Source organism: Equus caballus, chromosome 22 (assembly GCF_041296265.1).
Source record: "Equus caballus isolate H_3958 breed thoroughbred chromosome 22, TB-T2T, whole genome shotgun sequence".
NCBI classification, from domain to species: Eukaryota; Metazoa; Chordata; class Mammalia; order Perissodactyla; family Equidae; genus Equus; species Equus caballus.
The window spans coordinates 1607063-1750339 of NC_091705.1; the positions used below are offsets into that span (position 1 = coordinate 1607063).

General features: G+C 48.8%; 1 long non-coding RNA gene across 1 annotated transcript; it reads left to right on the forward strand.

Moving 5' to 3' along the window:
• Positions 1-25541: 25541 nt before the first annotated feature.
• On the forward strand, positions 25542-85010 carry LOC138920045 (uncharacterized). Its single transcript, XR_011430664.1, has 2 exons — positions 25542-25621; positions 81115-85010. It is a non-coding gene; the product is annotated as an uncharacterized lncRNA (long non-coding RNA).
• The last annotated feature ends 58267 nt before the right edge of the window (positions 85011-143277 follow it).

Here is a 143277-nt window from a genome sequence, read left to right on the forward strand (position 1 = left end):
TATTATGCGACGGAGTATAGTCAACATAAGAAAACTTGCACATAATCTCACTATCTACAGATAATCTCTCTTAATATTTTTGTGATTTTCTTTCAATGATACACACACACATGCATTTATATATTTATTTCAAAATTTTATATATATATTTAAAATTTGGCTCATGCTGTATATGCAATTCTCTCTTACTTAACAATATATTGTTAGCATTTAACCACATCATCAAGTATTCTTTAAAAGGTAATTTTTAGATAAACTTTCTATTGAAGTATAATACGCACACACGAGTGCACACACCATAAGCACGTAGCTTAAATGATTTTTCACATGAAAACGTCATTTTTGTACTATAAAGTAATCTCTTGCATGTAACTCATTTGTGCAGCCCCTTGTTGCTAACTTTTCACAATGGTGGATAGCTCTGTGGTGGACATCCTTGTGCACAGATCTTCCCGTCCATCTTGGGTGACAGATTTTTAATTGAACACACACAACCGATGAGAACAGGCACCACTGTCTTTCGCTTTGGGGACCTGGGACCCGGGACCTTTATACAAGGGCCCACGTTCATGTGCTACTTCTGCAGGATTCGGCTTGTGTTGCTTTGTGAACGGGACGCAGGGGTAAAGAGCCACAACTGGCGCGACTCAGGGTGGTGCAGTGGCTGGTCATCTCAGGCAGCAGCCGCCCCTCTGCCTTTTATCTGGGCAGCCATGTCCCTGCCTCGGCGGTCAAGGGGGACATTACTGTCAGCCTGCCTCTGACACAGGCCCAGTGCGCCGGCTGAGGGCATGGTGTGGGGTCCTGAGCAGGGCCTGAGCTCAGCTGACCTTTGCTCCCCAGGACAGTGCTGCTCCAGTGTGAGGAGGAGGAGGGGCCATGCCTGCGTGGGGCTCTTGCGGCCTTTGGGTGCCTGGAGGAGAGCCCGGCCCTCCACCTGCCTTGGACAGGGTCTTCCCAATGCGAGGGGCTGGGGGACTCTCCAGTCCAACGGTCGGATTTCTCTTCTCTTTTTGCCAGACTGGCTGCTTGCCTCTGTCCCTCCATTCCTCCCTTTCTTCTTCTTTTTCATCTTTTGACTGTTCCGTGGAAATGCAGGCTCTGAGGAAATATTACCCCTGCGCTCTGAGGTCAGTGCGGGGCTGTGGAGACCTGAAACAGAGACTGGCAGGTGTTCAGAGGGTCTACTGCCATGTAACCAACCACCTTGAACTTAGTGGCATGCAACAGCGACCATCACCTCCTGCGCTTCCCTCTCAGGACCTGGGTGGGCTCCGGTGGCGGGTCTGGTCCTAAGCCGCTCCAGGTCGCTCCTGCGACTGGTTGGATGGGGCTGGAGGGAGCAGCGGCCTCATTTCTCCTGTGTCTCAGCCTCTCCGTGGGGTCCTCAGTATGGGGCCGCATGCCTCCTGAGGGGGCTCCCAGAGGTGTGGCCTGTGCCTAGGCCAGCATTGGCTTGATGCGGATCCACAGTTCCTTCCGAAGCGGGGAGTGGGGAGGATTTGAGGCGGAAGTGAAGGCTCCACGATGTGTGTCAGAAAGAAAAGGTGAAGAGGTAATAAACCACGCCCAATAAGGAATGGTCGTGACCTTGGGTGCGGCAGAAGAGGGGGAGCGAGGGCCATGCAAACTGGGGGGGCAGGAGGCAGAGCTGAACGAAGCATCGAGCACTTTCTGGTGGGAAGTCTGACGTGAAACACAAAGTTGCCTTGCTTTGACTGTAAGTCCTTTCCACTTCACCACATCTTTAGTAGAGTCAGCCATAGACGCTTGGGCCTTGGGGGAGTGTGTGTGTGTGTATGTGTGTGTGTGTGTCTGCATTTGTGTGAATTTGTATTCGTGTATGGTGTGTATGGTGTGTGTGAACACAGTGTGTCTGTGTGTGTGTGAATGTGTGGTATGTTTGTGTGTGTATTTTTGGGGGGTGTAGTGTGAGTGTCTGTGTGTGGGCACGTGTGTGCCCGTGAATGTGAACAAAGATGGTGGCCTTCAGACAAGATGACCCAAGGAGCAGAGGCAGTCAGCAGAGGCAGGGCTGGTGCTGGAGGCACCTCAGAAGGTCTGTGGTGGATCTCTGGAGAGCCGCTGAGGAGGCAGGACACTGCTGAGGGCTGCACTGTGGCCGGTGGGAGGGGGAGAGGTCAGGAAGACAAGCTGACAGAGGCAATATGGAACCAACTGGATGTCCACAAGGGCTGCTCCGTCCTGTCGGTGTCTGTGTGACAATGGCGTAGGCCACCGTTTTCGAGGCGTACAGGTTGCGAGTTTATGGCTATGTGGTTTCCTTTGCATGGCAGTTCTAAATAAGGATGGAAGGTCAAGGTCAAGGTACGCTAGGGAACTAAGCTGGTTGAAACGGCTCTATGTCACTTCTCTTACAGGTCCCCAGAGGGTGGCTCTGGAGGAAGGTGCCAGCCCTACGTCGGGCTCCATCACTCACCCTCCGTGAACCCCCTAAGCCTCGCTGTAAAGTGGATGAGATGCCCACTCATGCAGGCTCTTGTGAGGACTGCCACAGGGTGTGTAAAGCCATACACCAAGTCTGCCCCGTTCTTCCCATGAGGTCTATGGAGATCTAGCAGCCTCAGAGGGGCCCCCTCCCCTGAGGGGCTTAGCACTTCCCAAGCACACTTCCACTCAAGGGAGAGAATCCCAACTCTAATTAGCTTAGCAAAGAGGAACTTACTGGGAGCTGGGGATCTCTGTGGGGTGCAGGGGGGTCTTAGGGACTGCCTGGACTCTTTCTGTGAGGACAATTTAGAAAGCATGCCCTCCATGCTACTGTCACACAGGGAGTCCTAACACCATCCGATTTCCTCAGATGCAGGAAGATGCAGTCCCAACAAGAGCTTTGCAGAGCTGGTTTGTCTGAATCTGGCTCCAAACGAGGTTCCCTCACTGAACGCCTGTGCGTGGGCTGGCGCCGGGAGCACAGCAGCAAACACACAGGGCGCTGCACACTGCCCAGGGCTCTGCTCTCGAAAGGGGACTGCACACCCGCCTTCGATTTCAGAGTACCCAGTGGAGGCAGCATCTACCGCCCTGTGGGAGAGACAAGGTGGCCATGGGACACATGGGAAACACACGTCTCCAACGTGACTCCCAGGCTCTGTGACTGGAGTCCTAGCATCTTCGTGTCCGAGAGGATGCAGGGGTCGGATGACCCAACTTCCCTTCTACGATATTTCCAGAGTCTGGGTTGCCACCTTTGGTTGCCAGACCATGTCTCAGTTTGAAGACCCTCCTTTTGTTGAATTAGACGCAGATTTGGTTGCTCCCTGCTGAGCTTGGTTTGGGGATTGCTTTCCTTGCCTGTTGGTCAATGTCACTCCTAGTGGGGGCCCAGGGCTATCTTCCCACTCAGCAATGAGGCCCCTTGGGAACATCCCTCCATGGCCTCGACTCCTCAACTCCGCCCTGCAGTGTCCCTTTCTCACAGACACAGACGGCACCACAGACGGAGGGCTTGCTGAGTCTGTGCCCTTCCCAGGAAAAGCCCTGTAGCAAGGGGTTGGGAATAACGACCGCAAGTCTCGACCTTAAAGCCCCTCTGGGCTGAGAAACCACAGCTGCATGCAGTTCCTGTTCTGGGGGTGAGGAGGCAGAGGCCCACGGTGCCTCCCACATGGGCTGTGATGACTTCCGTTCACCGAGCTCTGATGCCTGCCGCCCCTTCTAAGCTCTTTAAGCTCATGTCAGTCCCCATACCATCCCCACCTCGTGGGGTCGGTGCTCTAACTGTCCCCATTTCATGGCTGTGAACACCAGGCACAAAATGGTCATGTAACCTGCCCGTCATCAGCGAGTGGTGGCAAAGCAAGATCTGAACCCAGGACATCCTAGTCTGTGCCACATTCCTCCAGCGGTTGCTGTGGGCTCTGTCATGTCATCTTCTCCTCTCCGGTGCCTGCCAATGCTCCACCCCTGAGGCAGCTCGGGGGCCCTGGAGGTTTTGGGACTAACGGGCTTCACCTTTGGGCAGAGGGCAGGATTAGGTCATGTCACATCTGGGCATGACTGGGCCCTGCATTCAGTAAGGAACAGAGGGCGGGCGAAGCTGACAGTTCTCAGAGTTTTGGTGTCCTGCAGTTTACCTCACCGGGTGAAAATCGTCCGTGTGACTCCTCCCCATCGTAGTGCTCCCTGCAGGAGAGCCTGGTGGGTCCTGAGCTCAGAGACTTCTTAGAGAATCTGGGCCCCTGAGACAAGAGTGCTTGAGCTTCCCTCCTCCCTCTGCAGACAGAGCACACTGCAGCCTTCCCTGCCCAGCACAGCTCGCGCTGGGCACCGACCATGTGAGAGCAGCTCCTGTCCTTCTGTGCATGGCTCGCATTATCCTCCGTGCAGCTGGTGGGTCCAAATCCACTTTCTGAGGGAACTGCTGCCAAGTGCAGAGGGTGGGTGAGACCAGGGTTGCACCCTGCTGAGTGCAGAGCTCCCATGTGGCCCAGGTCACTGGCCCTGCAGCCTCACACTCCTCATAACTGGTTGTGGGGCTGGGAGGCCATGAGCAGCACTGCCTGGAGACTGAGGGCCCCAAATCTATTATTTCAGAGCTGGAGAGAACTTCGACCAGCAGTTCTAGCCTTGAACATGTGTGCAAATCAGATGCAGATCTTGTTAGAATGGATTCGGATTCAGTGGGTCTTGGCAGGACCCGGATTCTGCATCTCTGACCAGCTCCAGGTATGGCCGAAAGGGCTCAGGGCCGGTGCAAGATCTCATAGGGGCTTAACGGGAGTCCCCAGGAGCTTGAGGGGTCAGGTGGCATGCATGGAATCTGGGGCTCTGCCCCCAGGCCCTCTCCTCTCTGAGGCTGCTGGGATCGTGGCCAGGCTGGCCTGTCTTCTGACGTTTGTGCATTTGCTCTGGAGTTTTGGCTGCCCCCGGGTGGTGGTGGGGCCACCTGCGGGACGGCAGCTGTGGCCACAGGAGACTCCCCATGCATCTCCCTTCCTCCAGTGTCAGTGCCTGCTGGCATCTGCCTGCCCTGGGCGGTTGACTTTGTATTTTGTCCTGAGGTGATGGTTGTAGTCCACGGGCAGGTCTGTCTAATAGGAGCTTGCTTGGCTCTCACCAGAACGAGGTCTTGGATGTAGGGGACGTGTCACATGGCCTAAGATGCACCGTTATTTTCCATATGAGTAGGTATCATCCAGCACCCCTGGCCTTACTGTTTCTCACCCGCATTCCATTGCACATCCTCACCCCCCACCTTTCTCCCTTCCTACACTCGCTCCCTCATTCTCTTCCTCTCAAAGCTGCTCTGCACCCTCCCCACCCCTTACACTTGTACATTACCCTGGCGGGGGTGAGGGCCCAGGGCCAGTGGTTCTCACACCTGAGCTACACCCAGAGTGACTGCGTCAGGCTCCCTGGGGTGGCCTCGGGGTCTTGGAGAAGGGCCCCAGCAAAGGAGAAACTGTACCCTCTGCTTAGTGGCCCTTTCAGGACAGTCTAGCTGGCAGACTGAGAACTTAGCGAGAATGGCAAAGTGAGCCTGCACTGGGCCGCAAAAGGCAGAAGATGCCACCGCCTCAGACCTGGGCCTGAGAGAGCAAAGGCCTGGCTTTCAGGAGGTTGTGCTGGCTGTTGGAATTTTGAAAAGCCCCCCAGCTGATTTAACCTGCAGCTAGGCTTGTGAGAACCACAGCTTGGGACCATCAGTTTTTTGAGATTTGCAATCTGCTCAGCCTCGTTCAACCAGCTTTGCTCACATCACCATCCCCAGTCCCAGCTCGCTCTGCCCAACACTGGCTTCCTCTTTTCCTTCTCAGAGTCTCTCTAGTTCTTAAATGTAGTGAGAACTCGAGGGCCGTTCTCTTCGCTCCAGTGATGCATGTACTCGTGAACACGTTTGAGCAGCTCTTCTGTGCAAAGGGCCCCCTCTCCAGCTTTTGCAGCTGCCAGCCTATGGTTTGGGCCAGGCATCTCTCTCTAAGGGGGTGGGAGGGCTGGCTCGACAGCAGTGCTGGTGCTGATAGAAGCACGGTGCCTGGAGGGGCCACTCCTCGAGGTTCCAGCACGCAGGAGACAGCAGTGGGCCAGAAACTAGGAGGGTGGGAAACTGCGAGCAGGTCCCAAATGACCAGCTGGGGAAACTGGGCAGGCCGCTCCCGGGCCGGCCTCTTTACGCACGTGCTGAATGCAGCAGGTCACCCACGAGGAATCTGCCATTTCTCATGCTGTATTAGTTATGTTCACACTTGATTTTAAAATGTTACTCTTTTTATTGTGATTACAAAAGAAAATTGTTCAGTGCACAAAATTTGAAAATGAAATCGTAGATGAAATAAGAAATGTGAAATTGTTCACCACCCAGCGAGAATCTCTGCGAGGGTGTTGGTACATGTCCTCCTAGTCCTTGTGTCAAAATTGAACCCTGCACAAAATTCAGTGACTTTGCAACAGCTCTGTGAGGTTGGGGGAGTAGAGAATGCTATTTGGGCAGGTTGAGAAGGCAACCTGAGGGCAAGTCTGAGGGTGAGGTGTGTGCGGTGATGCAGGTGTGTGCACACTCGACTATGGGAGACATACGATCGCCCACCTGTGGGCTAGTGTGCCCGCGGACTTGCAGACACACAGACTCTGACATGGTGGTCTGGGGTGGGCCTGAGGCTGTGCCTTTCTAACCGGGTCCCAGAGGAGGCCCTGCTGCTGGCCTGTGGACCGCATCTGAGTAACAGGCACTGGAGAAGATTGAGGCAATCCCGCTGACCTGCGTGCTGCAGACTCCTGTGGTGCCATGGCGTGAGATGGGGAGGGGTCATGTCTCCTTAAATGTCTGCTCTAGACCTTTTAATACAGAACTTGCAAAACTTTATTGTGAAAAATGTTCCATGTTCCATTTTATGGTTTTCAAATTAAAATACTGGCTCTCTGGGGAAGCCTCTTCATTGTCAAGGATAAACATAACATGTCACTCACCCTGAAGCATCTTCTCAGCTCTGGGGCACTTGTTTGCCCAATTCTTGGGGAGGAGTGCACCTGTGACCCAGGCTGGGCGTGATACCGGCCCTGATATCGGTTTCCCCTACATTAAACCCAGCACAAATGGGGTTAAAACCACAGCGTTCATCCCCTTTCCCTGCTTACTCCTCAGCTTCCCGGCACCAGAATCCATCATCCACCACGGAGGCAGACACCCAACGATATCCACCTGCAGATTTCCTTATCTCAACATCCTCTTCCCGCAAGCAGCCTCACAGGGCCAAACACAGGCTGGTGGGAAAACGCTGACCAGCAAGGCCACAGGCTCCCCCTCCTTACAAGCTCACAACCTCTAAAACCCCTTGCCTCACATATTTCGGAGAGACGAGACGAATTTGAGGGCTCGCTTGTCTCCCCGCTGATGTCACCCAAAATAAAAGAGCTTTCCTTGCCATAAGCCTGGTGTTGCAGTTTTATTCAGCCCCTCTTGTGTGGCAGGTAAAAGAATTTGGATCTGTGTCCAGTAACAGGCGGCCATACGGCGTTCTCTCCCACGGGCCTTCAGACAGCCCCTGATCTCTAGGGAGGAAGAAGGAATGAGGTTGCAAAAGAGAAACTGTGGTTTTCCGACTTGACAAAGCAGGAGAGTATCTTTTATGTCCACGGTGAGCCTGGGCTTCACGGCCGGCAGCAACCTTCCCCACCCACCTACTGGTTTGCAGCCCGGCACTGTGCAGTCCCTTGGCAGCCTTGCAGTGGCAGGCACCCACAGCCTCCTGGACGGCTCTGCAGGAGCACGAGCTGCGAGGCACAGCAGTGCAGGGCGGCTTCACAACAGGGCTGCAGTGTCTTTTCTCCATCAAAATAAATTTACCCAGAGAACATAATTACGCTGCCAAAACCACTCTAAGCGGCCTGAGAATAAGATGAGAGCATCACAAAATGGAATGAAACAGTTGGTTTTATCTTAAAAAAAAATCTGGAGAATTGGAAAATGGCTTGAATGCACAGCTGTGGCACTTCCCAGAGCTGGGAAGTGGGAGCTGGCTTGTTGTGAGCATCATTTCCTGTCCGGGAGCCCTGTAGCCTCTCGTGGCAGATTATGCGAGGTTTGGCTGGCTTTTCTCCTGCTTTTTGATGGTGACATTTTCAGCCTGGTGGAGGGAGAGCGACCCCGGGCCCGCCCCAGTTTCTGCAGCAGCTTCCCTGGGAGGGAATCTGCTGCCTGGGGTGCTGCTCCCAGGCCTGGGGAGTGGGTGCCGTTCCCTGAGGACCCTGCCCTTCTGAAGGGTCCTCCCTGCTCCTCGGGACCCCGGGCCTCTGCCTCCTGCTCTCCTCGGGAGAAGAGGTTAGGCTGGAGGACACTTGGGCTTGAAGCCAGCCACACTGGATTTGAACCCAGGCCCCTTCATTCTCTAGTGGGGTGACATTGGGCAATCATGAGACCCCTCTGAGAACCTCAGCGTCTCACTAGCAGGCGAGACGTGCAGAGATGTGGCCGGGGTCACTGAGAGACTCTGGTGTATAAAGTGCCCGAGGACAGGCGAGGGGGGCAGGGATTTACCCAAGAGCCTCAGACTTCAGAGTCTGATGCGGGCCAAGCCCCGTGTTTCCTCCTCTGCCCCAGAATGGGTCTGAGGCCTGGACCGGGACACTTGCCCTGGCCCGGGAGGATGCTGCCCTGGGGCGAGTGTGTGTAAGAAGTTTCTCTTGGTGGTTGTGTTGGGGGGATTTTGCTTCTTGCTGCTGGTAATTGAGGCCACAGAGGTGGCATGGTGCACCTATCCTTCTGGATTCTTCAGTCAGTTGTAACGTTCACCGGCAACATCCATCATTTTATCAGCGCTCAGTGAACTGGGAGCTCATGACTGCACCCTCTGGTTTTCCTGGCTCCGTCAGCCTTCTCTCTGCTTTTACACACGCGGTATTTAGGAGCGTTGACAGTGTTCCTAAAATCCCTTGGCGCCGAGGGCAGGTTGGCAAGCTCGCTAGAAGACTCTGCCACGCCTCCTGTCGCACTACCATCCAGTGCAGACTCACGCTTCTCCTGGTCCTTACCCAGTGCCTGCCTTTGGGATGTTGTTCCTTGTTCATAACTCTCAGGGCAGGCTGGCTCCAGGGAAGAGGGACCGATCACTCTGGGGGGTCACGACCTGAGGGCTGATGCTTTACAACTGGTATTTATTTATTTATTTTTTAAGATTTTATTTTTTTTTCCTTTTTCTCCCCAAAGCCCCCCGGTACATAGTTGTATATTCTTCGTTGTGGGTCCTTCTAGTTGTGGCACGTGGGATGCTGCCTCAGCGTGGTCTGATGAGCAGTGCCATGTCCGTGCCCAGGATTCGAACCAACAAAACACCGGGCCACCTGCAGCAGAACGCGCGAACTTAACCACTCGGCCACTGGGCCAGCCCCCAACTGGTAATAATTTTTGAGATTATGAAATATTCCAAATGTACAGACAACACCAAAGTATTACTACAATAAGCATCTGACATCTGCCACTCAGATTCAAACAATAGTCACCATTTATCCTATTTAGTTCAGATTCCTCATTTTTTAAAGAAACAAAACATTATGCGCACAGCGGAGAGCCGGTTCTGCGTGCCCCTCGCTCCATTCCTCCCCTCTCCAAGTGGGCACAACTCTTCAGAATTGGGCATTCAGCGTACTTCTTGTTGTTAAAGTTGATATGGAGAATATTATACAGTCCGTAATCTTCTGTAACTTCCTTTCTTTCACTCATCATTAAGTTTTCAAAACTATTCATACTCACACATGAAACTCCTGTTCATCAGTGCAGCAGTCACACTGGGTCTCGCTGTGTGACCATGTGACGGTGCACTCCCCAGTCCCGCGTGTTTCCAGTCTTCCATCTGCGTGCACAGGGGAGATTCCCTAGGGCGCTGCTGGGAAACAGAATTTCTGGTCAAAGGGAACTTGTAGCCTTCTCTAAATTTGCATTTTACTGACCATTTGGGTTTGCTCTTCAGTGAAATGCAAATTCATGTATTTTTCCATTAGATTGTTTGTGTTTTTCTTATTTTTTCTAGTTTTGTATACATTATGGTCTCAAATTCTTTTTGTTTTAAGACGTATCTTGCAAATCTCCTAGCGTTTGACTTGGATTTCCGACCTCTGTGTGGCACCTGCGGATGGACAGTTTTGAAAAACAACAGTGAACATACCCGTCTGCAAACTCACGTCCTGTTTAACGAACACTTCTACGGAGCCACAAAGTTAGTGTCTTATTTCGGCTCCTAAATCTTTAGGTCTTCCTCTGTTTGGTGGCGTGCATGCTTGAGGTGTGATCCATTTCCACTCTTTCTGCGGCGCTCACCAACTGCTTCCGGGTCATCTCTCCACTGCTCCGCAGTCTGCTCTTGCCCTGTACTAAGCACACGGGGTTCGTTTCTGGACTCCACACTCTGTTCTGTTGTCCATTGTTTGTCTCTGTGTTATTTTGGCTTTGTAATAAGTTTGACAATTAGTTGAGCAAGACTTCCCCTGAGTTTTCCTTCCTCAGGAGCATCTGGGCTCTGCTGAGCCCTTTACCCCTCCATATATGTTTTAGAATCAACCGGTCAGTTTCCGGAAACTATCTCATGGAGATTGTGACTGGGTTGCAGTCGTCAGTTAATGCTTGTGGAGAACTGCCATCGTCACAGTATCGAGTCTTCCTGTCCACAGTTTGTCGTTTACTTAGGTCTCCTTAAATGTCTCTCAATCAGTTTTACGCATTTTCCCCACATAAAGTCTCATATATCTTTTGTTAGATTTGTTCCTGTCCACCTTTAAAAAATTTATTTAATTTCTACCATTGTGACATTTTTCAAATTAATTTTCTAACATTTTCTGGGCTTTAGAAATGCAATTGATTTTTGAATGTGACCTTATTATCTAGGAACCTTGCTAAACTTTAATTCTAATAATTTGCTTGTCACTTCCCTTTTTTCTTGGGTTGTCTATGCAGACAATGAAGTCCATTGTAAATGACACATTTGTTTCCTACTTTCAAATTCTTATATACTTAAAAAAGAATTTTACTTGTCTTCTTGTGCCAGCAAAGCACCTCCAGATGACTTTGAGTAGAAGTTGTGAATGTAGATGTTCTTGTCGTGTTCTGATTTTAAAGGGGGATGCTTTTTAGAACTTTTACATGGTGTATGAGATTTGCTCAAGTCTTTTTGCATATAACCTGATTAGATTGAACAGCTGTCTTTCTATTCCTATTTTACTAAGAGTTTTTTTTTTAATTGGTGATCTCTTTTTTCAATTTTTTGTTGTGGTAAAATACACATAACATAAAATTTATCACAACCATTTTCAAGCGTACAGTTCTGCGGTATTAAGTATATTCACATTGCTGTGCAGCTGTCACCGCTACCCACCTCCAGAACTCTTTTCTTGTAAAACTGAAACTCTATAACCATTAAACAACTCCCCATTCCCCTCTATGCCCTGGCCCCTGGCAACCACCATTCAGTTTTCTGTCTTTATGAATTTAACGGCTCTAAGTATCTCATCAAAGTGGAGTCATACAGTGTTTGTCTTATTGTGACTGGCTTATTTTGCTCAGCATAGTGGCCTCAAGCTTCACCCATGTTGTAGCATATGTCAGAATTTCCTTCCTTTTTAGGGCTAAATAATATTCCATTATATGTATATACCACCTTTTACTTGTCCATTCTCCTGCTGACAGACCCAGGGGTTGCTTCCACCTTTTAACTATTGTGAGTGATGCTGTAATGAACAGGAGTGTACAAGTACCTCTTCAAGGCCCTGCTTTCAATACTTTTGAGTGTATATCCGGAAGTGGGGCCATTGGATCACATGGTAGTTCTATGCTTAATTTTCTGAGGAATCTGCATACTGTTCTCCACAGCAGCTCTACCATTTTATGTTCCCACCAACAGTTCACAAGAGTTACAATTTCTCTACATCTTCGACAACACTTATTTGCTGTTTTTCTTTCTTTTTTTAAAAAAAATAATAGCCATTCTAATGGGTGTGAGGTGATATCTCATGGTAGCCTTGATCTGTAACTCCCTAAAGATTAGTCATGTTGAGCATCTTTTCATCTGCTTATTGGCCGTTTGCATATCTTCTTTGGAGAAACATCTATTCAAGTCCTTTGTCCATTATTGAATTGGGTTGTCTTTTTGTTGTTGAGTTTTAGAAGTTTTCTGTATATTCTGAGTATTAATCCCTTATCAGGTATATGATTTGCAAATATATTTTCTCATTCTGTGGGTTGCTTTTTCACTCTGTTGATTACGTCTTTTGATGCACAAAATTTTAAAATTTTCTTAAAGTCCAATTTGTCTATTTTTTATTTTGTAGCCTATGACTTTGGTATCGTAGCCAAGAAATCATTGCCAGACCCAATTTTGTGAAGTTTTTTCTCTATGTTTTCTTTTAAGAGTGTTACAGTTTTAGGTGTTACATTTAGGCCATAGATCCATTTTGAGTTAATTTTTTGTATGGTGTTGGGTAAAGGTCCATCCTCATTCTTTTGCATGTGAATACCCAGTTTTCACAACACCATTTGTTGAAAAGACTCTCTTTTCTTTATTGAATGGTCTTGGCATCCTTGTTGAAGGTCATTTTACCATACATGCGAGGGTTTATTTCTGGACTTCTCTTCCATTAGTCTATATGTTTGTCTTTATGTCAGAACCACACTTATTTGATTACTGCAGCTTTGCAGTAAGTTTTGAAATCAGGAATTGTGAGTCCTCCAGTCCTTTTTCAGAATTATTTTGTCTATTCAGTGTCCCTTAAGATTCTATATGATTTTGGGGATGAATTTTCCTATTTTTGAAAAAAATGTCATTGGGATACTGATAAGAATTTCACTGGGTCTGTAGGTCACTTTGGGTAGTGTAGATGTTTTGACAATATTACGTCTTCTAATCGGTGAACGTGAGATGTCTTTCCATTTATTTGTCTTCTTTAACTTCTTTCAGAAATGTTTTGTAATTTTCATTGTACATATCTTTCAGCTCCTTCGTTAAGTTAATTCCTAAATATTTTATTCTTTTTGATGCTATTGTAAATGGAATTGTTTCCGTAATTTCCTTTTTGGATTATTCATCATTAGTATATAGAAATGCAACTGATTTTTGTGTATTGACTTTATATCCTGTTACTTTGCTGAATTCATTTATTTCTAACAATTTTTGTGTGTGAAATCTTTAGGGTTTTCTACATATAAGATAATATCATCTGCAAACAGAGGTAATTTTTTTTCTTCCTTTCCAATTTAGATGCCTTTTATTTATTTATTTTGCCTAATTGCTCTGGCTAGGACTTTCAGTCCTGTATTAAACAGAAGCAGTGGAAGTGAACATCTTTGTCTTGTTCCTGGTCTTAGAGGAAGAGCTTTTGGTCTTTCACCATTGAGTATGATGTTTACTGTGGGTTTTTCATATATGATTTTTATTAAATTGAGGTAGTTTCCTTTTATTCCTAGGTTTTTGAGTGTTTTTAATACTTTCTTATGTTTTCTTCTTACTAATTAGCACCCTTTCTTTTCAGCTTAAAGAAGTTCCTTTAACATTTCTTGTAAGGCCAGTTTAGTGGTGGTGAACACCTGTAGCTTTTGCATGTCTGGAAAGCTCTATCTCTCCTTCAATTCTGAGTGATATTTTCGCTGGGTAGAGTATCCTTGGTTGGAAATTTTTTTCATTCAATACTTTGAATATATTGTGCCACTTCCTTCTGGCCTGCAAAGTTTCCACTGAAAAATCTGTTAATAGTCTTATGAGGGCTCTCTTGTATGTAACAAGTTGTTTTTCTCTTGCTGCTTTTAAGATTTTCTTCTTGTCTTTAACTTTTGACACTTTAATTGTAATGTGCCTTGGTGTGGATTCTCTTTGGGTTCATCTTGTTTGGAACTTTCAGGGCTTTCTGGATCTGGATGTCTGTTTCCTTCCCAGGTTAGGGAAGTTTTCAGCCATTATTTCTTCAAGCAAGTTTTCTGTCCCTTTCCCTTTCTTTTCTCCTTCTGGGAGTCCTATAATGTGAATCTGCTTAATGTTGTCCCATAAGTTCCTTAAGCTATCTTCACTTTTTTCCATTCTTTTTCCTTTTTGCTGCTCTGATTGAGTGCGTTCAACTGCCCTGTCTCCAAGTTCACTGATCCTTTCTTCCACTTCATCTAGTCTGCTGTTGAACCCTTCTGTTGTATTTTTCAGAGCAGTTATTGTATTCTTCAGCTCTGTGACTTGTGTCTGGAAGTTTCCTGTATGTTCTATCTCTTTGTTGAAGTGCTCACTGTATTCATTCATTCTTCTTTTGAGTTTGGTGAGCATCTTTATTACCATTACTTTGAACTCTTTATCAGGTAAATTACTTATCTCTATTTCATTAAGGTGCTTTCCTGAGGTTTTATCTTGTTCTTTCATTTGGAACATATTCCTTTCTTTCTTCATTTTGCTTGGACTCTCTGTGCTGTTTTCTATACTTAGACGGAGTAGTCACCTCTCTCAGTCTTGAAAGGTTGGCTTTGTGTAGTAGATGAGCCTTATCATTCAAACCTGCCCTCACTGTTGATTTTCTCAGCAGCATATTTTGTTTTTAATAGCTCCCAATAGTTGAGGGTGTGCTGAAAATTGTCATTGTCAGAAAGGGAAGGATCTCAGTCAGCGTCTAGATTCAGGCTGATTGGAAGCCATAACCTGGGCAGCAGCTTTTAAAGAATGCACATACATACAATCTTGTGGGACTGCGAGCATAAGCTCTGTTGGCCACCAGAGCAAGGTGATCAGGAGGTGTCCCTTGGGAAGCAGTCACAAAAATTGGGGCTCCAGATGAGTGTATAAGCTCCCTCTGGGAGATACCAGTGAGCTGTAGCGAGGCAGAGGGAGAGTGTAAGATGGCGCCCCCAGCCTACGTTCCCTGAGAGCGCCTCTGCAGCCTCTGGATGTGCACCAAACCTGAAGCCTGTCCCTCAGGCCACAGCTCCAGGACAAGCAAGCAGGCTTCTCCCAGAAAAGGTGGGGGTGTGTCTCAGTCTGTGCTCTGTATAGTGCCTGGGAGATGGTGGCCTGCCAAGAACTGTCTCTGATTGTTACAATCTGTGGGTCCCAGGAATGTAAGCCACCCTGGCAGCCAGAACCAGGAAGTCAAGGGGTACTAGAGTGACAGCTACAAAAATCAGGGCGCTAGATGTAAAAACTGGGGCATCAGACACGTGTAAGAGCCCCCCTCCAAGAGCTACTGGTGCTCTGGAGTGTAGCAGAGGGAGAGCACAAAGATAGCGCTCGCCCTCCAGGGTCTCAGGAAAGGTTTATGGCCAGCACCAAGATGTGCATTAATTTGAGGCCTGCCCCTCAGTCTGCAGCTGTGAGGATAAGCTCACAGGCCTCTTTCACAGAAAGATGGAGCTCCTGGGTCTGTCACCTCTTGCTGTGCCCTGGGGGTGGTAGCTGTTTAAGAACACTTTCTCCATTGGTTACAGTCCTCCGGGACCTGCAAGTATAAGGCCTCCCGGCCACCAGAGCCAGGCATGTAGAGGGTTCTCTGGTGGCAGCTGCAAAAATCAGGGCACCAGACAAGGCTGTAAGCTCTTTTCTGGAAGATATCAGCAAGCTGGAGTGAGGCAGAGGGAGAGCACAGAGATTGTGTTCACCAGCCTCCATTCCCTGAGAGCCCCTCCACAGGCACCTATGAGTGTGCCAGAGCAGAAGCCTGCCCCTCAGGCCAGAGCTCCTGGACCAGCAAATAGGCCTCTTCCTCAGATAAACTGCGATGTGTTTCAGGCTGCAGTCTGTGTGGTGCCCTGGGGGTGGCGGCCTGAGGAGAACTGTCTCTCTGATCATCACATTCCCAGGGCACCCAGGAATGCAAGACCCCCTGGCCTCTAGAGCCTGGTGACCAAGGGGCAGCCCCTGGGTGGCAGCTGTAAAAACTGGATCACCAGATGTAAAAACCAGAGCACTAGATGTGTGTGGCAGCTCCCCCTGGGATATATTGGTGCTCTGGAGCAGAGCAGAGAGCGTGAGGCTATCGCTCACTGGCTGGAACAGGGCAGCAGGGAGTGCAAAGACGGCAACTGCTGAAGGAGAAAGAGAAAAAGGGGGAAAAAAGGAAAGAAAAAGAAACAAAAAAGAAATAAAAAGAGCAAAAGAAAAGGAAAAAGATGGTGCCCATGGGCTTTAGCAGGACACAGAAGATGGTGCCTACCTCAAAGGAAAAAAAATATGGAGCTCCCTGGCTTGAGCAGGGCAGAGGCAAACAGGAAGGCAGTGCCCTGCAGCCTCTGTCCGTGAAGTGTCCCCGGCAGGCCCTGCCCCAGCCCAGCGCTCCAGAGTTAGCAAATGCACGTCTCCAGAAAGTCTGGGAGCTTTCCAAGGGCTTCTGTGCTGGGCTTGGGGTGGGCAAGTCTGGGCATGAGCCCTTTAGAGGCACTTTTCAGTTCACCACAGCCCTGTGGGTCTCGTAGGTGAGAACTCTGTTGGTCCTCAAAGCCAGATGTTTCGTGGACTCGTCTCCCAGGTGCCAGTCCTAAAAGTTGGGGTATCTGATGTCGGGTATGAACCCTTTGGTCCTCAGGGTGAATCTCTGGGTTTTGAGTTCCCTCCAAACTGTTGTGGATTGCTGGGCCAGGGGTGGGATTTATGGTGAGATTGTGTCTCAGCCTTTCTTACCTGTTTCAATGTGGTTTCCCTCTCATTTGTCTGATGTGAAGGGGTCACTCCACCAGTTTTTAGGTTTTTTTTTCAGAGGAAACTATTTCATATATAGCTGTAGATTTGTTGTGTCCATGGGAGAAGGTGAGTTCACAATCTTCCTATGTTGCCATCTTGAACTGGAACCTCAGTGTTTTTCTTTTTAAATCATGAAAGCGTGTTGAATTTTGTTAAATGCTTTTTCTGTATTAATTGAGATGATTATTTGTTTTTTTTTCTTTCATTCTGTTAATGTGGTGTATTACATGGATTGACTTTTATATGTTGAACCATCCTTGCATTCTAGGAATAAATCCAACTTGGTCATGGGGTACAATCCTTTTAATATGCTGCAGAATTCAGTTTGCTAGTATTTTGTTGAGGATTTCTGCATCAATGTTCTTAAAGGATATTGGTCTGTAGTTTTCTTTTCTTGTCTTTGGTATCAAGGTAATTCTCCCTTCATAGAATGAGTTAGAGACTGTTCCTTCCTCTTCCACTTTTTGGAAAAATTTGAGGATTGGTGCTAGTTTTTTTTTTTTTTTTTTTAATGTTTGTTAGAATTCACTGGTGAAGCCATTAGGTCCAGGGTTTTTTTTTTTTGGGAGATTTTTGATTAGTGATTCAATCTACTTACTAGTTATATGTCTATTCAGATTTTCTATTTCTTTGTGGTTTAAGCTTGGCAGGTTTTGTGTGTTTAGGAATTTATCCATTTCATGTGGGTTATCCAATTTGTGGGCATACAATTGTTCATATTATCCTCTTATAATCCTTTTTATTTCTTTAGAATCAGTAGTAATGCCCCCATTTTCATTCTTAATTTTAGTACTTTGAGTCTTCTCTCTTTTTTTCTTAGTCCATCTAGCTAAAGGTTTATCCATTTTTTGGATCTTTTTGAAAAACAACTACAATTTGGTTTCATTGATTTTCCTCATTTTTCTATTCTGTTTCATTTAACTCTGCTCTAATCTTCATTATTTCCTTCCTGCTGATGGCTTTGTTTTATTTTGTTCTACTTTTTCATATTCCTTATGTTGTAAAGATAGTGTTGATTTGAGATCTTTCTTTTTTTTAGTGTGTTTATAGCTATACATTTCCACCTTAGCACTGTTTTTATTGTGTCCCATAAGTTTTGATATGTGTGTTTTTGTTTTCATTCACCTCTAAGTATTTTCCAATTTCCTTTTTTATTTTTTCTTTGATCCATCAGTCATTAAAAGTGTGTTGTTTAATTTCCACAAATTTGTGAATTTTCTAGTTTTTCTTTTGCTATTGATTTCTAACTTCATCCTGCTATGGTCTGAGAAGATACTTTGTATGATATCTATCTTTTTAAATCTATTGAGACTTAATTATTACCAAACATAAGGTCTATCCTGGAAAATGTTCCCTGTGTGCTTGAGAAGAATGTATATTCTGCTGTTGTTAGGTAGAGTGTTCTGTATATGTCTGTTCAATCTAGTTGGTATTGTGTTGTTCATGTCCTCTATTTCCTTACTTATCTTCTGTCTGGTTATTCTATCCATTATTGAGAGTGAGATAAAGAAATCTCCAACTATTATTGTAGAATGTCTATTTCTCCTTTCAATTCTGTCAATGTTTGCTTCACCCATATATATATTTTTTTTGTTGAGAAAGACTAGCTAACCTCTGCTACCAACCTTCCTCTTTTTGTATGTGAGCTGCCACCATAGTGTGGCCAGTGACAGATTAGTGGTGTTGGTCCATGCCTGGGAACCGAACCCAGGCTGCCAAAGCAGTGCATGCCAAACTTAACCACTAGGACACTGGGGCTGGCCCTTTGATTCATATATTTTGATGTCCTGTTATTAGGTACATAAATGTTTTTGTTATATCTTCTTGCTATATCAAAACTTTTATTAATATATAACATCCTTTTTGACTTTTTGAAACTTTTTTAATTTAAAGTTTATTTTTTCTGATATTATATGTCCAACACTGCTCTCTTTTCGTTACTATTTTCATGGAATATCATTTTCTATCCTTTCACTTTAAACTCTGTGTCTGGATCTAAAAGTGAGTCTCTTGTAGATAGCATATAGTTGTATCATATTTTAAAAAAATCTGTTCTGTCAATCTCTGTCTTTTGATTGGAGAATTTCGTCCATTTACATTTAAAGTCATTACTATTTAAGAGAGACTTACTTCTGTCACTTTATTATTTGTTTTCTATATGCCTTGTAGCTTTTTTATCCCTCATTTCCTGCATCGCTGTCTTCTTTTGTGCTTTTTTGTAGTGAAACAAATTTCTTTTTATTTCCTTCAGTGTATATTCTTTAGCTTTTCTTTGTGGTTATCATGGGGATTACATTTAATGTCCTGAAGTTATAACACTCTAATTTAAATTTATAACAGCTTAACTTCAAGAACACACAAAAACTCTCCTCCTTTAACGTCTCTATCCCACTCCTTTCAGTTGTTGATGTCTCAAAATTACATCATTATGCATTGTGTGTCCCATATATAACATGATAATTTTTTAGTGGATTTGTTTTTAAAATTATGTAGAAAACAAAATGTTTTTGATTTTGGAGTTACAAGCCAAAGTTATAATAATATTAGTTTTTAGGCTAATAATTGTTTCTGTGTAGAAAAAACCCCTAGGGTTATATACCACTGTTACAATAATACTAGCTTTTGTAGTTGCCCATGTATTTACTTTTACTGAGATCTTTATTTCATCATAAGGCTTCAAGTTGTTGTCCAGTGTCCTTTCATTTTAACCTGCAGGGCTCTCTTTAGCATTTCTCGCAGAGTGGGTCTAGTGCTAACAAACTCCATCAGCTCTTGTTTATTTGAGGATGTCTTAATTTCTTCCACACTTTTGAAGGACAGTTTTGCCAGATATAGCATTCTTGGATGACAATTTTTTTTCTTTCAGCACTTTGAGTATATCAGCCCACTGCCTTTTAGCCTCCAAAGTTTTTGATGAGGAATCTGCTGATAATCTCATTGAGGACTCCTTGATTGTGATGAGCCACTTCTCTCTCCCTGCTTTCAAAATTTTCTCTTTGTCTTTTGAAAATTTGATTATAATGTGTCTAGGTGTGGGTCTTTTTGATTCATCCTACTTGGAGTTTGTTGAGCTTCTTGGATGTCTTTCATCAAATTTGGAGTATTTTTGGCCATTAATTCTTCAAATATTCCCTCTGCCCCTTTCTCTCTCTCTTCTCCTTCTGGGACTCCCACAATGGGTGTGCTGGTCTGCTTGATGGTGTCCCACAGGTCCCTTAGGTTCTGTTCAATTTTCTTCTATCTTTTTTTTCAAACTTAATGACTTCTATTCTCTGATTCTTTTTTTCTGCTAGCTCAAATCTGCCTTTGAATCTCTCTAGTTAATTTTTAATTTCGGTTATTGTACTTTTCAGCTCCAGAATTTCTTTTGGGTTTCTTTTTAGGTTTTCTATGTCTTATTGATATTTCCATTTTGTTCATACATTCTTTCCTTGACTTTGCCCATGTCTTCCTTTAAATCTTTGAGTATATTTAAGATAGTTGTCTTTGTCAAGTATATCTGCCATCAGTTCTTTTTCAGGGACAGTTTCTGTTAGTTTATTGTTTTTCCTTTGAATGAGCCATACTTTTGTTTCTTTGTTTATCTTGTGAATTTTTGTTGGAAACTGGACTTTTGAATCTAATAATGTGCTAACTCTGGAAATCAGATTTTCTGTTCCTCAGAGTGTGCAGTTTTTTCATTTTTGTTTATTAGTTTTGTTTGTTGATTGCTTCAGGCTATCTTTGTGCTGTATTTCAGCCTGAGGTATAAACTTAAGGTCTTCTCATGTCTTGTCTGAGTCTTCACCTTCCCCTAAGCGTACACAGTGACTTTCTAACTTTCCCTGTATATGAAGTTGCTTTTGAGTGTCCTAGTCTTTAACGGCTCCCAAAAGGGGAAAAGGGAAAAGTGAAGGGAGAAAAAAGGGCATTCCCTCTTTAAATCCCCTTCAACTCACTTTAGCTAAAGGGGAAAGGGCTTGTAATTATGGGGAGGTTCAGGAACAATGGCTTCCTAGCTCTTTGCCTGCACCTCTGGGATAAGAAGCTGCAGTGATCCGAGCACCATCCCTGATCTTTGGAAGACAGGGTCCTTTTTGCCCACCCTGGATCTCCAAAGTTGTGTGCAACTGCTTCAGGAGCACATGCACAGCTGCTGCTGTACTGAGAGCTGACATTGACTGAAATTAACCACAGTTTGCTGTCCAAGCTTTCCCCTGGAAGCATCAAGCCTTCAGTAAACTCCAGAGTTCCAAAATAGTTAAATCATCCAGATTCTGCAAGCGCCATTGTTGTCTAGGTGTGGACAGATTCCTGGTGCATCCTACTTAGCTGTCTTCTCAGAATGTTTGATTAGAGTTTTTAGCTTGTATGAAGAATTGAATTTTATCAAATACTTTTTCTGCATCTACTGATGATCTTGATATTTCTCCTTTTACCTATTATGTAGAAACTATATGCCACAGTTTCAAACCAACCTTGCATTTATGAGATAAACCCCACTTGATCATGCTATCAGTTTTTAAATACTACATTCAAGTTCCAAAATTTTGCACTGGATTTTGAATTTATGTTTGTGAGTGAGCTTGTCTTGTAAGCCATTTGGGTTTGGTGTCAAGGTTTTACCATTCTCCTGAATCAAGCTCTTCTTACATGCTCTGGGGAGGTTGTGTAATTGCAGAGATCTGTCACCTGACTGTAAAACCTTCTGGGCCTAGTGCTTTCTGTGTGGGAAGATTTTAATTTCTTATTCAATTTCTTTAATTGTTATGAGAAAATTTGGTCCATTATTCTAACTAAGCAAGCATTTCAAATTGAGTGTAACATACATTTGTAAAACGGCACAATTCACATTACAACTTGATGCATTTTCACAGTGAACACAATTGTGAAATCATCATCTAGATCAGTCCCTCTATAGCCTGTCATGTCTCCACCTATGTGTGGCTGTTTTATCAAATACTTGTCTGCACCTATTGAAATGGTCTTGTGTTTTTCCTTTATTCTGTTAATGTGGTGAAACATAACAGGTGATTTCCAAATAATAGGTCAAGCTTGCATTTCTGGAATAAACCCAACTTGGGCATTCTATTACCCTTTACTTTACATATATTGCTGGATTTTACTTGCTACTGTTTTCTTTAAGATATTTGCATCTATGTTTATGAGGAAGATTAGCCTCTAATTTTCCATTCTCAAAATGTCCTTTTTACATTTAGCAATCAAGATTATGATGGCCTCATAAAGCAAGTTGCTGCATTTGTGTGTCAGTTTGTTGCCTTCAACTGCAAGAGATTGAGCATTAGACTAATAGTGTCTTTACAAAACCCACATAATTATTTCACATTATAAAAAGTAAGGAGGGAGTTGGTGCCAGAGCTGATTCAGGGGCTCACCATTGTCATCTGGGACCCAGGTCCTGTAAATCTTTCTTCTCTGCCATTCTCAACCTGTTGGCTTTTTTCCTTCAGGCTTCATGGTTGCAAGATGACTGCCCCAACTCCAGGCTTTGTTTTCCCATACTATCTCCCCACCTTATCACATGGAAAGGCAAGCAGCAAGTGGATCCTGGGAGGTGAGATAGACAGATCGATCTTGGCTTCTCTTTTCTTTTCAACATAGAGAAAAAATGCCTTCCTCCAAAGTGCACAGAAGATTTCTCATAATGACTCGTTGGTCAGAACTGGGTCATATGCCCATACATGAACGAAACACTACCTAAAGAATTGGGCTCCTAAGTCTGGCTTGGACCATTCCTGACCCGCCCCTGCCCTCCCTGCCCCAATTTAAGGTTGGGTCCCTGCTGTCTAAACACCAATGAGATCCAGGTCAGGAAAAGGAGAAACATATGCCATCTAACTTTGTTTGCCACACTTGAGTCTCAGAAACTTTGGGGGCTGGTAACTGTCCATAGGAGAGCACTGACCCTATTCAAGCCCCTATTGTGCCTATAAACTGGGCTCCTGAAAATTACTTGAGTTCTCAGAAGTGAAGGTAGGTAATCCTATTTAATAATGTTAGTAGTATGGAAGTTAGGCCTATTCTGTATAGAAACAAGCGACTGAGGACTCTGCCTCTACCCTGAACCACACTGACAAACAAGATTTTTCTTTCAGAATGTCCCAAACCTCTTAATCATGGGTCTTGGATTGAGTTCGCATTTGGTGTTAAATCTTTAAAAGGGTCAGCTCTATTTTTCACATATTTGTTAGCAAGGCTTATCTGGGAAGTTGGAAACCACGAGTAAGTACATTTCCATGAAGACTTGTCAACAAAGAGAGCACAATTGAATTCCAACCTGATGCGTGGAGCTGGTGGCCATCTCCTGTAAAGAAGGGCCCTGGTCAGTCTCCAGAGCTTTCCTCTTTTCACTTTTGTGTTGGCTTTTAATAGAAGCCAGGCAATTTGATGCACAGAGTCCAAGAAACAGAAAGTTCCAGCAGAAAAAAATCGTTTGGTGAGAGGCAATTTCAAGAGCTCTGGCTCAGTTCTCCAAAGGGTGGCAGGAAGGGGGCAAACTGTTCCGTCCTAGGAGCCAGACGACCTGCATTTAATTCTCAGCCCCATCACACACGACTTATGTGATCTTGGACACCTCTGAGCCTCACCCTCCTCAGCTGTGAGATGGAAGCATGACACCCAGAATGCCCATCTCCAGTGAGGTGATGACCACTAAGTCTGCCAGCTGTTGCTGCGCGACCAATGGCTCCAAAGCTCAGTTGCATCTGCGGGCTGGGAGCTGGCCAACGGAGGCCAGGGTGGTTCTGCTCCACACGTCTCCATCCTCCAGCAGGCTGGCCTGGGCATGTTCTCATGGCCTTGGCAGCAGCACAAGAGGGTGAATGGAAAGACACAAGGCCTCTTGGGACCTCGGCTTAGAGTTGGCACAACATCACTTCTGTCTTATTCTATTGGCTACACCCAGAGGCAAAGGCAGGGAAATAACCCCTGCCTCTGTAGTGGGGGAACCACAAAATTGCACAGCCGATCATGGATGTCTAATCCTGCCGCTGGGAGGGAGGCAGCGTGGTGGATGGATTGCTGCTCCAATGACAAAAGTGCTAGTCAATGGAGGAGAGGAACAGTCCTGTTTTATATACAAGGTGAGAAGAATGTTAATAAATATCGTTGAGCTTTATGTCCTAGGAGCTCTGTATTCCAGTCACTCTTTCTGTGCTGCTCATCACTTTATTTGAAGGTGTTTGACACCAATGGCGATCACTAATGGAGTCAGGGAGAGGGTACACATGGGAGGCAACATAGCTTGGTGGTTGAAGGTGCTGGCTTCAGAGCCAGAGCAGCTTCATTTCAGCATCCTGGCCTTGCTGCAACTACTCTGCATGACTTCAGGAGTGTCAATCTCTCCAAGGCTCAGTTTTGCCAGGCTGACCTGAGAGAGATCCAGCACGTAGAACTAATCTAATAAATGGTTATTGTTACTGTTGTTTCCGTGAGGTCTATCCAGATAGCCCCAGGCCCACAGTGGGCATAAGCCCCAGGCTTAGTGAATTTTGTTGGTTGTTCTATTCAAGCTGGGCATGCCCAGCACCTTGGTTGACTCCAGTTATGTGGAGTCACATGTCAAAAACTGTTCTAAGGTTTTGTCACTGACATGTTTTCTGTCTCAGTTTGTGTTACCCCCAAGCTCCAGGGCCCATGGCTGTGGGACGGGGCAAAGCCCTGGACACCAACATGCTTGTCCATAAAAACGTGCTGTCGATGGAGGAATGGAGAGCAGATCAGCGGCTGCCAGGGGCTGGGGTGGGGTGGGCTGACCCCTAAGGGGCAGCATGAGGCAGTTCTTTGGAGTGATGAGACCGTTCTGAATCTTGATTGTGGTGGTGGTTCCACGACTGTGTATGGTTGTCAAAATTGATAGAATTGTAACCCAGAACAGCGACTTTTACTGTATGTTAGTTTAAAACAGAAATTAAAGGATGAACAATGTGCTGTTGAGAGGCAGTTGAGCACAGGGCAAGAGTGCCCTCTGGAGGCAGACTGCCTGTGTTCAAGTCCAGGCTGGCCCAGGTCCCAGCTGGGGGACCTGGGCAACCGCTGTGTGCCTTGGCTTCCTTTTCTGTAAAAGGAAGGTGACGGGCCCTGCTGCCTGGAGTTGGAAAGAGATTAAATGGGTTTGGCCATTCAAGGCTTGTGGGCAGGTCAGTGCCCAGAAAGTGCCTTGTAAGGGATTGTTATCATCACGGGCATCTCCATACCCCGAGGGAGTGTGGTCTCGAGGTGGGGGAAGGAGGGGCAGACGGGGTGGAGGTTTCTGGCCCCTGTGGAGTGCTCTGCTGTCAGGCGGCTTTCTGTGTTCATGTCACACTGTAGTGCCAAGACCACTTTTGGGTGGGATGCTCTGTGTCTCCCCTGGTATCTCTCGTGTCCTGGACACATCCTGGACACGTGGCCTGAGCAGGGAACAGGGCTGGGCTGGTGGGTCCCTCCTGCGTCCAGTGGGCAGCAGGAGGCTGCTGATGGCTGCCGCCCTGCCCCCCAGCCTCAGAGGCCTCAACCCCTGGTTAGGCAGGGCTGTTGCTGGGGCTTTTTTCTGGTGTAACCCGGTTTGCTGGTCAGTGGTCACAAGGGAGGTGAGAGTGGTCACCTGGACTTGAAAACCCTCACTCTGCTTTCTGTCATGCAGCTGCTGCGCCGTCCGAGGGCTTATCTTATAGGAAGAGAAAACACAACCTCCGTGGCCTGATGGAAACTGGTCCTTAGGGGTTTTCCTGGTTAAGGGGCAGGAGACCGGACCTCCCACCTGTTTGGGTATGTCTGAGGTGTTCTTTCTGGGTGACTCCTCTCAAATCCACCCTCAGCCCTGTGGTTCAGCCGCACCCCCTCTGGGTCCTTCTAGGCACACTCGCCCTGTCTGCTCCTATTTTGGGATGCAGCTCCCACCATCTGTTTCAGCCACCCATGCGTTTCCATCTGCTTTCTGTCTTCCAGAAATTGAAAGCAGCCAGCTCGCTGATGGCCTGCCTCTGATTCTTTTTGTGGTAAGAGATTTCTTCCCTCTTAAATTCATTTGCTGACTTGGGAAGGAGGAGAGATTCGTGTGTGTGGTGAGCCTTGGACCAGAGGGGTCTCTGCTGAGAAAGCAAATGTACGTGGGGGGGGCGGGGCACTGGGCAGTTTTTACATCCTAGTGTGAGTGACTCTGATCAGAGTGGTTTTGAAAAGGCGTTTTGGAGCTTGGAGAGCTGGAGAGGGCCAGCCGTGTCTGACCGGAATGCAGGAGGCAGTGTGAGGCAATGGGGCCTGGGCCGGGCCGGGCCGGGCCCAGGAAGGGTGGCCAGGAGGTGGAGTGGCACTCAGGGCAGGAGCACTTGAGGACGGGCCCATGGAAGGCTGGCGTGGGGCTCCTTGGGTGGCATCCAGAGTGTTCTGGGCGAGCCCTTGTCCAGACATCAGGGCATTCTCTTTTTCTCCTTACCAGGCCCCCAGCTGATGCAATTGACCAATTTTATCAAACAGAAAAGTAAAGAATTTAGAACTCTAATAGGCAAACATCAGCCCAAAAAGTTTTCACCCAAGCCCTTTATTCAAGAAACAAAAGAGGAGCCAACCCTGATGGCCTAGTGGTTAAAGTTTGCCACTCTCGCTGCTTTGGTGGCCTGAGCTCAGTTCCCAGTTGCAGAACCACACCACTCATCTGTCAGTAGCCATGCTGTGGTGGCAGCTCACACAGAAGAACTAAAAGTGGGGCTGGCCTGGTGGTGCAGCAGTTAAGCTCGCACGTTATGCTTTGGCGGCCTGGGGTTCACTGGTTCAGATCCCGGGTGCAGACATGGCACCGCTTGACAGGCCATGCTGTGGTAGGCATCCCACATATAAAGTAGAGGAAGACGGGCAAGGATGTTAGCTCAGGGCCAGTCTTCCTCAGTAAAAAGAGGAGGATTGGCAGCAGATGTTAGCTCAGGGCTGATCTTCCTCAATAAAATAAAATAAAATAAAATAAATTAAAAAAAGAAGAACCAGAAGGACTTACAACTAGAATATACAGCTATGCACTGGGGCTTTGGAGGGAAAAAGAGAGGAAGATTGGCAACAGATATTAGCTCAGGGTGAATCTTCCCCGGCAAAAAAACCCAAAAGGGGACAGTCAGATGGTCCGCCTGCTAGATTCTCACTGTGAAGTCCTTCATGAAGCCATGGGTGAAGCTCTGGGATCCAGGTGAGGTCTTCCGTGCTCCCCTGGGCAGGGGCGGGGGCAGATGCCAGTGAGTGGGGACGAAGGACTGTCTGGGCGGTGCTGGGCTGGGCAGTCGTGTGCCCTGCCCCTGTTTGATAATGCTCTCCTGGGACCTTGGCGTGCACCAGGCTGCTGTTATCCCGAGCAGCGAGCAGAGTTGCTGGAGCCCTGGGTGGGAGTGAGGGGCACGTGGAGTAGGGTGAGGTGATGGAGACACACTCATGTGGCAGGGTCCCCAGACAGGCCATGGGCAGAGTCTGAGGTGGTCCCCAATGCTGTGGGTACCAGCAGGTTGTTGCCTTTTTCCCTTTAGATTATTACACTTTTTCTGACTTCTTTTTTAAATAAAATGATTGGCGGCTGTGGCTCCAACTATGATGTTTCCTTTCTCTTTCAAAACACTAACCATCAGGCTTCCTCACGCCCAACGGACATCTTCCAGCGGAGGAAGCATGCTCGCATCACAGGGCAGAATGAAGTGTGGCAGGGACACAGCCACACGCCCTCCTGCTGTCCTCTGGGGGATGGGCTTACAGGCCCATCCCTCCCCTGGGACAGGTGCTGTCATGCTGTGGGGCAGGGAGAGCTCCTGCCCAGATGCTCGGCCGCCCACAGCTCAGGCCTCTGTGCCGTGACCGGACATGCGGGTGCCCCAGGCCAAGCCAGACCTCGGTCTGCTGTGTCAGGAGGTAACTCAGGGCTCTCCGCCTGCCTGGCTGAGCATCCTTCCTCCTCAGCCCCCTCGGCTGACCGCTGGCGGGGGGCCAGCCCGCCCCGAGGCCTCAGCCGGGGCGCCATGCTTTCAGCCAGATACTTCCTTCAGCCCCGCGGTTCGGGCTGTCAGTTGTGGTTGCTGCAGCCCGGGGGCCATGGTCTTCCTGTAGCCCTGAAGGTTGCAGTCACCATTTTCCTGTCTGCTCCACTCTGACGCTCGCTGCACAAGCCTCTGCCGGGCTTTCTTGGGCTCTGTGTGCCCCAGGGAGCCTTAGTTTTATTTCGTCCATCACGTGCTTTCAGGGGACAGGAGAGGCTGCTCTGTGGCCTGGCTGCTCCTGCGTGGGACCGGCCATCACCCGCAGACGCTGTGGTTGCCTCCTGCCCTGGAGATTTCTGCATATAGCCGCTGGCTGCAGCAGCCCCGTGGTGCTCGTCCATGCTGGGTGGCTGCCAGTTCCCCCACTTTATGTCCAGGAAGGTGGTGGTTGGCAGTTTCTCTGCTTTGTTCCTTGTCCAAGGTGGGCCAGGCACAGGCTTCAGCCGCACTGGCTGACCCCGTCCTCTTCTCCACGCTGGCTCACATCCTGATGCCCCCACAGCACTGAGACAACATGTACTTGTACTCCAGTGCCCTGGACCCCACCTGGCTACGCACTAGCTCTGACGAGAGAGGGGCAGGAGTGGAGATGGAGAGCCAGGCTCCTTCTCACATGGGGACCTGGGGCCAAACTGCAGGACCCTTCCTCTGCCTATAAGGGCGGCCAGGCCACTGGCAGGACATCTCCTCTTCCCAGTCCGAATGGCTGGGGGCTTGTTGCCAACACCCCTAGGGTGCACTTCCAGACAGGAGTCAAGTTCATGACCACCATCCTCCCACGGGGGCTCCCCGGGCCACACTGCGGCCTAGGCACCAGCCTTCAATAACATGGAGTCACCCCCCCATTCCAGGAAGGACTGCCTCTACTGGTCCTTAGATGGCCTTGACCCTGATGGCTGTGCCCTGCTGGGGGGACATGTGGTGTAAGTGGGCAATGGGTGACAAAAGTGCCTTTGTCTCCAGGGCCACCATGGGAATGCGTGTGTGGGGCTTTACAAGTACTCTAAGCATGGTGGGTTTCTCTGGGGCTCAGCTCTCTGTTCTAAGAATCAAAGAGACCTGCTAAGCCTGGGGGACTGAGGGGTTGCCAGGAGGACCTTGTCTGATCTCACTCCTGAGGTCGCTGGAACGTCCCCCAGATGCTGCTCTCAGTGAAGCAAGGGCTTCTGGTGAATTTTCCTCCTACTGCCCTCATTTATGGTGCCGCAGAAACATTCCCAGCCAAGAACCGCCTGCCCTGCTCTTTCTCCAAACTCTGGGTAGGAATGTGACCAGGCACCCTCCAAGAAATGTTTCCAAACCTCTCTGTGTCTTCTCCCCCTTCTTCTTCTTCTTCCTTTTTTTTTTTTGAGGAAGATTAGCCCTGAGCTAACTACTGCCAATCCTCCTCTTTTTGCTGAGGAAGACTGGCCCAGAGCTAACATCCATGCCCATCTTCCTTGACTTTATATGTGGGACGCCTACCACAGCACGGCTTGCCAAGTGGTGCCATGTCCACACCTGGGATCCGAACCGGCAAACCCCAGACTGCCGAGAAGCGGAACGTGCGAACTTAACTGCTGTGCCACCGGGCCAGCCCCCTCCCCCTTCCTCTTCTGTGACCCCTTTTCCCCCTCCTCCACATGACATGAGCCTCCGAGGCTTGGCAGGGAGAGCGAAGCCAGTGGAGTCAGGAGTCATCGACCACCCCCTCATCTTCCTGCCCTCTCCACACCAGCCACACTTCTCCCTGGGGCAGTGGGCACGAGTGAGGGGCAGTTGGCCAGCTGGGCCTCCAGGAGAGCCAGGGGAGATGGGCCAGGAAAGAGCAGCTCTGGGGAATGTATGTGGCCGTAGGGTCTGGGTTTGGCAGGTAGCTCAGCGCAGCGCATGGCGAGTGGGGCCCAGGGAGGTGCGGCTCCTCCCTACCAGGGAAGTACCGGCTAGAATTTAGGGGGAGGTCGTCTGAAGGGGTCAGAGGGCGTGAGAGCCTGGACTGAGGATGCACTGGCTGGCTGGACAGTCCTTCCTTCTCCCTCTGGGCTCCTGAGGCGTCATGCACACAGGCTGGAGAAGGCCGGTGTCTCGACATTGCTCATCTGATGCCACAGTCTGTTCCTAAAATGAGAATTCCAGTCTGAGAGCACCAAGCAGGAGCCTGTTCCCAATGCTTTAGATGGGAAAAATTATAACGCATTTCTCATGGACCCAAACCTCCAAACATGTCTCTAAAATGTATCTAAATCACCATAAAATGCTTATTCATAAGTGATAACCCCAAATAAGGCCCCCACAGGTAGCTGAAACACTGTATCAGGCTTCCTCACGAGGGATTACCTACGATGCTAGGATGTCATAGGCTCAGCACATCCCTTCTTGGTCACCAGCTGCAGTGGCTTTATCACGGCTGTGTAGTAGCAGGTGACCCTGCTGCCCTTGCAGCCTTCAGCATCCTTGGAACCCTTGGAGCCAGCACCATCTGAGAGCAAATCTCCATCATGGCTGCAGTGACTACTGCTGTGTGAAAAATTACCCCAAAGCTGAGTGGCTTAACACAACCATTTTGTTACACTTCTCACAGCTTCTGAGACACAGCATTTGGGCAGGGCATGGGGAGCCAGCTGGACTTTGCTCCATGATGTCATGGCCTCAGTTGGGAGACCCCAAGTCTGGCAGCTGGGGTCCTCAGGAGGCTTCTTCATCCACATGTATGGATCCTGGGCTGGGATGGCTCACAGGCCAGGCTCACTGGGGCATCCGCCAGAACGCCTCCACAGGACTCCCTGTGGCAGGTATTCCTCACAGCATGGTGGCTTAGGGCTTCAAGAGGGAGTGCCAGCGAGCAAGGTGGGGGCTGCATTGCCCTTTAGGACTCAGGCTTGGAAGTCACTGGCATTGCTTCTGTCTGTTGGTCGAAGCAGTCACAAGACCCAGTACTATGCTGGTGTTTTCATTTAACACTTCTGACACCAAATGTGTCTGGGACTTTTACCCAAAACAACCAATTCTTTGACACCAACTGAGTGCAATTCAATTCTGACACTAACTACCTACCAGGCATCTGACCAACTTGGCTACAAAGCAGGGGTTCCCATAACCCCCTCCTTAGGTTCGATAATTTGCTAGAATGGCTCACAGAACTAAGGAAGACAGTTTACTTAATATTACTGGTTTATTATGAAGGATACAACTCAGGAATAGCCAAGTGGAAGAGGTGAATGGGCCAAGGCACGGGGGAAACGGTACGCAGAGCTCCCAGGCCCTGTCTGGGCGGCCACCTCCCAGCACTTCCACGTGTTCACAACCTGGAAGCCCTCTGAGCCCCACCGTTTAGAGTTCTATGGCGGTTCCATCACGCAGGCATGATTAATTAAATCATTGGCCATTGGTGATCGACTCAATCTGCAGCCTCTCTCCCCTCCCAGGAGATTGGGAGGTGGGGCTGAAAGTTCCAACCCTCTAATCATGCCTTGGTCTTTTTGGTGACCAGCCTTCATCCTGAAGTTATCTAGGGGCCCCCAGCCACCAGTCATTCATTAGCATACAAAAGACACTCATCACTCTGGAGATTCTCAGAAGCTCTTGTGTCAAGATCCAGGACTAAGACCAACTCTTATAACAAAAGATGCACCTATCCCCACCATCACTCAGGAAATCCCAAGGGTTTTAGGAGCTCTGTGCCAGGAACTGAGGGCAGAGACCAAATATATCTTTCTTATTATATCACAACATCACGCCCAGGTTCAGAAAGGAGGGACACGGATGCCACCTCCCGGTGGGAGGAGTGTCAGGGCCACAGCATGCGGGTGGGGGATGTGGTGCAGCTATCTTCAGAAGATACAAGCTGCCGCCCTGGCCACTGGCGCTGTGTTCAAAACACACGTGATTTGGGCATTCTACCAATTGTATTTGGAAAGTGAAGACTTTTTTGTACTCTATTGTGTTAAAAATTGTGTACTGAATTTTTGGGATGTAAAAATAAAATTTTCTTGTGTAAATATCAGCTGACCCTCACTCAGATGGCTATGATAAAAAAAAAAGAGAATAACGCGTGTTGGTGAAGATATGGAGAAATCAGAGCCCTCACATACTAGTGGGGACCCAACATAGTGCAGCCGCTTTAGAAAACAGTTTGATGGTTCCTCAAAAGTTAAACACAGAAGTTACCCAGTTATGCAGCAATCCCCTCTCTGAGGTGTATGCCTAAGAGAATTGAAAATACACGGTCACACAAAAATTTGTACACAAATGTCCATAGCAGCATTGTTCATAATATCCAAAAGGTGCAGACAATCCAGAGTCCATCAATGGATGAATGGATAAACAAAATGTGGTCTATCCATACAACAGAGTATTATTCAGCCATAAAAAGGAGCGAAGTACTGATTCACGCTGCAACATGGATGAATCTTGGAAACCTTTGCTAGGTGAAATAATGTTACAGAACCAGGTTTGTTTTTGCCCGCTGCCCAGAAAGCCAAACACCGAGAAGACGAGTTTGCAGCAGAGAGAGGGTTTACTCACAAGGCAGCCACGTGAAGAAGTGAGAGTATGAGTCTCAAATTCGCTTCTCAGAAAATAGGGACTCAGGGATATTCATGGGATGGGGGGGCAAGGTGGTCTGAATGTGGAGAGAGAGGTGATTGGAGGTGAGGAGAGGTGAGGTCATTGATGATCTACGCAAGCGTAGTCAGACTCCATGCTTCTTCATAGGACCCATGTTCACACAATGGCAGCGTTAACATGACCTGAGGGTGGAGTTTTTAGCCTCTCAACGTCAAAAGGTCACCTATTAGACATCTGTGCGGGCCCAGTTGATGGGTTGGTGGTCTCAAGTGGCCTGAAGTGGACAATGGGTTCTAATTCCTGAAAAACAGCTCACACACCCATTACCATGGTGACCCAGGGTCCAGGGAGGTGTTATCTGTAGGAGCCTAGTGGGAGTCAGACAGCCTATTGCCGAAGCAGCCATTTAACAATGGGTGGGTTAAACAGCTAAAAGCTATAATCAGTAATTGCAAAAAGGAGAAAACTTTAGTACCTAGATACTTAATCATCAACGGCTGTTTCCTGGTTTCAATAAGCCAGACACAAAAGCCCACATATTGTGATTCCTTGAATATGCAAATCCATAGTAGACACAAAAGTAGATTACCAATTTCCAGGATCAAGGGGGGCGGAAATGGAGAGTGACTGCTAATGGGTATAGAATTTGTTTTGTGATGGTGAAAATGTTCTGGAATTAGTTGCACAACATTGTGAATACACTAAAAACCACTGAGTTGTTTTAACAGTGCGAATTTCATGGTATGTGAATTACAGCTCAATAAAAAATTGTTTCAAAAAATATTTTTAAAAAGCAGCTGAGTGATGTCTGTTGTATGAACTGGTCGTTAGAGTCGGGAGCCTCTCTACTGGGAGAGGCCCTGCAGGCGTTGCTGCAGACAAGGCGTGCCCCGCCCTCGGCCAGGCCTCTGCAGGGGATGAGTGGGAGATGCAGCTCACGCTGGCCACCCGAGCCAACCTTCTACCTCAGGCCAAATAGGAATCTTGGGACCAGTTTGCTCAGCCAAGCCTAGTGGGTAGCATGGGCAAGAGGATGAGATGAACAGGAAGCAGATGCTAAAGCGCTGGGCCCTTCAAGGATGGCAATTTTGAGGGTGTGGTGAACCTGCCCACCAGTGATGGGTCCTAGGGAGCGCTTGGCCTGGCCAATGAGATCCTCTGCATGGGAACGTCAGGGCCGCTGGGCGCTGGGTGGAACGAGGTGGGTGCAGTGGGAGAGGAAGCCTGGGGTCAGGTGAGAGTCATGTCAGGCAGGGATGAACAAAGCTGTTCCAGGGACTCAGTCTGGCCACAGTCACTCTCCCCTGGGGGGACAAAGTTGGCGAATTCTAGGGGTGGGTGTCAGCACCCCAGAGGGTGGCCTGAAGTTGAGGACAGAGCTTCCACCCAAAGGAGGGTGGAAATGCTGGGCAGGGGACGAGGACGGAGCTCAGAAGGGACTGGCTGCCACAGTGGGGGAGGGAGTGAGGGGGTGCTGCAAATTTGGGGGCATGCTGTGTGGTAGTCCATAATGCTGGGGTCCCCAGTGATCCAAGCCTGCTGGTATATGCAGCCCGTGTAGTCCCCTGCCCTGTGACTTGCTTTAACCAATACAATGCAGAGGAAATGACACTCCCAGGCTTAAACTGCTAAGAGGCCTGACCGCTTCTGCTTTTGGCCTCTGGGGAGCCCTGAAACTAGTGGAAAGACTGAGGTCCAGCTATCTCAGCATCCAGCTGAGCCCAGCTCCCAACTAACCTTTTGGCTGAATGCAGCCACACGTGTGCCCACTGGTGAGACCAGCAGGAACGCTCAGCTCGACTTAGCATTGCTTACGTCACTGACTTTTACGCTTGCTGAAACTGCCCGCTGCAGGCCTGTGCCCTCTGCCTCCAGGTGGATGGGCCAGGCCCTGTGTGAGCTCCTGCAATGCCCTCCTGTCCTTCTGAGCCCGTCTTTCCCGACTCCAGGTGGCTTCCCCACACACGTGCTCAGCCTGTCTCACCTGAGGCCTGGGGCCACTGCAGGTCTCCGAGCGCATCGTCGTCTGCTCTGCGCTCTCCTCGCTGAACTCCGAGCTGCCGTGTGCGGGGAGACCCCTGGACTCTGCGGGCGCCCCCTGCACCGCGGCCCAATGCCGCCGTCTCCTGGCCGTGAGCGCTTTTCCCATCTCAGCCATCCTGTCTTCTGCTGCCTGACGCCCAAGTCTTGCAAATAGTTATGTTACAGGCTCTTAACATCAGCCCTGATATCAGTTCCCCACATTGAACCCAGCGTGTATGGGGTTAAAACTAAAACCCACCACCCCCTTTCCTGCTTCTCTAGCTCCACTCACATGTAAATCCCTGTTTCTTTAAACTTGGACTCTTTGAGCTTTACAACTAAATGGGAGTTACAAATTGTTAAAAGCCCAGGGGGCCTGGAGTTGGAGGCGCACTAAAGTTTAGCTAATCATGTGTCCTTGAGTTTGCCAGGAAAGCCGCTGTCTCAAGAGTATCAAGGAGCGGAGGCTTCCCAGACCTCAACTCCTTGATTCCCGACGCTCGAACCCGCCTCAAACAAGAAGACGAGACAACGGCAAAGGACGCCCACCTGCCATCCTCCTATCTCACCCTCCCCCCGCCTTGCTGCAAGCAGCCTCTCAAGGCCAAATGCAGGCTGGTGGGAAAGCACAGAGCTGCACAAGCTACATGTTCCCCCCTCCCCTACCCAAAACCCCAAATAAAAATCCCTGTCCATTCCTCATCGGGGAGCTAACAATTTTTGAGGCATGAGCCCTTGCTTTGCTCCCTGTGCCTGGCATAGTAAAAACCTTTCCTCTTCCACTCAAGACTCTGTTCTCGTTATTTGGATTGGCGTCGGGTTCAGAGACCGAACTTTCCGTTACAGTTACTGCACATATTTTGTCCTGTGTTTTGGCTGTTTCAGGTATGGGTGGGCGGGGGTAGAAATCTGAGCCCTGTTGCTCTGACTTGCCCAGAGGTGTTAAACGTGCTTCTCTCTGGTTCCCAGTGAGTGCGAGCATCTCCGTGATTTGCTAACCTGAAGCTTCCCATTGTGTGAACTGCCTGCCCTTCTTCCTATGATGTTTTGGGTCCTTTTTCTTATTTATTTGTAGGAGTTCTTTGTACAGTTTAGATATCAATCATTTGTCAGGTTACAAGTTTACGAATGTCTCCTTGCAATCTGTCATCTGTCTGTTGGTTTTGTGTAGGGAGCTTTATTGAATCAAAATACTTCATTTCAGTGTTGACAAATCTATCTGGGTTTTGCCTTATTATTATTATTTTTTTTTAGGGAATATATTTTCAGTCATGGATTACGCTGATTTCCTACATTTCCTTCAATTAGCTCTGTTCCTATTTAAGTATTTAATTCATCTGAATTCTGCATTTGCTCAGGAGGTAAAGGGGATAGCTAGCCATTCTTTCTACAAGCGCTTTTTCTAATGCAAATTTTTGCCTACTCATTGCTTTCTGTTGTCGAATTTATGGCCTATCCAGCCCCTCTGTGTGTGTGTGTCTGCCTTGGGGTCCATAAGGTGTGCTTTTGATCTATGTATGTATTTCTGCACCAGCATTTGCATTTCATTCATTCATTCACATATTTACTAAGACGTTCAGACTTTCCTTAATGTTTGGAAGGCAAAGTCTCTGCTCTCTGCCTGGCCATCCCTTCACCCAGGAGCCTTCCTCAGCCAGAGGGCTGAGCTTCTTGTGGGGGGGTGGTGGTGGTGTGTGTGTGTGTGTGTGAACATCTTGTATTTTGGAATAAGTTTAGATTACAGAAGAGTTGCAAAGATAGCACAGAGAATCTCTATCATCCTCACCCAGTTTCCCCCATCATTCACATCTTCAATTACCATGGTACATTTGTCAAAACTAAGGTCATAATTCTCATCGGCACAGCGCTATTAACTAAACTCCAGACTTGGTTCAGAAGTTGCCAGATTTCCCATTAACGTCGTTTCTGTTCAAGGACTCCATCCTGGCCACACCGCCTTTAGTCCTTTTGTCCCTTGCGTCTCCTCTGGCCCATGACCGTTGCTCCGATTTTCCTTGGTTTTCACGACCTAGACAGTTTGAGCAGTACTGGTCAGGGGCCTGCAGAGCGCTCTCCAGGGTTTGTCTTGACAAATAAAAATGGCAAGCAATAGGATATATTGGAGTATATGAGGAAGCCATTTGGTGTAAACCTAATTCGGCCTAACCTTGTCTTTCCAAAAGGGCCTGACCTAGGCCATTGAGCATGCATTGTATATCTGCTTTAGACATTCCCCATGGCAAGAGCAAAGGCCCTTGAGATAAAGGTGCAACTTCTCTCCCCCTCCCAACGTTGGCATCTCCTTGAAGATTAAGTATCTTTCCTTAGGCTAGAAACTGATTGCTGTGCTCACCTGTGACCACCCAGCTTGAGACGATAGACTTGCCTCCTGCTATGCCCACCAAGATAGCAGACCCACTACCTGCTGTGTCCATCAAGTGCTGTGCCGACGGGGCAATCTTGTGACTATTGTGGGGGGCACATTTCAATCATATGTGAAACACCCTCTTTGAGGGTATATAACCACCCTGTGTACCCCCACTTCTTTGGAGTGCTCAGTTCCTTTGTGGAAAGACTCTCCCAGGTTATAATCCTAAGATTTAAGCTCAGAATAAACTCACCCAAATTTTCATTTATAGATTGGTTATGGATCATTTTCGTCGACAGTCTGATGTTTTTCTCACATGAGACTGGGGTGATGGCTTTGGGAGGAACACACAGAAGCGAAGTGCCCTTTTAGTCACATTCTATCAGGGGTCCTGACACCCACCTGGCATGACTAGTGAGGCTGCCCTCGGCCACGGGCTCATGTAGGTTTGCCAGGTTCATACTCTGTTTGTCAGGAAACAAGTCACTAAGCCGAGCCACACTCAATGCTGGGTGGAGGGGATTAAACTCTGCCTCTGGGAGGGGTAGTAGCAACATAAATTATTGTCTTTTGAAGGGAAGATTTGTCTCTTTTCCTCCATTTAGACTTATTTTAAATATGTTCACTTTAACTCCTGATCAGGCATCGCCGGCCAGCCTGCCTGGTGTGAGGCCCCCTCGCCCCACCGTGGACGCCTGCAGCATCTTCCTGCCTGCACTGTTGCTCCATCCAAGGCCTGTCCTAGCCCGGCTCCCAGAGTCTTTCTACAGCTTAGCTCTGACCATGTGGCCCTGAGTGCACACAGCTTCGTTGGATCCCAGCATCCAAGGTTGTGGATGTCGCCTTGCAGTGGTTTCTGGTTCAAACATATTTTGTTGGACTTGCACAGAGTTTAGATACTTTACAAATTAGTTTCCACATTTATAAATCCCAGCATTACCTGGGAACTTGTTGGAGAGCAGATTCTTGGGCTTATCCTGGACGTGCTGTACTGGAATATCAGGGACGGGGCCTGGCAATCTGAATTTGAAAAGCCCCCTGGTGGTTCTGATGCACAAGAGTTTGAGACCCGCTGTTACAGATAATACAAGTACAACATTACTGACTTTGATAATGCTTTCCTTGGTTGGAAGCTCTAGGGGGCAGGTGGTTTGATTAATCTAGAGCTGGGATCACTCCAGTGGTCCTGCAGGTGCATGAGGGGTGTTGGTGGGGCTGTGAGAGTGAAAGGCTTGTGCCTGAATGGAAGGTTCTGTGTGCTGACTGACACTGTCCGCTTGTGGAGCACTGTGGCCATTAGCATTGAACTCCTCCTCCTCCTCCTCATCTCTTTCAGTAAACGCTACTTTCAATGCCTCGTTATTTTCTTGTTGCATAGTAGCCTTGAAGGTCCCTCTGCTGAAAATGATGGAGCCTTTACTGCTGCTCCTTGTTCTTTTTTTTTTTCTTCTGTGTGTGTGTGTGTGTGTGTGTGTGTGTGTGTCTGGATTCAAATTACTGCCTGTGGTCATTTGCTTTAATTCTGAAGAATTTCCTTTTGTATTTCTTGTAAATGGGTCTTCTAGCAACATATGTTTTTGTTTATCTTGAAATGTCTTTATTTTGCCTTCATTTTTGAAAGATAGTTTTGCTGGATCTAAAATTCTTAGTTGACAGTTTTTTCTTTCAACACCTTAAATATGCTGTTCCAGGGCCTTCTGGCCTCCACTGTTTCTGAGGACAAGGCAGCTGTTAATCTTACTGTGATGTCCTTGTGCATGAGTCACTTTTCTCTTACTGCTTTAAAAAATTTTCTCTTTGTCTTTCAGCATTTACTATAATGTGTTTTGATGTGAATCTCTGTTTTTATCCTACACAGAGTTCATTGAGCTTCTTGAGTGTGTAGATTAATGTTTTTCATCAAATTTGGGAAGTTTTCTGCCATTGTATCTTTGGATATTTTTTCTGTTCCTTTCTCTCGTTCCTTTCCTTTTGGTACCCCCATTAAGCATATGTTGGTATGCTTGATAGTGTCCACATTTCTCAAAGGCTCTCTTCATTTTTACTTCAATCTTTCCTTCTGCTCTTTGGATTTGCATAATTTCCACCATCTACAAATTCACTGATCCTTTCTCATGACAGTGCAGATCTACAGTTGAGCCCCTGTAGTGAGTTTCTCATTTTGGTTTTTGTACTTTTCCTACTCTAGAATTTCTATTTGGTCCTTTTTTTAAAAAAAATATAAACTCTGTCTCTATTCATATTCTCTACTTGATGAGATGTTGTCATCAATATCTTCCTTTACTTTTAAAGCATCGTTTCCTTTAGTTCTTTAAGCATATTTATAATGGCTGCTTTGAAGGCTTTGTCTGTTATATCTGACATCTGGCTCCTCTCTCAGGCAGTTTTTATTTCCCACTTTCTTTCCCTGTATAAGGATCACTCTTTCCTGGTCATTGCATGTCTCATACATTTGTTGTTGTTGAAAACTGGGCCTTAGGCGATACATTGTAGCAACTATTGACACTGTTCCCCCTCCCCTCTCTGGAGTTTGTTTTTGTTGTTGTTTATTTGTTCAATGACCTGGCTAGACTCTGAGTCTATCAGTCTATTAAGAAGTCTATCTCTCCTGTGGTGTGGAGCCTTTGGTGCTGTTCCTCAGAGGGCACAGCCTTGGGCAAATGCACAGTCACTCAAGGATGATAGTGGTTTACCAGACTCTCTTTGACTCTCTCTTTCCTATTCCATCTAATAATGTAGCTGGCCTGTGGTTTAGCTTATTGTTTTCATAAAGCTACCAGATTTCTCTTAATTACTTATCCAATATTGCCATTGTTTTCTAGAACACCCTTAGACTTGGACTTGCCTACACTGTGTTTCAAATTAAGTCAGTTCCTTTGGGGATTGCTGTTAAGCCATCCGTCCTTGTGGCCTGCTCTCCCCCTGGGCACAGTCTCTGAGTCACTACTCTCAGGGTTGGGTGGGAACCTTAGTCTCTGGTCTTCTTCACTTACCTTTCCCAGCATGAAGGGTAAGCTGGGGGGAGGTAACTGCGGGTAAGGTGGTCACGGCACCAGCATTCTCAGCCTTCCACTCCAAGGATAGGGTCTCTAGCTTATGAGTGGGGCTGAGTGGAAGAAGGGAGCTCTTGACCTTTCAGCCACACTCACCAGGAATTTAGCCTCTACAACTCAGAGGGGGAGGGGTGAGAAATACTGGTATCCTGCCCCTCCTAGTGATGCCATACCCCTTGATTTGGTATCATCTCTCTTGATTAGGGGCTGAAGTGGTCAGGAACCCCATCTCCTTGGCTGCATCCTCTGGAGTGCAGCTTCCATCAAGCCTGGCTAGGGTGCAGGAGGGAGAATTGGCTGTGGCTCAAGGTCCACAGATTATGGCAATTCTCACTGAGATTTAGTAAATTTTCTTGAGCAAATATTCTTTCAGTTCCTCTATGCCCTTAGGGCAATTTCCAGAGACTTCAAAAGTTGTTATTTTTAAAAATAATTTTACCACCTGTGGTTGTTTCACCAGGGAGCAGGTCTACAGGCTCCTCACACTTCTGTTCCAGAAGTGGATTCTTTCTTTATCTTTTTGGGATTGGTTCCTACTTTTAGTGCTTTCCTTGTCTTGCATTTCTTTTCTCTCAGGTGTGAATTCTGTGTAGTTTTGTTAGCTCTGCCTTCCAGCTGACTAATTCTCTCTTTAGCTATTCTGCTATTTAACTCATCCACTGAGTTTTAAATCTCAATTAATATTCTTTTCATTTTCAAAATTCCATTTGGTACTTTATTAAAACTGTATGTTCAATTTTGATAGTCTCTTATTCCTTCACTTTTATTTATTTAAGCATATTTATACTTTTGAATTTGATAATTCTCATGCCTTCAGTCTTCGCAGTATAATTCTCTCTCCTCACTTTTTTGTTGTCCTTGACTCTAGAATGAGTGGCTTGTTCCCTCAAATATTTAGTGATTTTTTGAAAAAAATTACAATTGATCTGTGGGGATGTTTTGTGCCTCTGGTGTAAAACACCTCCACAAAAGATATGTTTGCTTCTGTCAGGAGCCTGGAGGTTGTTAATCTAGGTCTGCTGTAACCTGGATTTTCAGCTTTTATTTTTCCTCAGCAGAGGCAGTGTGATTTCTAACCCCAAACCACTGGGTGTATTGTCTTCTTAGCAGAGACGCCTTTTTTCTTTTTTTCAAAACTCCAAGATCCTTCCAGCGTCAGAGATGACTCAGTTCCACTCGCAGTAAGGCCTAGCCTGTTCTCTGGCAGGTTCTGGTGTTGGGTGGGCTCCTCACCTCCCCCCAGCTGCCTGTGGATAGCCTTCCACCTCAGCCAGACCCCATAGTCCCATCCCTTCACCACAGGGGCTCTTGCAACTGCTTCCCTCCTTGCCAACCCTCCTCACCCATCTCTGACATAGCTGTGTGACCTTGGGTTGGTTTTTTAGAAACTCTGAATCTCAGTTTCCTCATATGTAAAGTGGCCACATATCAGTACCCTAATGGCAGTTATTTCTTTTCTTTCCATTTATCTCTTCTTTTATATCCATTTTCTCTCACTTAGAGTGATGGTTAGCCAAGACCATTAGAAACCCTAAACTGTGTATTAAATTAGATAAAAGCTCTACTTACCATGTAATAATGGTTTCTTTGAACCTATTTCACCTTTTGATCTGTTCTGCTGTTTTTTTATTGCCTCTCTGATTTTCCAAGAGGGCAGATGACAAAACAAAAGGCCTCAACATAAAAATGTCTCTTGATAGCAGGTGTAATAAATCTTCAGCCAGAATTCAAGTAACTCTTGCCTTTAAGTCATTATGAGAGAAAGGTAACTAGCATGACACAAAATGACAACCCACTCAAATGCAGCCCTTTGAAGGTGTTCTGAATGTTGGCATTTAAATACTGCTAGAGTGTCTTCAGATTGCTGGAATCTTCCCAAGACTGGGGTGTTATGTACTTTGAATGTTTCTCCAAAGGTAAAATACATTGATTGCCCGTCTATCTTGAGTCCTGTACGTGTAGTGAATGCCTTTGCTTCTATTGCCAGATGCTCTGAAAGGGGATAAGATTTTAATTAGCAGTCAACAAAATTCCTTTCCACTTTTCATTGTAATGGATCTGCAATCTGTTACGTCTACCTGCTCATTATGCAGCATGGCTTAAAATGTCAGTGCTTCCTTGGGAGTCACAGGCTCTGAGAAGTTCAGAGAAGTGTGCCACTCCTCTTCTGAATGGCAGTTCCCTCTCTTCCATTTTCCTCCAAGGCAATTTTTTTCCTACAAGAGATGAAGATATGGCAACTTCTCTCTAGTTCTGAAGACTTCCTTCAGGAGCTCGGGCGTGGCTCACTTGCCCGTCCAGAAAAGCTCCCTTGTTCTTCTGGCAGCTGGTGCCACAACTTCCGGAAACGGCTTGTTAGGACGCAGGCTTGCTGTGCCTTGAAGCTTCTCTGCCTTATGAGTCTGATTGGAAACGTCTCTCACAGACATGCTTGCACACTGATGAGCCATGGGCTGGCTTTGGAATGACAGTCCCTATTGCTATAAATGGCACCTGAGAGGAGACTTAGCTAGGCAGGAGGGGGCACTGTAACATGCAAAGGAATGGAGGGAGGAACCCTTTCACCCGTCCATCCATCCAAACCTTCATCCATCCAAACTCCACCCATCCTTCCATCCACTCACTCATTCATTCATCTTTCCATGCATTTAGGCATTAATCAATTAATTTTTTCTTCAGTGAGCATTTGAAACCTCTGCACCTGGTGCTGGGGTTATAAAGACAAGACCTGGTCTTGCCCTCAGGTTGCTCAGTCTCATGACTGAGGTTGACGTGTAAACAGAGATTCATTATACATTGTGAAAAGTGCCATAATAAAGTGCATTCAAATGGAGAGGAGAGTAGGGGGCAAGGTGATGAGAAAATGCTTCACAGAGTTTACATTTATGCCAGGTCTAGACCAAGGGGACTGAAGCCAGGTTGGAATTGCAATCCCTACTGAGGGTCTGGTATGGACAAATGTGTGACATGTGGGAGGATGTCCTCCTTGTGAATGAGAGAGGCAGGTGGGATGGGAAATGTGTGCAGGCACTGGATCTTGAGGGACCTCTAAAGCCTTGCTACAGAATTTGTGCTTTCTCCTATAGGAGATGGAGAATATTACACATCATTCTGGATGTCTTTTGGTGAATGAGGAAAAGAGCCCAGGTGAGAGGTTATTGCCACTGTCCAGGCAGGAGGTGCTGACAGCCTGAGCTGAGGTGGGCAGTGTGGTGGTCAGCAGAGGATGCTCTCTGGGAAGCGGCTTTGGCAGAAGTGAGGAAGAGACATGGGAGGGGTGTAAGACAGAGCTCAGGTATCTAATTCTGGAGCCACCTGGAGACCTCGGAAAATGGGCTGCAGGTGTGATGGATGTGGGTGTGAGTATGGCAGGTGGATGATGTGTGTTGGTGCACGGTTTTAGGGGTCTTTGGGATGTTCAAGTGGAGAGGTCTCATAAATAGTTGGAAACATTTCTGAATTCAGGAGAGTGGTGTAAGCTACAAAGGCACAGAGGTGATAGGGACAGAGACCTGGTGGTGACGGTCAGTAGGGACATGTAGGTGATGGGCAGCAGAGACACGGAGGTGACTGGCAGCAGCCAAAGAAATTCTTTGGATGCCCTGTGAAGAGGTTCTAGCTTATTAATTAATATTTCTAATAGTCATGTCACACTGTTGGTTCATATTTAGCTTGTGGTGAGCTAAAAGGTAGGACTTTTTCACCAGAACTGCTAGTAATTCAAGTCTCCTTCATTCCATTTCTGGATGATGACTGATCCTTTGAGTTCAAATGTGGGACCTCACATCTGGTTGGTTTTGGTCCGACACCGGCCTGTGAGGACCTGTCTGATTTGCTGCCCCATAAACAAACCGTCCCTCCCAGTCCAGTGCTTGCCATGGTGGGATCTCCCGCAGTTGTCCACCTCAGGCTGTTGATAAGCATTGACTGGAACAGGGCCAGGGACAAGGAGTGGTGAGGCCAGAGAGGCTCCCCTCCAGGCTGCGAGGTTGGGCCCTGTCGTGTCTTCTTTGGGTGTGATCTTCACCCCGGGGAGCTCACGGTCCCCCATCCCAGCACCTCTCACTTCTCCACCTGGGGCACAAAGACGCCACTTGCTCAAGGGGAAGTCCAGGTTGTTGTGACAGTCCCTAAACGAGTATGTCAACAGAGGTCACAGTTCATGTGCTGTCAGCTGTCCTTGATGCACCCAGTCTAACTCTGATTTTTGTCGCGTTTCCTGTCTCTTGAAGAATTCTAAAGTTGCAAGGAAGCGAAGACTCCTATTTCCTTTGGAAGGAGGAAACAGGAGCAGGAAATTCCCCTGCCTCTCTACAAGGGGCTGTCTAAACCAAATTACAAGTTATTTTTTATTTGTGAAAGGATGGTGAAGAATTTAGAAAAATTGTGTAAGTGGCAAAAAATCTTTTATTTCATTTTTCTTAAATGTCAGCTTTTCAAAAATTGATAGACAAATTAGAAGGGGAGAAGTATGTGTGTGGGAGTCCCAATTTGAACGATGTGAGGCCTGGTTCCCACACAGCACACTAGGGTTCCAGGTTATTAAGACACTCCACGAGGCTTGCCTCCTAATTCTGGGAGAAAACAAGGCAGTGAGTGCTTCTGTCACTTGTTCTGCTCTGGTTATGGAGGAACGATGGTAAAATTGGCTCAGCCCTTCTGTGTGGCCAGGGTGCCTCTAGAACCAAGGAGGCTGTGAAAACAAAACTGCCTTCCGAATTTACCAGCTTAATTGCTAACATTCGCCAGTTGCAAGTAAAAGTTTTGGTGACAAGAACTATCTCCTTGTGGTTGGGTAGCAGGTTAAAAAGCTGTAGATGCAACGTACACTGTTTCTTCTGTCTGTGTGTCCTCGGGAACATGAGGTGTGCAGACAAGGCAGCCCTGGCAGAGAGGGAGCTGTAGGGCCTGTCGGCTCCGCTCTTGTGGGATTCACACCCCGCCCCCATCCCGTTGCGTCCAGCCTCTGGACCACTCAGCTCATCTTGTTTTGTCCACTGGGACCTGGGCAGAGGTACGGGGCCACTCCCGACCACTTTGGGGTGAGGGGCAAGTCCCTTCTCCTCCTTCTGGAAGTGAGGGTGGTGATGATGGCGGTGTTCCTCCCCTAGTCTGTGAGCACCGAACAACAGTGATTAACCTGCCCAGGAGCTGTCGGCTTCTCCTTACGACCACGCGCTGGCGACACTAAACAACGTGAGTGGTAACGTATTACTCTGGTTGATCTAAGTTCTAAACAATTGCTTTGATTATTGTTGAGTTTCAATTATGTATGATAGGTATAATTTACATATATTATATAAAATATGCTATGTCCTATATTATATGTGTATGCTATATATGTTATATAGGTGCTTTAAATTAGTGTGTATTTATTACTTATTCTTTAATAGACATTGCTTTCTACTAGCTGATGACTGGAGAACTCTCATCTATAGAGGCAGCTCCCCATACACCTAGACTGAGCTACATACTTTTGTTTTGAGAGTCAGGTCACAAACGTTCAGAGTCATCCAAATTCCCTTCAGATGCAAATCGTGTCTTCAAACCTCCGTATTCCTGTGCTTCAACAGTAGATCCTTTCTCTTTCTTTTCTTTAAATTGAGGTAACATTGGTTTATAAGACTGTATAAATTTCAGGTGTACATCATTATATTTGGGTGGATTGGCCCCCCAAAGGCTAACTACCATCTGTCAGGGCACACGTGCCCTTTTTCTACTTTCACCCTTGCCCTCTCCCCCTTCCCCTCTAGTAACCACCCACCTGTTGTCTGTGTCTATGTGTTTGTTGTTGGAGTTGTTTTAGCTTCCACATATGAGTGAAATCGTACAGTATTCGGATTTCCCGTCTGACTTATTTGGCTTAGCATAATATCCTCAAGGTCCGTCCATGTTGGAAATGGCACGATTTCATCTGTTTTTTAATAGCTGAGGAGTATTCCATTGTATATACACCACATCTTCTTTATCTAGCCGTCAGCTGATGGCCACTTAAGTGGATTCCAAGTCTTGGCTACTGTGAATATACTGCAGTGAACTAATTTTCAAATTAGTGTTTTTGTGTTCTTTGTATAAATACCCAGAAGTGGAATAGCTGGGTCATATGATTTTTCTATTTTTAATTTTTTGAGGAGTCTCCACACTATTTTCCACAGTGGCAACACGAGTTTGCATTCCCAGCAGCAGTGGATGAGGGTTCCTTTTCCTCCACATCCTCTCCAACACTCGTTATTTCTTGTCTTTTCAATAATAGGCGTTCTGACAGGCATGAGGTGATATCTGATTGTGATTTTGATTTGCATTTCTGTAATTAGTGATGTTGAACATCTTTTCACTTGCCTGCTGGCCTTCTATATATCTTCTTTGGAAAAATGTCTGTTCAGAGTCTTTGCCCCCTTTCTTTTTGTGAGCACGACTGGACCTGAGCTAACATATGTTGCCAATCGTCCTCTTTTTGCTTGAGGAAACTTGTTGCTGAACTAACATCTGTGCCAATCTTCCCCTATTTTTCATGTGGGACGCTGCCACAGCATGGCTTGACAGGCAGTGCCAGGTCTGTGCCTGGGATCCGAACCTGAAAACCCCAGGATGCTGAAGTTGAGCATGTGAACTTAACCAGTATGCCACTGGGCCAGCCCCTCTTTGCCCATTTTTTATTTGGGTTGTTAGTTTCTTTGTTGCTGATATGTATGAGTTCTTTATATATTTTGGATATTAACCCCTTATCAGATGCATGATTTGCAAATAAATATGTTCTACCAATTGTTAGGTTGTCTTTCCATTTTGTTCATGGTTTCCTTTGCTGTGCAGAAGCTTCTTAGTTTGCCGTAGTCTCATTTTTAAATTCTTTCCCTTGCCGGGGGAGACGTGATATTTAAAAAGATACTGGCAAGACTGATGTCAAACAGCATACTGTCTATGTTTTCTTCTAGAAGTTTCATGGTTTCAGGTCTTACATTCAAGTCTTTGATCAGTTTTGAATTAATTTTTGTGTATGGTGTAAGAAAATTGTCTACTTTCATTTTTTTGCATGTGACTGTCCAGTTTTCCCAACACCATTTATTGAAGAGACATTCCTTTCTCCGTTGTGTGTTCTTGGCTTCTTTGTTGAAAATTAGCTGCCCATAGATGTGTGGGTTTATTTCTGGGCTCTCTATTCTGTTCCATTGATCTGTGTGTCTGTTTCTGTGCTAGTACCATGCAATTTTGATTTCGATACCTTTGTAGTATATTTTTAAATCAGGGAGCGTGAAACCTCCAGCTTTGTTCTTTTTTCTCAGGATTGCTTTGGCTTTTTGGGGTATTTTGTTGTTCCATATAAATTTTAGGATTCTTTGCTCTATTTCCATGAAAAATGTCATTGGGACTTTGATAGGGATTGTGTTGAATCTGTAGATTGCTTTAGGAAGTATGGACATTGTAACTATGTTAATTCTTCCAATCCAAGAGCACAGAACATCTTTCCATTTCTTTGTGTCTTCTTCAATCTCTTTCAACAGTGCTTTATAGTTTTCAGTGTACAGGTCTCTCACCTCTTTGGTTAAATTTATTCCTAGGTATTTTATTCTTTATGTTGTGATTGTAAATGGGATTGTATTCTTGATTTTTCTTTCTGCTATTTCATTATTAGTGTGTAGAAATGTAACTGATTTTTTATGTTGATTTTGTACCCTGTGAATTTACTGTATCTGTTTATTATTTCTAACAGTTTTTTTTGTGAATTCCTTAGTGTTTTCTTTATATAAAATCACGTCATCTGCAAATAGTGACAATTTTACTTCTTCCTCTCCAATTTGGATCCCTTTTATTTTTTTCTCTTGCCTAATTGCTCTGTCAAGGACTTCCAATACTATGTTAAGTAAGAGTGGTGAAAATGGGCATTCTGTCTTGTTCTTGTTCTTAAAGGGATAGCTTTCAATTTTTTATCATTGAGTATGATGTTAGCTGTGGGTTATATATGGCCTTTATTATATTGAGGTACTTTCCTTCTATATCCATTTTATTCATAGTTTTTGTCATAAAAGGTCCTGAACCTTGTTGAATGCTTTCTCTGTGTCTATTGAGATGATCATGTGATTTTTATTCTTCATTTTGTTAATGTGGTGTATCATATTGATTGATTTGCAGAAGTTGAACCATCCCTGCATCCCTGGAATAAATTCCACTTGATCATGGTGTATGATCCTTTTAATGTATTGTTGGATTCTATTTGCTAACATTTTGTTGAGGATTTTTGCATCTATGTTCATCAGTGATATTGGGCTGTAATTTTCTTTTTTTGTGTTGTCCTTGTCTGGTTTTGATATCAGAGTAATGTTGGCCCTATAGAATAAGTTAGAAAGTCTCCTCTCCTCTTAAACTTTTGGGAAGAGTTTGAGAAGCATAGGTATTAAATCTTCTTTGACTGTTTGGTAGAATTCACCAGGGAAGCTGTCTTGTCCTGGACTTTTGATTACTGTTTCGATCTCCTTACTGGTGATTGGTCTATTCAGATTCTCTATTTCTTCTTGATTCAGTTTTGAGAGGTTGCATGATTCTAAGAATTTATCTATTTCTTCTAGATTATCCATTTTGTTGGCATATAGCTTTTCATACTGTTCTCTTACAATCCTTTCTACGTCTGTGGTGTCTGTTGTAATTTCACCTCTTTTGTTTCTGATTTTATTTATTTGGGCCTTCTTTCTTTTTTCTGGGTGCGTCCAGTTAAAGGTTTGTCAGTTTTGTTTATCTTTCCAATTCTGTTTCATTGATCTTTTCTATTGTCATTTTAGTCTCTATTTCATTTGTTTGTGCTCTGATTTTTTTTAATTTCCTTCTTTCTACAGATTGGGCTTAGTTTGTTCTTTTTTTCTTCTACTTCCTTTAGGTGTATTGTTAGATTGTTTATTTGAGATTTTTCTTGTTTCCTAAGGTAGGCTTTATTGCTATAATCTTCCATCTTTGTGCTGCTTTTGCTGTATCTCATAAATTTTGGTATGTCATATTTTCATTATCATTTTTTCCCCAGATATTTTTTGATTTCTCCTTTGATCCAATAGTCATTCAGTAGCAAGTTGTTTAATATCCACATATTTGTGGCTTTTTCAGTTTTCTTCCTGTAGTTAATTTCTAGTTTCATACTGTTGTAGTCAGAAAAGTCGTTTGGTATTATTTCAGTCTTCTTAAATTTATTGAGACTTGTTTTGTGGGCTAATATGTGATCTATCCTGGAGAATGTTGCATGTGCATTCAAACAGAATGTGTGTTCTGCAGTTTTTGGGTGGAGTGTTCTGTATACATCTACTAAGTCCATCTGGTCTAATGTGTCATTTAAGGCCAATGTTTCCTAATTGATCTTCTGTCTGGATGATTTATCCACTGATGTAAGTGGAGTGTTAAAGTCCCCTACTATTATTGTGTTAGTGTCAATTTCTCCTTTTGTGTCTATTATTATTTGCTTTGTGTATTTAGATGCTCCTGTGTTGGGCACATAGATATTTACAAGTGTTATGTCCTCTTGTTGGGTTGTTCCCTTCCTCATTATGCAAGGCTCTTCTTTGTCTCTTGTTATGGCTTTTGTTTTCAAGTCTATTTTATCTAGTATAAGTATTGCTACCCCAGCTTTCTTTGCTATTTGCATGGAGGATCTTTTTCCATCCCTTCACTTTCAGTTCGTGAGTGTCTTTAGGTCTGAAGTATGTCTTTTGTATGAAGCATATATATGGGTCTTATGTTTTTTATTCATTCAGCCACCCTATGTCTTTTGATGGAGCATTTGGTCCATTTACATTTAAAGTAACTATTGATAAAGTAACTTATTCATAAGTATTATTGCCATTTCGTTGCTTTTTAGGGGATATTTTTTGTAGTTCTTCTCTCTTCCTTTCTTCTCCTCTTGCTCTCTTTCCTTATGATTTGATGGCTTTCTTTAGTGCTGTGTTTGGGTTCCTTTCTCTTTATTTTGCATGTATTTATTTTAGGTTTTTGGTTTGTGACTATCATGAGGTTCATATATAATAACCTGTGTAAATAGCAATCTATATTAAGTTGGTGGTCTCTTAACTTTAAGCTCTTTAAAAGCCCTACACTTTTATACCCCCACCCAAGTTTTATGTTTTTGATATCATATTTTGCCTCTTTTATTTTTTGTATCCCTTAGTCTCTTACCACAGATATAGTTGATTTCAGTACTTTTGTCTTTCGACCTCCATACTATCTTTATAGGTGGTTGATCCACTATCTTAATTATGTATTTGCCTTTACCAATGATATTTTTTCTTTGATAATTTTCTTATTCCTATTTGTGTTGTTCTGTTTTCTACTTAAATAAATTCCTTTAACATTTCTTCTAAGCCTAGTTTACTGGTAATGAAATCCTTAGTTTTTGCTTGATGGGAAAACTCTTTATTTCTCCTTCTATTTTGAATGATAAACTTGCCAGGTAGAGTATTCATGACTGTAGGTTTTTTTCCTTTCAGCACTTTGAATATTATCATGCCAATCCTTTCTAGCCTGTACGGTTTCTGCTGAGAAGTCAGATGATAGCTTTAATGGGTTTCCTTATGTAACTTGTTGTTTTTTCTTGCAGCTTTTTGGATTCTTTATCTTTAATTCTTGACATTTTAGTTATGTGTCTTGGTGTAGGCCCCTTTGGATTCATCTTGTTTGGTACTCTCTACTTTCTGTACCTGGATGTCTGTTTCCTTCCTCAGGTTAAGGAAGTTTTCACCTATTATTTCTTCAAATAAGTTCTCTGCCCCTTTGTCGCTCTCTTCTTTTTCTGGGACACCTATAATGCAGATGTTAGCATGGTTGATATTGGCCCAGAGGTCCCTTAGACTGTCCTCATTCTTTTTATTTCGTTTTTCTTTTTTCAGCCTGGGTGATTTCTTCTACTCTTTTATCCAGATCCCTGATCTATTCTCCTGTGTCATCTACATTACTGTTGTTTCCCTCTAGTGAGTTTTTTTTTATTTCCAGTATTGTATTTTTCAGTTCTAATTGGTTCTTTTTCATATTTTCCAATTCTTTGTTGAAGTTATCACTGAGTTCATCTGTTCTCCCAAGATCAGTGAGCATCCTTGTGACTATTAGTTTGTACTCTTTATCAGATAGATTTTTTAATCTCTGTTTTGTTTAGTTCTTTTTCTAAGGATTTGTCCCATTCCTTTATTTGGAACATAATCCTTTGTCTCCTCATTTTGCCTACTTCTCTGTGCTTATGTCTATGTATTAGGTAGATCAGCTACATCTCCCTATCTTGGAGATATGACTTTATCTAAGTGATGCCTTATGGGGCCCAGCAACATGCTCCCTTCTTGTCACCTCCCCTCTTGTCCAAATGTTTCAGGAGTGTCCCCTCTCTGGGCTGCATGTACTCTTCTGTTGTGGCAGGGTTGCTATTGCTGCAGGCACAGGGGTAGGGCAGGTGGCTTCCTGGACCTGGTGTTTGTAAGGCTCAGACATGTGTGATGGCTATGGTCAGTTTATTGGGCATGGCAAGCACCAGCAAAGCTGGCTGTGAGGTATAATTGTATAAAACTACTGCTGTTTTGTTGTTAAGCAAGTCAGGCCCCCAATGTCTGGTTGCTAGGCTCAGGGGCTCACAATTGCTACAGGCCTCTGGTGTGGCTCCCTCTGGCGCATGGCTGTTTTCCACTCTCTTTGGGTGGGCCAGGTCTCTGGCCAGATCTGGCTATGCTGTCCCTCCATACACACCTGCCTCAGGAGAGCATCTGGGTGGAGCTGGCCCCAGGTGTGGCAACGCACAATGTTTTTAGGCATTAGAAGTCAGGGCAGATCCCCTGTGTGGCTGTTTGCAATGGCTAGCAGCACAAATATGCTGGGGGCCCAGCCACCCCACTGCCCATGGGCCCACATGCCCCACCAACATGGACCCACAGCCCTGCCCCAGTGACTCAGACCCACTCACCCCTCCTTAGAGGTCCCACACAGCCCAGCTACATGGGCCCACAGGTTCGCAGTGGGCTTGCTGGTGGGCAGGGTTGGCCCTGGAGCAGGCTGCCTGTCCTGCCTGGGGTGCTCTAGTGGGTGGGGCAGACCCCTGTGCTAACAGGCTAGAGGAAGGGATCCAATGGTGGCTGTCAGCATCTGTGTCAGGGAAAATAAACTAGGTCACAAAAATGGCTGCCTCCTGTGTTGCAGTCCCTGGGTGGGTGGGCTCAGCCACCTCTTGCTTCTCCAGGATGTTCTATGGGCTTAGTAAGTGAGTCTCTTGTACCAATGGATTACACACTTTTCTATCTGGTGTTTTCATGCTGGTTTCCTTTTCGAGTGAGTCTGTGCGTGGGCCTTTAAGAGCAGGTTCTTCTTTCTCTGAAGTTCTAGTTTTCCTGAGCATATTCTCCATTGGTTTTCAAAGTCGAGTATTATGGGGTCTCGTCTCTCCTGTGCTCGATAAGGGTTGGGCTGCCTAGAGTGGAGCTCAGATCCTTGCTCCCCTAGGAGCACCTCCGTCCCTCTGAGAGTGCTACTGACTGCCTGGCACCGAGGCTAGGGTGGGTCTGTCCTCAGCAGGACTGCACTCTGCCCCACCTCGTGTCGTCCGTGGTTCTGGAAGTTCTTTTCATCTAGTTTCCAGATCTCTGTCAGGGGCAATTGCTCCACAGGGAGCTGTAGGCTCGCTGTGTCCATGGGAGGAGCTGAGCTCTGGATCCTCCTATGCCGCCATCTTCCAAACCCCACTGTCAGAAGATTCTAAATTAAACACAATAGCGAAGTGTTTGTAAAGATAAATGAGTAGAACTTGAGTTACTTCAATTCTGTCACGTGACCACTCAGTGATGTGATCATTGGAACCTAAATTTATGTTTAAAATTTAAAACAGTGAAATAGAGAATTATTTTTTGAGGGTTTTTTTTTCTTATTGGTAATTGCAAATTTTAGTTCTCACATGAAATATTTTGCTGAGTTTGAACAATATTTTTACAGTAGAAATTTCTGCTTTTATTAAAATTGTTAATCATTTTAAATCTAAAGAACAAATAAACAATAATGATTACTGATTATTACATGATTATTATTATATTTTTTAGTGAGAAAGAGTCACCTGAGCTAAGAACTGTGCCAGTCTTCCCCTATTTTGTATGTGGTACACCACCACAGGGTGGCTGACAAGTGGTGTAGGCCCACACCCAGGATCTGAACCTGCAAAACGCAGGCTGCCCAAGTAGAGTGTGTGAACTTACCCACTATGTCACAGGGCTGGCTCCAATGATTGTTTACTTTTATTTACTTATTTATTTATTTATTTATTTATTTTGAGGAAGATTAGCCTTGAGCTAACTACTGCCAATCCTCCTCTTTTGGCTGAGGAAGACTGGCCCTGAGCTAACATCCATGTCCATCTTCTTCTACTTTATATGTGGGATGTCTACCCCAGCATGGCTTTTGCCAGGCAGTGCCATGTCCACACCCGGGATCAGAACTGGCGAACCCCGGGCTGCTGAGAAGCAGAACATGTGAACTTAACTGCTGCACCACTGGGTTGGCCCCTGGTTGTTTACTTTTAAAGTCAAGTATCTAGAGGTATAATTTGCATAAGATAAAACTCACTCTTTTAAGATGTACAGTTTGATAATTTCTCTTGGGTAAATAATTAGGAGTGAGATTGTTGTGTTGTGTGGTAAATGTATGTTTACTTTTATAAGGAACTGCCAACCTTCTTTCCAAAGTGTACTGTTTTGCATTCCTACCAGCCATGTATGAGAGTGTTAGTTGCTCTGTATCCTTGTCAACACTTGTCATTGTCAGTATTCTTAATTTTAGCCATCCTAATGTAGTATGTAGTGGTAACTCATCATGGTTTTAATTTGCATTTCCCTAATGCCTAATGATGTGGAGTTACCTTTCTTTTTTTTGTGAGGAAGATTAGCCCTGAGCTAACATCTGTTGCTAATCTTCCTCTTTTTTTTTTTTGCTTGAGGAAGATTGCCACTGAGCTAACATCTATGCCCATCTTCCCCTATTTTGTGTGGGATGCTGGCTCAGCATGGCTTGACAAGCAGTGCTGGGTCCTCACCCAAGATCGAAACCTGAGAACCCCAGGCCACCGAAGCAGAGTTATATTTAACTGTTATACCACCAAGCTGGCCCTCTGGAGTATCTTTTAATGTGGTTATTTATCACTTTACCATATCTCTACTTAAGTGAAGCATCTGTTCAAATCTTTTCCCATCTTTTTGAGTTGGGTTGTTTGTTTTCTTTTTCTTGAGTTTTGAGAGATCTTTATGTATTTCAGATACAAGTCCTTTATGAGCCATGCAGTCTTTTATCAGCAAATATTTTCTCCCAATATGTAACTTTGGATTTTATTAATGCTGTCATTTTGATAAATAAAAGGTTTTAATTTTGACAAAGTCCAATTTATCAATATTTTCTTTTACGGATAATGCTTTAGGTGTCCTTGCTCAGAACTTGCCTCTTAACCCAAGGTTACAAAAACTTTTTTCTTATGTTTTCTTACAGAAGTTTTGTAGTTTTCTCTTTTATATTTATGATTCATTTCAAATTAATTGTTATATCTAGTGCAAGGTATGGGTTGAATTTTGTTTTATACATATTGTTGTACACTTGTTCCAGCACCATGTGTTGAAGAGACTGTCCTTTCCCTATTAGGTGACCTTGGCACCCTTGTCAATAAATAATCATATATGTGTGGTCTCTTTCTGGACTCTGTTCCATTGATCTATATGATGTCCTATGCCAATGCCACACTCTCTTTATTTCTGTAGCTCTACAGTAATGCTTGTTATTGAAAATAATTTTATTGCATATATGAAGGGGCTTTAAAAAATGTTCTGCTCCGGAAGTCAAATATGCTAAAGACACCGTTGACAAGAAGAGATGAGTAAGAAGCAGGTGCGAGATTTTTAAGTGGGAAATCTGTAACCTGACTCCTCCTTGTGGTCCCTTGGGCAAGAACCAGAGGTCCTTCAGCCTGGTGAGGAGGACTGCGGTCCCCCACACCACAGTGAGAAGCTCTGCCAAGAGCAGAGTCTGGCTTGGCCACTGGAGGTTGGTGCTGGGGTTGACCCTGGGAGCTGTGGGCACCTGTGAGAGAGACGCTAGGCTGGAGTTTTCACTGAGGAGCAAGAGATGCTCCATGTGATGCTCTCTGCCATGAAATCAATGGAAGATTAGGGTTTGATGAGCTGCCAAGCAGAAACTTCTCCTGCACCGGACTGTAGAATGAGCTGTCAGACTCTGGTGGCCATCTCCCAGATACTGGCTTGAGAGAATGGACAGTAAATCAATCGTCCATTCTGCAAAAACCTCATGTAAGTAGCTTGGGGCTGTAGTGAGGAGGGAGATCCATTCTGGGTTTCCTGGTACACTTGGCTTGAATCACATGTCAGAGGAGCACCTTTCGGTTATCTTCAAACCATTTCTGTTGACCCAGAGCTTCCTGTGTAAGACAGTGTGGTGCACATCGGAGCGCTCAGCATGGTCAGTGAATGGCACAGCTGCAAGCCTAGTTGGCCAGAGCAAGGGACCAATGTGCTGAAGGCCGTAGTTTCCATTCTTGAGCTGACTTTGTTCCTCATGAACTCACCTGCTCTGCTGACTTGCTGGTGGTACCGTTGGTGCCACTGCCCGTGTTGGTAAAGTAATTTGGCCACGTCCCACAGAGCTGCTGCACCTGGTTAAAAATGTGGGCTCCTTATCCACCACCTGCACCTCAGGGCTGGGCTGAAAATAGCCACATTTTAGGTTTTAAACCAATAACCTGCAATCTGAGTGTCAAAAACCTCTCATAGTATGGCCCATGGTCAGACTCGATTTATAATCAAGGAATCCAAGTTTTGTATAATCGCCAAAGAGAGAATTATAGCCAGTGGTTCAGGGATTCACAGATAATTGCTGCAAGAAGGCAGAGGCTGAGCCAGCACAGTTAGGGAAAGCGCCACAGAAGCAAAAGCACTGAGGTTGTTCACTGGCAGCTCACGGGCCATATTTGGTTTGTGCTGGTGCTCTGTGTTGCCGTGGTTGTTTTTTTTCTAGTACAGTATTTCTTTATAAAACTTTAATTGGTTGCCAAACACAGACACTGAGCACTTTGGTTAGAAGTCTGGATTCCCCATTCCAGTGTGGCACCACCTGGCTCTAAGCAGCCTGTGCTCTTTCCAAGGCCCCTGCCCAGCCCCTGTGACGTCTGGGGTCTGGACCCTGAGGCAGGACCTGAGCGGGCCTTCAAGAATGAGTGGAGACCACCTGGGAACTCCTGGGTAGAATCTTGTATTCTTGGCTTGGGAAGACGCTTCAAAGCAAGATATGAAAGGCAGAAGCTATAAAGAAGGAGATTTGACTATGAGTATTCACATCTCTGCACATCAAAAATACCTACCCAGAACTGGGAGGCAGATGGTGAATGAGGGAAACATTTACGTAGATGTTAAAAGAAAGAGGTGAGCACTGAAATACGGAGCAGAGCCACGCACAGGGGCTGCATCGCGTGCATCAAACACAGTTGGTTCATACTGAGAAATTGTTACTCTTAGGAAAAAAAGGAAGGTGACAATGAGGTAGTATCTTTTTTGTGTGTGTGTGAGGGAGAGGGTTGCTGAGCAGACATCTGTGCCAAGCTTCCTCCATTTTATTTGGGATGTCGCCACAGCATGGCTTGACAAGCGGTGTGTGGGTCTGTACCTGGGATCCGAACATGCCAACCCTGGGCCACTGAAGTGGAGTGCATGAACTTAGCCACTGTGCCATGGGACCGGCCCCAAGGTAGCATCTTTTGTTTGACAATTGGAAAGGTTTATAAACAAATAAACACTCACACACACAATCTTGCACAATGTGGGGAAAGGACACTTCCCATCTTGCTGGTTGTAACATAACTTGAAAGACTCCTTCTGGAAGGCAATTCTGCAACTTGTATGAGAAAGTTTTCCACTTCTAAGAATGCATCTTCAGGAAATATTTTAGAATAAGCAAATTATTACAGTTGTTCACTGAAGGCTTGTTTATAGAAAATTGGGAAGAAGCTAAGTGCCCGACAAGGAGGAAATAAATTGTCATTAGCTGATGGTTATTAAGTCTCACTAAGCACTTTGAGTAAATTACCCCTTTTAACCTCCACCACAACATTGTGAGGTAGATGCCATCAATACCTGATCTGCTACAAGCCCGGCTGGGCTAGGGTGGCAGGATATCGTGCCACGAGACCGAAGAAATGACCCGGACACTGCGAATGAGACATATAGATTTATTGGGACTGACTTTCAGGGAGCGTGTCCAGTGGTGGCCGGCTGGATGGAAGTGTGCACCTGCAACCGCCCCCCAAGAGAAGCTTGCTTAAGTAGGCAGAGGAACAAAGGCTGCATGCTTGCCAGAGGGCTGTCCCTGGTACGACCAGAGTTCTCAGGACAGTAGCTCACGTGGAGGGTCTCTGTGTCCCTATAAGACACGATGTGCCTCTCCTGGGATAAGGGAGGATCCAGGCTGGCCAGGCACAGATTGTCACAAATACTGGTAGCTGGGCTACCTGCCCAGAGGGTCCAGAAGGACACACGGTTGCCGTGGGCCTGGGGGTTTCTGCTGAGCAAGCAAGGCCCAGGTCCTACATTACCCCACCTTACAGATGAAGAAACTGAGGCACAGAGCAGTGAAGGCAGCCAATAAGCAGCAGAGCTGGCGTCTGATGTAGGCAATGTGTCCCCTGGGCCTAGAATTTCACACCACACAGACCCCCTCCCAAGCATCATGCTGCATCCCTTGAGTGGAATTCCATCAAAAGTGGTGTCGCAGAACACTTAGTGACTGAAAAGACAGATGGGAGATGTTCTTAAGTGAAAACAGGTATAATCCAGCATGTACAAAATTGTCCTATTTTTTACCAAAAACCCTCATCTCTGTATGCATAGAAAGATGAAAGTTGTAAACCAAACCAGTCTAGGTATGGCTACGTAGAGGTAGGAACACCTCTAGGTAAATACTGAGGATTTTTATCTCCTTTTATCTTGTTCCTATTTCATAAACATTGTATTAAAACTATGTATTAAATTTGAAGTAGGAAAAATTACCTACGAAGTTAAAGTAGGGGTTTGGTTGGGGGGAGGGTATCGTTTGGTGGACTGTGGTGGACAGAGCTCTGTGGCTTTGGAGAGACTGTTGGCTTATTATGAAAACGACTGAAGAGGAGCGCCCTGGGACTAGGCTTCCTGACTTCTGTTCTGTTACAAGACGGTGCTCTTGAAAGCAGGTCATCTCTCTTGTCCGTCCTGGGCAGTGCACACGTTGGGCAGTGCGCCTATGACGGACCCACACCAGGTATCAGTGGAAGGAAGGCAAGGAGGCAGGAAGAAAGGAAAGGACGGGAAACTGAAGGAACTCTCCTTCAGATAAATCGGTAGCCCCCTTTCTAGTGGTCAAAGTTTGCTTCTGATGCTCACCCTTGCTTGGCTGGCACAGCCTGCCTCCTGTCCAGCTGCTCTTCCATTGGGCATTGCCCCTGTCTATGCTCTGAGCCGGCCGGGCTTCTCCTGGCCTTCGATCCTCCTGCCTTGCTCCCCGCTCCAAGCATCCCCAGTCCCCCTAGTATTCATTGGATCCCAGCCCTTCTCATATTCTCGAGGTCTTTGGCTCCTATCTTCCCCTCTCCATCAGACTTCATCATCCTCGGTCATCCTCATCAGGGTCAAGCAGGTCTCATATTGAATAACCCTCCGAGTCCTATATCCCCTGTTTTCTCTCTGTTTTCCTGTTTTCCAAGGGAAACTCCTTTGACCTTTGATCTATGTGGCCCGTGTCCACTCACTCCCTTCGCAATCTCCCTTGAACGGTCGAATCAGGCTCTAGCCCCCACCACCCCGCAGAACTGCTCATGTCAAGTCACCCAGGGCCTCCATCACCAAGTCCCTTGGCTGGTCCTCCCTTTGGCAGGTGGCCAGCTCTGGAAGGCAGTGGTTGATCCTCCTCCTTTTGAAAATGCCGGGTTCCCTCTTCCCTTCCAGCCTCTTCTTTTCATTCTCCTTTGCTGGCTCCTCCTTAGGGCTTAGTCCTCAGCTCTCTTCTCTTTTCCTCCAGCTTCCCTCTCTTAGCCGTCTCACCAGCTCACTGCCGTGAACGCCCCCTAAATGCTGGTGGCTTTCATGCTGCTGTCACCACCTCCCTTCCCTGAGTCAGCCTTGCATCTGCCGCTTGCTCAGCATCTTGCTTGCTATCTAACCAGCTTCCTGAACCTAGCTTGCCCAACATGGAAATCTTGCCTTACCACCTCCCCTATGAAACCTCCCCAACACCACTCTGTCACAGGCTTCCTCATCTCAGTTCTTAACACTACTGATTATCCAGCGTTTCATATCAAAAGCCTGGGAGCCAGCCTTGATTTTCTCACTTTGTTCCCACCACTCTCTTGATCCGTGAGCACCTCCCCTGAGCTCTGCCTTCAGAACACCTCTTGCACCTGGCCCCTTGCCCCCAGCCAAGCCTCTGTGGTCTTTCCTGAGGGGGCTGTAAGAGTGCCCATGTTCCTGTCCCTGTTCCCGCTCTTCCTCCCTTCAAGTTCTTCCCCTCTCAAGCCAGATTGAGTTAATTAAGCCGCAATTCCATTAATTCACTACCTGCCATGCTCCCTGGCCCCTGTGGCCTCCCATCTCTTCCAGACAAACCCTAGTCTCAGCAACTTCAGGCTCTGTGACCCAGCGTCTGTCCACCTCTCGGCACCATCTCTGCCCACTTCCCTCAGCCTCACAGCCCCAGCCACATAGGCCTGGCCATTTCTTCACGCACTGAGCGTGTTCACACTGTCCCACAGTGCTTCCTCCCACTGCCTCTTCCCTGATCTTCCCATGTGGCCAGCTCCTTTTCTTAACTCCGGTTTCCACTCCCAAGTCACACCCCGAGAGAAGCCTTCCTTAGCAGACGTAACGAGTGCCCTGCCCTGGCTTTATGGATTCAGTGTAACACATAGTAAGAGGTCAACAAACATTCCTTGGACAGACGAATGGACGTGTGAGTATTGCCTTTTGCTCTTTCCCAGCACAAGCCTGTCTGTGCAATGAGGATTCCAGTCCAGTGTCCTGGCTGCAACTCCAACTCCCTGTGGGATTGAGGACAGAAATCACTGTCGAGTGGGTGTGTAGTGGAGGCTTTGGGACAAAACTCTCATGAAGGGGGTCTTCGTAGGTTCACAGAGGTGCTTTACCCTCTGTGGTTGACCTTCTGAGACAGCCCCATGGCAGCAGCCTCCAGTCAGGATTTGGGGACTGTACCAAACAGGATGCTGCTCATTTCTATGAATTTTGTGCAATGAAGCTGGTTTATTGAAAGCCTGTTTTCAAGCGTCATCTAAAAGGATGAAATGCATTTCTCTGCTCTGATCTCCCCGAGGAAGGGAGATTCTGGGTGGGCTTTTCAAGTCCCCCCAGACCAGAAGTTAGGGCCATGGGGCCTGACTGGGCCTGGGCCTGACCAGTATCTGCCTTCAGAAGGGTTTGGTGGGGGAACATGGCTAGTTCTAGCTGGGCAAAGGGCCTCAGAGCATCTGACAGGGGCTGGTGGGTCCCAAGATGCTCCAAACGACTGGGACTGGAGGGTCCAGAGAACATGCTCTCTCAGATCTGGCAGAGACTCTGGCTCTACCCGGCCTGTGCCCAGGGTCTAGCCTTCTGGAACGTGCCTGTAGACCAGCATTGGCCTAGTCAGTCTTAGGAGGGGTGGTGGCCATGGAGTCGCCTCTGGCCTGGCGGGTTTGCCTCTGTGGGATCATTTCCTTGCCGAGGATGCATCACCTGCACCTTCCATCTTTCCCAGCTCAAAGAAAGCCCTTCGGGTGCTGGGGAGGTGACCTGGGAGGGCACCTTAGTGAGGTAAGCGGAGCTCAGAGGTGACATGGACGGGCCACCTGATAGTCCCTGGTCCATGCCCTTTCTCTCCTAACAGAGGCGCTGACGCTCGAATTCCAGGATCCTGGGTTTTATGCAGCCCTGGGAGCCTCTACTGTCTCAGCTTCCAGTTGTTCTCAGTATCCCAGCTTAGCATTTGGATGATATTTATGCCCAGAGGGAGAGAAATTTACTGGGAAACATGGCTGGCACAATTGCTGAGGGCTCAGAATTTCCAGAAAGTCACTAAGAGGGCCAGAATTTCCTTGTTGTCTGCAGTTGTCTGGCAACTGAACTGGAGGGCGGGGTTGCTCAGCCTGGCAAAGGACAACTTCGGGGTTGGATGGTGGGGTCAGGTTTGTCCCCCATCCCCGAGCTGTGGGATTGTGGGAAAATCTCTCAGCTCTCAGCAAATATTCAATGACATTCTGAGGTATGAGCAGACTGCCATGCGTTCATTCATCTTGCCAAGGAGGGCCAAGAGGCTTCTCACTCAGTGCCTCAGGTTTGAGTGGTGACAAACCCAAGAAGCCATCTCTGAGAGGACTTTCCCCTTCTCTGTCTCACTCTCCCACCCCTCATCCTGGGATCACAGCCTCACACAGCTTTGACTCAGACTTGGTTTTTGGAGGATCCAGGCTACAACAATCCAGAAAATGTGTCTCTGATCTTTCTTCCGTGTTGAAAGCCCTATCATAGCTGACCTGTACCTTCAGAACAAGGTGCTAGCGTTATTGCATGGCCTACCAGGCACTCCCGGGCCCGCCCCTGCCTGCCTCCCTCCATCATCACCCCGTCTGCCTCCCTCCATCATTGCTCCTGTTTCCTCCATCATTGCCCCGTCTCCCTCCATCATCACCTGGTCTGCCTCCGTCCATCATCGCCGCGTCTCCTCCCTCCATCATTGCCCCTGTCTTCCTTTATCATCACCCTACCCACTTCTCTCCATCATCACCCCTTCCTCCCACCATCATGACCTCCTGCCCTCGCCAACGTCACTCCTGCCTCTCTCAGGGAACCTGAAACTCCAGTCCAAAGGGACTAACAGTGAATTCCACCTGGGCTGTGAGTGGCAGGGATCTCAGGGGAGTCTTTTGCAGGAAAGAGTTATTGAAGAGTCTCTTTGTGTCTGTAGAGGTGTGGAGGTCATGGCATAGGGGTTATGTATCAGGGTTGGTGTAGGGGTTACGGTATAGGGCTTATGGTGTACAGGTTATGTATGGGGTTATGTGTAAGGTTAGGGTGTAGAGGTTATGATGTAGAGGTTATGGTGTAGGGTTTATAGTGTAAGGGTTATGGTATAGGGATTATGGTGTACGGGTTATGGTGTAGGGGTTATGGTATAGGGGATATGGTACAGGGGTTATGAGCACAGTCAGACTGTGAGACTCAGTTCTAGTTCTGCTCTCTCATAGCTGTGTGACTTTGATCAAATTAATTAACCTCTCTGAGCCAAAGTTCCTTCATCTGTGAAAACAGGGTACTGATAACATCTACTGTATAGGGTTGTCATAAGGATTTAAAGAGCTATCCCATGTACTATGCTTGGCACTTGGCGACTGCTTGGTAAATATTCATTCTTTGTATGCGCGGAGTTTGTGTTCTGGAATGTACCCCCCACTGCCCAGCTGTTGAGGCCGTTCACTCACTCAGCAGTGTATGTTGGTGCCTCCTAAGGGCTGAGGACTGTGCAAACACTGGTGGAATTTTCACCCTGATGAGTAAGACTGACGATTAAGTGAACACTAACAATCGTGATCTGCGAGGAGCCGTGTGCCGGGTGGGGTCTCTGAGAACATGGGTTAGCCAGCAGTTCTCAAAGCGGGGTCCCTGGCTGCTCAGCATCAGCACCACATGGCACTTTAGAAACGCAGGTTCCTGGGCCCCAGCCCAGACCTGCTGGATCGGGGCTCTGTGCTGAGGCCCAGCAACCTGGGTTTTAATTAGCCCTCCAGGGGGTTCTGATGGACCGTGAGAACACCTGGTGTGGGAGGACTGTGCCACCCAGTTATCACATGACCAGATAAGATAGGATGCGGCTTGCTTGCCCTGTAACCCCACTTTTCCTGCCCTGCACCCCCCACCCTGACGTCCACCCTCACTCTTGGAAATGCCGTCGACTTGTCCCAGCTCTCAGGCTGTATTTGACACTCTGTCCACCCTCTGCCGCTGCCCATGTCTGCATTCTGTGACCAGAGTTAGTGGCTGAGTGCCCCGGGCCTGGCACCTCCAGGAATGTCACACGTGCTCCTGGAACTTGCGTGGCTTGGACGAGGGCTCCCTCCCACCTGCTCCTCTCAGTGCAGAGGCGTCTGTTTGCGCTGCAGAAACACTCAGGTTTCTGTGCTCTGCAGTCTCGTGTGGAGACATACGAATGGCCCAGGAGTCCGTGGGTCTGATGAAAAGGAGGAACGAGCCACCCTGCGAGGGGGAGGCGCCGCCGAGGCTGCTGGCGGGCTCTACCGGGAGGCCAGGGAAGGCCGGGTGGGATCCCCCAGCTCAGTCCTTTCTCACTGTGCACTTGAGTAACTAAAGTGGGACTGAAGGAAGCTCCCAGAAGACAGTGGGGTGGGCGGGCCTCACAAATCCCTGTGGGTGTGCAGTCTTCCTCTCCTTGTGGTCTTTTAACAAAGCGCGGCAGAACTTTGCTCTCCACAGCAGAGGGGAGGATTCATCCCGGTGCTCCCACCGCCGAATACAGGGGGTGCTCCTGTGTGCCCCAGAACTCCTGGCTCCCGAGGATCTGCACCAGAGGCCTGGGGAGAATCAGAGAAGCTCCTGCACCGGAGGGAAGGCAGTGGGATTTCCCAGGGTTAGTAAGATGACAAGATAGCTCCTCCGCTTTTTGGACAGAAAAGCTTATGCCCCCCTGTCGTCAGGGCCTCACAAACGCTGGGAGGAGGAGAATTACACCTGTGTCCGTCCACAGGGGCAACCGCCTGAGGCAGGTGCAATTTCAGGAGCTCTCTGTAGGCTTACTCAGCTGTTGCTGACCCTCAGGGGTTGATACGGGTGGAGGGCTCCCTGGAAACAGACTCTGGGATGAAGATTCACAGGCAGATGATTTCTAAGGAAATGCTCCCAGGGGAACCAGCCAGGAGGTGGAGGAGGCTGGGGGGAGGGGAGGGGCCAGGCAGTGTGGGGCTGACCCCGGGGAGCTCTGGCGAGGGGCTTACACCAGACTGTCAGGCACTGAGACAGCATGCTGGATCTTGTATTCTTGAACTAGTCCATTGCCCGGGAAGATTCGGTGTTGTCTCCAAGTTACAGGAGAAGAAATAGAGACCCTGCAAGCTTAGGTGATGAGCCCAAAGTCACCCAGACAGCTAATTAGTGAGGAGCGGGCATTTGAACTAGAACTATTGGGCTCCAAGACCCACGACTGCAGATGTAGGGAAAATAAGGGTCAGTAGTAAAGGTTTGCTTGTGCATTGGGGTGGAGAGGGTGCGGGCAGCAGCGCATGAGAACAGACTCTAGGCCCCAGAACTATGTTTGGCCAAGGATCTCACCATGCTGGAAATGCCCTGGGTCTTGGATAAATACCCTTGTGATCACAGCACTGGCCCTGGGCATGGCCCAGGGCTGCCCATTCATCCTTGAACTTCCTATAATAACGTATTCTCCAAGTACCACAAAGGCTGTAAGAGATCTAAACCAGAGGCCAGGAGTCCTGGCCTGTATCTGTCTTGCCTCAGCTGCTGTGCGGCCTTGGGTGAGTCACACCACCCCCCCCGAGCCTCACAGGTTCCTTCTGTCCTCTCAGATTCCTTCTGGCTCTGATGTTGGCCAGTTCTGGGAGATGTGAGCTGGTGTGGAAGGTGTGGTCTTGGCCCACTGAGCTTTCTGTTGCCTGCTTTGTCCCACACCGTCTGGCCTGTATCCTTTCTGTCTTTGGCCTTGGAAGTGGAGTTAAGCAATGACCCTGGTTCAATCTTCTCTCGGAAGATACCGATCATCTCTTTTTTAGTTGTCACCCACCTTCCTCACCTGTCACATTGACACAAGTTAAAGGCCAACTTGGTCCCCAAGGCAGAGTTGATTAATGCTTATACTTTGATTCTTGGGGAAGATAAACCAACAGAAGGCACAAAGATTTAGGTGGATGGAGCTTTAATAATAATAAAAAACCCCAGGGATCCCCATTCCTCCACTAAGCCAGCTCAAACTGACAAACACGTCTGCTCGAAGACAGACCGGTGGGATGGTTTGTCCAACGGAGGTCCATGATTGCGTGTTGACAACGCCTGGAGCACCGTGTGCTCCGGGAAGCCCTGTGGCCAGGTGGCACTAGCTGAGAAGAGAAGCGGCTCCCCCTGGGCTCCTGTGGATGCACCAGTTGTGGTTTCAGAAAGGAAAACCTAACAGTCAGCTATGCAGTCATGTGAGCTGGGCTCACTGCCTACCAAGCCGGACGGTTTCTGGAGAGGGTTTCATTACTACCCTTTGATTTCACACATACATTCAGGACATCTTGCTCAAACAAGGGCAATAAAAGGCACATTTCCAAAGAAAGAGGGCACTGTGTCTGGGGGAGAGGACAGGATGACGACAGGAAGCTGAGGGTCAGGTCACACATGCCAATTTTCTGTAGCAGAAGGACACCACCGGGGACATCATCTTGCTCAGGCATTTCCGCTGTGTCCTCTGCATCCTAATGTTTTATGGAAGTGCTGAAGGAGACGCCAAAGAGATGGGCTGAGCGGGCAGGGGAGAGCATGTCCTGGGCCTCCAGCCATGCCCCAACGAGAACACTCACTGTAGACCATCCACGTACGAAAGGCACCCACTATAATTTCTCTGCATATAGTCACAGTAGATCTGCTAATTTGACCTTTATATATGCAGGGTTTTGTTTGAAAACACAGTTCTGCTATTAAAAGCTTTAGAAAACCACTGAACTCGTTTAATCCTCTCCCTTTACACCAAGGAGCTAGAGGCAGGAAGAAGCTCATGGAGCATGGCACAGGTTACCCAGGGGGATGGGGACAGGCACCCCGGTCTCGTCAACACGGGGCCAGTGGGGAACCAGACCCCTGACAGCATGCCCCTGGGGCTGGGTGTAGTGACAACGGGGGAGGGGCTGTAGGTGGGCGTGGAGCCGCTCCTCCTGGGCCTGGGTCGGCCTCTGAAGACTCTTCCTAACTACAGAGTCTTGTCTTTTCCCTAAACTTTTCCTAAATCAAAATCTGTTCTGTATCTGTCCTTTCAGACTTCCAGCTTTTGTTTCTAACCCTTAAAATACCTGCTGTGCCTTTTCCATGTGGTCCTAAAGCTAGCATCATTATCAGCTCATTTGCTCAGCACATTACAGTTTACGAATGGCTTTTACAGGGACCATCCCACTTGAAGTTAAAGGCAGCTCCATGAAGAAGGTGATGATGTCCCCGATGCAATGGTGGGGGCGAGGCGACTTGCCTAACTTCACAGTGGGTAGCAGAGGGGGACGGGCGCTGCAGACGCTTCCACTTAGGCTTCACACGTGCTCCACGGCAGGCCGAGGGCTCGCTCCTGTAGACATGGTTGATTATTCAGCTAATATCTATGGAGCGTCTGCTCTGTGCCTGCCGCTGTTGCAGACACTGGAGATACAGCAGAGAAAAAGGGGAGTACTTGAGCTCAAAGATCTAAACACCAGTGAGCTGGTCTGAAAAATTCTATGTGTGGCCCAGAGTTCTCGGTGTTACTAACTTCGGAAGGTCAGATCTATGAGTCCCAGTGTAACACTGTCCGCCCGTCCCTCAGATGAACACCAGTTTGCATGCACACATTGCATGTCCTGGGGAGCTTCATCAAAGCTTGTGCATCCTCAGTCGGGGGTATGGTTGCTATGCTCTTTAGACATTTGTGCTGCAGGAGAAGATATCCTCTTGGAACAGATCTTGGAATGTGTCACAGAACCCAAGTGCAGGAATGTGTCTGGGCTTGAAACTAAATGAAATGAAACCCGAACCAGAGGCGGGAACTGCCTTGTTCTCTTTCTTGCCAAGTATCCTCTTGTTCCGTTCGAACGTGGACTTTCTTCTGCTGTCTCCTGAAGCTGGTTTCCTGCATGTGGCAGGAAACCTGAACTCTCAGTGCCGCACATTTGCATTGACAAATTGAAATGGCAAGCAATAGGATATATTGGAGTGTATGAGGAAGCCATTTGGTAAAAACCTAATTCGGCCTGACTTTGTTTTTTCCAAAAGGGCCTGACTGTGGCCGTTGAGCATGCATTGTATATCTGCTTTAGACATTCCCTATGGTAAGAACAAAGGCCCTTGAGATAAAGGTGCAACTTCCCTCCCCCTCCCAATGTTGGCATTTCCTTAAAGATTAAGCCCCTTTCCTTAGGCTAGGAACTGATTGCTGCACTCACCTTTGACCACCCAGCTCACCTGTGACCACCCAGCTCGAGACAACAGACCTGCCACCCTGCTGTGTTCACCGAGACAGCAGACCTACCTGCTGTGTCCATCAATCACTGTGCTGACAGAGCAGCCTTGAGACTATTCTAAAAGGGACATTTCAATCATATGCGAAACATCCTGTTTGAGGGTATATAGCCACCCTGTATACCCCCCTTCTTTGGAGTGCTCTGTTCCTTTGTGGAAAGGCTCTCCCGGGCCATGGTCCTCAGATTTTAGCTCAGAATAAACTCTTCCAAATTTTCATTTATAGATTGGTTATGGATTATTTTCGTCGACAGCATCTTCTGGCTTCAGTCCCCCAGAGAGCTCAGCAATGTCTGGGGCAGGGGTGGGAGACCCACCTTAACCTGTACACACATGCACACACACGTGAGCACATATGCACACACACGTGAGCACACACACAGGTAAACGGTGGGTCAGAGGCACAGGGAAAGTTTCAGAGGAGAGGAGGTGCTCGAAACACAAAAATAGACTGTTGCCTGGTAAAGTGCACTCTGCACACTCCACACCAGCCCTGGCATGTCCTCACACTCAGAGATGTGGGGAAGAAAGGCATGCATGCTGCAAAGAGGCATTCAGAGACCTCCAGGCCCCAAAGGCCCCTGACGGGCTGCTCCATAGACCAGGGCCCAGGCAGATGCTCGGTGGACACCCAGCTTCAGGAGGGCGACTGTGGGTAACAAGACGCCATGTGGCCCAGCACAGTGCTGTTTCACAGGGTCAGCCTTCTCCTAATGACAGGAGGCAACGTGGTGTGAACTCTTTGGTTACTGACGACACTGAAGGAGGTCCCCTCCTGGCAAGTCACATCAGACTCCCCACCAGAACCAGCTGTCCCACAAAGTGAAGTATGTTTGCAGCAAAGAGGAGACCCAGGGGAATCATCTCCAGAGTCATGGCGTCCCCGAACCACGGGAAGCAGGGACCTTTTCTTTGGGATGAGGAATGAATATTCCAAAGGGAGAGGTGGGAATCCTCTTGCACAAGCTCAGTTTGAAATCGTGCTTCCACACGCACTGCAGGTGATGGCAATAAGGGCGAAGCTCCTCCTGGAGGGCTCTTACCCTTCAAAATAAGGCAAAGGTCACAGGTGAGGTCTGGTGGTGAGGCCTGGTCTGGTTCCAGGTGGTTGGTGACGGCATCTCCTTAACATAATAAAAGGAAAAAACAATTTGGAACAAGAGTTAAATGCTTCTAAACCCACCCTTGAGTTCCTCTGGGCAACTAGCTTGTGACAGCCTCTCCACCTCCTTTGTGATTTTTCAGGGGCATCTGTGCAAAGATGAATTATCATTTTTTCAACGATTCTGAGATGCACACATTTTAAAACACATTTTAGCATCTCCAAAGTCAGGATAGGCCATAGAGTCAATGGCACGTCGTAGCTTTCCTGGCAGAGGGTTTCTTACTTAGCAGTACCTAAAATTGTGGTCTTATGTATTGATGGAGTTTCAGATTCAATGAAATGTGACAGTTGCAGGGGCAAATTTCTTTGAAAACAAAGAAAGCAAACGATGTAGTTGAATGGGCCAAACTGGCAGCCAGAGTAGGTATTATGGCTTGAGGCAAAGGGGTTTCAGAGCTGCAGGGGAACTGGCCAGAAGGGACGGACGCTCGTCTCCAGGGTCCTGGTACTGGAAATAAGCTAGGCTTGAGGTGGAGCATGGCACATTTGGGCTAAATGTAAAGAAAAGCCCCCTTGTCTTGCTTTGCTAAATATTGAAATCAGTTTTAGAAAATGATTGTGGAGTTCTGTTGTGAAGTGACTTCTAACCGCAGGACAGACTCTCCGTTGTCTGGGATGCTGTAAGAGGGCTTTGCCCAACAGTCCAAGGGTAGGTCAGTGGACTTTCAATGACAGCGCCTTTGGCTACAATAACTGAAAATGCTAACTCAGATTGGCTTCAGGAGGAAGATAATTTATTACCTATGTAAAGGGCAGTCAGTAGGCAGATTCCAGAAATCCTCATTAAACTGTTGAGTTTCCCCTCGCTTGCCCAGTTAGTTTTTTCTTTTAAAAGATTGGCACCTGAGCTAACCTATGTTGCCAATCTTTTTTCTTTCTTCTTCTCCCAAAAGCCCCCCAGTACATAGTTGTGTATCCTAGTTGTTGGTCCTTCTGGTTGTGCTGTGTGGGATGCCGCCTCAGCAAGAGTAGTAGCAGTGCCATGTCTACACCCAGGATCTGAACCAGCGAAACCCTGGGCCGCTGAAGCAGAGGGAGAGAACTTAACTACTCAGCCATGGGGCTAGCCCCTGTCCAGTTAGTTCTAATTAAATTGTCAATTTTTCCTAAGGTAAAACAAAAGAAGATTTACTGTGTTCTTTCTCAGGAAGGAAAGTGATTATGTCAGCAGCTACAAACATAGGTTCCTTACCCACCACACAAGAGGGGCCAAATAAAAATTGGAATGCCAGGCTTATAGCAAGGGAAGGGTTTTTATTTCGGGTGATGTCAGCCAGGAGAAGAGATGAAGTGGTGTCTGGTTTTTCTGTGTCTGGATCTGTGTATCTGTCTGTCTCTGTGTATCAGAATGGGAAACGTGCTGTCTGTCCCCAAGTGGAGCCCACTGGGGCTGATTCTGAGTATATAGTCTAATTATAGTTATAAGCCAACGTCTAAAAGAGATGATTTTCTTTTGTAACACCGCATGGCCACAATATTCTTTAAACTCTGGAGAGAAAATGATAAACAATGGATCCTTAAGTTGGGAAACTTTTGGAGAGCTCTTGTCATAAATAGTTGTTTTATTGGTACCTATCAGAAGACCAAATTAAAGGGGAAATGGAATGATTAGTCTTAAGAACTTAATCAAACTTGAGGTCTCAGTTTCTTCTCATGCGTGGTCTTACAGATGCTAATGAAAACATTAAGTTAACAAAGAGAAATCAGAAAGGGAAGAGTCACAGAGCTCATACCAACAGGATGGAAATCTTTAGCTAGTTATTAAAAAGGAAAATGGGATAAATAGGACAGACGTAAATAAAGTTAAAACAAAAGTTTTAATAAAACACTGCCTACGGTTGGGTAGGCTAAATGATCCCCCTGTTGCCCCCCAACATTAAAGGACATCAGACAGGCCTGTTCTATTCACCTCAGTTTGGAAAAATTTAAAAAGTCGGGAGGGTGAAATCACAGTGAGAAACTTGACCAGCAATTGTTTAGGGCAACAGTTAGGCTGCTAAGGCTGGTAAGACTTTAAAGATTAAAGTGTTTAAGCTAGTATTCTATGAAGAGGTTATGTTGACTTTGCCTGGGTTTTTTTGGAAATAAATGTTATGACTGGCTAGAAATGCTTCCCCTATGCAATATCATAATACTGGAACTTGTTATGGAATTCTAATATAAGTTATAATTAGAAGCGTAAGAGTTGGTAAAATTAAGATAAAGTTCTGTAAAAGTTGGTATATTTAACAGGACTTTATGTAACATGATTATATCTCTTTTGCCTGATTGTGTTATAGATTATGTTGTGGGGATAAACATTACGTCTCACTGGGGACCGTTTCCCCTGCCTGATACTGTAAGAGCGTAGAAATCTACCCTTCAGGCAATGTTAATTAAACATGCCAAAGGACAGCTCACTTTAAAATGGGCCAATTTCAGTTCACCCAAACTGATGTATTTACATATGCAGTTGTAAAAAGCCAGCTACAACAACAGGAAACCTATTTTAATCTTTTGAGGCTTCTAAATAAAATCAGGAATATGTTACTGCCTCTTTAAGAGAAAATAATTAACTAATTAGACGTGCCAACAGCGGAAGCCCAGTCTGCATCTCCTCTCACCTCTCTTGCTGAGCTTCGCTTCAACTCCTCGAAATTCCTGATCTAAGGAAGACAAGTGAAAATAAGTGCACCTTTGAGACAATTTGAAATTGTAATGGCCATTCTGGGGAATCTCTGTTTTAGATGAGCTCACCTTAGGGGTCACCCTTAAAAGAGGGCATTCAACATCTCTCATAATGGAATACGGTCTTTGATTAATATACAGAAGCTTCTAAAAGAGAGAATTATTTAACATAATATAAAATGATCATTGATGAATGAAAGCCTGTTGAAGTTTGCTGGTTTGATTAAAATAGGCATGTCCTCTAAGTTATCAGCATTGGACATGATGCAGACATACAGCCTGGGTTCACTGGTCAAATGAGCTCGTTATTCTGTTACAAAATTTGTCAGCAAGAGTAGTAACTTAGAATAATAGCTGATTTTGTTTAATGTCTCATGAGGTTTTTGTAGGATCTAAATATAATTATTGAAGATAGGTAAACTGAATAAATGTAAAAGGATGAGAATTTTTGGAGAAACTTTTTAACAATAATTATGTATTATGATGTATGTACTTAAGATGATGGCTAATTGCTTTGATGTCACACGAAGTCTTTGGGAATAATCTAAACATAATTGCTAAAAAGAAATAATTTAAATAGATAAAAATGGGTAAAAGTTTTTGAGTACAATAATTATGTTTTATGGTATATACGCTTAAAAATAACTTCCGATATCCTTTTGGTAACTTAAAACTTTAGAGTTTTACTAAGTTAAATGATAAAATCTGTTGAGTATGTCGTTTGTTTTCAGATAGGATGGGACACTGAAACATTATTGCCAAATATGTCTAAGTTTATCTACTTTTGGCTTCTTATTACAGAGAAACTAAAAAGTGTTTAGGTCTATTAGTAAACACGGCTTGTGTTTTATTACTGTAGTGTGACATGTTTCTAAAAATTATAAAAAAAGTTTAAAATGTTAATATAAAAGACAGTTCATAATTGCTTTTTAGTTTTTACTAGGTTCTATAAGGGTTAGAGATTCTAATTGATACATAACTAAAGCTACTAAAAATTAATTTAAAAAACCATCTCCATATTCAAGGAAAGTAAAATGTATGTTTTCAGTAAGAAGGTATAAAAATTAAAGTATTTTTGCTTGCTGGGTTAAGAAAGATAAATTTGTCCTAAAGTACTAGAAGGAAAGAAAAAACCAGGGACAAATTCTAAATATAAAAAGTAAGTGATACAAGTTTGTAAAAGTAAAATCCTGAGGAGTTTTATGCCTGGCCAAGTTGGCTAAGATTAAACTAAATCCAATTTAGTAAATGAGTTTTAATGTCAAAGTACACTGGTACAAAATTAAAACTTGGTCTTCTTTTTCTTAAAAGGATAATTTCTCCAAACTTTGAGGCTGTTCTTGGTAAAAAATTATGACAGGTTTTTCCTTTGAGTAGTCTACCAGAATGATAGAGATTTTATATTTTATCAAAATAAATTTCCTATATTGTTTTTATCAGGTCCTTAATCACAGATGCTAAGGTTTTTCTTACAGCTATTTAATTCTCTGCATTCACCTAAAATTCTTTAACTGCCACCATAGTTAAAAGGATAATTAAACATTGCTTTGTGGGGACCTATGATATTGTATTGGCAAATGTTATTGATATAAATGTTTTAAAATTATATAACATTACTAAATTCTGATCTGTCCTGGTTATCAGTCATAGGTCTGATTATTTTAAAGTGTTAAATGTCACCAATTAGCTAAGTTCTTTGTCAGCTGCCATTTTGGGGTCCTTTTGTTTACAGACAGTTATTGTTTTACTCCGATGCTTTTGCAAAATACATTGCATCTTCAGAAAAATTCACAGAAAGAACTCTAACAATCTAGAGTACAGACTTCCAATAAACTTTCAGATTATAAACTGGGTTGGGTAAGAAATTACAGAACTGTAACTGAAAAACTGATGGCCTCACGAAAGTGCCAGCAGAAAATCAAGAGTTGGTTACATGAAACTAAAGACTGATAAGGATGATTATAATTTTTGTGGCTTTTCTTTGAAATATTGCTGATTTTTTTGGTGTTTTGTTTTTGCAGATTTAAGAAAACCTTTTTCCCTTAAGGAACCTATGTTTGTAGCCAGTAACAATTATGTTAACCTGTCCTTGCCCTGGGCCTCCATGGGGCTGTCAAGGACACTCCTCTGACCTGCCACCTGACCCGCTCAGGGCTCCCGGTGGGGGGAGGGGAGCTGCAGTCATCACATCCACACAGGGCAACATCCAGAGGGAAGAGGGGAATGTCCTTGCCCACTGTTAGCATTTTAGGAGAATGGACCACTCACAGCCAACTTCCTCTTATGCTTCGTTGGTCAGAACCATTCCCAACACCATCTCCTGTTCTCTCCCCTTCTGGAACACTCCTGCCTCACCCCTCCTCTCTCCCCTCCTGGACCTCTTCCCCCTCATGCCTCCTCGCTCCCTCTTGGACCTCTCCTGCCCTCCCTTCTCTCCTTCCCTTTCCTCTCTCCATCTCCATTTGACTGCCAACCTCTGCCTCCTCTCCCCTGGATGCTGCTGGAGGCTGTGTCCTGGAGGTAGTGGTTGGGATTGTGGCTCCGGATTCCTCCTTCCCTGGTTGTTCCAGGGCGGCCAGTTCTGTTCTGCATTTCCTTCCAGCTTAGCAGCTGTTCCTTCAGTCCTGGTCGGTGCCTGATTCCTGCTCAAACTAGCTAGAGAGGTTTCTGATAGATGCATCTGATCATGACTGATAAACAAGAACAGAAGAAGGAATGAATTTTTCCTTTCCTTCTCTTTCCTTAAAACAATATTCACCTGCTGTAGATTTCTGAATGTTTTACCAAAACACAACAAGCAAAGTGGGAAGTCTACCTTGAAATCTGCATCTAAAACTAAAATTAGGAGAAGTCCCATAGACTAACTCTCTATCTAGATAAGAATTTAACTGCTTGTGAATTTTAGTGAAATCACAAAAAGAAGGAAACTCCATACATTTTCTACAGAACAGATGCCCAGTTGGAAAAGTGCCAAAGGATGCAAAAAAAATGTTCGATGTGGGGGCCAGCCCTGTGGCCTAGTGGTTAAGTTTGGCGTGCCCCGCTTCAGAGGCCCAGGTTTGGTTCCTGGGCACAGACCTACACCACTCATTGTCAGCCATGCTGTGTCAGCAACCCACATACAAAACAGAGGAAGATTGGCAACAGATGTTAGCTCAGGGCGAATCTTCCTCAGGGGAAAAAAAAATATGTTCAATATGTTGTAATATAAACGCATCCCAAAAGGCCTCTTAATTTCAAAAAGAAGCTCATCATGATTACCTTAATTAATCAGTTCTGATAAAATGTGATGGTTCTCTATAATCAAGGCAGTACCCACCAGCTCAGGAATATTTATTGAAGACGTCACGTATTACTGCCTCAAGAGTAAGAAATGTGCTGATCTGTGGGGTTTGTTGGAGAGTAATCGCTAACATTTAAGTGACAGGCATTATACTGAGTTTTTACATGAATTTTCTCATTTAACCCCATAAACAAGCCCACAATAAAGAAACTGACATCTAGAGAGGCCGCACTTACAGTGGGCAGAGCTGGGATCTGAACCCTGGGCAGAGTGACCCCCAGCCCTGCATTTAACCACCGAGTGCCACAGCCCTCCAAGGGTGCTGTGTGCAATCTTCTCTGACCCACCACCTGGTGCTGAGACCCGGGGCCTATATGTCTGGACCATCTTCCACGTTCTGTCTCCCTGATTAATCTCTGGCTGCTCTCCTCTCAAGAGGGGAAGCTCACAATTTATTATGCTTTTTGGCTTATGACCCTTTTATTTTACTGGAATTTTAGGAATTAGAGACGGCAAAACAGTCTTTGCCTCCTTAACCATTCCATTCTTGCAAACCCAGTGCACTGGGATACAGTTTCAAAGTGAAGTGCATCCCGTTTGGGTCTTGACATGAACTACGAGCATCTTTCCCACCTTGTGGTTCCCAGTCAAGCCCCAGGTGGCACTTAACAGTGACATTGTCTGAACTGGAGACTTCAGAATCTGGGCTTTCAGATGCCAATTTCCCTGGTTGCTATTGGGGGAACGCTTCCTGAAAGACTGGCATCCAGGACCACGGTGGAGGGTGCCTGGAACAATCTGCCTTAGTTTTCATTTTACATTCAGCAACATAAACCAACAAACAGAACAGAAGTTGCAGACTCAAAGAGTTTTACAACTTGGATTGCTGCATTCAGAAGAGACGCTGGTAGACCTGCTGGCCCCTGGGGATTCTGGACCCACGTCCGTCTCCTGCGCGAGCACAGGGCTGAAGCCCAGGCTCTCAGGCAACCATGTGGACACACGCTGCCACCTGTGCAGACGCTCTGTACAGTCTGGTGTCTGACGGGTGGGAAAGCACCAGCTGTCATCAGGACAACCTTTGTGTAGAGGAGGGGCTGGCGGGGTTATGTTCTTTCGGAGTTCACTTACCTTTTGTCTGCAGGGTAACTTGGCTTCTTTGCACAATAGGGTGTTCTCCTTGAACAAACAGTGAAGAGCGCCCCCGTCAGTGGGTCACAGTCAGTCTGGCCTGCTGTGGGTTTGGAGCATCTCCTGGTGAATCCTACTCTCTGGGGCCATCGGCCATGGCAGCCTCCGGGGGTGTGGCAGCTCTTCAGTCTCCCCCAGCTCACTTAAGTGGGTTTATTCTCTAGTTTTCATTTCCACTTTCCTTAATTTAAACATCTGATTTATTAGACAAACCTTTGTGAATGTCCTTCCACTTTCTTCCCTTCTCTGGGATGTGTTTGCTTCCTGGCCCCCTAGCCCCCGGCAAGGTAGGGCTCCTTCTGTGCCCTCCCAGGGCCCTGCCTTTGCCTGTTCATGAAGCACTTATGACACAGCCCAGGGTGCCTGGTTACTGTGACAACACCATGGCCTCCCCGTGGGGCTACTTCCCACGTGGCAGTCCCAAATCACAGTCCTCCTGCGTGGGTGCCTCCAGAGGGCAGGCCCACAGCACGCTGCCTCCTCACCACAGACAGAGGAGGTTGGGAGACATCGGACTTTGGATTTCATGTTGGAAAGTGAGATTTACCCCATGAGAAGTAATGCAAGAAGAAGACGGGTGTAAGTGACGTGGGGCATCCGATGTGTGTGGTTGGCAGATGTCCACTAACTGCTATTCCTCCTTCTTCTCCTTCTCTCCTCTCCTTCTTCTAAACAAAGCTGAGGATCTCGCAGGCTCCAGTTGCAACTAGTATTCAGGCTGTCTCTGGTGCACTGACGCTGGACACGGGCAGGGCACTGACACTGGACATGGGGCAGGGCAGGAAGGGTGGCGGTTCCTGTGGCTGGGACGCAGTTTTCAGGAACATCTTGGCTTCCTGGGTGCTGATGAGCAGGAGCCCAATGTCCCAGCTCCCTGTGCCTGTGAGGAAGGCAGGAGGGCACAGTGGGATCCAAGGATGAGCTGGTTGGAACACCTTCCTGCTTATTGTAAGATGTGGGTGGTTCAGAAGCAGGAAGGCGATGCTAGTAAGTCACCGTGGGCCATTTTGTAGTGATCACTTTCTATAAAATAGGTCACTGTCTTAGCCCTAAATCTCTCTTAGTGGGCTCGGGCCACCATAACAGAATACCACAGACTGGGTGCCTTAAACAACAGAAATTTGTTTTTCATAGTCTGGAGGTGGAAAAGTCCAAGATCTAGGTGCCAGCAAGGCAATTTCCATTCTGAGGACTCTTTTCTTGACTTGTTGATGGCCACCTTCTCACTGTGTCCTCACACGGCAGACAGGTGGGGAGAGCTCTCTCACGTTTCTTCTTATAAAGGCACTGATCCCGGCGTGAGGGCCTGACCCTCATGACCGCATCTAACTCTAATTATCCCCCAAAGGCCCATCTCCAAACACCGTCACGTGGGAGACGAGAGCTTCAGCATGCGGATTTTGGGGGGACACAAACATTCAGCCCATAGCAGTTGTGATGCTGTGGTGTAGACGTTATGTCTACACCCTCTGGAGCCAAACTACCTGGTTTAAATCCTGCCTCTGCCCCTTGCAGGCAATGGGACCTTAGACAATTTTTTAATCTCTCTAGGCCTCAGTTTCCCCAACTGTAAAATGGGGATGATAAAAAATAAACCCTCCCTTGGAATAAATAGTAAATGCTAACTGAGGCTCTGTTAAATAAACCATAATATCTACTCACATAGGTTTTCACAGTCAATAAAGTTGCCTAAAACCCTATGAACCAACCTAGTCTTCATCTTGTTTCTTTCTTCAGGGAGGCAAAATTTGGTACGGATAACCCTCCCTGGCCTGGGAGCTAGACTGCTAGCAGAGAAACTCCCAGCTGTAGTCTTGGTGACAAGGGCTTGCCTGGAACAACAAGGCCCATATTTTTTTCCATGGACTATACATAGTGTGTTAACAGTTGAGCACCTCCGCGTGTGTGTGTGGGTGTCTGCACATGCACACACCTCCCCAAAAAGGCCCAGGCATCACCATGCTGGGGGCCTGGCACCACCACCGAGTTGTTGGAGAAGCCTTGAATCCGAGATTTAAGTTTCCGTGCTACCTGGATCCTCCCTGCTCTTCTCACCTTCTCCATTCTGTGTTGTCCAGCCTGTGACCTGTGACCTTGGACTTCTGTCCAACAATGGGCTGGGGTTCTGAGCCTCAGGGCTGAGATGCTAAGTGCCACGGTCTCCTGCCTGCAGTGCTCAGTGTGGAATTTCTGAACAACTGGGCTCCTGTTGCTTCAAGTAATTCTATATTTTACACACATCTGTATACACAGGAACTGCAGGGAACACGGTCCCCTGGGCGTCTTCCTTCAAAAGAATTGGGACCAAGGCCAGCGGCACTGCTTTGTCCCTGTGCCTACTGTGTGCCTCCGGCCCTGCCCAGGCTCAAATCCACGAAAGCTTAAGGAGCATGTGATTTCAGGGGGCAGGTGCATTCGTTTCCAGCAGCTGCTGTAACAAATTACCACAAATTTAGTGGCTTAAAACAACACAAATTGGGGGCCAGCCTGGAGGCATACTGGTTAAGTTTGCACGGTATGCTTCAGAGGCCCGGAGTTCGCAGGTTCAGATCCTGGGTGCAGCCTAGCACTATTCGTCAAGCCATGCTGTGGAGGCATCCCACAGAAAATACAGGAAGATCGGCACAGATGTTAGCTCAGCGACAATCTTCCTCACGAAACAAAGCAATGCAAACTTATTATGTTATGATTCTGGAGGTCAGAAGTTCAAAATCGGTCTCAATGGGCTGAAGGCAAGGCTGGCTCCTTCTGGAGGCTGTAGAGAAGAACCTGTGTTCTTGCCTTTTCCAGCTCCAGAGGCTGCCCAGCTTGGCGTGGCTAGCCACCCTCTCCTCCACCTTCCCAGCCAGCAGTGTGGTGTCTTCCTCTCTCTCACCTCTGCTTCTTTCGTCACGTCTCCTTCTCTGACTCTGACCCTTCTGCCTCCCTCTCATAAGGACCCTTGTGGCTACATTGGGCCCATCCTGATAATCCAGGATAATCTCTTCATCTCAAAATCCTTCATTTAACCACACCTGCAGAGTCCCTTTGCCATGGAAGGCAACACCTCACAGGTTCTGGGGGTTAATATATGGACAACTTTGGGGGGCCCAACTGTGTCTGCCACCAACGGGGGGCTGTGTCTCTTCCTGTGTAAACAGACACTGCCCTTGGGCCAGGCACCATGTCGGGGTTCCACGTGAATCCTTTAATTTAGTCCTTCTAAGGGGCTCATGAATTGGGCATATTCCTCACCTCCATTGCAGAGATACAGGAGCTGAAGTGCAGGGAGGCCAGCTTCCCAAGGTCATACAGATGTGGGGATCAGGTCAGGACTCAAACACACCTAAGCCTGTTTCAAGAATCCCTTTTCTTAACCACAGGCTCCAGTCCATCCCCCCAAACATCCCTGCAGCCCAAGGTGGGCCAGCCTTCCCAGAAGGTTCCTCTATCAAGCCACCTGTCTTCTCTCACCTCCAGCTCACCTCCTTGCCTGGGGTTGCCTTCGACTCCTCAGGGTGTGTATTAGTTACTCACACTGCATAACAAATGGCATGAGCTTCGCAGCCTGAAACAACACACAGAAGTCTGGGTTCAGTGGTGTTCTCCGACCCAGGTCTCACAGGCTGAAGCTGGGCTGTTGGCTGGATTTGGGGGAGAACCGACTTCCAGGCTCATTCAGGTGGGTGGCAGAACCCAATTCTTGGTGGCTCAGGTCCCCATTTCTTTGCCGGCTGTCATCTGGAGGCTGCTCTCAGCTCCTGGAGGCCACCCACGTTGTTCTATCTTCAAAGCCCACAACAGCCCCTGGAATCCTTGACACTTGGAATCTCACCAGCTTCCATTTCTTCCACTAGCTGGAAAAATCCTCTGCTTTGAGAGGGTGCATGAGAATAAGTCAGGTCCACCTGGATGATCTCCCTTATGCCATAGAACCTACTGTGGTCACAGGCATGACATCTCATCACGCACTCAAAGGGGGGTCATGGAGGTCACTTCAGAATTCTGTCCAACACGGGGCTTATCGGCACATCCAATCCTCTCTCCTCAAACTCATTCCACTTTAGTTCCCAATGCCGAATCTTTCTCTTCACAAGACTGGCTGTGGAGGTCAGAGGGAATCGAGTGAAATGGCTGTCGAGAGAGATGCGCGTCCTTCCTGAGTGGCTCCAGGATGGCTGCAGACATCAAAAGACTTGGATGGGCCATGGGGTTAAGAGGCTGTTTCCCGGACATGAGGATGGCTTTAGCGGATGCTCTAGAAAACCCCGTGAGTTCTCCTAGGATATTTCTGTGGAATCTGGGGTTGGAGGTCAGGACTGTCAAAATCCTTTCCAAATTGCACTCAAGTCTACATTTTACCCTTTCCTCAAAATATTTAGCTAGTCCCTGTAGGATTTTCTAGCTGTATGTCATGGGAAGTAATTTAACTGCCCTGTGGCTCAGTTTCCCCACTGGTAAAGCATGGATGACCATCGTCTCCACTCATAGGTTGTTACAAGGATTAAACAGAGTCAACGCAGGCAAAGTGCTTAGAACACACCAGCTCGTCAAGTGAGTGACACAAAAAGGAAGCACACTTCTAAGGGAAAGGTCAGAAAGTGCTCAGTTTCGAGATGCAGCTGGAAACTGGTACAAATTAACCAAGCGGAAGGGATGCCATACTGTGAGAGCAAAGTCACTGTCTTCAGCGATGGGGAACCTTCAGGAGAGTCAGCGGAGAGCATCCAAGTCAGGAGACGGTCCCGGGGCCGGCAGAGCGGGAAGCCCTGGCGTCCAGGCTGCAGTCATGTCGTGTTTGCAGGTGGACCTGAGATTGTCACCCAGGGCACCCTGGGGGAGGCGATGAAGGCGCTCCCCCGCCCAGCCTTCCTGACTGACCCGCAGCGGGAGGAGCAGCAGCAGCCGGCGGGCCAGGCCCTGAGCAGCACCCCGAGGCCGCCCGGCAGCCTCCGCCTCTCGCAGGCCGCGGGCTTTCTCTTCCCTCTTCCGCTCACTCGGATTGTTCAGATCTTGTGCTCTCCCTGGAATTTTTATTGAGACTTTCAGATTTTTCCAGTGACTTATTTCTGATGGCTTCACCAGCAGCTCTGTCACAACTCTAGAGATTGGTGCAGCATTGTTCCTGAGATATTTCTATGTTTGTGACGTGTGACTGCTCATTTTACTTTGGAAAATTTCTGGACTAAAATTTTTTGGCTATCCTAGAAAGTGGAGAAATTATAAACATGAGTGTTTATACTGAAATTGGAATTGTGTGGGTGAGTGTGCATACGTGTATGTGCATATATGTATATCTTTTTGTGTATGAGTATATGCACAGACGTTTGCATGCACATGTCCATGTGTGAGTGTGTATGCATGTGTGCACTCCTGGCCCCACACATCCGTTCTTCCTTGCTCCACCTCTGTTCCCATTGGGCTGGGCTGGTAAGGGCCTGAGTTAGTCTTGTCAATTTTCACAAAAGTCTGTCCACCCAATCTTGCTCATTTAATTGTTTTTTGAGAATAGGAGAAAATACCTACCTGCAAGGCCTTTCTTGGAGACGAGAACTTGAAGGGCAGTGTCCACTCTGGATGAGAGAAAGGCATCTTGGGGGCGTTTGTCGGACACGCAGACCCTCCGTTCTTCCGGGTGCGCTGGGCCGAGGGCCTGGAATGCCCAGACTCCTGCCCAGCTGTGGTCGCTGCGTGGAGCCCGGCGCCGGCCCAGCTCGCTCCGGGCGGCGGCGAGGGGAACGACCGCGGGGCCTGTGCCCGCAGGCACTTCAGGGACGCTGCCCGGGGTTTCTCCCCTAGTAACCCAGCCCCTTGTAGGAGGCTCACGGGACACACGTTTCTCCAGCCCTGTGAGTTGGGAAAGGCTTTTGCTAAGGAGCCAGCACAGTCTACTTTTGCAGAGTTCATTTCGTAACTGATTGTGGTTTTCTCTTTCTTTGTTCACCAGGGAGCTGAGAGAAAACTTTACGTTCAGCTTTAGGAACTGGGTTGGACTTTGGAGCCCGGACAGCTGACCTGCCTTCAGTTTCCACGCTATCCTGGCTCTCCCACGGTCTTGAGTTGAGAACATTTATTCACATTTCCACCATTTTTGTGTACTGGTGTGCTCTATCAAATCCTTGGCGGAATGAGTCAACAGCAAATGATAAACAATTTAAAGCCCTGTGATATTTAATTATAGGCCAGTGGGCTTCAGACACCTTGACAGGAGGAGGACAGGACGGAGCACTAAGGTGGAGCTGAGCTGAGCACAGAGGGGGTGATGGTGGGTCACAGCGTGGGGTCAGGAGTCTGGAACTCTACCCAGGCACTCAGTGCCCACTTAGAGGGGAAACTAGCCACGACTGCTCCGTTCCTGAGGTGGGAGCACAGCCGCCAGCTCCGGGCCCACCTCTTTGCAGCTGGCATGCATACTGCCTGTGTCACTTGGAGTACATTCCCTAACCTCTCTGAGCCTCCGTTTTCTCCTCTGCAGAATGGGATCAGTGACAGAGTCGGCTTTATAGAGGGTTGTGAGTCTTGAATGAGGCTACTTTGTTGGGTGCTGAGCAGAGGGCCTGGCACCAAGCACTGGCTGTCATAGTTATTATTATTATTAGCGTAATCACCAGGCCCAGAAATTGTGTGTAAACGGAGGTTGGGGGTGCTGGAAATGAGAACTTGACTTTTGAGCTTACACTATTTCTTACCACAGGCTGTGGGAGGCAGAATTCAAAGATGCCCCCCAAGATTTCCCACCTAAAACCCAAGGCCTTGAGTAGCCCTGCGATGATGGCACAGTGGATGGCAGGAGGGTTCACACACGCGGATGGGACCAGGTCACCAGCGCTGGATTGTAATCTGGAGGCCTTCCAGGCAGGCCTAACCTCACCATGTGGGCCCTTTCACACAGAGAACAGTCTCAAGCTGGGGTGCCGTCACGAGACTCACAGGCGACGGGCAGGCTCTACATCCCTGGCCTTGGGGTGGAGTGGTCATGAGTAAGGACTGAGAACGCCCTCCAGAGCTCAGGACAGTCCTTAGCTGATGGCCAACAGGGAAATGGGGACCTCAGTCCTACAGCCACTGGGAACTGAATTCTGCCAACAGCCTGAATGAGCCTGGAAGTGGGCCTTGCCCAGAGCCTCCAGATAAAGCACGGTGTGGCCGACACCTCACTTAGCCTGTGAGAGCCCAGCCGTGCCCTTAGGACTGCAGAGCTGCAGGAGTGTGTGATAATAAATCAGTGTTGCTCATGGCTGCTAGGCTTGTGTTTGTTACCCAGTGTAGGTAACTAATAAGCTGGGGCATTCCCACGTGGGGCTGTCCACCTTCCAGGTACCGCTGGAGGAGACGCTGGGCAGGGCAGACACACCACGCAGTGGGTTCTTGTCCATCTCTGGAAGACGGTTGTCCCAGACTGGCGTTGTCAGTGGCTGTGACCCCAGCTGTGGGCCAGTGAGGCGTGGGTGCTCCTTGCTGCTGCAGTGGTCAGGGGCTCCCAGATGCAGACGCCAGCCAACAGGGAAGGGACTCATCTGTGCTAAAGAGAGCAAGAGCGTAAGGTGACATAGCTGCAGGATGCATGGGGACAAGGCGCTCTTGCCTGACCCTGGAGGCTGAGCACGACAGATGAGCATGGACAAGGACAGCCTGCTGGAGGGGTCCTTCTAACATCTCTTTAGTTCAGCTTTCCACTGATCAGGGAGGCCCTTCTGGTGAAATGTGTGCAGCTTAAACCTGAGACTATAAACCTAATAGGAATTTGGTTCGCTTCACAAGTCAAGATAATTGTACTTTGAAAAATGTTTTCAACGTAACATTAATTTTGACCTTTACATAAAGTGTGATGCGTGTGTTTTAAACGTGGCCTCCTGCATGGTGCTTCTGCCATCAGTGCACCGCTTCTCTGGGTTGCAGTGGCAGATGGTTCTGGGTCTAAGATAAGCAATCACTTATTTTCATGCTCTCGAGGGCTGTGTTATGGTGAACAGACATGTTATGAATGGGATTTTCTTGTTTTCCTTAAAGGGCCTCAAGAACAAAGGCCATGGGGAAGGCCCTGCACTGTATTAGGTCCCTCCACTCAGAACTCTGCAACCGTGATCAAGGGGTTAAAAACGAAGAGCAAGCAAGGCATCAGCCCATCAGGTTCCTCCCCACTCCTCTGCTTCCTGTCCTTGGAAGGGTTTCTGATGGAACTGGCAACACTTTCCTACAGCCTTTGATTTAAGATCCTCTCTGTGGCATATTTAAAAACAGATTAAAGACGTACTTGAACTCCCACTGGATCCACTGTGTTTCTGAGTCGATTCAGAACATTTCCCCTCCCCGCTGTGAGCAGGTATTTAGTTTACTTTCCTAACCTCAACCACATTGTTCTGACAAAGGAGCCCTGACCAGATGCTGCCCCTGCAGAAATTTAAAAAAACAGATTAATAGAGTTTAAAAAAAAATTGAAGCAAAATTCACACAACACAAATTCACCATTTTAACCATTTTAAAGTGTACAATCCAGGGGCTTTTAGTACATTCACAGTGTGGTGCGACCATCACCGCTATCTAACTACAGAACGCTTTCATCATCCCCGAAAGAAACCCACACTCATTAAGCGTCACTGTCTATTCCCACCTCCCCTCACCATCTGGCAACCACTCACCTGCTTTCTGTCTCGATGGACTTGTCTTTTCTAGACATTTTATATAAAACAGAATCAGAATACCTGGACTTTTGTGACTGGCTTCTTTCACTGAACATAATTTCTTCCAGGTCCATCCACGTTGTAGCATGTGTCAGTACTTCACTCTTTTTCATTGCTAAGTAATATTCCATTGTATGGCTAGACCACATTTTGTGAATCCATTCATCTGCTGATGGACATTTGGGTTGTTTCCACTTTTTTTGCTGCGATGAGTAATGCTGCTATGACCATTAGCGCAGTCACTCTTAGGACAGCTCGCCTGGACGTGAGGAAGTGACGGTCTTGCTGTGTGTGCGCTGCTTGCCTTGTTTTGCAGTGATTGGGGGGTCTTCCCTCCACCAGTAAGCCCCCAATGACAGGAACCACATCTCACTCACCTTGACTCCCCTACAGCTGAGTGGGGCATTAGCAGCCTCACGTAAGGCTTGCTCCAGGGCATCAGTAATGTGACCAAGAGTCATTTTTTCTTACTTCATTTCCCTGATCCACTTCCAGGCCGCCTCTGGCCTCCTGGTCTCAAGATGTCTCCCAGCACCTCCTAGGGTCCCAACCTTCATTTCTGGCATATGGTGTCATTTGAGCTCTTATGGAAGAAGGGGGAAGCTCTTCTTCTCTCACAAGCTCCTCCTTCTCATCGTCTCTGGTTGGGTTAAGTGTCACTGCAAGGCCACCACGGTGGTTAGGGGGAAGTCAGTGGGATTGGTTCCCATCCCTGAAAATCACGGGTGGGGAGAGGGATCGTTGAGAGGGTGATTCCACAAAGGGAGTCAGGATGTTTTGGTGGAGGAGCAGGGACTAGAGGCCGGGAGGGCGCTGGCACAGAGCCACTATGTGACGTAGGTGTTTCACTTAATGCCTGTAACTGCCCCACAGGTTCAGTTGTACAGAACAGAAGCCAAAGCTCAGAGGGGCTCAGTGGGTAGGTCTGCGCCTCCACCGCAGCCCCTTCTGAGTGGAGCTGAGGGCGCGCTGAAGGCTAAGTCAGTCATCTACAGCCCTCAGCTCATAAGTGGCGGGTCTGTCCGAATCATCTTTCCCCACTATACAAGAGTTTTGTCATTTGAGGATTTCTTTTTAAAAAATTTATTTGTTCAATTTATTAAAATGTGTTAATTCAATAAAATATATAATTTTAAATATGATTAAAGTAAAACTCACTCTTTCTGGTGTATCGTTCTGTGCCTTTTGCAAGATACGTGGAGTCATGTAACCATCGCCGCAGTTGGGCTACAGATCAGCCCGCTCATCCCCAGATTCGCTGGAGCTGTGGGTCCCTCCCCAGTCCCCACCTGGAAACCGCTGCTCTCTTCTCGGTCCTCATCGCTTTACTTTCTGAGGATTCCTTTTAAAACATCAAGAAAATATCACATAAACAGCATGATAGCATTTAGAGTTTCCAGACAATAGTGATCCAAACCGCTCCTGGATTCAGGTAGAAAGAGTGCATTAATCGGTCACGGCACCGTCGACGCCTTTGACAGGTGGCGCTATTCATGTGTGTGAGGCTCTGTTCTTGCATTATGGGTTATTCCTGGGGCACATATTGATCCACAGCCCCTTGCAGTGATCCACAACCCACAGCTTGGTGACCATGGGTGTCCCGTCAAACCAGGGGAGCCGCACAGGCTGAGAAGAAAGCAAGGATGGACCTGGCCCCTGCCGTCCTGGGGAGCTGGCTCTACAAGGCTGGAGCAGCTTTTGCAGCCCGGTGTGTGCACGTTGTACAAGTGCAAATAGCAAGGAGCAAAGAGAGAGAGATGTGGGGATTAACGACCCATGCTAGTTTCATTTTCACTTTTCAGATCAAACATCACTCTATTTTCCATGAGGAATATTAAAGACAAAGGATGTGTCAGGTTGGTGAGAGACCTACTGGAGGGTCTTTGTGTTCATCTTAGTGATAGAATAGATATGAGTTTGTTGAAAAGAATGTGCTCTGGAAAAAAGATGCAATTAATAGATATGTCCAACAGAAGGATCCATGTGCTCTAATCGCAACCCCCGAGGCTTCGGTGGTGAGCACAGAGGGAGCACCTGCGAGCTCCAGCTGGTGCCGGTGTCTGGCAGGATGGCAGGGGCAGCCTTCTCTACACAGCTGGACAAGCCTTGTATTGCCAGGCGCTCCTCTGGCTGGGCAAAGTGGAAAACATTTAAAAGAGAAGAGAAGGGAGTTTTCATTTCTACTTTGTCATTGTGGATCAAAGACGTTGTGTGACACCAGAATGCCCTGCCCCATTTGCTTCTTTGTGATCAGATCTTCATGCGCCCACCTTTCTGTCTCTCTCACACACGTAGCTTCTCTGAATATTTCTGCCATCGTCAGGAGTTCCCATTCGTGGTCTGCCACTCCTGACCCCTGGTCCCCTGTCCCCGCAAGGAGGGGAGGTTATTAAAAGCGGATTCCTGGATTCTGTATTAGTCAGCGGGCAAGCCTGGAATTTGCATTTTTAGTCAGCAACCAGAGGGCTCTGATGAGGATGGGCTGCAGATTACATGGACCTCTGGGTAACCATTTTAGAGATGTCTCTGATTGTTTAAGTCCATGAATTTTCCCATTTTTCTGCTGCATTTACCTGCAGGGGCTGATTACTCAAAAAAAAAAAAAAAAAAAAAGTAAATCTTACAACTGGGTGGTTTGGGCACACTGATTTATAAGCGTGTCCCACTTTACACAAAACCAAAGCACAGAAACCTATGTGTACCAGATGGATATGGCAATTATTGTTTGTTTATAAACTATAAACTACACTCACCCTTGAGTCTTGCTAGCCTCGGTGTCTTGATTTCTGCCCTAAGCAAAGTTGTGAGCAAGGGCGTGGGGCATGAGGCAAAGGCAGAGGGTCCCACCCATCTCCCCAGCCTGTGTTCTGGGGGTCCAGGATGGAGGTGGTCTGGGCTTCCAGGCTGGGGCATGAGGAGTGCCAGGCAGGCTGGGGACTTGGAGACCCCACTCCAGCTCACTCATTCCTCTTGCTCTCTTAGTAAGGAGGTGTCTGGTCAGGATGCGACCCACGGCGGATGTGGAAGGCTGATTCCCCCAGCCCCCCACATGACCCAGCCTGCCCAATCAGGGTGTCTCTGCTACCCCAGCCACAGGACTGGTTCAGCCGTGGGCCAATCGGAGGTTCCGGGGAATCTTGCTGGAATCCCCGGGAAGAGGCACCTCGCTCCCCCAGTCATGGCTGTGGGAGCATGTTGCCCACTGGGGAGCCTGCCTAGATGCAATCTCCATGAAGCCTCACAGCCCAGAGGTGCAGGAAAGAGGCAGGTTTCTGAAGCCGGGCTGGGAGAGAAGTACCTCCTGCCCTTCTGTGCTCTGTCTAGGCAAGTGTAGGTTGGGTGTGCTTGGCCAGCTCCTGCAAGGGTGCCGGTGGATGACTCATGCCAGCCTTGAGCATACGCCTGGTCCTTAGGGGTTCCGTGGTAATGCCTCAGTGTCCTAGGATAGACAGGGGCACTTACATTCCCCCCAGGGATAGCTGGGTTTCTCTCCATGGCTATACTTGAAAACAACAGCAGCAGCAACAACAACAACCCTTTGTATTTCGAAATAATCTCAAAGTTAAAAAAAAAAAAAAAGCAAGAATAGTACAAGGCCCTTTTCCCTCTGAACCATTTAAGATTAAATTGCAGACATGACGATCTAACACTCCCAAATAGCTTGGTGTGTAATTTGTGTGATTCCTACAAACAAGGACATTCTCCTCTGTAAACACAATGCAGCTACATCAAAATTAGGAAATTATCACAGATACATTAACACCCATGGTCCTTAGGTCCCATTCAAGTTTATGCAGTTGTCCCAATAACGTCCTTTATAGCAAAAGGATCTGGCTCAGAATCACAGGTTGCCTTCAGTTGTCATGCCCCCTCAATCTGTGCAGCTCTTCAGTCGCCCATGACTCTCACGGCCTTGCCACTTTTGCAGATTACGGATTAGAAAACTTCTGTCTGATGTTTCTTCATACCAGGACCAGGCTGTGCATCTTGAGCAGGAATATCACAGAAGTGAGGCTGTGTCTGCTCATGGTCTCCTTACAGGTGACACGATGGACTAAACATTCATCATGGTGATCCTTGGCTTTGCAGCACCAGCAGAGGGCCATTTGCACAGAAGGTCATGGTGCCAGTCACGGGGGAGCAGGGAGGGTGAGAATTCCAGCATGACCAGTAAGACCCACTGCCAGGGACTCTAGTTCTGGGAACAGGGCAGGGATGGGGTCCTCATCCCCAGAGACAGGAGAGTCATAACACTTGTTCCAGACTTCCACTCGTGACTCTGCTGCAGACTCGCTGTGTGACCCTGGGCACACTGTTTCCCTGTGCTACTTCTCCATTCCTTCGCTATGAAGTAGGGATGGCACAGTGAGTCCTCCTTACTTTGCAGGCTGGTGTGTGGGTTGCACATTTGAGCAGGAGGTTTGAGTATCAGAAAGCCCTGGACAAACACACTGCCCAGGCCTGTGCTTGGGTTTCTCCACTTGAGGTTCAGCTGGAATCTTGGGGCCTGTTCACACCCACCATCTCGCACTTCTGCTGACTTTGGCTCCCACCCCAGATGAAAGCCTTCTGGGAGAAGAACAAAGCTAGGGGACTGGCGCTACAGACTCCAAGACTTACCATAAACCTGCAGTGACCAAGACATGTGGTTGGTTCGTCCAGTGAAAGAATGGACAAAGAGGTCGGTGGAACAGACTAGAGCACCCAGAGATAGACCCACGTGATTATAACCAACAGATCTTTGAAAAAAGAGTAAAAGAAATACGATGGAGCAAAGATAGTCTTTTCAACAAATGATGCTGGAATAACTGAACATCCACATGCAAAAAAAAAAAAAAAAAAGAATCTAGACACAAACCTTACACCCTTCACAAAAATTAACTCAAAATGGATCACAGACCTAAATGAAAAACTATAAAACTCCTTGCAGGTACTCTAGATGACTAGATGGGAAAATCTAGGTGACTTGAATTTGATGACGATTTTTTAGATACTACACCAAAGGCTTGAGCCATGAAAGAAAGATTTGATAAGCTGGACTTCATTAAAATTAAAAATTTCTGCTCTATGAGAGACACTGTAAAGAGAATGAAAAGTCACATACTGGGAGAAAATATTTGCAAACATGTCTGATAAAGAACTGTTATCCAAAATATTCAAAGAACCCCCAAAACTCAACAATAAGAAAACAAACAATTCAAACAAAAAAGTGAGCCAAAAACTTTCATAGATACTTCATCAAAGAAGATATATAGATGACAAGCATATGAAAAGATGCTCCACATCATATGTCATCAGGGAAATGCAAACTAGAACAACAATGAGATACCACTACACACCTAGAATGGCCAAAATTGAGAACACTGACAACACCAAATGCTGCTGATGATATAGAGCAATGGGAACTCTCATTCATTGCTGGCGGGAACGCAAAATGGCACAGCTACTTTGCAAGACGGTTTTGCAGTTCCTTACAAAACTAAATATAGTCTTACCAAATGACCAGCAACCACACTACATGGTATTTATCCAAAAGAGTTAAAAACTTATGCCCACACAAAAATCTGCACACGGGTGTTTGTCACAGCTTTATTCATAATTGCCGAAACTTGGAAGCAACCAAGACGTCCTTCAGTAGGTGAATAGATAAATAAACTGTGGTACATCTGGACAGTGGAATGTTAGTCAGCACTAAAAAGATATGAGCTATCAAGCCGTGAAAAGACATGGAGGAAATTTAAATGCATATTACTAAGTGACAGAAGCCAATCTGAGAAGACTACACACTGTGTGATTCCAACCATAGGACATTTTAGAAAAGGCAGAGCTACAGAGATAGTAGAAAGATCAGCAGTTGCCAGGGGTGGGGCAGTGGGCATGAAAAGGCAGAACACAGAGGATTCCTAGGGCACTGAAAATACTGTGTGATACTTTAATGACGGATACATTTCATTATACATTTGTCCAAACCTACAGAATGTACACCACCAAGACTGAACCCTACTGTAAACTATGGACTTTGGGTGATAATGATGCGTCAGTGTGGGTTCATCAGTTGTAATTAATGTACCACTCTGGTGGGGGATTTTGATAGCGGAGGGAGGCTCTGCTATATGGGTGATCCCTGCATCTTCTGCTCAATTTAGCTGTGAACCTAAAACTGCTCTGAAAAATAAAGCCTGTTAATCAAAAAAGAGAAGAGAAAAAGCCCTCGTGCATCCCAACCTAAGACATCCCCGAGTTCTGGGGAGCCCTGTGACATCTGAACACACCGCTACATCTCCGACTTTCCATGGGATATTCCCGCCTCCTTTGTGCCATGACCAAACCCTGGCCTTCCCCCGAGGGCTTCATTTCCTCCGCGGCCCTGCTGGTCAGAGAGGGGGTCGTGTTCCCCCGGCTCCCACAGTGGCACACGGGGCTCCCTGCCCCCCTTGTTGTGCAGACTCTAGCTTCCTTGAGGCTTATCTGATTTGCTGGTACACCTCCCTGCTCTCACTGACAGTATTGTCACCAGGTTCACAGTCCCCACTCTCCTCTCCAAGTCACCCTACGGTGCTGCACTGTCCAGGTGGACAACCTTGCGTGCACGCTCCTTCAGCTCTAGTCACCTCCATCTCCGCTTCTGTCCCCTCTCCAGAGCCCCCCCAGCTCCTGACAAGCTTGGCATCTGAAATATGCCACTCTAGGCTCCCACTCTATTACGCAGCCTTTCTTCCAGACCCCAGGCCTACCACACTGAGACCAACTGACTCTAAACATGTCCATTTACTCCAAACCCAGGGGCCTCCTGTCTTTAGGAGAAGAGGGTGGTTGACTCCCGGCTCCACTGCTCACCACTGTGAGGAGAGGGCAAGCCACTCAAACTCTTGGTGTCTCCCTTTCATCATCTGTGAAATGGGGATGATGACAAAACCTCACAGACATTTGTGAGAAGTGAGTCTGGGGTGGTGTCAGAGCTCAGTAGTGGAGCAGCTGTGCTTCCCGTCCTTCCGTCGCCCACTTACCAGCTGCGCCCGTGTCCTTCCCTCGTCTCCATGCGAGGTCTTCAGTCTCCTTGCCTGGGGGGTTGCCCACGTGCTGGATCCAAGAGGAGCCCGTGACGGGGACTTGCTTGGCCGCTGCTGATGAATCCGATTGGGCAAGTCTGTATTCTCGGCAGCTCCAAGAGTCTTAACTCGCAGAGGGAAACGCCAAGGGAGTTTTTTTTTTTTTTTTCTCTCTGATGGTCTGGTAAGAAAACAGCATGGAATTGGGTTTAACTTTCAAATGTCCTGTGAAAATGAAGTTAACAAGATCTCTTTGAGATTAGTTACTGACATCTTGTTTCTTTTTTTTAAAGTGTGATTTCCTCCAAATTACACCACGGCAAACTTCCCAGGGGACTCTTTCAAACCGAATGCCTCTCAGGCTTTTTCCGTTAGGTCCCCTGCGGGGCACAGAAGCATTAGGGGGTTTGGAATTCTGGAAGCTTAGGACTTCTGACAGCCTCTCCCTGCAGCGGTGCCGCTGGGCTGGCTGCCCGCAGGGTGCTGACGAGTCTGCAGCTCTCTCTTCTCCCGCACTGGGAGCTCACCGGATCACGTGCACCTGAGTGGGGATGTCATTGGTTCCTTCAGTGAGCCCAACGGTCATTGTAGGAAGAGAGAAGGCTCATTTCCATCCATTTCAGTCTGGACTGGGTACTGGTTATAGCACAGAGAATAACTTAATGCTCCAAAGAAAAAAAAAAGACAACGAAAGACCTCCACACCCTAATTGGGCACACAGGCATTCTGGAAGGCTTGAAACTGAAGGTACAATAAGCATAATGTTCACTCATTTTGCTTTTTTATTTTATTTTTAAATTTTAATTTTTTTCCAGAGATATTGAGATATAATTGACATGAAACATTGTGTAAGTTTAAGCTGTGTAACGCGTCCTTTTAATATACATCGCAAAAAGATTATCATCATAGCATTAGCTAACACTTCTATCCTGTCACATTGTTATCATTTCTTTTTTGTGGTAAGAACAATCAAGATCTATTCTTTTAGCAACTTTCAAGTATATAATACAGTGTTATTAACTATAGTCATCATGCAGTACATTAGATCCCCAGAACTTTAATCATGTCCTAACTGGAAGTTTGTGATATGGGCTCAACACAAGGTTGACGTAAGGGAAGCCATATTGTAGAAAAGAGCCCATGTTGTAACTTTGGATGACCTCTGACTAACTAACCCAGCTGGATTTGCACCCTCCAGGAGATCCTCCTGCTCTGTAGTTTTATGACCCCTGCTATTGCATGTACTTCCCAGCTGCGATAAGATGATAACTTTGTTCTTTTGAGTTCCTTTGAAATGTGATGGCCCCCAAACAGAGAGTCTATGCTCACAGCTGTCGTCAATAAAAACTGGAAGATCTGGTGTGGCCACTCCCAGTCTGTAACACCAGAGGGTCAACGTTCCCACCCCCTCCACTATGACCCACTGGCTTGTATAACTGCTTCAAGATTCTGTGCCCCCTTAAGATGGTTCTTTTGGACGTTAGTCGACCATTTTCTCCCTTGCTAGCGAGCTGTAATAAAATGCCCTTTCTCTGCCACCACCTTGCCTCCTGAGAATTGGCTTTGTCTCACGTTGAGCAGATTGTGCTCTTTGTGCGGTAACATTTGTACCTTTTCACCAACGTCTCCTCATTTCTCCCACCCCCTAGCCCCTGGTAACCACCACTCTACTCTCTGCTTCTATGAGTTTGGGTTTTTTTAGATTCCACATACAAGTGAGATCGTACAGTATTTGTCTTTCTCTGTCTGACTTATCTCACTTAGCATAATACCCTCAATGTCCATCCAAGTTGTCAAAAATGGCAGGATTTCCTTCTTTCTCATGGCTGAATAACATTTCTGTGTGTGTGTGTGTGTGTGTGTACCTCACATCTTTTTTATCCATTCGTTCATTGGTGAACACTTCGGTGTTTCCATGCCTTGGCCATAGTGAATAATGCTGCGATGAACATGGGGAAGCAGATATATTTTCAATATCCTCTTATCTTGTTTGGATATATACCCAAAAGTGGAATTGCTGGATCATATGGTAGCTCCATTTTTAATTTTTTGAGGAACCTCTGTACAGGTTTCCCGAGTGGCTGCACGGATTTACTGCCCCACCGACAGTGCACCAGGGCTCCCTCCCCTCCACGTCCTCACCAGCACTTGTTATCTCTTTCCTTTTTGATGATAGTTTAGTTTGATTTTGAAAAGACTTAGCAAATGCCTTTTTGTAATCTCAAAAATGGAGTATTTGCTCTCCTCCTACTCAGGTTCCATGGCCTCTCTTTGAGAAGCTCAGATTCTTCAGTGGTTGCTTTTGCAGGAACCATGCCCTCCTGTCTTCCTTGCTGAGCAAACCCTGCTTTTGAGCCCTGGAGCTAAGCGCCTAGCCCCAGGGGGTGACCATGGCTAGTCCGAGCCTCTAGGGCAGCACCACTTTGTCTGCCAGCCTCCTTTAAATCCAGGGGAGATCCATTTCTGGCTGATGAGTCTTAAGGTAAAGTAGACTCCTGATGGCTGCTGGGAAATGTCTTTGCTTCTTGATAATTGGTGAGAGAAGCACTGAGAGAAGGAATCTTGCTGGTTTGGCTAGCCCACGTGGTCATGATGCCTGGAGTGGTGGCAGCCATCTTGGGGCAAGGGTCACAGTCCAACACACGAAGAACGGGAAACATCCTTGCACAGCTGAGATGACACCAGCAACTGCCCATGCTTAGATGTCTTGTTACATGAGCAAAATATACTCCTACTTTTAAGCTACTAGACCACTTTTCAGGTGCTGACAGCCAAAGTATTCCTGACATTAGGTGCACTCTGTTTAGCTGGTGTATGGCAAAGGAGGGTGGGGGTGTTATTCCTGGAAATGTGTGAATCCAGTAATACTCTAGGGTGCAGTTGGCATCGTCCCCATGGAAATGTCTTCCTGATACTGTCATGTATTTCTTAAGCTTAACAACGAAGCATTTCAGAGTCCCAGGCAGGGACTAGCGGGTGGGGAGGACAGACGTGAAAGTGAATGAGGTGTGGAGGATTATTGGGATTGATGACTCCTTCCGGCATCTTTAGAATGGCTCCATTGACAGGTCCGTGCACGTCCCCTGATGCTCATGTGGCAGCTTGTATTTTTCCTGCATGGCCACAATAGTATCTCACCACAGACGCTTTTCTAGAATCTTGCCATCAAGAGATTGAATATATGGCCCCTTCCTCTGATCTGTGCAGACCTTTCTGGTAGCTTCAAGCAATAGACTCTGGAGGAAGGGACGCTGTGTGAGTCAAGGTGAAGCCATACAATTGCCATCCATTCCTGCTTTGTTCCCCTCTGATGCCTTCTCTCGGATCCTAGCTACCATGCTGTGTGGAAGCCCACATGCCCTGAGGAGAGGCCCACCTCGAGGGGGCTGAGGCCTCCAGCCCTGGCTGAGCTCCTGGTGGAAGGTGAGTGTGCCATCTGGAAAATGAGCCCTCTACCCCTGCCTGGTGTCCCCAGCTGATGCCACACAGAGCAGAGATAAGCCACTCCACTGTGCCCTGTCCACACTGCAGGTTCATGAGAATGACAAATGGGTGGTGTTGGTTTAAGCAGGAGTGACCAGAAAGGTTAGTCGTTTACCTTGGGAAAACTTGTGCTCTAAAACCCAGAGTGTGTTTTAACCGTTAAATTAATCTTATGTTTGCTTGTTCTTTTCAAAAGCAATTGTACTGTCTGCTGCAAATAGAAGTCGCCCCTGGAAAATAGAATGTAGATGGTAGGAAGAGAGACCACGTGGAGTGAGGCATCCAGCAGCTGGCAGCCTGATGCTCAGTGGCAGGAGGACCAGAAGCTCGCGCTGCTCCATCCGCCGACCGTGGGAGGTGAACTCGTGTTGCATGGAGGAGCCCCAAGTGGAGGGCCCCGAGCCTGCCCAGGGCCCAGGTCCTCTGCTGCCTGTCACCTCTGCAGGCTGATTCCTCAACAAATGCTTCCTGGACCTATATGCTCGAAACACGCCAGCCTCCTTGACACGTCCGCACCCCCCAAATGTGCCTTTGGTGCCACCTGCCTCTGCCGGCACTGTGCGTTGGCTGCGCGCTGCCTCACACCTGCCTGTGTCGCTCTCAGGGGTCACGTCTGAGAGAGGTCCCTCGCCAGGAAGCCCCACTGCACCCAAGCCGACCTGACTGTCTTCCTTCTGTGCTTGCGTAGTCCCCCTCGCCGGACTCCCCAGCTGGACCCTGGGCTTCCTGAGGAGGCCCTAGGCCCTGGGGCTGGGGCTTCAGTGATTGGCCACGTGGGCAGTATTGATGGACTGGGGCATGGGCACGGCCCAGGACACAGCTCTGCCAGCTTGTGAGGGCCCAGGGCTGCCCCCTGGGGACATCGGGGGCTCGAGAGAGGGCCCCTGGACAGTGCCCTGTGGGGAATGAGGCTACTGCTCCCTGAGCCCCGTGCCATCCTGTGTCTGTGTGAAGGCTGTGTGGCCCGTGCCTCTCTCCAGGGTCAGCTCCTCTTTTAGTGTCCTTAGCAGTCTCCCCTGGAGAACACTGTGATGTCCTGTGTGCTAAAAAGAAGGCTGCCCTTTTTGCTGAGATCTGCCTGGACCCCCAAGATGAATCTGCCACTTTTTGTCTGTAATTCTCTAGAATTTTTAATAAGTTGGGCTCTGACAGGCCACGTTTACTTCCACAAAGCTTAAGTCAAGAAATGACGTTCCTCCATCAACCTGCACAGGTTTCAAGCCAGAAGCGGGCTGAGGTCGCCTCTTCTCTGCTCAGGTCCGCTGCATGGGGATTAGCCATCTTGAAACAAGACGTAAGATGCTGCGGGTTTACTGTGACTGATGTTTCCTAGGAAGTGGGCACTTTCTTCATGCTAGAAATCTTTATATTTATTCCTAAAGCCACAGGATTTCCAGGATAAATGAGACAGGAAAGTTCTTGTGCCATGAGGTGTTTATCAAGTCCTTCTGTATGGAGCCCCAGACTTGACCAGGCAAGGAGATTAGACAGAAGACATGAGTAGACATGTGTTCACAGGTGCATGCGCACATGCACACACGGTGCATACACAGGCACAATGCACTTACATACATGCACACACATGCATGCACACACTGCACCCAGGCCAACCTGGCTGCCTTTCTTCTCTGCTTGCATAGCCCAGTGTCCCAACAGGTGCATTCACACATGCACAGACATACACGCACACACACAGAGAAAATGGAGAGTACATCCGTTCAACAAATATTTATGGAGGGCGTACCGAGGCAGGTTAGGCTCTCAGGAAGCAGCCTTGGGATGGAGGCCAGCATGCAGGGGGTACTGAGCAGTGCTCTGAGGACAGTACCCGAGGAGGGGGAGGCAGGGTACAGCTGGATGCGGGCCTTGTGATGGCCAATCCCACAGGCGCTCTGCAGATGAAGGGTGCCTCAGAGTTGCCCTGAGTTGGGTCAGAATGGCCAAGCCTTTCTATTCCCACCTGAATGAACCACTGGATGTGTGATGTCCTGGGCAGGCCACGCCCCTGGGTGAGGCAGCTCTCTGCAGCTGAGGCATGTGTAGGAGTATAACAATAGTAACAATAATAGTCCCTTTCCTGAGCCAGCAGATTCTGGAGGTCACGTGAACTGCTCCTCTTAAATTTTAGTTCAGTTCCTTGTCCTCTGTTTCATTTGGGACATCCATCGTTTAGCCAACAGGACAGAGTCTGGATGGCCCGGCAGTTCTTAGCTCTAAAACAGGTTGTTGCTAAAACCCTTGTTCATCCTCTATCGATACACAGCATGGTCACCTGCTCACAACGTCAATGTGACTTGTTTCTTCATCATGTACTTCTATTTTTTAAAGCTGGCAGAGATTAAAAAACATGGCTGGTGGGGAAACGGTGTCCCCTGTGGCCTCTCTGCTTCTCTTGTGGGGCGTGTGGTCCAGACGGCCACCCGGGAACTGAGAGAGTGCCGGGTGCCTCCGTCCCAATGTGGATTGAGGGGACTCAGGCCCTGCCCGCTGGGATCCGGAGTCAGCATGCTTGGAAGGAGGGATAAGCAGTTTCCTCACTGATCCCACATCCTCACGCTTGATGGGCCCCTCTGGGAGGTACAGGGGGCCTCCTTGCACACACGGGCACCGGACAGGTGGAGCGCGCTGGGGCTTGTCTTCAGGCCCAGGTTTAGGTTTCTGTAGCATTTTTGCCCAGGCTTACCCTTCCTTTTTCCCGTCCTATGACCCCTGACCCTGCCAGTGAAAAGCTGACACAGTGGCGTGAATTCAGATCTGCTTCTTCCCTCTCCCAGGGGTATCTGCGTTGTGAGCCTCACTTCTGACTGTGGGATTAAAACCTCTGCTCCAGGATAAATGTCAGGGAGACAAGGCGGGGAGCGCTTTGGGGCTTCTGACACCCTTACATGGAGCTGAACCACAATGGGTTTGCTCGAAACAGCGCGTGTTTGTGCCCGCTGCCCTGGGATTGTTACTAACGGCAACTCTTTCATTCTCTCAAAAGTGTCCTGATCAGAATAATAATGCTGTCGTCCCTCTACTCACAGATCATCTCAGAAGAGCTGTGGAAGCTGTAGGGTAAGCACATCATCCCTGGGGACACAACATTGAGATGTAGACTTAGAAACGATTCTGGCTTCTTCACTGCCAACTCCCCAGCGCCTGAGCAGCGTGGAGCAGGTGCTCCATAAGCAGAGTTGGGAATTCCTCCCTTGGTCCCACTTGGCAGATGAGCAAGCTGAGGAGAGGATGGTAACATGGGCCCCCCGCTTTTCTTGGATCTATGGCTCTTCCCCTGCTTGGTGTGACTTCAGGCACGTCCCTGTTGGGAGCTGGGGCTGCCCCACTGGGTAGGCCTCTCTGGGGTCTGTCGGCTGTGGCAGACCAAGGGGCCGGGCTCAGCCCCAGCAAGGCTGCATGTTCTGGTCTCGATGCCTCTGCAGTTACAAGTCTGCTCCCATGGACACGACCAGCCCAGGCATTCATCAAAGGCACGTAATTAGGCCCCCCAAGCGGAATCCATTGAATGTCTGCACACAGCTGGGGGTGGGGCATCTCTCCTCATTGATGCAGAGTAGCAAGCTCCTTGAGATGCAGGAGAAATCGTTAGTGGAACAGCATCTTTCAGAAGACACATGCACAGACGTGCTTTTTCATCCTGGGGACAGAAAAGGCTTCCCTGTGCCCTCTTCCACTGGGTCTCCGGGGCTGCCGAGCCAGTGGATTTAGGCTTGACCTAATTTCCTAATAGTTGTCAAAAAACCAAAAGCCTGCATTCTAGAGGTTGGCTTTCCTATGAAAAGTGCAAACATTGGTGAACTTTGTTTATGCTGACTAACGTGCTGAAGCTATAAGGGAAGATGCATTTCAGCCCCAGTGTCACATAAAAAGTAATTTACTCCTCCTGACACACGTGCGGCTCAGCGGAGTGGAGGTGCGAGGTGCCTGAGAGGACCAACCAGATGTGGGGGATTTGGGGCCCAGAGGCCACCTCGTGGGGACAGAGGGACAGGGCCTCTGCTCGGCAAAACCACAGGCAACTGTGCCCTTCCTTGGGTTTGAGGTCCCTGAGCTTTCCTATCAGGGTCCTCTGGAGTCACTCTGGACACCAGGCAACTCCTGCCCTAGGTCAGGTTATGAAATGCAGCTGGGGCTGTCCACCTGCAGCCTCCTGAAGACAGGCGCCCATCAGGTGACATGGAGAGGGGGGCAACTGTGTGTCTCCGACTTGCAGGACAGACGCCCCGTATGCCAGTGGCTTTCACCTTGGTGTTGTGAGAAGGAGGGTGGGGGCCAGTGGAGAGTTCCAGGCCCTTCCTCACGACAACCCAGATACCCTCTCCTCTTCTGTGCAGTGGAAGAAAGTGTCCCGTGGCTCGCCGGTTGTGAGCACTCAGGAGCTGCCGCGCCTCAGCAGCCGTGTTTCATAGCCGCGTCGCCTCTGCGTTCACAGGTCAGAGAAAGCACCTCTGGTGGACAGCGTTTGGCTCAGGAAATGTTATCGCTGTAGGATTCCCTTCTGGCTGGCAAATCAAATGGACAGACCACAGGGCAGCCCGGGCCTCCTCAGCTGAGGCCAAGGATGGTTTACCCACCTCAGTCCAGGACTAGGGTGGATGGATACACATTCATGCTCCAGGGTTGACGTTTTATTCCTTACAACTTTCCCTCCAACATTGTATTATAAAGTGTCAAATCTACAGGCGAGGTAAAGGGGAGGGTGCCTGCCGGGAGCCGGGGCTGCTCCCTCGACTCCTTTGGAGCCCTCCGCATCCCCATTCCCCAGCCAGGGGCAGGCTGAGGACAGAGCCACTGTTTTTGGTCACTTGGAGAACGTCTGGGTCTGCCTCCCTCTCCTCTCACCTCTTCAGGCCCAGAGGACTAAGGGAGGGCCAGGGTCAGCCTCTCTTGGCATCCTTCGTGCTCCGGGGAACGAGGCCCCATCCGTTGGACAGGAGTGAGCGGCTTGGCGATGATGGTGGACAGCAGAGGCTCTTGTTGGACTCACCCTGGGGCGTTTCCCTCTTGTGGTCCCCTGGCAGAGTCCTGTCCCTCGGTGTGTGCAGTTGCAGCGGAGGTGACTGTGGACCGTATGCCCTGTTCTCAGAGCCCCGTCAGCAGGGTCATGCTCTCCCCCGCCTTTCAAGGGGCCCGCACTCTGCTCTGTCTGCTTGGACTCCAGACAAGCACCAGAGGGTCTCAGCCCCACATAGGAGCGGCTTGGTGATGTCCGCCCTGCTGTGTGCTGGTTTGTGGGTCAAGAGGGTCAAGGCTGGCTAGTTTGTATGTTCAAATGCATACATACGGTTAAAATGTCTGTGGAAAGAGAGGGTGTTTGACATGCAGAGTTGAATATATTTATTTTAACATGAGTAACTTCTTCCTGTGTGATATTTATTCTCGCTTTGTCCCGCTGCCCCTAAACAGGCAGTGAACTAGAGAGCTCAGGGGAAACAGCACAGGTCCCCACCCTGCGTCGGGTGTGCAGATGCGGCAGGGAACAAGGCAGAGACGCTTCCAGCCGGGAAGAGTGACACGATGCCAGGTAAGGCCACAGGGGCTTCAGGGGGAGGTCTGGGGTTGTTGGAGCGGTCCGGGGGTCAGGGAGGCCTGGAGAGGGGTGGAGGAGACGAGGAGGCTGAGGCTTGGATTTTCACTAATGCCTTCAGGACGCCATCCCCCAGGCTCGCAGTGGTGGCACAGGCGTGTGGAGGTGAGGACACACAGCCAGCAGGCACACTGAAGCCTGAGGCGGTGGTAGGGCACAAAGAGTGGAGGGTGACAGGGCCTGAAGCTGTCTTTTATTTCTGGTGTAGACTCTTAGTCAGTTTTTATAATATTTGATTTCAAAAGTCAGGAGCCAAAGTAGGAAGGAAAGTGAGAGGTGGAGAGACTTAAGATTGTTTGGTCCAATTCCCTTTACTTTTCTTCCTGGGTCTAAAACCAAACCAAACCAAACAAATCTTGACCCAATAAAAGAAACCTGGACCAGAGACTCCCCAAGTGACGTGGATGCACAGGAACGAGTCGTCCATGGTACCCTGTGGAGAAGTTAAAATGAAAAAGAGCCAGAAGCACTGAGGATGAAGAATTTCAGCGCCAGGGGCACGCGTGCCGTCTGGCTGGTCCGGGCAAGGGGTCTCTTGTCCTGCCTAAAGATGAGAAGGGTGCGGGAGGATCCAGACGCTTCTCGCTGTCCCCTCAGGCTAAGATCTGGGGGAGATTTTCCTTGAAAGTTTCACTGGGTATCTGGGTTGTCGTGAGGAAGGGCCTGGAACTCTCCACCGGCCCCCACCCTCCTTCTCACAACACCAAGGTGAAAGCCACTGGCATACAGGGGCGTCTGTCCTGCAAGTCGGAGACACACAGTTGCCCCCCTCTCCATGTCACTTGATGGGCGCCTGTCTTCAGGAGGCTGCAGGTGGACAGCCCCAGAACATCAATTGTGTTCTGCCCCATGTTTTTTATGAACCTTACACTTGCACAGTTAGAAACGTTGAACAGCATGCGATGGGGAACAATCAAAGCTTTTCTACGATCGGGACCTACCTGAGGGGGTCCCGTGAACAGGCGGCGAACAGCAGGTTTGCGATTGTAAACGGGCGGCGCCTCCTCTTCCCCAGTGACTGGGGGTCCTCGGGGGCTGGCTGTGTGCTGGGGACGCCCTCTGAGGGCTCACAGGCTGTGGGACGCGAGGGCGGCCGGTCAGGAGGCAGGTCTTTGCATTAGAGTCGCTCCTTAGATGGCTCCTGCCGCGGACCTGCTTCACACCAGGCTTGCTAACGCAGCGAATTTTCGGGTGTCGTGTGCAATCATCAGTGCTCTGTGACCTGAATATTGCCGCATTCCTGGGGCGCCCGTGCACGTGGTGGGCACTGCACAAGCGCGTTCTTGGAGTGCTCCACAACTCCCGAGAGTGGAGGGTGTCCACAGCCTCGCACGCACTCTGTTAAGTCAGCGGTGCTAACGAGGTTCAGGAGAGGGGCCCCGAGCAGAGGCCGGGAGGAGCTCGTGGTTACGGAGAACGGGCCCTTCTGGGGATTTGTGTCACCCCAGTTGGACCAGGCAGCACTGATCTGTCCTAAGGCTATGACAGGGATCCTGGGTGTCATGTCATTGGGGTTGGTGTGAGGATGATCACACAGATGTGTGATCTCTGGGTGCAGGGGCCAGGAATTTGCTTCTGCAAAGAGAAGCACACACTCTTCCATGTGTATTCCAATTGTCTGCAGTCAGCAGAGAGAGGCGGGTGACCTCGGGCCATTGGAGCGCACCTGTAAAGCGGCAGGGGCGGCATGGAGAGGAACGGCACTAACCAGGCTCCTGCCTGATGGCTCACGAGCGTGGGTCTGCAGGAGGCAGAGGGCGGCATTGGCTTTGGTCCACTTCTCTCCTGTGGGTGTGGGTGGAGAAGCAGCTGGAAGGTGTGGGAGCAGTGGCCTCCCGGGCAGGCCGAGGTCACTGGGCCTCCAAAACCCAGCAGAGTGCAGCACGTGTCCCCGAGGCTGAGGAAAGGCCTCTCCTCTCCCCTCACCTGACCTCTTGCCTTTGACCTGGCCCCTTCCAGACCTGCTCCTGCCTGCTTGAAGATGGCTCAGACTGAAGGACCCAGAGACCCCCAGGGAAATCCTGGGCTCAGGGTAGGTCCCCGAAGCTTCACCAGGAGTGGCTGGAGCAGGTGGTTGGCATAGGGGTGAGGAGATGGGCACAGGAGGAAGAAGCAGGCAGGTGTCTTGGGTGGCAGAGCCCGGTGGAGGGGTGGAGCAGCTCACCCTCTGTTGCTGTGTGCCCCGCTCCACCTGGGGCAGTGCTGCCCTCAAGCTGGGCCGGGTAAAGGGGCTCAACCCACTCTGAAAGTGAGGGGCTGTGGAGCAGGGAGGCAAAATACCCTCACATTTCCTTGTTTCACCTTTTCCAGGATTTTCATCCTGTCTCTGCAGTTGGTTAATTCCATTCCATGCCCCCAATAATGGTGGTGCTGGCAGAAGGCTGGTGTGTACTCGAGGGGCGGCACTCACTGGGTGGGGTCCCTGCAGGGTTGGGTGCTCCGCAGTGGACTGGAGAAAGCAAAGGGCACTGGGCTCTCCCGTTGGATTAGCACCTGTAAGAAGTCCTGGGATGGATGGACCCACCTGGCCAGCTCGGGGGACAGAGCTGGCTCACCAGCATGGGACAGTGATAATAGCCGTATGCAAGAACTCTACAAGCCTGCGACTGCCCTTTGCATAGTAACTCTGATCTCATTTAATTTGATCCCCTTGTTGATGTTGTAATGAAGATGGTACTTGGAAAATTGCTCAAAGCTGCAGAACTGGATTCAAATCACTCTCTCCAGAGTCAGTGATCTTTTCCCGTGCTGTCCTGCACTGGGGTCTCATGGAGCTCTGCCCCCAGCTCGGCCCAGGAGCTTATCTGAGTCGCCTGGAGTCTCCATGTTTCAGTGTTCTCTGTGAAGGGGGGCAGTGGAGTAGGTAAATTAGGAAGAACCCAAACTCTGGGACTGGAGATGAAGCCTTCTACCTGCTGTGGCACCCACCCTGTACTACCCTACTCCCTAGAGGGCTTTGGGCAGGCCCTCGCTCTGAGGTCATGCTAGCTATTGCTTGTTCCAGTAATCTATTGCTGTGAAACAAACTCCCCACACTTACGGATGGAAAGCGACATTCAATCGCTGTATTGGGCACATGGACGCTGTGGTCAGGAATGTGGACACAGGCACGGTGGGGGGCTCCCTGATGCTCCGTGATGTCTGGGTCCTCAGCTGGGAAGACTTGAATGGTGGGGGACTGAGGACCCTTCCAAGGGCCCCTCTGGGCTTGGCTGGCTGAACAGTACGGTATCTCCCATGGCCTCGCCATGGGGCTGGGCCTTCTTGCAGTGTGGCAAGGAGCTCTAACAGGGAGTGTTCCGTGAGTCGGTGCCCAAGAGAACCAGGCAGGAGCTGCATGGCCCCTTCTGACTCAGCCTTGGAGTCACGAGCATCACTTCTGCCGTGCTCTGTTGGTCAAAGAAGCCACAGCTTATCTAGATATAAGCAGAGGGACTCAGACCCCACTTCTTGGTGGGAGGAATGCCAAAGAATTTGTGGGCCCTGTTTTAAAACTGCCATAGTGCTTTAGTAAAACCACACACCATGCTGACCGGCTCATGTGGCTGCGGTCCTAGTCATCGGCTTGCAGAGGACAGGGACAGAAAGGAACTTCACACACGTTTGGTCGCACTGTCTCTCACCCAGGTGCACTCGACTCCGAGCTGAACGGGATCACCGTGCACGTACTCGGCTTTGGGCGTGCTCTAGAGGGGCTTTGGCACCCCTAGAGGGCTCATCAACACACAGATTCCTGGGCACACCTCTGAGTTTCTGATTCAGTGGGTCTGGGGTAGAGCCTGAGAATGTGCATTTCTGAGAGGTTTCCAGGAGATGCTGATGCTGCTGGTCTGGGGACCCTACTTTGAGAACCATGGCTATTGAGTGACCTCCCACACCACCAGGCCTCTGGAGCCTGGAGGCTCCAGTGGTTAGAGTGGTGCCCTGTGTGCATTTTTATCGTGCTCATCAGTTAAAAAAAATCGAGCATACCCCACACATATCTGTTTTAAAGCGATACGTGTACTACTGCTAATTTCGTATTAAGTGTTAGTGAGGCTTGATATGTATCTTACATTTCTAGTTTCAAATGTATCTACATAAAAGTTCCAGCATTTTCTTTCTGCATTACGAAAGATGGTTCAGGAGCCTGTGGGTGGCACAGGCTGTGCTGGAACCCCGGGGCAGAGCACGGCAAGCGCACTCACACCCGAGGGTGCCTTAATGCCCAAACGCAGCATTTGCAATCATAGTTCATGAATATTTATCGAACCCTGATTATGTGGAAGGCAGTGGATGAGGTGCTATAAAATATTCAAAGGAAGCAGAAAATTAATCTTATCCCCAGTTGCTGCTTTTGAGACCGTGCATTTCCTCTCTTGTGCCGGTGAGGACTGAAGGCAGCGAACATGCTCGTTTGGGAGGGAGACCATGAGTGTGCGAAGAGCGAGTTCCCAGACCAGGTGGCAGTTCAACATTTCCAGTCGTGTCCCTCCAAAGTCCACATGTTGAAGTCCCAACCCCTAGTACCTCAGAATGTGACTGCATTTGGAGATGGGGACTTTAAAGCGGTGATTAAATTAAATGAGGTCGTGTGGGTGGGCCCTAATCCAATATTCCTGGTGTCCTTTAAGAAGACAATTAGGACAGAAACATGCACAGAGGGAAGACCACATGAGGACACGGGGGGAAGACAGCCATCTGCAAGCCACGGAGAGAGGCCTCAGGAGCAACCAGCTCTCTCGACACCTTGGGCTCAACCTTGTGGCTTCTGGAACTGTGAGGAAATTAACCTCTGTTGTTTCAGCCCCCACCTACGATACTCTGTTATGGCAACCGAGCCGGCTCACACCCCAACGTAAAGCAATTCCGGCATGAAAGGGAATTTCATGGCTCTTGTAACCGGGAGGCTCAGGTCTGGGTCTGGAGGCAGCAACACTTGAGGGTGCTAAGGTGTATTCAGGCCCCCTTGCCCTCTCTCCACTTAGCTTCCTTCAGGGTCTGGTCGCTTCCGCTGCTGCTGTAGCTGCCTTTTCCCAGGCAGCCATCCAAATAGAAAGAGTCTTTCCCCAGCTCCCTCGGATCCGTACCATGGAAGGATTTGATTGGCCCTGAGTGGGAGCAGAGCCACCTCCAGGCCAACCACTTTGTGAGGGTGGTGAGGGCCGTGAATGTCCCGCCTGGGCCACTTGTCCATCCCTGTGTGCTGAGGCCGGAGGGGTGGCGTGTGCCGAGGGAGGGACACAGCAGACGAAACCAACCTGGGTCTGCTACAGCCATACATTTGGACAAAAGAATGTGTAATATATTCTACATTATTTGGTAAATAAGCTTATCTAATAATTAGGAGCCTTATGCATCACAGTGCAGAGCAACCTCAAAGTTATCCGATGGATGGCGGATGTTCCAGATGATCTTCAGTGCTTCAGCAGGATTTTAATAAGAGCCACTCACAAGAAGGTGTTCCATGGTTACATACATTTGGGAAATGCTCGTTAACCTCCTTCCTGGAAATTCAAAATGCATAATCCTGAATTAAAGTCCCTAAGAACTCCAGAATTCCAATTCTTTGAAGAAATCTCTCTGACACAGTTTAACCCAGTATTTACCAAATGTATTTGATCAAGAACCCTCTGCACTCCACCGTTCTAGACATCAGCGCCGAGTCCCGTGGACCCAGTGTTCCTGGAAGCCGTTGCTAGGGTGGGCCCCACGCTTCAGAGGGTCTGGGTGTGGGCACACTCACTGAAACTCACTCACCTTCTCCACTGTCACGGTGGCAAGGTGGTGCCTGTCTTAGAGATGTGGAGGCCGAGGCTGACTTGATGCAGCTGTGTGCCGAGATCTCACAGCTGGCGAGGCAGGGGCCAGGTGTGAACCCAGCTGCATCTGAGCGCCGCCGAGCTGGTCGTCGTCCCAGTTGGTCTTGCAGGGGCCGCAGCTCTCTGTCAGGACTGTTCCCTTTGTCAACGGGCATGCAGCCCAGGGAGCAGAGGGCTGGGGCAGGTGCTCCAGCGAGAGGGGGGCGTCTGCCGTGCCCTGGGCACGGATGCTCCTAAATGACCGAGGGTGCAAGGATGGCTCCAGATCCGCTTCCGGGACCCCTGTGGGATCCTCGTGGGGTTTCCAGATGACAGCTGATTTCTCTCCCTTTTAATCTATGTACATCACTTGGAAGCTACCAGGTTTCTGGAATGTTTATCCAGATTGTGTAAATGTATAAATTCAGCTAAATATAAATTTATATATATAAGTATCCCAGTTTATAAATATTCTAGAGAGGCCAGCGGAGAACGGGGCCACAGGGTCTTTCTGGCACGACATCCTGCAGCTTGCTGACAGCCTGTTAAAGCACAGCCAGCAGGTGAGCACCCTGAGCTCACACCCCACCTGGTGGGCCAGCTGTGCTGTGTGGACCGCGTTGCCGTTCCTGTCAGGGCCCCAGTCTGCCGGCGTGGGCAATTCTTGTGGTTTGTGACTTGGGGCCGGGGGTAGGTTTTGGGTCTTGGTGGCTCCTTCAGGGAAGATGTAGTTTCCGGATTGGAAGAGGCTCCAGGTCAGGGGGACGTGGAGCCCTGTTGGGACAACAGTGTTCTCAAAGTGTGCCCCTGAGCTGCCTCCAGGATCTGCCCAGCTAGCTGGCAATTGGACCCTGGTCTGCACAGCACGGAGGAGAGCTGTCCTTCAATCCCTTTGATGTTATTTATTTATATTTTCCTAGAAGTTTGAGTATTTCCCCCAGGAATTAGCCCTCTATTTTATTGATCAAATCAATTGTTGGTCTATTTTTATTACAATGAATTCTATTTTTTTCCCTTTGCTTTTCTGAAATTTGCATGGTAGTACTTCCGTCCTTTTTATAAAAATTTAATCTAAAAAGAGTTTAATCTCTAAAGCACTTTTCATTTATTTCCTTGTTATGATAATGTATTACAATTTTATTTTCTAATTTTTAAACTTAAAATGGATGTTTTATCTGAGAAAGATCTTTCACAAAAATATAGAAAAAACAAAATTTATGATGAATCCCATTTCCCCAAATATGTAGCTGTTAACATTTGAATATTTACTCTTCGAATGAATGTTGGATTAAAAAGTTTTTTTTTTAGAGCTTTATATCTTTATTTTATCATTTAAAATGAGAGAGGAAGGCCCTGTGGCACAGTGGTTAAGTTCGTGCACTCCGCTTCAGCAGCCCAGGGTTTACCGGTTCGGATCCTGGGTGCAGACCTACACACCGCTCATCAGGCCGTGCTGTGGTGGCACCCCACAGAGATAAACTCGAAGGACTTACAGCTAGGATCTACAGCTATACACTGCGGCTTTGGAGAGAAAAACAAAAAAAGGAGGAAGATTGGCAGCAGATGTTAGCTCAGGGCCAAATCTTCCCCAAACAAAAGAGAGAGACAAAATTGCACAAATGCTCTTACACAGGTAGAACATGAGTACAATATTTCACAACGCTTTTGATATAACTGGCGTATATTTAAAGTAACTTCGCTTATTTTATAGATAGTAGAACATTATTGCTCCTGGGTAGTCTTTTTCTTTTTATTATTTTGAGATTTTTCTTTCTTTCTTTCTTTTGGTATAATTTGTAAAGTAACATATCTGCTTTTTCTCCTGGTGTCCTGCTGTCCCCAGACTTGAGAGGAAGACAGTGTCCATCAGCTCCAAGGCCCAACAGAGCCGTGGCAGGAGGCGCCGGCGGGAGCGGGGTCCTCGTGCCGGCTCTGCCGCTGACTACGCCCGCGACCCTGAGCAAACTGCCTAACACGTCTGCGTCTCAGTCCTCCCGGGGGTCCGCTGTGGACGACAGTGTCCCCTCGCAGGACTGCTACAGGGATCAGACAGAAAGGCAAGGCAAGTGCTGGGAAGGCGTCCGGTACCAAGTGTGTACGCCACAGCTCTTACCATTGCTACTCATGCACCCTGGTTCTTTCTGCCTTGATCGGAACGTGAAGAGCAATCCAAATTTTTTTCCTTCTCTTTCTACCTTTTGACCTCCTTCACCCCTTTCACCCGCCCCCACCCCCACCTCTGCAGAACAATCTGTTCTATCTAAGGGCTTGTTTGTTTGTTTTTTTTTTCAAAATTCCACATATAAGAGAGATCATACAGTATTTGTCTTTCTCTGACTTATTTCACTTAGCATAATGCCCTCAGGGTCCGTCCACATTGTCACAAATGGCAAGATTGCCGTCTTTTTCACAGCCGGCTGGTTATCCATCGTATATATACACATCTTCTTTATCCATTCATCCACCAGTGGACACCTGGGTTGCTTCCCTGTCTTGGCTGTTGTGAATAATGCTGCAGTGAACATGGGGTGCTTGTATCTTCTTGAGTTAGTGTTTTCATTTTCTTCAGATAAATACTCAGAAGCGGTATTGGATCATATGGTAGTTCTAGTTCCGAATTTTTGAGGGACATCCATACTGTTTTCCACAGTGGCTGCACCAATTAACATTCCCACCAGCAGTGTATGAGGGTTCCCTTTTCCCCACGTCCTCTCCAACACTTGCTATTTCTTGTCTTTTTGATAACAGCCATTCTAAGAGGTGTGAGGTGATATCTCACTGTAGTTTTGATTTGTATTTCCTTAATAATTAGTGATGTTGAGCATCTTTTCATGTACCTGTGGGCAATCTGTATGTCTTCTTTGGAAAAATGTCTATTCAGATCTTCTACCCATTTTTAAATCAGATTGTTTGGCTTTTTGCTATTGAGCTGTTTGAGTTCTTTATATATTTTGGGTATTAGCTCCTTATCAGATATATGACTTGCAAATATTTTCTCCCATTCAAATGAAAAGGCTGCCTTTTCCTTTTGTTGATGCTTCCTTTACTATGCAGAAGCTTTTTAGGATTTTTGGTTTGATGTAGTTCTAATTGTTGATTTTTTGCTTTTGTTGCTTTTGCTTTTGGTGTCAGATTCAAAAACTCATCACCAAGACCAATGTCAATGAGCTTATTGCCCGTATTTTCTTCTAGGAGTTTTATGGTTTCAGGTCTTATGTTCAAGTCTTTAATCTATTTTGAGGCAATTTTTGTGTATGGTGTAAGACAATAGTTGAGTTTCATTATTTTGCATGTGGCTGTCAAGTTTGCCTAACACCATTTATTGAAGAGACTGTCCTTTCCTCATTGTGTATTTTTGGCTTCTTTATTGTAAATTAATTGACCATATATGCATGGGTTTATTTCTGGGCTCTTTATTTTGTTCCATTGACCTGTGTGTCTGTTTTTATACAATACCGTACTGATTTAATTACTATAGCTTATTAATGTTTCTCTTTCCATAGTTTGCCTAGCCAGTGTGGCCACTCCAGGCCTAGGACTCCCCAAGATGGGGACCCATTCCTCACTCCCACGGGAGCATGTATGGAACTCAGACCCCTTCTGGGATCAGCCCTGTTCTTTGGCGGGTGATTGTGGCTTCCAGGATCCATCCTGGAATTTCCAGCAGAACCTTGAAAAGATGATCCCCCTGTCACTAGACGTCAACCATTCTCTGGGATGAATATTCTGGGTTATTGTGTTGACATGCCTGCTGTGAGCCCGTAGCTGGGGAGGGCGTAGAGCCCCCTCACTGTGCACTCCTCTGGCTCAAAATGGAAGTTCAGCGCAAGCCCCCGAGTGGACAGCCAGAGGCAGCAGTGGGGCTGGACTCTGTGTGCAGAGGTGCTGGCCAGCAGTGCAGGAAGCAGTGCAGGAGGAGGTGGTTGGTACTCACCTGGAACCGTATCCCCTACAAGCAACCCTGAGGCTCTGTCGGTTCTGGGAATCAGGGGAACCCGCCGAAATCCAGGTTCCCAGGCGCCAGCCAAGGGCCCACTTTGCAAGCAGTCTCACCTGCCCTGCCCGCTCTTTGATGCATGGGTGTGGATGCTCTTCGGACGAGAACAGGGTGGCCCACGGGACTTGTGGGTAAGTGCATGATGGTCCAGTGGAAGTGCACTCTGAGGAGCCAGAGAGCCTGGGTGCTGAAGGCTGGCCTGGTCTTCTGCCTCCTTTTCTCATGGGGTGGCCCTGCTGACCCCCTGCACGGCCCTCACCGCAGTGCTGATAATCCAGACTGGGCTTCTCCCCACCTGCCCAGGGGCCGGGAATCTCACCACTGATTGGACCTCTGCAGGATGTCGCCCCCACCCTGTGTGATGTAAACTGCCCCTGTGACGGACCCCAGGGCTCTGATCCTCCCCTGGTGACTAATGGAATGCACTGAGCAATGTCAGGCTTTTCTTTTGGGTGGCCCTGCTTGGTTGGGGTCCAGGGTCTCCCTGTGTGCAGAGCACTACAGTTCTCAAGTCTGACTTAATCTCTGCCCCTCAAGACGAATCAGCCACAAAGCTGACGCCATCCCCTGGGTCTGTAGTCGCCGGAGCATCTCACCCTACTGCCCAGATAAGAAGGCCCCTGTGGTGTTGATTCCCTCCCCCGCCTCCGCACAGCCCTAATCATCCTCTAGTGGCAGGGCCCCTGGGAAAAGCTGCCAGATGGTGCAGCCCAAGGTTGCCTCTGGCTTGCAACTGCCTCTGGGGTGCAGCCCGGGGGTGCAGGTCCGTGGGGGAGACGCATGGCTCTAAGCCAGAAGTCCTCCCTCTCGGCCGTGCCTCCAAATCAAGGTTTTGCAGGCGATAGAACACTTTCTTTCTTCTAACCTCACACTCTTGTTTACGAGGCTTTTGGGCGCTTCAGGGTTACATCCAGCCGTGGTGCTCCCTGTGCCTCCAGGCTCTCGGGGGGCTCCCCTGTGCAGGCTGGCCAGAGTGGTGGCGGTGAGGGCAGGCCCCAGCATTCTGCAGCTTTTGGAGGGATGCACCCGACACCCCGCTCCGTGAGCCCAGCCGGGGCGGTTCTCTTTCACTGTTTTCATGTCACAGCTATGCTGGTTTCACAAAGTCCTTTCGTTTTCCATCTGAGAGAAGAAATCAAGCATCTGCAATTACTGGCTGGTTGAAGCTGTGAAGTGACCATGCATGAACCCGGGTCTTGAGTGGCTCTTTCCCTGGCTGCAGGAGTGGCTCCCATTAAAGCGAGCTGCTCAGATGGTTTATCTTCAGAAAGTGACCCTGATGGCTGCTGATGCACAAGTGGAATAGTTTCAGCCAGATGATGCAGCGGCCACCTACCTTGTTCTACAAAGAGCCATCCCTGCGTGTCCTCATCGTAGCTGCTCACACTCCGGGATCACAGCCTGTGGTATGCCTTTTTTTTTTTTTTCTGCTTTATTTCCCAAACCCCCCCAGTACATAGTTGTATATCTTAGTTGCAGGTCCTTCTAGTTGTGGGATGTGGGACGCTGCCTCAACGTGGCCTGACGAGCGGTTCCATGTCCGCGCCAGGATCCGAACCCTGGGCCGCCGCAGCAGAACGCGCGAACTTAACCACTCGGCCGCGGAGCCGGCCCCTGTGGTATGCCTTTTAATTTCAAAGAGCGGGTGGGCTGCAGCCTTGTGGCTTTTTGGCTTTTGCCTGAACTTGGAGCTGATAGCAAATCACACAGGACAGCTATTAATGGACAAGTTGTGTTTACAGGTTTGTCAACTTAAATTAAAGCCGGTCTGTAATGCATTGAGGGCATTATTTCTGTCAGAGGCCTGCTTCTATCTCAGGCCTGCTTCCATCATATTTCAGCGACTGGTCCTCAGACTTTCAGTCTTTTTGGTTTACTAGAGTTGGAAATGCTGACTCACATTGGCAAAGCTCACAAGGGATAGCTGTATAAACCAGAGGGCCAGTTTGCTAATTTTCCAAATGAAGTGGGAAATTCTCATTGGACCAGACTTTTGTGTAAGCCCCTGTCTGTCAGTACCTTCTCCTCCCATGGACAAGTGATATAGGAAGCCAAATTATGAGTTAAAGGCTGTTTGATGAACATAATCTTAGCAGAATAAGCAGGTATGTGTTTGAAATATTTAATAACAATCAGGCTTGTTGGTCATCCTGATGCACCCATCTCTACCAAGTTGGCTCATTAGCAAGTGGGTCACAACTCTTGGAGTTCACTGATTAAGATCTCCATTCCAGGGACAATGCTGAAAGGGTTGTGCCTCTCTGATACTTCATTTTCTGTTTTGCGTGGCTGTCCGAGTCCCTCCCAGTAACGCATGTGGCAAACAGTTACTATCTGCTTCCCCTATGTTCCGTTGAATAACGGAAGCCACTGAATTTTTGCCCAGTGGGTGGCCACCCACTTAGAGACCGCACTTCCCAGCCTCTCTGGCGCTTGGCTGTGGTGATGTGACCAGCTTCCTGCCAAGGGGATGCGAGCAGGTGTGCAATGCTGGGTATTGGCGTATTAAGGGACTCGTGTGTGCACACTTTCCCTCCTTCCCCGGAGCTCAGCTGAGCTTGGAGGGGGAGGCCGCTCTGCTGCGCCAGGGAAGACGATGCTTTGAGAAGAAAGGCTTGTGCCCTTGATCCTCTTCTACGCACACACATTCGCTACACACATGCACACCACTTCCCCGCTGTCCACACGCGCCACACCCCTCCAGAAGCCCACGTTCTGTGTCTGTGGTACGTTCTGAAACCTCCTATAGTATTCTGCTGCAGGAACACCCTTCTCTATTTGTTTTTTCTGGGCCAATTTTATGCCTCTTCTCTCACTTTTCCTCAAAACATAGCTGCTTAGTGGTTGGGGCATGCATGGGGCCCTCTGGTTGGAGCAACCTCTGGCCTTGGCCTGGCCTCCTTTTCCAGGAGACATCGTGGCAAAGCGGGGTGAGCCCCAGGGGGTGGGTGTGTTCCGGGAGAGTCTCTCCTGGGGCAGAGCCTGGGGGCTGCGGGCCTTTCCTGTGGGCACCCGCCGGTGCCCCTGCCACCCAGCTCAGCTGGCTTCCCCTGGCCCTGGCCGGGGGTTGTTCACCTGCCCAGGCCCTTTCTCTGAGGCACTAGAGGGAAGAACATCTTTGATTATTTGTCGGTTTTCACACACACGATAGTTGCTCTTTGTTAGAATCCTAGGGGGCCACCAAACCAGCCGTGCGTGGGGGGCTTCCCTGTCCTCGGCTCTGAGGTGAGCTGAAGCGTAGTTCCGCGTCCTGGCCTCTGGGTAATTTAGGCCAACAGTGGCGAGCTCTGTTCTGTGAGGCGTTGCCTTAAATGAAGGCGGTGTCATTAATCTTTAGCTTTCGACGGGCCCAGCTTATCACACTTCTCCTTTGGCCTCTCAGCTTCAAAGGCCCATCCTCCCTTGCTCCTTTTATTTTTTTCCTATTCCTTTACACCAGGTTAAGTGCAGGCTTTGAACAAAAAGCTGGCTGTGCTTCCTAGTTTCATAAATATGAGGTAAAACTAGGCCACTCAGTTTTCAAATTCCTTTATGCAGGTCAACAGTGTCCCTGAAAAGTTTGGCAGGATAACGACAAAAGAAAAAAGTTGGTTTAACTTTTTTTTAAACTTTCTAAGGGGCGGGTGGAGTGGGAGTGGCCTTCTCCTTCTGGCGTTGGGCCAGGGCTAGGTGGAGGAGCTGCTCCACCCGGGGCCCTGATTCTGGAGGCTTCTATCTGCCCACAGCCCCGTGGAGCAGGCATTCTTACCCCCATTCTGAGGCCATAAGATGCTCACTCCAAGTCCCGCTGCAGGGAACGGGCTGAGCCGGAGCTCAGGCCGGCCTGGCCCATGTCCTGTTGGACCCAGTGAGTGCTGAGGGGCAGCTTCAGAGCCACGTCGCCTCCATTTCCCCATGCCTCCCTCGCTGTCACGTGGAGGAGGGCCCTGGCACCTGAGCCTGGGGATGGGTGGGACGTGGACAGCTCTGCAGAGACGGGGCTCCGGCATCTCGTGGCTCTGGGTGGCATTCCGCCTGAGACTCACCCTCTGAGAGGCCCCACCAATTCATGTGTCAAATGGAGCCACACAGATCTGGGCTGCCACCGGCCGGCTGTGGGATGTGGGTGAGTGTTAGCTCCTTTGTTCTTTAGGTGCCTGTAAAATGTGCATTTTGAGGCTGAAGAGAGACATGTGTATAAAGTGCCCCAGTAGGTACATAGCGAGTGGGCCCTCAGAACATGGCAGCTGTTGGGAGGGAGCTTTCATGTTGCTCTTCCTCCTCCTCATTCTCCCTTGCCCTCTCTCTCCCCGTTTCCCTCCCCGTCCAGATCCCTGTTTTGCTCAGGCACTAGGAGGCATCAGCCCTGCTCGTAATTGAACCAGAGGGATCAAGGGGCTTGCAGGGCTGCAGGCGGCCCCTATCCCCAGGGCTCAGGAGTCAGTTTCCAGCTGGGGACCTAGAGACTTTACATCAAGGGTCAGGGAAACGCCAACCTAATACAGCCATGGGGTCGCTCAGAGGCCGACCCTGAAATGAGGGTTGGAGGAGAAGAAATTTATTGGGAGGTGGTCCCAGGAGGGGCGGAGGAAAGACAGGGCAGGGGAGGTGGCAGATCCAGGGCAAGGTCACTGGGGTGGGACTCCTGGGAGGGTGTGGAACGTGCCTCAGAGCTGTGTCACAGGCTGGAGCTGGGGGAGGCGTCAGGCTGCCGGGAGCCACACACGGGCAGGCGGGCTGGCCACTGCGGTGCCTGCTACAAACAACACACGCAGTCATTTTCTTTCCTTTTCAAGTAAATGACCTAAGAAGGACCCACATGAGGCAAGCATTTGATTCCTGAACTTTCAAGGTGTCTATGGCCAATAGACCCATTTCCTCACATCCACCCTGGACCACGGGGCGGCTGGCAGGCAGGCTGTTCACCTACCTGGGCTGGATGAACAGCAGCTGCTGAGACAAAGCAACAGGAAAGCATGTTCGCAGTGGCTGGGAGAGAGGATGGAAGGGGCGAGACCCAGCGCCCAGCCCAGACACGGTGTGTGGGCAGCGGGTGTCTTTGAAGCAGTCCCTGGGGAGAGGCAGCGCGGGCCCCTGGAGGAAGGATGGAGTGCCCAGCTCTGCAGACACCTGCTCGCACAGCACTTCATGTCCCTCCTCTGCTGGGACACAGAGGAGCAGGCCAGCGTCCCCACCTGCTAGGGTGCAGCGACCCTGGAGTGTGGGCGCCTGAAGCACTGGCAGGTGGCTGCAGGCAGCTCGCTGGGACTGGGGGATGCAGGTGTCAGGAGCCCTGCCAGCCCTGTCCTTCCTGGGCAGCTGCGGGTCCCTGAGGCAGGAGGGCTGCTGCAGGGTGGAGGTGCGGAGCAGAGCTAAAGCCTGCCCGGCACCTGCAGGGCCTAGCCCACCGCTGGAGAGCAGCACAGCCGGAGGGCTTAGCAGAGGGTTGTGCTTCCATCTGATCCTGACAAAGCCTGGCCTCCTGGAGCCCAACATGGCTGCATGGGGAGGCTGACCTGTGAGTGGACCAAGAGCCTGTGGAGTGAAGCTGGATGCTGACACAGGTCACCAGGGAGTGGGGTGTCTCAGGCAGCACTGGCCCAGAAGCAGACCTTGAGGCAGGGGTTGGGAGCAAGTGTTAATGTGGGAGGGGCCCCAGGAAGCTGGTGGAGGAGGGGAGTGGCCGAGGCAGGAAGGAAAGGCCGTCAGTGGAAGGGTGAGGACGCACCCCTGGAGGAGGAGCAACTCCCACCTTGCCCGCCCTGGGCTGGGGCAGCTCCTGGGTGTCCCTTCTCCTGCTCCTGTGGCTGCCTTGCCATGGGTGGGGCAGGTCCCAGGGCCCAGAGAAAGCCCTCGCAGAGATGAGGTGCTGGCCCTCGGAGTGCAGGCTGCCAGCTCCAGTGTGGCATCAGGGCTGGACCGTACTCGGGGTCTGCTCCATGGGACAGCGCCCTGGTCCCCGGCTCCCTCTCCCTCCTCCCTGGATGGCCCTTCACCCCTCACAGCACAGCACGTGGTTCAGGCTGTGCCTGCCCCTTCTCTGCTCAGCCTCAGCCGTGAGGTGGGGAGCTAGAAGCCACGTCACCTTTCTGACAATCGTCCCATCTCACACATCGCGGAGGTGATTGCAGGAGACACACTTGTGCATAAATGCCCTGTGGCGTCCACAGTGTAGCATCAGCGTGACCCCTGAGGGGGACTGAGGGGCTCGGTCGACTTCCAAACCATTGCAAGTGAGGAAGAACAAGGAGCAGCTGCAGAAGCCGCCTGCCCCTGTGGCCTTAACATTTGAAGGCAAGGACACGTGAAATCTAGTGCCACTTTGCAGTGACCTCACAGCAGCCACGAGCTCCCCACCTGCATCATGCTCTGGCTGAGGCACGCCCTGCTGTGTCACTCGTGCAGGTGCACGGGGAATCGAGCAGGAGGAGCCTATGCGCCCCCTTCCTGATTGCTGCCCTTAGGCGAGAAGGCACCTCCGCTGGTTTCAAAGACTGCCAAGGGCTCCGACCGCCACTGAGTCTGTGGGCTGTCAGGACGTTCAAGGGGCTCCGGGCGCCAGGCTTCTGCTCACACGATACATTGGGAGCCGGTGTGGGTAGGACACTGGTGCCAATCCCCACTGGCCTGCCTGCATGCCTGTGTGCCTCACCAACTGGGGGGGCGCATCCCCAGTAAGTGTAGACTGATGTTAAAGTTAAACTATGTGAAGCAAGTTGCAGCACAGGGCATAAGCCAGGGAGATGCAGAGAAAGTTGTCTGGGGTTTTGTACCATGGTCTCTCCTCTCCACAGGATATGAACCGAGGCTGGCCGTGGTGCGTGTGGCGTGGCCTGGAGCACTGTGTGGTCTGGGGATGCTCCCTGGCTCTGTGTGGCAGGAATGAGAGGTGAAGCTTAGCTGGTGGCACAGCCGTGAGACAGAGAGTGGTTGTGGCAGAGCTGGGGGCCCCAGTCAGGCCCCCGCCTCCCAGGACAGTCGCGGACAGGGCCCTTTCTCACTCCCCCTTGGGAAGCCCTCCCCGGCACCACCGCACCTCCTTCTCTGTCTCCAGGCCTCTTTCCCCTGGAGGCTGGTCCACATCTCGACCCTCTCAGGGTCACATCTCTTCTCTCCCTCACCCCACATTAGGATTTCCACCTGCTGTTCTTACGGAAAAACAGTGGTTCAGCTGCACGATGGGCACAAACGGCGGCTGGCGGTCTTAGCATCCAATTCTGTGGAACTACTCTTGTGTCCCTTGGTGGAAGCATTCTTTTCTTGGCAGCTAAGACCCCAAAAGAGCTTGGTTCAAAGTTGTGTCAATGGGAAGCAAAAAATCCGTTATGGGTTATAGCAGGCGAGAGAAGCCAGCCTCATGCAGTTCTAGAGGTTGACCTCTGCGTGGGCTGGAGCTCTACTCCTGGCACTGAAGACGGGATCCATCAGGGCCTCTGTCTGGTTTCCACCCAGGAAACCAGAAACCACAGGCTTGTTTTAACAACAGACTCTCAAGGTAGGAAATGGTGAAGCAGGCATGGGAGCCCTGAGGAGCATCGTGTGTACACCTGGGCATCTCAGGCTGGGGAGGTGGTTTGCTGGGAACCCAACCTCCTGCCATTATGCTCATGTCACTGGCTGAAGGCACGGCTAGGGAGCCAAGGTGTCCCCTGGGCGTTGGCTCTCTTGATGATCAGTTGGGAATGGTCTGCCACTTGGGTGCAATCTAATTCCAGCATTAATAGCTTCGGTTTATTAAGCCATTAATACTGTCCAGTATTGTGCTCCTCTAGTCCTGTCAACAACTCAAAGAGTAGACACTGTTGTCCTTACCTGAGAGTTAGAAGTGTTTGTGGAGCACTGGGGGACACAGATAACCCCCAGAGGGTCTGGCAACATAGGTGTTGGTGATGACAGAGATGAAGGTGGCCCCATGATGCCAGCCTCCTTGTGTTCAGGCCTGTGCAGTCCTCTCCCCTTGAATGTGGATGGGGTCTGCACCTTGCTTCTAACCACGAGGATGTGCAGAAGGGATGGGCTTCTGCGATCACGCCTGGGATTATGTTGCGTGACATAAGACTCTGTCTTGCTAGCGGGCTTGCTGTCTTCTCATCTGCTTGATTGGGGAAGCAATCTGCCATGTGAGAAGACCTACGGAGAGGCTGCATGGCAAGGGCCGCAGACAGACTCTGGGAGCTGAGAGTGGCCTCCGGCTGGCAGACAGCAGGCAGGGTCCTCACTCTCACAGTTGTGAGGAAATGAATTCTGCCAACAACCAGAGGGGCTTGCAAGTGGATCCCTCCCCAGGTGAGCCTCTGATGAGACCTCAGCCCCAGGTGATGCCTGACTGCAGCCTGGTGAGACCCTGAGCACAGGACCCCACTAAGCCTGGCTAGCCTCCTGTCCACAGAAACCATGAGTTACAAGAGTGTGCTGTTTTAAGCTGCTAAATTTTTGGAAATTTGTTATGCCACTACAGATAGTGTTCAGTTTACACGAGTGCCGGGAATAAACGAACAAACACACGATGATTCCTTGCATAAGGGTTTCTGGGCTCCTCGGGAAAGGAGGAGGGGCAGAACCAGGCTCCACTGGCTGAGATTTTGTACAGGCTGATCCTTCCTCCAGAGGCAGCGTAAGTGGACGGCAGGAAGGCTGGAGCCAGCCTTGGGCCCCGAAGTGCGTGTTACTGTTTCTTGTGGCGCCAGAGGTTCCATTATCAACAATCGGTTCTTGTAATGTTTTCTCTGCCTTAAGGGCCCCCATCGCTACTGAGAAGTGGTAGTCTTTTGAATCAGGAATATTTATTAGATAGGTTTTTAGAGTGCCCGCTCAGTGCCAGGAGATACGCTTATGCCGCAGCGAGGAAAATACTTGATCTCGCCCTGGGGCTCTCACCTCAGCAGCAGAGACAGGTGTGCAGATGCCAACTGTGATGCACAAGGTGGGGGAGGCCGGGGTGGGGTTAGAGAGGGTGAGGAGGCTCCCTGGAAGGGCTGCTTTGAACCTCGTAAGACCCCATGGTGTGCCATGGCCCTAAGAGAGTCAGAGGCTCCGGGCAGAGAAATGGGAGTCTCCAAACCAGGGGGCGAGAGAGCCCTGTGACCTCACAGCCTTGTCCCTGGTGTCCCTCAACCCCTGCTGGGGGGCAGCCCTGTGTGAGGCTGTGCCTTAGGCCGGATCACCCAGCAGAGGATGTTGACGCCCAGTCCACTGTCTCTGGTCTGCACCTGGTCCTAGGAGGCTCTGCGGCCCCTGAGGGGACGCCTCCTCCATCCCCTGCTGTAGCCTGGCCAGTCTCTTCTGGTGGTCCTGGCTCTCTAGAAAGGCTGGTGCAGTCAAGCGGGGTGAGTGAACCAGGGGCAGGTGAGGGCGAGCCCTTTCGGACACTAAGATGGAGCTGAGAGTGCAGCTGAATTTAATTTCAACCATGAAACCAGGAGGAGATGGGAATTTTTGCTGCTCTTAGTTTTGTCCTTAATGAGTGGCCCATGCAACCGGGAGGTGAGCAGTCCAGTCTCCTGATCTGAAGCACTGAAGAAAGTTTCCGGAAACACCAACGAAGTAGATGAGAAATAGGTGCCCGAGCGGCCTGCAGAGTGCCGTGGATCAGTTTGCTCCAAAGGATAACGGAGGCGGAGGGGATGAGGCAGACCCCATCAGGGCTGCTGCAATCTGCTTGCTGTTGCACCCGGCGTGCAGAGACAGACCGTTCGGCCGGCTGGCCTCGAGAAAGATTAGTCGCTGGCTTATAGGAAAGGCATGGGGCCATGCTGCTGGGGTTGGCGATGCTTCACAAAAATGCGTACTCATTTGCATTTTCCCTGTGTTTTGTTAATTTTACATTTTAGGCATTGCTCAGCTGGTGAGTTTGTATGTTTCCTGAAGATTTGCTCCTCTCTGCTCAGTGTGGACTCCACTGCGAGCAGCAGTGGTTTCACAGGCGCCAGGCATTTGGGAGGATGGACATTTTGCTGTACAGTCTGGATGGGCTTGGAAGCATGTTGATCGCCTTTTTCTGGGAAGAGGAAAAAAGAAGGTGTGCTGTGAGACGTGGAGAGAGAGAAGGAAGAAAGGACGAGGAGGGGTAAAGAGAGAGGTTTGAGGGTGGTGTCCCCATGCCAGCATGGCCACAGTGGCTGCATTTCAATTAATTTTCATCCTTTTGTTTGAGATGGGGGTGTAGCCATGGGCCAAGACATTGGAACATATTTTCTAAATCTTCCTCCAAATGTGCAAGTAATCAGAGCTTACAGACTTTTACGTAGCCACAGTTCCTCAAAGTCTCAAATCTCTTTCCTTACCTGTAAAATGGAGATAAATAATCTCTATTTCACAAAGATTTATTTTGAGGCAAAATAAAAGAATAACTGTGAATAGTGCTCTGAAAAGGATAAAGTAGCTGTGTCAACCTGCCTTAATATTTAATCCCCTTGAAACAGCTGGCTGGCAAATCAGGCGAGGGCTGTCACTGAGCCAGGCACAGGAGCATTTAAGGGGTTCCCATCTTGACTCTAGATGTGGGCCCTGCGGTCTGGGCCGTGGCCACCGCAGGGGTCATTAACTGTTGCCCAGTGGAGGGCATGTGCTTCCCTCTCGTGCTGGCTGACTGCACCGCCTCCTGGGCCGTTACGTTTATCACTGTGCAAATTATCCTCAGTGATGGCACGGGACAGCGGCCTTGGCAGCCCAGTGTCAGCATCTGACACAGCGGGCAGGGACACCTTTTGCTGCATGTGCTTGGGGGCTGGGGACGTCCTCAGAGGCCCTTTCTACTCAACCGTCCCCGAGCTGACTCTGTGGGACAAGGAGGCTGCAAAATGACCCCAGCACAGCCCCCTCCACATGAGTTCCATGGTGTCTTCTTTCTGTACTTCATTCACTCTTTCATTTGAAGAGGTTCCAGGGAGGCTGCAGAGGTCAGGGGGCAGGGAGGGAGGGGCGCAGGTGGGAGGGAGGAAATGAGGATGTGATGAACAGTGTGCTGCACACACTGAGTATTCAGACAGTGCATGCTGCTTACCCAGCTACTGATGGGACCACTCATGGTAACCAAACAGACTCGTCGGATGGGGATGGACAGGTGGACTCGAGTGTCCCTTCCGCCTCCATTGTGGTGGCTCTGAGTTTCCCCTCTTGCCCTTGGGGGGCAGCGCTGCTGAGAGAGAGAGCTGGGAGCTGGTTCTGTGGGGAGCTGCCCACCACCCTCCTGCCTCCCCTGTGGCTCCTTTTCCGGCCAGCTCTTCATGCTTGGCATCCTCACACTTATCTGCCAGAGTGCTGAGGAAGCAACGAGAGCTTTCCCCAGGATGGGTTGTGCCCTCTGCTCTCTCAAGGGCGCGCCAGGCAGCAGGAGCAGGTGGGAGGACTCCTGTTGGTCCAGACAATTGTCCTGCCCCCAAGCGAGGTGTGAATTTAGTGATGCTCGTCCCTGGGTGAGAGGCTCTGACGTGAGCTTCAGGCTGGAGCCAAGGCTGGACTTTTGCTGAAGACTGTGTGGGGAGGAGCGGGCCAGGATTTAGAGAGCCCCTGCGTTCTCATGGAAGCGTCTCAGGGGACCCTGTTCAGGGAGATTCTGTGCTCCAGGGAGAAGCAGTGCGCACAGCAGAGAAGCATCAGTCTGGGAGAAGTTTTATTTTGATGGGTAAATACTTCCGATAAAAGGAGCAAAGGAATTTAGGATTTGGGCTGCAAGGCTGGAAAAACTGAAAATGTCTTTAAGAAGACGCGGCAGGCTAGAAAGCAGAGCAGACTAGGTGTGGCAGTAAGAGCCTCATCAAAGAGCCTCCCGCGCTTCCAGGCAGTCAGCGCCTGGGCAGGAGGGCCGGCAGACCAGGTGGGCTCTGGGGAACGGGCTCCATGAATTCTGCAGAAGTCATGAGATGAGGCAGGTGTCCCTGGGACGCAGGCTCTCTGTGCTCCCTGCTTTCTGTCCAGTTCAGGCTCCCTGACTTCTCCGTGGTGCACTGACGCAGCCACACTGTGGCATCCAGCTCAGGTGGTGGCTCAGGTGCACCTGAGCGGCTTGCACCATGTTGCTGGTGGGCGCTCACACCTGGTACAGGCTTGAAACCCAGGAAAACCCAAAGCTAGCCCACCAGATCACCCAGGGGTGCTGTTCAGGGAGCCCCCACAGATTCCAAGGAAAGGAAGGAGGAGTGGGGAGTGGGTGGCGGGTGAGGTGGGTGGTCCCCACCACATGGCCTGGCTGCCCAGGTCCTGTCTCTGGGGCACCCAGACTCGGATCTCAGGCTGACCCGGCCTGTGGGCCACTGTCTTCAGCCACTCTGAGCCCGCAGGACCCTCCTGCTCCTCCTGCTCTGGTCCCACTTTCTTGCCCATGGTTTCTTTTTGGTGGCCTTCGAGGAACATGTCCCCCCACGTTCCCTCGAGACAGGTGCTGCGTCTCTTCCCTCCGCGCTTCACTGGATCAGAACTCCCATGTGCTTACCCTTTGCTAGTACCTTTGAGGGAGCTGTTTTTCTTTGCAGTGGTGCGTGGTGGGATCTGTGGGTCTCAGCACCTGGGACACGCTCTGGCAGCGGGTTTGGACAGCCAACCCTCCTTACTGCTGCCACCCTTCATGTCCTGGTGGCAGGACTCCTGTCCAAGGATGGGAGAGGACTCTGTGACTGATGCTCTGGCTGCAGAACGCAGATAGCCGTACTTTTACAGAAGAAGAAGCAGAATGGCCGTGAACGGCGGAGGCTTCCCGGTGGAGGAGGCACAGCAGCCGAGGAGAGTGCCACCTGCGCCTTCAGAGGAGCCTGACGAGCCCACCGGGAAGCATAGCTGGTTGGGCGGGCTCCCAGCGGGGACAGTGGTGATTACACACATATGCAGGGTCTGTAATTAATTATATGATCAGAACAAGAATCAGCTGAAGGTCTGTCTCGAAAGACGCTGGAAGTAGGCAGTGCCACAGGCTTGAGGAAGGGCACCGGGATGGGCATGGGGCGAAAGGTGGTTGCTGCTGCTCTCCCTCTGGACTTCCAGCCCTGGGGTCCAGCTCTGCCCTCGGCTCTCTGTCCCCAGTGTTTCTCGTCACGCTCTGGGGAACAAGTGTTCTGCTGGCCCCAGTCTCCGGGCGCTCTGTCGGTTCAGAGGAGCAGCTAGCTGGGATCTCCGCAGGCTCCAGGCAAGCCGTCCATGTGCGCCTGACCTCCAGCAGGCCCTCCCCCTATGCCTGTGGAGGAGAATCTGGGAGTCCCACGCAGACATCTGCACTAGCTCCTCTCGGAAAGGTGGACACACGGTGAGGGAGGCCCAGCAGCAAGCCCTGCCCATCCAGCTGTGATGCTGATGCGGGTGCTTCCTCTGCCAGAGTGCCTGGCAAAGCAGGATGTCGTCTTCCCTGGAAGCAGTGAGGGCACCCCCCTCTGCTCTACCCCTGCAAGAGTCAAGTCTGGTCCAGAGTTCAGCTAGCCTGTGCCCTGGGCTCCAGAGTTCTCGAATCTGTCCTGTCCTACCTTTGTGCCCCACAGTGCAACCCCTGCCCTGGGCCTTGCACACGAATGAATGCACACGTGAAAGAGTGGATGATGGCCTAAAACGAGGAGGGACTAGGCCACCAGCAGCATCTCAAGTTGGGGGAGACCTTGCAAAGTGTTCCCTCGGAATCTCATAGGCTGTCTGGGTCCCTCTTCCCGTGCTGGCTCCTAGGAGGGGGCTGGGAAACTGATGACTAATGCACTTATCTCTCCTCTCTGCTTCTGGAAATTGTTTTAGACTTGGGGGGAGTGTCTGGGTGGAGCCCCACGAGCACGAATGAACACTGCTTTCTTTCCGTGTGTGCTGCTGGCTGCGTCTGAGACCTTCCGTGGGGCTGAATCGCTTCACCGTGGACCTCCCTAGGCCTCGTCAGTGGGCTCGTATTTTTTTTTTTTTTTTTAAAGATTTTATTTTTTCCTTTTTCTCCCCAAAGCCCCCCGGTACATAGTTGTGTATTCTTCGTTGTGGGTTCTTCTAGTTGTGGCACGTGGGACGCTGCTTCAGCGTGGTCTGATGAGCAGTGCCATGTCCGCGCCCAGGATTCGAACTAACGAAACACTGGGCCGCCTGCAGCGGAGCGCGCGAACTTAACCACTCGGCCACGGGGCCAGCCCCAGTGGGCTCGTATTTTTACACCAGGCTGTTGGCTTCTATCAAGGGCCAAACAACTAAATGCCGGGTGCTTTTACTCTTTTCTCGTCAGTCAAAGCTCTGTTGAAGGCCACTCCTTGGTCTTGGCAGCATCCCGGCAGGAGGCCCGGCCGGGAAATGCCTTCCAGGGTGCTGTCTTCCTTCCAGAGCCGCCCTGGTGCGCTTAGCTGGAGGGCGGCTTGGGGAGAAGCATCCTGTCCCGGTTCTGCCCTCCCCACAGGGGTGCTCCCTGGAGGACGCAGCGCAGATGTCTCGCGTGGAGAGCCCAGGGCGGCCGTGGTTTCTTTCCCCTTCCCTCCAGTTGGCGGAACAGCCTCCGTTGCCACTTCAGCGGCGGTATTCTGTGCCAGGTGTTTGGAAGTGGGCTGAGTCTCAGCTGCAAATTCTCTGATTCCTTGTTTCTTTTTTTTTTTTTTTTTTTTTTATTAATGTTATGATAGATTACAACCTTGTGAGATTTCAGTTGTACATTTTTGTTAGTCATGTTGTGGGTACACCACTTCCCCCTCCGTACCCTCCCCCCACCCCCCCTTTTCCCTGGTAACCACCGATCAGATCTCCTTATCAATATGCTAATTTCCACCTATGAGTGGAGTCATATAGAGTTCGTCTTTCTCTGACTGACTTATTTCGCTTAACATAATGCCCTCGAGGTCCATCCACATTGTTGTGAATGGGCCAATTTCGTCTTTTTTTATGGCTGAGTAGTATTCCATTGTGTATATATACCACATCTTCTTTATCCAATCATCAGTTTCTGGGCATGTAGGCTGGTTCCACGTCTTGGCTATTGTAAATAATGCTGCGATGAACATAGGGGTGCAACGGACTCTTGAGATATCTGATATCAGGTTCTTAGGATAGATACCCAGTAATGGGATGGCTGGGTCATAGGGTATTTCTATTTTTAACTTTTTGAGAAATCTCCATACTGTTTTCCATAGTGGCTGTACCAGTTTGCATTCCCACCAACAGTGTATGAGGGTTCCTCTTTCTCCACAACCTCTCCAACATTTGTCGTTCTTGGTTTTGGATGTTTTTGCCAATCTAACGGGGGTAAGGTGATATCTTAGTGTAGTTTTGATTTGCATTTCCCTGATGATTAGCGATGATGAACATCTTTTCATGTGTCTATTGGCCATATTCATATCTTCTTTTGAGAAATGTCTGTTCATGTCCTCTGCCCATTTTTTGATCGGGTTGTTTGTTTTTTTGTTGTTAAGCAGTGTGAGTTCTTTGTATATTATGGAGATTAACCCTTTGTCGGATAAGTGGCTTGTAAATATTTTTTCCCAATTAGTGAGCTGTTTTTTTGTTTCAATCCTGTTTTCCCTTGCCTTGAAGAAGCTCTTTAGTCTGATGAAGTCCCATTTGTTTATTCTTTCTATTGTTTCCCTCAACTGAGGAGTTACAGTGTCCGAAAAGATTCTTTTGAAACTGATGTCAAAGAGTGTACTGCCTATATTCTCTTCCAAAAGACTTATTGTCTCAGGCCTAATCTTTAGGTCTTTGATCCATTTTGAGTTTATTTTGGTGTGTGGTGAAAAAGAATGGTCTATTTTCAATCTTTTGCATGTGGCTGTCCAGTTTTCCCAGCACCATTTGTTGAAGAGACTTTCTTTTCTCCATTGTAGGCCCTCTGCTCCTTTGTCGAAGATTAGCTGTCCATAGATGTGTGGTTTTATCTCTGGGCTTTCAATTCTGTTCCATTGATCTGTGGACCTGTTTTTGTACCAGTACCATGCTGTTTTGATCACTGTAGCTTTGTAGTATGTTTTGAAATCGGGGATTGTGATTCCGCCGGCTTTGTTTTTCTTGCTCAGGATTGCTTTAGCAATTCGCGGTCTTTTGTTGCCCCATATGAATTTTAGGATTGTTTGTTCAATTTCTGTGAAGAATGTTCTTGGGATTCTGATTGGGATAGCATTGAACCTGTATATTGCTTTAGGTAGTATGGACATTTTAACTATGTTTATTCTTCCAATCCATGTGCAAGGAATGTTTTTCCATCTCTTTATGTCATCGCCTATTTCTTTCAAGAAAGTCTTGTAGTTTTCATTGTATAGATCCTTCACTTCCTTGGTTAAGTTTATCCCAAGGTATTTTATTCTTTTCGTTGCGATTGTGAATGGGATAGAGTTCTTGAGTTCTTTTTCTGTTAGTTTATTGTTAGTGTATAGAAATGCTACTGATTTATGCACGTTAATTTTATACCCTGCTACTTTGCTGTAGTTGTTGATTATTTCTAATAGTTTTTCTGTGGATTCTTTGGGGTTTTCTATGTATAAGATCATGTCGTCTGCAAACAACGAGAGTTTTACTTCTTCGTTACCTATTTGGATTCCTTTTATTTCTTTTTCCTGCCGAATTGCTCTGGCCAGCACCTCCAGAACTATGTTGAATAGGAGTGGTGAAAGTGGGCACCCTTGTCTTGTTCCTGTCCTCAGAGGGATGGCTTTCAGCTTTTGTCCATTGAGTATGATGTTGGCTGTGGGTCTATCATATATGGCCTTTATTATGTTGAGGTGCTTTCCTTCTATACCCATTTTACTGAGGGTTTTTATCATAAATGGGTGTTGGATCTTGTCGAATGCTTTCTCTGCATCTATTGAGATGATCATGTGGTTTTTGGTTTTCATTTTGTTGATGTAGTGTATCACGTTGATTGACTTGCGGATGTTGAACGATCCCTGTGTCCCTGGTATAAATCCCACTTGATCATGGTGTATAATCTTTTTGATGTATTGCTGTAATCGGTTAGCCAAAATTTTGTTGAGGATTTTTGCATCTATGTTCATCAGTGATATCGGCCTGTAGTTCTCCTTCTTTGTGTTGTCCTTGTCAGGTTTGGGGATCAGAGTGATGTTGGCTTCATAGAATGTGTTAGGGAGTTCTCCATCTTTCTCAATTTTCTGGAACAGTTTGAGGAGAATAGGTATTAAGTCTTCTTTGAATGTTTGGTAGAATTCTCCAGAGAAGCCGTCTGGTCCTGGACTCTTATTTTTGGGGAGGTTTTTGATTACCGTTTCTATTTCCTTACTTGTGATTGGTCTATTCAGATTCTCCATTTCTTCCTGATTCAGTTTGGGGAGATTGTAGGAGTCTAGGAATTTGTCCATTTCTTCCAGGTTGTTCAATTTGTTGGCATATAGTTTTTCATAGTATTCTCTTATGATCTCTTGTATTTCATTGGTATCTGTTGTGATTTCTCCTCTGTCATTCCTGATTTTATTAATTTGCGATTTCTCTCTTCTTTTCTTGGTGAGTCTGGCTAGGGGTTTGTCAATTTTGTTAATTCTTTCGAAGAACCAACTCTTTGTTTCATTGATCCTTTCTATTGTCTTTTTTGTTTCAATATCGTTTATTTCTGCTCTTATTTTTATTATTTCCCTCCTTCTACTGACTCTGGGCCTTGTTTGTTCTTCTTTTTCTAGTTCTGTTAGGTGTCGTTTGAGGTTGCTTACGTGAGCTTTTTCTTGTTTAGTGAGGTGAGCCTGTATTGCGATGAATTTCCCTCTTAGGACTGCTTTTGCTGCATCCCAAATGATTTGGTATGTCGTGTTCTCATTTTCATTTGTCTCCAGATAATATTTGATTTCTTCTTTAATTTCTTCAATGATCCATTGTTTGTTGAGAAGCGTGTTGTTTAGTCTCCACATTTTTGCACCTTTCTCTGCTTTTTTCTTGTAGTTGATTTCTAGTTTAATAGCGTTATGATCAGAAAAGATGCTTGATATTATTTCAACTCTCTTGTATTTATTGATGTTTGCTTTGGTTCCCAAAATATGGTCAATCCTTGAGAATGTTCCATGTGCACTTGAGAAGAATGTGTAACCTGCTGTTTTTGGATGAAGTGTTCTATATATATCTATTAAGTCCATCTGGTCTAATTTTTCATTTAATTCTATTATTTCCTTGTTGATTTTCTGTCTGGATGTTCTGTCCATTGGTGTTAATGGTGTGTTGAGGTCCCCTACTATTATTGTATTGTTGTTGATGTCTTCTTTTAGTTCTATTAAGAGTTGCTTTACAAATTTTGGTGCTCCTGTGTTGGGTGCGTATATATTTATAAGTGTTATGTCTTCTTGGTGGAGAGTCCCTTTTATCATTATATACTGTCCCTCTTTGTCTTTCTTTATCTGTTTTGCTTTGAAATCTACCTTGTCTGATATTAGTATAGCGACACCTGCTTTCTTTTGTTCATTATTAGCTTGGAGTATTGTTCTCCATCCCTTCACTCTGAGTCTGTGTTTGTCTTTGGGGCTGAGGTGTGTTTCCTGGAGGCAGCATATTGTTGGATCTTGTTCTTTGATCCATCCTGCCACTCTGTGTCTTTTGATTGGGGAGTTCAATCCATTTACATTTAGAGTGATTATTGAGACGTGGGGGCCTACCACTACCATTTTGTGTCTTGTTTTCCGGTTTTCTTCAGTTTCCTTTGTTTCTCGTCCCATGGTTTAATCTGTTCTGATGTAGAGCTGCTACTCTCTGTTGTTGTCCTTCTACTTATCTCCTCTGCTCTTGGTTTTGTAGCCCCTTTCCTTTTTTGGATTTTTCAGGAATGAGGGTTTTCCTGAGGATTTCCTGAAGAGGAGGTTTTGTGACAATGAACTCCCTTAATTTTTGTTTATCTGGGAAAGTTTTTATTTCTCCATCGTATTTGAAGGATATTTTCGCTGGGTAGAGAATTCTCGGCTGTAGGTTTTTGTCCTTCAGATTTTTGAATATATCATTCCACTCTCTTCTAGCCTGTAAAGTTTCTGCTGAGAAATCTGCTGATAGCCTGATGGGGGTTCCTTTGTAGGTTAGTTTCTTTTGCCTGGCTGTCCTTAATATTTTCTCCTTGTCGTTGACTTTTGCTAGCTTCACTACTATATGCTGTGGAGTTGGTCTTCTTGCATTGATAAAGTTTGGAGATCTATTGGCTTCTGTCACCTGAAGATCCATCTCCCTCACCAAATTTGGGAAGTTCTCAGCCATTATTTCTTTGAATAGGTTTTCTGCCCCTTTCTCCTTCTCTTCTCCCTCTGGTATACCTATAATCCTTACGTTGCATCTCCTAATTGTGTCTGATAATTCTTGGAGAGTTTCTTCATTTCTTTTAAGTCTTGCTTCTCTCTCCTCCTCTGCCTGCAACAATTCTATATTGCCATCTTCCAAATTGCTAATTCTTTCCTCCATATTATCGGCCCTACTGTTCAGAGCATCTAGATTTTTCTTAATCTCCTCTATTGTGTTCTTCATTTCCAATATTTCTGTTTGGTTCTTCTTTATCGTATCAAACTCTTTTGTGACATAGCTCCTGAACTCGTTGAGTTGTCGGTCAGAATTCTCTCTTAACTCAGTGAGTATTTTAATGATGGCTGTTTTGAAGTCATCATCATTTAGGTTATATATCTCATTTTCTTTGGGATTTTTTTCTGTGTATTTGTTACTTTCTTTCTGTTCTGGAGATTTAATGTATTTTTTCATATTGCTTGATGATGTTGATTTGTGCCTCCGCATGGAGATAGAGTTTAGTTGCTCCTTTCACTTGTTTCAGCTGCTGCGGTGGGGGGAGCAGCTGTTTATACTTCACCAACCAGGAACCCTGTCCGTAGTTGCTAACTGGGCCTGGGCCCCTCTTCGTAGCCACAGTGGCCCTTTGGATTCCCTCCTCTGCCGTGGGGGCCGTCACGGGGGGCTTCAGGCTGCAGGGGCCTACTGTTGTTGCCCACCTAGATGCGCTCTCTCCTTGGGGTCTGCAACGGTGTTATGGGCTTTTCCAGCGGCCAGGGGTGGGATCACTTATATTTGTCGCTCCGTTGCTGTCGGCACCCACCAAATCTCACTTGTCCTCTATGGGTCGCAGGAGAGCTATTGGCATCTTCTACAGTCTGTGGTTAGTACACCTAGCTATGCTGCTTTTGCCCTGGGGTCTTCCAGCCTTGTGGCTGGCGGCTGGGTGCCTTCTACTGGTGCTGTGCAGAGGCTTTCCCTAAGGCTTCTGTGAGCCTGTAGGGTTTCCCCCTAGGCTACTAAGCTGGGTCTCTGGAACTCTCTCCAGCCCCAGTCCTCTCCGAGATCTCCGGCAATCCCTAGCCTCACCGGGTGGGCAACGGCAGCTGGGGGTCGCCCCGTCCTCTGGGCTTCTCTCCGGGCCTCTGCCGGGAGCCCTGAATGCTCAGCGTGGCCCCTCTGCTACCGGCAGACAGAGAGTTTTGTCTGCTGCCTGGCGGAGCTCCGGCGCTTCCCCTCCGGGTCGCCGGACCCGCCTTTGAAAGTTCCCCCGCCCCGGTCCTCTCCGAGATCTCCGGCAATCCCTAGTCCCATGGGGCGGGCAACAGCAGCTGGGGGACGCCCCGCCCTCTGGGCTTCTGTCCGAGCCTCTGCCGGGAGCCCTGAATGCTGGGCGTGGCCCCTCTGCTAATGGCAGACAGAGAGTTTTGTCTGCTGCCTGGGGGAGCTCCGGCGCTTCCCCTCCGGGTCGCCGGACCCGCCTTTGAAAGTTCCCCCGCCCCGGTCCTCTCCGAGATCTCCGGCAATCCCTAGTCCCACGGGGCGGGCAGCGGCAGCTGGGGGTCGCCCCGCCCTCTGGGCTTCTCTCCGGACCTCTGCCGGGAGCCCTGAGTGCTCAGCGTGGCCCCTCTGCTACCGGCAGACAGAGAGTTTTGTCTGCTGCCTGGCGGATCTCCGGCGCTTCCCCACCGGGTCGCCGGACCCGCCTTTGAAAGTTCCCCCGCCCCGGTCCTCTCCGAGATCTCCGGCAATCCCTAGTCCCCCGGGGCGGGCGTCTCTCTGGGACCCTCCGGGCGCCCCGAGCACCAGGCTGTGTCTCCCCGCCAATGGCGGGGAGAGACTCTCCCCGCGGGCTCAGGTGTGCAACTCCAAAGTTTCCCTCTGCGTTTAGGAGTAATTGCAGGGGGTTTAAGTAGGGTTCTGGTCACCTGTTTCCACCGTCGCTCCTCTGTTGTGTTCTTGCTCCTGCCCTAGATGTGTGTGGATCCTCTGGGGGCGTCCGTTGGAAGAAAGCCGCTTGCGGGTACTAGGCTGCCCGTCGGGGTCGGAGAGTTTTCACCTATTTCCACATCCTCCCGGAGGAAAGTCCGTCCGCCTTCCGATGGATAGTCGCGTGGGTGTCTCAGACGTCCTGAGATGCTGTCTGGATATCCTTTGTCAAGCGATAAGTGTCCAAATAATTGTAGACTCGAAGGGCGAGAGACAAAGAGGACTACTCACGGCGCCATCTTGGAATCAACTCTTGATTCCTTGTTTCTTGTGAGGAGGCTGCACCCAGGCTTGGCCGGGCCCTCAGGGCACCTGTGGCCTAACTCGGAGGAGCACCGACATCACCCAGCAGCACTGGCCGTTTCCTGAGAAGATGCGAGAGGCCGCCAAAGCGAAGGGCATCATCCCAGGGAGCCCCATCCGAAGAAAATGTGTTTATAAAACAGATTATCAACTATTTTTCTTACGGCAGAAGACATTATTTTAAAGGGTTTCCTGATAATTTACTTAAATACATAATGCATTTTATTCCCTCTAAGAATAGCGGTAATCGATGCTTACATGATCCCCAGCAGTGTTCAGAGCACGTCTGTTTCCACGCCAGGTGACCAGCCCCACGTCCCTGTGGGCGGCCTCAGCCAGTGTCGTTCCCCATTTGACAGGTAGTAAGTGCTGTGGAGTGCAGTGAGCCATCTGCAGTCACGCGACTGGAAGGTGACAGGACGTGACCCCAAGCCTTCCCTGAGAACTCGCTGCCTCTCCAGCTCTCTGTGTTTCACGTGTATCATTTCCATCAACTTGGAAGTATTAGCAAAGGAACTAAGAGCGTAGGTGGAGCGGACGAGCCTGTTTCACATCTCAATGTATAATGTGTGACCCTGAGCGAGCTCACGAGCCTCTCTGAGCCTCAGCTTACTAACTAGCAAAACGAAAATGAAAATGCTCCTCACAGGGTGACAATTTCAGGGGACAGCCTATGCCATGCACAGAACAAATGGCGGCTTTGAGGAGTGACACAGGCCTCTGGAGGGTGGGCAAGCCAGGCCAACCAGGGTGATGCTCTGTCTTTGTTTGCAAACCTGGTCACTTCTACATCCAGGTGCCTCAAAGCCCAGCAAGAAGAGGACCACGTGCAGGGCCACAGCGAGTCCAAGTGCTGCCCTGAGATTGTGAGGGCTTTGTCTTCAGACCACGCCTGTCTTGAGTTCACTTCACCAGATGAGACGCTGGGAGCCAGGAGAAAGGCTGTGAGAGGCGCCGGGGGGTGAGGCTGGAGTCGCTCGCTCCAGCCAGGACAACAGCAGCATCCATCCTATGGCCTCAGCAAGAGGGCCCCACTCCCAGGCGGAGCCAGAGGGCCTGAGGGGCAGAGGCTAGCAAGAGGGCCCCGTAGGGCAGAGGCCAGGGGTGCCGTGGGGAGGCCAGGGGCATTTTGCCTGAGGCTTTTCAAAGCTCCTGCGTGAACCCAGATATTATGTCTGAGATATCCTGTTGTGTGTTCACCGTGACACACCTTGACCTCCTTAGCTGAGCTCTCCTCAAGGGTCCACATCTACACCTAAATCTGTAAACCTAATCCAGCTGCACCAAACAGATAGCGTGTAATGAATCTAAAATCTGTGTCAGCTCATCAGGACAAAGCGCAGACGCCCTCGACGCCCTGAGTGTCTGCAGGAAGCACTCAGGCGGGGCGCATCCTCCAGGCAGGAGCGTCTCTCTCTGCTCTGCCTGGGACGTGCCCGCCATGGAGACGCATTATGACAATAATAGCAGGTATTTATATAGTGCTCACCATGAGCCTGGTGCTGTCAATGTACTTTACAAACAGTGAAACAGTAAACAACTAAATAGAATAATTGTGCATGCTGATGAGGGCACTGAAGAAACCCAGACAAGATGATGTCACGGGCTGCCCCTCTAGCTGGCGAGGCCTGCCATCTCTGAGAAATAAAACATGACAGATGAGAAGGGGCCAAGGACACCAGTAACTGGAGAGAATGTGACACAGAGAGAAGAAACAGCAGGTGCCAAGGCCCTGGGGTGGGAGAAGGTGGTTGTGTAGCTGGGAAGTGGGATGGAGGAAGGGGCACACCCAATTCACCAAGAGGAGGCTCATTTGGCTTCCTTTTCTCCCTCTTGCTTTGGGTGATTTCCAGGAGAAGCAAGGAGAAATCCCAAGTCTACGGTCCCAAGAATGCAAGGAGTTCAAGTGCGTGCTGTGTTCACCACGCGCTAGCCAGTGTGGAGTGCTCTGTCCGTAATGACCCCACCACACCCACACAGCAGTTCCATGAGGACCGTGGTCCTAATTTCACATAGGAGGCATTGGGGCTCTAAAAGCCAGGTACCTTATCCAAGGACCCCAAAGATTTGCACTAACTGTGCTGCTGTGCAAGCTAGTGACCTGCAAATGCTGCATGTCGCTTTTCTCCATGAAATTGTTCGGACAGACTTTTTCTAGTGACTTGGAAAAGTTCCAGGACTCCCATCCAGGAAAATCTCAGACGTGTTTCTCCAAAGTCATCTCCCAACTGCGGACATTGTAGATGCTTGGGGTAGGGGCTTGTTTCCACTCCCTCCAGGGGCCAGGTCACACTCTGGCCCACTTAAAGAGTCCAGAGTGTGGCTCAGATAGGCCCGCATGTTGCGGGATTGACAGATTACCCTGGAGTGGGCAGTGGTGTAGTGGTTCTGGGCTCAGATCACAGTCAGAACCAAAAGTAGAACTAACTTCCTGACTATGGAAACCCCACAGTCCGGCTCTGAGCATGTCCTTGCAAAGGAGCCTGTGCTTCTCCATCCAGATGCAGGAGAGCTGGGAGGGGCTGACGGGTCTGGGTCTGTCACTCACTTCCTTTGCTTCAGCTCAGAGCATGGCAACTCCCTTTTCGGAGACGACTCACAGGTAACTGCCGGTGAAACACGACTCGCCTCTTTAGAAGAGAGAAAATAAATCCCGAATCAGTTTATTTTTTAGGGGCTTTTGGACACCAAACCACCCTTGGACAGCAAGTTTAAGAGGCATTTCAGGGAAGTGCACAGAAGCAGACGGATTGAGTTGTGCTGAAACACAGAGACTGCCTGCCCCAGCTCACACCGGGTTCCCCTAAGATCTTTGAATGGTGCTGCTCGTCCATTCATCCTTCCAAGAATTCACTCAACAAGCGTTCACTGGGCATGGCCAGGGGCTGGGTTGACCCGGGCACCCGGGATAGTGCAGGGGGCAATAGCCCCACATTCTCACCCTCAGAGCCTACATCCTAGAGGGAGAGACAGACACTCAAAATGTAATTAAGTGAAATATATAGGACGTACCGTGGAGGGGGAAGCAGGGCAGGGTGGAGGTTTCTGATATTTAAATCAGGATGAAAACCACAGGAGATGAAGGGATAGCCTCGTGGGTACCGAGGAGAAGCATCATAGGCCCCGTGGAGGAGAGGGGCCTGGGGGCCTGAGAGGCAGCAAGGAGCAATCATTCAGATATTTATTCCAAACGAGCAGAGAGAGAAATAGAAAACTGCTCAATCCATCTCTTGTGTAAAATTGGGATCTGGGACAGAAATGCTCTTTGGGGTCCCACAGTCTCCGAATAGAGAAGTTGAAGGGTTACAGCCTTTGGTTTTAGAGAGATCTGGGTTCAAATACTGTCTTTGCCACTTGCTCAAACAACAACAACAAAAAAAGCAAAGAATGAGGGAAGAGGAGATCAGAACAAATAAGTATATAGAATAACATGGCAAAAATAAGCTTAAACATATCAATAATTATAATAAAGGTAAATAGATTAAACTCTTCAATAAAGATACAAATATGGTCAATCTGGATTAAAACCAAAATGCCAGTATACGCCATTTAAAAAAGAGACATCTGAAACATAAAAACACAGACTGCAAAAAAAAGGATAAAAAAAGATATACCAGGCAATTATTAAGCCCCCAGACCACTACAGTTATATCAACAGACTTTAATGTGAAAAAATTATAAGAAATAGAAAAAAGTCACCACATAGGAAGATACAGTGATTCTAAGCTTGTGTGCAACTAGTAACTTAAATTTTAAATATATAAAGCAAAGGCTGGAAGATTTATAAGAAGAAGTTGATAAAGCCACCATTGTATTGAGAGATTTCATCAAAAACAAGAAAAAAGATCAGACAGACACAAAAAAATGAGCAAGGGCATGAAACAACACAATTAACAAACTTGAACTAATGGGTTTATGTACAACATGCAGCCATTACTTGGTGGAATGCATTGTTTTGTAAGATCACAGGAAATATTGACAAAAATGGCTCACGTACTGAGCCATATATCAAGTCTCAAAAGATTACAAAATTCAGTATCATATGCTATATTTTCTGAACACAATGCAACTAAGTTAGAAATCAATAGAAAAAGATTTGAAAAATATATTTGGAAAACAAAGCTAACTTCTGTAAAATTATCAATTAACAGGAAGGGATGCAGGTTGTAATTTCCAGGGTAAACAAAAAGACATGAATAGAGTGTATAAGTTCCAAATTAATAAAAGGGGAAATGGATTGATCGGAGCACACTTCTAAACAATCTAAAGGGGAAAAGGCCTAATATTGAACAATAATTAATAGTATCTATCAAAACCTGTCAGATACAACAAAAAAGGTTCTCGGGGTGACCACGCGGTATTACTGTCATGTTAGAAAGGCATGGAGTCTGAGAATGAATGAGCTGATCAGCCAACTTGAGAAGATAGAAAAAGAAAAATAGGATAAACCTTAGGAAAATAGGATACAAAATACAATAAAGACAGGAACAGAAATACATGAAATCATCTCAGTAAAGCTGAGCCAGATGTCTGCTGAAGCATCTTCCATTTGTTGATTTCCTTTGAACTGAGAGGATGCAACAAACCCAAATCCAAATGTCGGCACTCCACGCCCGAGCGGTGCAGGCCGGACCGCTGACGCTGGAGCCGTGCAGGCCAGACGACTCCACACGGAACAGTGTGGGCCAGACGCCGTGCTCAGTGCTTAGGATGTGCTGGTGAGCAGACAAGGATCCAGTAACTAATCTGTATGTTAAAAATTGAAAGTGCTGCAGGAAGCAGAGGGGGCAGAGTCAGGTAAGGGGCCGTGAGTGTGGGGCTGGCTGGGGAAAGCTTTTCGGCGTTAAACAGGGTGGTCTGGTGCTTCAAAAAGAATATGCTGAGGGCAACAGCCAAGCAGATGTCTGGTGAAGAGTGCTCCCAATACAGGAAGCAGCAGTGCAAAGGCCCTGGGGCGTGCCCGTGCCCAGTGTGCTGGAGGAACATGAAGAGGACAGGCTGGAGATGTGGAAGGGTGGTGGAGAGTGGGGAGAGATGAGCCTTAAAAGTAGAGGCAGGTCCCGCTGGCCCTTGGTAGGGACTGTGGCTCTTACACTGAGTAAGATGGGCCCCTCTTGCAGGTTCTGAGCAGGAGAGTAACATGATCTGACTTGGGATTTTGGAGACTCACCATGGCTGCTGTGAGGAGGAAAGAATACAAGGCAGAGGGGAAAAGCAGCGCAGCCCGTCAGGGCTCACAGCACAGCCTCCAGAGAAAGCAGCAAGCCCTCTCACTCTGCAGACTCTGTCCAAGCCCAGAGGGCATCACCTGGGCAGAGGGGCGATGCCATCCTGAAAGCCCTCTGCCTTGGACTATTTTCTGCATCATCACAGACATGACCCGAGTGTGCAGAGACATGGCACAATGATTGGCAGGGCCGACGGGGCAAAGAAATTACAGGGACCTGACTTTAGGGGCTGGGTGATGCCCGGCTCCTGCCTCCCACCCCAGTGGCTCTGTGACACCGCTGTAGTGAACTCCTGGCTAGAGCATACCCTCTTCCCCTTGTGCTTCCCGGCTCCCGGATCCAGAGGGTGAACTACACCTTGTCAGTGCTCGCAGCATTGTTTCTACGGAATCACGTTTTAATCCCCTTTTACTTGGAATCTCTTAATATTTGGGCCGAGAATGGCACAGAAACTAAAATCCAACAATTATGAAGTGAATTTCCAAGAGACTGAACATGAGAACTCCAACCATCAGAGAGAACAGTGCATAAAGTGGCTTCAGCACTGAATTCCGAGGTGGCTTTGCTAACTGATCGAAAGTAAAGCCCTGTAGGGCATCGATTTTGGAGAGTTGGCAAGACACACCACCCAGTATGGAGCTGGATTCTAGATAAGCACAGCACTGCAGAGGGACATGTGTAGTTCTCTGCTGTCTGTTTTCTTACTAGAAACAGAAGGTGTCAGACACAATCAGCAGCGCACACAGAAAGAAAGCAATGTTCATTTGTGCTTGTGAGGCTCCACCCAGACACTCCCCCCAAGTCTGAAACAATTTCCAGAAGCAGAGAGGGGAGATAAGTGCATTAGTCATCAGTTGTGTGAATCCCGGAGTCTCCGCAGGTGAAAGGCTGAGGACTCAGAAGAGCAGAAGAATCTTCCAGTAAATGACTGAGGCTTCAGCGAATGTCCATAGTGAGCCAGGAGGGCTGCCCCACCAGCCTCCACAAACTCCAGCTAACACTGGACGTATTCCCAGCCCCCTCCTAGGAGCCAACAGGGGACGAGGGACCCGGACAGCCTACGAGATTCCAAGGGAACACTTTGCAAGGTCTCCCCCAACTTGAGATGCTGCTGGTGGCCTAGTCCCTCCTAAAAGCACCTGGCATTAAGTTGTTTGGCCCCTGATAAAAGACCACGGGCTGGTCTAAAAATATGAGCTGGCTAATGGGGCCCAGGGAGCTCCCAGGTGAAGCGATTCAGCTCCCCCTCTCCACCCGCCTGCTGGGGTTGTGCATCAGAAAGTCCCGGAGTCAGCGTTACACTCACCATTTCTAAAAAGAAGTCAGTTCGCCCCACAGAAACACTCAGTCTCCCAGTCCACGGCTGTCAGGGGTCACATCTTGCTTGCCACTTCCCAGCTGAGAGATGGGGCCAGGGATCACCTCTCCTGTCTTCCCACAGCTCAGCATCTGTCTCCCAGGGCCAGCAAGCACCCTTCACCTTGATACTGGCCCTGATATTGGTTCCCCTATGTTGAACCCAGCACATATGGGGTTAAAACCACAGCACTCCTCCCCTGCTCACTCCCTGGCTTCCTGGCTCCAGAACCCACTGTCCGCCAGGGAGATAAATGGCCAAGGGCAACCACCTGGATTTGTTATCTCCTCCTCCTCTCTGCAAGGAGTCCCAAGGCCAAACACAGGCTGGTGGAAAACCTCTGACCAACAAGGCCATACCCTCTCCTTCCCCTACCTAAAACCCCAAATTAAAACCCTTCCTTTTAGCTTTTCAGGGAGTTTGGGATTTCAGTGTTAGCTGCCCTTTCTCCTTGCTCAGTGCTGCGCAGTAATAAAATTCCTACTTTCTTCCACTACACCCGGTGTCAGAGATTGGCTTCTGTGCAACAGGTGAGAGAACTCACTTCAGGTTCAAAATAAACCTCAGCATTCAGCCCCCAGGGGCCAGCATGTGCTCTTCACCCTCCTACTCCATGCTGCCCCTTGCTTCCTGTCACCCCTGGGTCTGGACAGTACCGTGATCACAGAGCCCCAGCTGGTCTTGAGTCCTCTTGTCCTTTCCTGCAGCCTTGCCCACACTGGAAGCCGGCTTGGGGCACAGCCTCCCCTACTCTGTAGCCCTCAATAGCTCCCTGCTGCCTTCTCCATCAAGGCCTCCCTGTGGTGTCTCGTGGTACAGTCATGCCAGCCCAGAGCACAGTGATGCCCACAGCCCACGAATAGCCAACAGGGACCCAGGAGACAGAGCTCCACTGTCCTGGGGTGCGGGCGGCCACCAAGTATGAGCACTGTCCATGGGCCGCCTGGCCCAGGGCTCAAGCTAACTGAGGCCATGGGGCCAGGTTCTCAGGCACTTTTCAGAGTGGCTCTGCCCGAGGGTTCATGGGACAGTGGCAGAGGAGGCGTGGGAGGAGGCGTGGGGAGGGACCACGGGTGCCGCTCTACTCTCTTGTAAGGAACCCTGCTGCCTCTCCGTTCTCACACTAGGGGAGTCAGAGACCCTGATGGAGCCCGTTCTGGAACCTTCTGGCTAGGACAGCTTGTTCCACCAGCTCTCCACTGGAGAACACCAGCAGGGAGTGTCACCTGGAACCCCAGGCAAGGTGTTTTCTGGGCAGGGCGGTGCTGAGGACGGAGCGGCTTCAGATGGGATCTGAAACCCCCCGACAGCATGTGATTTCCGTGACCTCTCCTGGGGGCTGCCGGGAAGATTAATGCGAGGAGAAGCGCGTGGTGCTGGGACCATGATCTCAGCGTCAGCTCACAGAATCCCTGCCAGCAGACGGCAGGTCCACACAGTAAAACGAAATATGTGCTGTCCCCAAATGCCACACCACGTCCCCCCCGAGCCCTCGAGTGTGCTTTCCTGCTGCCCACACTTGCGGTCAGCCTGGTGTGAGAGAAGCAGCCAGAGCAGCCGTCTGCTGGGCCACTGGGGTCTTCACATTCTGACTGTCATCTGGATGCTCTACGGACCCCGCTCCTGATCTGTACTCCCTATTCCCTTGTTTCAAAGCGTCCTGGCATCTACGCTGACAATTCCCACCATTTCACGAGGGCTCCACGCAGAGAGGAAAGACCTCGAAGAGCCCCCCGTTCCACGTGGAATTGTGTATCTGATGTCCCAGCCGGAGGGGGAAGTGAACAGGGCTGTGGAGAGCTTCGGACGGCGTCTGTCAGTCCTGCTTCCATGCGCTGGATGCTGGAGGAGAGCCGGGGAGGAGAGGGAATAGATAGTCAGAGGGGAAATGGAAGCATCACTGTGGGCACTCCTGGCGTGGGGCAGAGAGCCAGCAAGGCGGCCCTGCCCTCGCCGTGGGAGAAGGGCATTCTGAGACGCGCCCGGTGGCTTGTTCTGAGTGTGTGAGCTCCCCGTAATCAGAATCTCTATTTCAACATGATTTATTTGAATTTCCCATCTGTGGGAAATGCAGTGACTTAGCTGGAATCTTTAGGACTCTAAGCGAAAATTCAGTAAATGACTCCCTTAGACTCACTAATTATAAATTAAGGAGCTCTCCCTGGCAGGCTCGGGCAGCATTACGCCTTGGGGAAGAGTGAGAGAAGGAAGGCGAAGCAGATAGGACGCGGGGCTGTGTGCTCCCCTGGCCTGGCGCCGTTCTCCCCTTCCCCACCCTGGATCCACAGCAGACTGTGGGTCCCGCAGGTGTAACGGGAGGGGTATGCAGATACAGGTTTCCTGGGCTCCTGTCAGCACTGAACACCTGCTGTTGGATGGAAGGAGGAGGGGGTGCCAGTGGTGGGGGGCTTCTCCTGCCACCCACAATCTGAGGCCTGTAGGGTGGTCCCTGTGGCTCATGTCTGGAAGGAGGACTTGGCAGCGTGGAGGGGCCTCTGGAGTGAGGTCAGGTGGGGCAGGTCCTGAGAAAGACGAGCAACAACAATTAGTGGGTGGCTGCTGATGTTGGAGGTCCTACACAAAGGGGCAGCAGGGTCCCCACTGTGGGTAACAGAGTATGGAAATGGAAGATCCTGCCCTGTGCAGCCCCAAAACGTGAGGCCATGAGGCAGCTTTGGGGATGGCCACTGGTTGGTCCCAGCGTGCCAGTTCTTTCGGCCCCGCTCGCCTTGAGGGTGGCAGAGCCAGAGGCAGTCAAGCAGCCTCAGGTCAGCGCTGGTGTTGGTAACGACACCGAAACTGAGGGTGAGGCCTGTGTGACCACTGCTGACGTCACCTCTAATGCGACCCTGCTTTGCTCCAGGCGTGTACCCGTGGGGAGCAGGGGCAGCACGCTCAGGAGACTGAGGCCCTTGCCCAGGGTCCCTGGGCAGGTGAGTGATGAGGGGGAAGGGGCTTGGGTGCAGTCTGGCAGAGGCGCCTCCTTTCCCCTGTGGCCTGTTGGTGGACCCACGGGTCCCCCTGCACAGGTGGAGCTTGTCCGACAGGAGCAGGGAAGCGAGGGCCCATTTCCTGGACCCCGTCATCCCCAGCCCGAGTCGTCCAGGCTATTGGAGTCTGCAAGAGTTTGAAGACTCTGTGCTGCGCCCCGTGACTCCCTGAGACCACCCAGATGGGGAAGGGACATCGTCTGTCGCCATTGTCCTCCTTTACCGTCAGCAGAGTCCAGGGCTCTAGGGATCACAGCTCTGGGGAGTGTCCCTGGGAGCAGGAAATTGGGTGATGTTCCTGCCAGAAAGGCCCAGTGTGACACTGGGAGGCCTGGGCAGAGCTGCCGTGCTCAGGAAATGCTAGTTCTGCTCTCAGACCAGCGGGAGCCCCAGGCTGTGCTGCGTAGTCCCCGGCACCGGGCCCTGGGTCTGGAATCACCCGAGGAGCTCGTGAAACCCCACTGCGTGTTCCCACCCAGAGACTCTGATTTATTCGGCTGTGTTTTGGCTGGGGCAGCAGGATTTCCAAAGCTCCGCGAGATTGTCAAGGGCAGTGAGGCTGGGACCTGTGGTCAGGCCCTTTGCCCTCCTCTTGCCAGGCCTACATATCCATGCCCTGGCCTCCTGTTCATCACCCGGGCTGTCTTCAAGCAGACTCTGCTGGCCTGTCCAGCTGAGGAGTTCTTACACAACGTATCTTGGCTGGGGCCTGGGCACTGGTGGTTTTAAAAACTCTCTAGGAGATTATGATGCTGGCCCTGATATCAGTTCCCCTACATTAACCCAGCACATATGGGGTAAAACCAAAGTACTCCTTCCCTGCTCACTCCCTGTCTCTCTGGCTCTAGAATCCACTATCTGCCATGGAGACAAATGGCCAAGGACACCCACCTGGATTCCTTATCATCTCCTCCTCCCTGCAAACAGCGTCCCAAGGCTGAACTCAGGCTGGTGGGGAAGCTCCAACCAGCAAGGCCACTGGGTCCCTTACCCCCTCATCTACAAGCAGCCACATTCCTCACAAACGTTTAAAACTCCTGGCCTTCCATCTTTTGGGGAGATGAGATGAAACGAGACGAATTTGAGGACTCAATCTTGTCTCCCGGCTGATATCATCCAAAATAAAAACCCTTTCCTTGCCATGAGCCTGGCGTTCCACTTTTTATTTGGCCCCTCTTGTGTGGCGAGTAAAGAATCTATGTTTGTAGGCAGTAACAATTCTAATGCACAGCCTGGGGCAAGACCCGCTAGGTGCCAGGGTGTGTGAGCTCCTTCCTTTGGCGGGTTGATTTGTCTCACAATTGAATGAAAGTGCCTCTGTCAATCTCTGATTTGAGTGGCCCTGGTCAGAGGCTGAATGCTGAACACTTGGAGATGCTGCAGTGAAGCAGAGAGTAACACCGTCAGCAGCACCCCTGCCCATGTCTTTCCTCTGTATTTACGAGGTCCTGCCCCAGACTCTGGGCTGGCCTGCTGATGGCTTTGGCCGATAGAATATAGCAGAAGTGGGACTCAAGAAGCCAGGGTCCTTTGCCCTCTCAGAGCCTGCTGCGCTGTGTGAATAAGCCTGGGCCGGGCTGCTGGAGGATGTGACGCCACGTGCAGCAGAGATGAGTGGCCCCCAGCTCACCAGCACTGAGCCCAGACAGGGCCAGACCCACCCACCCAATCGCCACCACAGAATCGTGAGGCAAATGCACACAGGCTGTCTTAAGCCCCTCACTGTGGGTGGTTTGATAGACAGTGAAACAAGAGCAGCTTGGGGGAGCCTTCGGGTGCCAGCCGCCCTCTCACTGCATGCCGGGCAGTGTAGACGGTCACCTCTGTCTCCTCAAAGGCCAGGGCAGATCCAGCTGGCCATGGCCTCATGCTGCTCTGATGTCCTCCAGCACCCGGCTGATTTTGATTCCTAGTCTTCCCAAAGCAAAGGCTCTGGGCCTGGTCTTGTCTGCAGTGGACCCACTGGCCTGCTCTGGGTGAGTCACGAGCTTCTCTTCATAAGGGCAGAGCAAGCTCGCACTCTCAGGGTTCATTCTGCAGTGAAACTTAAGCCAGGGACCTGAGGGTTACTGAACATATTCGATAAGAACACGGTTGCCTTTTGACCTGGTTATGAATCTTGTCAATTTGCTGTTTTCTTGTTTAACTTGAGCGGTGACTCAGGTCTCAAGGATTTGTGAGTGTTTTCAGAAGAAAGAGAATGCCTCCAGGGACTTTGTGTTCACTGGACAGCCGGCCCCCAGCAGCTGTTGCAGATTGCCCGGGCCTTATAGGGAGCGACCGCTTTGTTTCTCTGAAGCTCCTCCTGCCAGCCCCTTAGCTCTATTAAACCCCTGCCTTCTGCTCTTGGGAAGGCAGATTTGAGCGAATCCTGCTCCTGCCTTCTCTTCTCGTCTTGGCCAACTCGAATGGGGTCTTTCTCCATCTCCAAGCACTGATGTGTCAGTGTCTAGCTTGCTGTGCATTGGGCACAAACTTGAGAGTAAGAGATTTGTGGTCAAAACCAGGAGTCCTGGGTAGTGGGGGAACCCTATGGGGCAAGCTCATTGTCTTAGTGTTTGGCTTTCC